The sequence below is a fragment of the Ranitomeya imitator genome, chromosome 2 (assembly GCF_032444005.1).
Source record: "Ranitomeya imitator isolate aRanImi1 chromosome 2, aRanImi1.pri, whole genome shotgun sequence".
In the NCBI taxonomy this organism is placed as follows: domain Eukaryota; kingdom Metazoa; phylum Chordata; class Amphibia; order Anura; family Dendrobatidae; genus Ranitomeya; species Ranitomeya imitator.
Window position 1 is genome coordinate 299,733,878 of NC_091283.1, and position 121,757 is coordinate 299,855,634.

Here is a 121,757-nt window from a genome sequence, read left to right on the forward strand (position 1 = left end):
TGAAAAATGAGAGCGTTTAGCGCATAAAAATGGCCAATTTTATGTGTACCTGGTAGCCACTTTACGGCATCTCTCTTATACCAGGTCCTACGCTTGCCTTACCTCGCTGAGAATAAACGTCTCCATCTGAATGGGTACATGTGAAACTTCTTCCTAGACTAAAATTCTCTCTCTCTATGGAGGGGTATTGGACCTGCTGTAATTAAAACACCTGTGGCTAGAAGGCGGAGTGCACGATCAGAAGGCTAGAGAATACATTTCAAAAACCTGACCTGCACATCCAAACATAGACTAAGTGTGAACAGGTGCTGAACCTAGAGTCGCCAACTCGTATATAGTTAAATAAATAAGGCAGCACACTGCAGCGCTAGAACATACAAACTTGAAATACGAAATTTGAACTGCATTACTGCACTAGAAATATGAAAAATGAGAGCGTTTAGCGCATAAAAATGGCCAATTTTATGTGTACCTGGTAGCCACTTTACGGCATCTCTCTTATACCAGGTCCTACGCTTGCCTTACCTCGCTGAGAATAAACGTCTCCATCTGAATGGGTACATGTGAAACCTCTTCCTAGACTAAAATTCTCTCTCTCTATGGAGGGGTATTGGACCTGCTGTAATTAAAACACCTGTGGCTAGAAGGCGGAGTGCACGATCAGAAGGCTAGAGAATACATTTCAAAAACCTGACCTGCACATCCAAACATAGACTAAGTGTGAACAGGTGCTGAACCTAGAGTCGCCAACTCGTATATAGTTAAATAAATAAGGCAGCACACTGCAGCGCTAGAACATACAAACTTGAAATACGAAATTTGAACTGCATTACTGCACTAGAAATATGAAAAATGAGAGCGTTTAGCGCATAAAAATGGCCAATTTTATGTGTACCTGGTAGCCACTTTACGGCATCTCTCTTATACCAGGTCCTACGCTTGCCTTACCTCGCTGAGAATAAACGTCTCCATCTGAATGGGTACGTGTGAAACCTCTTCCTAGACTAAAATTCTCTCTCTCTATGGAGGGGTATTGGACCTGCTGTAATTAAAACACCTGTGGCTAGAAGGCGGAGTGCACGATCAGAAGGCTAACATAGTAACATAGTAACATAGTTAGTAAGGCCGAAAAAAGACATTTGTCCATCCAGTTCAGCCTATATTCCATCATAATAAATACCCAGATCTACGTCCTTCTACAGAACCTAATAATTGTATGATACAATATTGTTCTGCTCCAGGAAGACATCCAGGCCTCTCTTGAACCCCTCGACTGAGTTCGCCATCACCACCTCCTCAGGCAAGCAATTCCAGATTCTCACTGCCCTAACAGTAAAGAATCCTCTTCTATGTTGGTGGAAAAAACTTCTCTCCTCCAGACGCAAAGAATGCCCCCTTGTGCCCGTCACCTTCCTTGGTATAAACAGATCCTCAGCGAGATATTTGTATTGTCCCCTTATATACTTATACATGGTTATTAGATCGCCCCTCAGTCGTCTTTTTTCTAGACTAAATAATCCTAATTTCGCTAATCTATCTGGGTATTGTAGTTCTCCCATCCCCTTTATTAATTTTGTTGCCCTCCTTTGTACTCTCTAGGCTAGAGAATACATTTCAAAAACCTGACCTGCACATCCAAACATAGACTAAGTGTGAACAGGTGCTGAACCTAGAGTCGCCAACTCGTATATAGTTAAATAAATAAGGCAGCACACTGCAGCGCTAGAACATACAAACTTGAAATACGAAATTTGAACTGCATTACTGCACTAGAAATATGAAAAATGAGAGCGTTTAGCGCATAAAAATGGCCAATTTTATGTGTACCTGGTAGCCACTTTACGGCATCTCTCTTATACCAGGTCCTACGCTGATCGTGCACTCCGCCTTCTAGCCACAGGTGTTTTAATTACAGCAGGTCCAATACCCCTCCATAGAGAGAGAGAATTTTAGTCTAGGAAGAGGTTTCACATGTACCCATTCAGATGGAGACGTTTATTCTCAGCGAGGTAAGGCAAGCGTAGGACCTGGTATAAGAGAGATGCCGTAAAGTGGCTACCAGGTACACATAAAATTGGCCATTTTTATGCGCTAAACGCTCTCATTTTTCATATTTCTAGTGCAGTAATGCAGTTCAAATTTCGTATTTCAAGTTTGTATGTTCTAGCGCTATTTAAATAAATAAATCCATAGCCCCCATGTGAGCGCTCTGAGACACAGCGCCATGTATCCTCACAAGATGCTTAGCTACAGCCCAACGCGGCGCATGCGCATTGCCGCGCTCTAGTGGAAGTGTATACGTCACACGCTAGAGCACAGGGGGAAGTCCTTGAAACAGGAAGTCCTGTGACGTCTATCCTGGCAGTACGGGAGATGGTTTGCGTTCCAGGCTGGAACGCTGTGCGTATTCTTAGGTATCCGTCCTTTGATTTATATATTGTTACGCTGTTCTCTGATCTTATAGCGGTGTCGGTCGGGGATGGGCTCCGGTTGATGGACTAGTACAGCGTATTGGATTATAAGAGATATCATTAAGAAAACACCCTGTGCACATTGGGAAAAAGGGGCGTGTTCTCAATAGTGGACGATGATTTGTCCTCTGACACCGGTTTGGGATATTTAAATCAGCCCTGCAGAGGTCTGGACAGGTCTGTCTCTTCATCTTGGCACCTCACATATATGGAGTAGCTGGTTCCATATTGCACCTCTTGATGAACCGCATGAACGGGGAAACGCGTCGAGCTGGAAGCTAAGGCTACTTTCACACTAGCGTCGTACTCGGCCTGTCGCAGTGCGTCGGGCCGACGTACCGACGCTAGCAGTGAATGCGCCGCACAATGGGGGCAGTGGATGCATTTTTCCAGCGCATCCGCTGCCCCATTGTGAGGTGCAAAGAGGTGGGGCGGAGTTCCGGCCGCGCATGCGCGGTCAGAAATGGCGGACCTTCGGCAGCAAAAAATGTTACATGTAACATTTTTTGCAGCCAACGGTCCACCGCAACACGACGCAACCGTCGCACGACGGTTGCGACGTGTGGCAAAGCGTCGCAATGCGTCGCTAATGTTAGTCAATGGAGAAAAAAACGCATCCTGCAAGCAATTTTGCAGGATGCGTTTTTTCACCTAAACGACGCATTGCGACGTATTGAAAACGACGCTAGAGTGAAAGTAGCCTAAGTTCTCTGGGCTAATTCCCAGCTAGGCTTTTTTTCAACTACTGACAATGACCAGTGATTATGTATCAATGTGTCTTTATGTGACCTATTGTGGTTAATTGTCCTCGCGTGAACCATGCTGTCTAAATCAGTTGTGTTGCCCCTCCGATGGTGTTTGCAAGTCCAGAGGGGGGGCTGTATGGGGCGCAGCTAAAAGGAGGCCCCCACATGACTGCGTTGCCATGGGAGCAGTGCAGTAGGTTTTCTTTTAAAAAATAAAGGTGTTATTGAGTAAAGGAGCCCGGGGATTGGAAGAGTAGGATTTGGGGTGGGGATTTATGCAAAAAGGGAGGTGGGGGCTTGGGAAAGTGCGGGAAAAGGGGAGATCAGTTACCTTAGACGGGCGAAGTGAGTGGACCTGCTGCCACATCCCTCTCACCATGTCTTCTGTGGACAGCCTGGTAGCTCAGCTTCGTCGGGAGGCCAGTTCCAGGAGGGCCGGATGGCTGGAGGAGCAGCTCACAGGGCTGCTCGGAGGCAGTGGGAGCCAGGACAGCGGGAGCCGGGGCAGCAGAACCAGGCGGTCTAGGCCGCCAGACAGGCTGTCCCCCGACACTACACCGCGCGGCAGGCGCAGGCCGCGGAGCCCCTCCAGGGACCCTGCGGGGGCTGGGGGACGCGGCCGATCCACCTTGCCCGCCCCCTCCCCCGGCAGGAATCCACCTGGCGGCCCTGCCGGCGCGAGGCGGCGCGGTGCTGGGCGAGCGGTGCAGACGCGGCAGGACGCCGGCGCTGCACAGGATGTCAGGGCCGCACTTCCGGTGCGGCCTAGCAGAGGGCGCGGCGGCGCCGCAGCACCGATAGCAGCAGCTTCTACCCGCCGGGGAGCACCTCCCGCGGTGGCGGCAACACGAGCAGGGGGACGGGGAAGGAGCCCAGCGGCGGTGGCAGCATCCACCAGGCAGGAGCCGGGGAGTATCGCGGCGGGCGCAATTGCGGCGGGGGCACCCGGATCCCATCCCCCCAGTGCACCTGGCTCTGCGACAGGACGGCAGAGCAGACTATCGGGCAGGACAGCGGCGGCATCACGGCAAGGAGCGGGTCGCGGTCGGGCCGCAGGAGCGGCGTCCAGAGGAGACAGTCCAGCGGCTGGAGGCAGAGGAATCACGGAGCCGGACAGATCCAGATCCAGCAGGAGGTCGAGGGACCGGTCGCCTTCGCCAGTCTCGGTCCCCCCTGGTGACGTGGAGGCCAGGGGCGCGGGCCTGGGGCAGATGAGCGGCAGCGATGATTCCGGGAACGAACATCGCGACGAAATGGACCAGCAGGATTCAGGAAGCACGGCTGGTGGGGACACAGCACCTGCGCAGCCACGTGAGTACATGTCCAGTCTTTCCCCAGTGCCGGGTGTTTCGGGTGTGGTGGAGCGGGGTGGGGGCTGTAATGAGGTCCCGGGGGTCAGAGAACTTCTAGCGGGTATGTCGCAGATTTTGCGTAGATTGGATGGGGGCGGGGGTAGCTCAGTTGCTAACAGTGTGGGATCGTCGCCCGCTGGTGCCTGGGTGTCAGTTGCCGGGGGCGTAGCAGGGGATTCGAACGAGATTGCGAGCTCGGGTAGCGGGACACCTGTTTCTGTGGCGGGGGTGTCGGTGTCGGTACAAACGGAAACGGGAAAAGGTGATACCGTTAAGTTAGACGACAGGGCAAAAGGCGAGGTATATGTGTGTTTTGAGGGTCCGCTGGGGGCCCATTTGAAGAAAGAAGTCAAGGAAAAGATTTGGAAAGATGAATACGTAGAGATTTTCTCTCTCCTTTCTTTAGAAAAATTTAACTTGGATAAAGGAAAGAAAGACGACAGCAAAAAGGAAGAGGAAGAAAAGAGGCGTTGGCGCCTTATTCCTCAGACGTTCGTTAACTGGCAGCAGGCCTTTGCCATTATAGCGAGTGTTATAGGGGAGAAATTCCCCGAGAATTGCTCGGGCCTGTTTTGTTATTTGGATGCTATTGGTGAAGCGCATCGTACCTACGGGGGCCAGGCTTGGCTGAGATACGATGAACAGTTCAGGCAGCGAAAAGCAGTGAGGCCGGAGATAAGGTGGGACCAAAAAGACATCGGGTTGTGGCTGAAGGTGATGGCTCCGGTGCGTTATGGGCAGTCCTTTCAGGGGGGAGGGGGGGGGTAGCAGTCAGCAGTCAGGACAAAGTGGAGGACACGGGTCTCAGGGTTCAAAGGAAAAATCTGGGACATGCTGGCAGTTTAATGAGGGCCAGTGCAAGTATGGCACCACTTGTAAATTTAAACACGTGTGCTCCCATTGCAACGGGGCCTCTCACGGAGCCGCTAAGTGTTTCAAGAAATCACGTGGTAAGCCATCAGTGGGTGGCGGTCAAGGGGGTGACTCCGGTGAGGGTTCAAAAGATGGCCCCCTATCTAAGTAGATACCCGGATGTTAAAAAGGCGGAGGTTATTAGGGACGGTTTTCTTGAGGGGTTTAAGATCCCTCACCCGATGCATGTTGTTCCTTTTTCTACAAAAAATTTGAGATCAGCTGGCTTGCATGCGGAGGTGGTTTCGGCTAAATTGGCAAAAGAGGTTGAGCTGGGAAGAATGGCGGGGTCTTTTAGTTCGTTGCCCATGGCGGGTGTAATTGTTTCCCCGCTTGGGGTGGTGCCCAAGAAGGAGCCGAACAAGTTCCGGCTAATTCAGCATCTTTCATATCCCAAAGGATCCTCGGTTAATGACGGGATTGCGGAGGAGTTGTGCTCCGTTGTTTACACATCGTTTGATGCGGCTGTTCGGTGGGTGCGAATGTACGGGCCTGGAGCATTGCTGGCAAAAACGGACATCGAGTCGGCATTTAGGCTCTTGCCGGTGCACCCGCAGAGCATTCCTTTGTTAGGTTGTTGGTGGGAGGGTGGTTTTTACTTGGATAGGTGTTTGCCTATGGGATGTTCTATTTCCTGTGCATTGTTTGAGACTTTCAGTACCTTTTTAGAGTGGGTAGTGAGAGATGTATCGGCCGTTCCTTCTGTCATTCACTATTTGGATGATTTTTTGTTTGTTGGTCCACCGGATTCAGCAGTGTGCTGTCATTTACTTGGGACCATGGAATGGGTGGCCGGACAGTTTGGTGTTCCTTTGGCACAGGGAAAAACGGAGGGCCCCTGCACGGTCTTGAGTTTCTTAGGGATTCTCATTGATTCTGAGAAAATGGAGTGTAGGTTGCCTGATGATAAGTTGGAGTTGCTTAAGCGAGAGGTGAGTCGGATTGGAAAATTGCGGAAGACTTCATTGAAGGAGTTGCAGTCGCTGCTGGGCCGCCTGAATTTTGCTTGTCGTATTATGCCAATGGGCAGGATATTTTGCCGCAGATTGTCCAGGGCGACGGCTGGAGTTCGGTCGGCTCATCATTTTATTCGTTTGGGTAGAGAGCATAAGGAGGACCTTCTTGTTTGGCAACGTTTTTTGGAAGGCTATAATGGCAGGTCGCTTATTCAGCAGGAGGATCTGAATGCTTTTGATTGCGAGATCTACACAGACGCAGCAGGTGGAGTTGGTTATGGGGCCTACTGTGGAGGAAAATGGAGCGTCTGGGTGTGGCCAGAGGATTGGCGAAAGAAGGGGCTCACCAAGAATTTGGCATTGTTGGAGTTGTTCCCGATTGTGGTGTCAGTGTTTGTTTGGGGTGACAGCTTTCGTGATCGGCGAGTACGTTTCCATTGCGATAACTCGAGCGTGGTGGCCGTGATTAACAGCTTATCTTCTTCTTCCCCTCCAGTAATTAGGTTGGTCAGGGAGTTGGTACTGAGATGCTTGGAGTTGAATGCATGGATTACGGCGGTGCACGTGCCAGGAGTTCAGAACAATATAGCTGATGCTTTGTCTCGTTTGCAGTGGGACCGATTCCGGGATTTGGCTCCAGACTCGGAGGCGGCAGTAGCAGCATGTCCTTTGCATCTGTGGCAGGTGGTTACGGAAGGGGAGGCCGATTGATCCAAGCCTCGGTGTCAAACAGGACATGGTCAGATTATGCGGCGTCATGGGCCATGTGGGAAAGTTGGTTGTTTCAATGCGGCTCGTCTGAGTCAGATAGCGACAGGGCAATGGCGTTATTGGCACTGGTAGGTAAGGTCGTGGAGTGGGGTTGGTCCGTGTCTAGGTTAAACAAGTTTATAGCAGGTTTGGCTTTTGGTTTTCAGTTGCAAGGATTGAGGGACGTCACAAAGGACTTTGTTATACGGCAGGCGTTGAAAGGTTTTCGTAAGGGTAATTCGACTTTTGATAAGCGCAGGCCCATTTCTTTTGGGTTGTTGCAGCGGTTAGGGGAGGCCTTGGGCGTAATTTGTTCATCTCAGTTTGAGGTGGTACTGTTTCAATTGGCCTTTTCTCTAGCGTTTTTTGGTGCTTTGCGTCTGGGTGAATTGGTTTCCCCGAGCAAGGACAGGTCAGGTGGTCTTTTGGCGGAAGATGTGGTTTTTTGGGAAGGGGGAGTTGCCTTTTGGATAAGGCGTTCAAAGACGGATCAGCTAGGTAGGGGAAAGAAAGTAGTGCTAGGAAGGGTGGCGGGTAGCGGGATGTGTCCGCAACGCTGCTTAGAGGCATATTGGAATTTGTCATCAGTCAGGTCAGGCCCTCTGTTGCAACACCAAGAGGGGGATTTCTTGTCACGTTTCCAGTTTGTAGCCATTTTGAAGAAGGGCTTGGGTTTGCTGGGTGTTAACCCGGAAAATTTCGGCTCGCATTCTTTTAGGATTGGGGCCGCATCTGAGGCCGATGGTTTGGGCCTTGGGCCGGAGGTGATCAAGAAAATAGGCAGATGGAGTTCTAATCGTTACCTGTCTTATGTGCGGCATTAAATCAACAATGCGGGGTGAAGAGGGACGTCTTTGCGGATTGTTAATTATGGTTGTGTTTTTCAGGTCGTACCCCTCTTTTGGCGTGGATTGTCGGACACTCTTTCGTTTATTGGGGCGCCCTCCGGGCCGATGCGCGCGCGAATGGTAGGCAACTGGGTTTCGGCCGAGAGGCAGTGATCATCCGTTGGATGGGGACTCGTGGTATGTCGTGGCGTAGTTTTTTGCCGGAATTCTCCCGCGCCGCCCGTCTGGATCGCCCTCCGGATATTTTAGTGGTTCACTTGGGGGGTAATGATTTGGGGGCAAAACCCATGAGGGAACTCATTCGGGATATCCGTTATGACTTGTTGAGGCTGTGGGTATCTTTTCCCGGTATGCTGACTGTGTGGTCAGACATTGTGCCGCGGAAGACGTGGCGGGAGGCCCGTTCCCATAAAGGGATTAACAGAGCCAGGGTAAAATTGAACAGGATGGTGGCGAGTTTTGTGTCCCGGAATGGGGGTATTGCCGTGAGGCATTTCGAGCTGGAGGCCGGGGTCGGTAATTTTTGGAGGGATGATGGAGTGCATCTTAACGAGATCGGGATGGATTTATGGGCGCTCGGTCTACAGGAAGGAGTTGAAAGAGCTTTGGCGGTGGTGGGGCACTCACGAGCCTGAGGTGGTCAGGGCTGTTCGTGTGTGGCGGGGGGTGGGGTTCTTGGAGTTGGTGATGATGCTGATAGGGTTGATCTGGCTTTTGGTACGGGCTCTGGACGGGGTGTTTACCTCGGGAGCTTTGTGGTTGGTTTGCCCGAAATGGGTTACATGGTGCCCTCGAGCTGGTGGTTACGGCTGAGGGTAAATACGTGTTTTTTGTAAAAATTTTGGGTAGGCTCTCTGCCTATTATGAGCCAGATTTTTTAGCTCCAAGAGCCCCCCCCTCGAGGTTTTATATATTTACTGTTTACATGTTGTTATTTATGTATTTGTTTGTTAATAAAATGGCCGCTGTGGCCAAATTATCCAAAAAGAAATTAACGTGGTGGTGTGTTTTCCTGGGTAATAGATGGAGGGGTTAAGAGGGGCAAGGTAGTTGGGGGTGGGGGATGCTTTACGGAAAGGATCCTTTATTGGCCATACGCGGTCAAGAGGGGGGGCTGTATGGGGCGCAGCTAAAAGGAGGCCCCCACATGACTGCGTTGCCATGGGAGCAGTGCAGTAGGTTTTCTTTTAAAAAATAAAGGTGTTATTGAGTAAAGGAGCCCGGGGATTGGAAGAGTAGGATTTGGGGTGGGGATTTATGCAAAAAGGGAGGTGGGGGCTTGGGAAAGTGCGGGAAAAGGGGAGATCAGTTACCTTAGACGGGCGAAGTGAGTCCCTCCCACCCTCCCTGTTTTAGCGGTTCTATGAGGCAACGTAGCTTTAGGCAAGATCGGCGAGTTCGTCATTTCTTAAGGTACAAAAAAAAAAAAAAAAAGGGGTCTTTTGAATTATATTTCTTTTCTGTTGATTTATTGAAGGCAAGCATTCTGTATTATTGTCACAGTGGCGTTGGCGGGGGGTGGGGTTCTTGGAGTTGGTGATGATGCTGATAGGGTTGATCTGGCTTTTGGTACGGGCTCTGGACGGGGTGTTTACCTCGGGAGCTTTGTGGTTGGTTTGCCCGAAATGGGTTACATGGTGCCCTCGAGCTGGTGGTTACGGCTGAGGGTAAATACGTGTTTTTTGTAAAAATTTTGGGTAGGCTCTCTGCCTATTATGAGCCAGATTTTTTAGCTCCAAGAGCCCCCCCTCCGAGGTTTTATATATTTACTGTTTACATGTTGTTATTTATGTATTTGTTTGTTAATAAAATGGCCGCTGTGGCCAAATTATCCAAAAAGAAATTAACGTGGTGGTGTGTTTTCCTGGGTAATAGATGGAGGGGTTAAGAGGGGCAAGGTAGTTGGGGGTGGGGGATGCTTTACGGAAAGGATCCTTTATTGGCCATACGCGGTCATGTTAAAAATTGTGAAGGGACGGTTATCTTTGTTCAATTGCTGAGTCCTCATTAGCTTTAGTCACTTATGTTGAATTTTTTCGATAATCTTATCTAAATGTAAAAATCATACCTCCATTGTATATGGTCTGAACAAGACATGTTTGTTAACCTAAACCTGACTATTGCAGGGTGACTATATGAGGGTGCACAACACTTTAAATAACTTGTTCTCTGCAAATTGATGAGCTCTATCCCTTCATTTCTTTTATTGCTCATTGTTTTCCAACCTTTAGCATAATAGTATGTACTAGGGCTAGTCATGGACAGCCGTCGTGGAGTGGGGGCGCCAAACAATCGTGCCTAATAGGGTGCCAACCCCCACTGCTAGAAAGGGATAGCAGGCAAGCGTAGGGAATTGAAAACACCTTATTTTTTTTTTGTACATCCATTAATATACTCTATTAGGGGCAAAAGAATATAAAAAAAATTGAAGTGACAACAAAAACTAAATGATCTTAAATACAAATTTTTATTAATTCATACAAAAACAATATTGTTAAAATTTAGAGGCAAGGTACTGGAAAAAAAAACAGAGGTCCCTATACTAACCATCCTTTTACATAAATAGCATCTACACGCACATATTAATGTATATAAAACAATCCATCTGGAATGCATATAATGATAAAGCAAAAAAGTGCCTAATACTGTGATTTATAGATGAAAGAATACTATAACTACAGATGAGCGCTATATGGCGCTGTTGTTATATTCTCCCAGACTACCAATATTGCTTATACTACCCTGGACCAACACCTGTACTGATTTCAGTGCTGGAAGCAATGGCCCGGCTCAGTCGCGCCTCCTGCTCTTTAACCCCTTACCGGCATCGGACGTACTATACCGTCCGATGCCGGCTCCCCTGCTTTAATGCAGGGCTCCGCGGTGAGCCCGCACCAAAGCCGGGACATGTCAGCTGTTTTGAACAGCTGACATGTGCCCGTAATAGGCGCGGGCAGAATCGCGATCTGCCCGCACCTATTAACTAGTTAAATGCCGCTGTCAAACGCAGACAGCGGCATTTAACTACCGCTTCCGGCCGGGCGGCCGGAAATGACGTCATCGCCGACCCCCGTCACATGATCGGGGGTCGGCGATGCTTGTGAATGGTAACCATAGAGGTCCTTGAGACCTCTATGGTTACTGATTGCCCGTCGCTGTGAGCGCCACCCTGTGGTTGGCGCTCACAGCACATGTGCAATTCTGCTACATAGCAGCGATCAGCAGATCGCTGCTATGTAGCAGAGCCGATCGTGCTATGCCTGCTTCTAGCCTCTTATGGAGGCTATTGAAGCATGGCAAAAGTTAAAAAAAAAAGTTTAAAAAAATGTGAAAAAAATAAAAAAAACATAAAAGTTTAAATCACCCCCCTTTCGCCCCAATCAAAATAAATCAATAAAAAAAATATCAAATCTACGCATATTTGGTATCGCCGCGCTCAGAATCGCCCGATCTATCAATTAAAAAAAAGTATTAACCTGATCGCTAAACAGCGTAGCGGGAAAAAAATTCGAAATGCCAGAATTACGTTTTTTTGGTCGCCGCGACATTGCATTAAAATGCAATAACGGGCGATCAAAAGAACGTATCTGCACCGAAATGCTATCATTAAAAACGTCATCTCGGCACGCAAAAAATAAGCCCTCAACCGACCCCAGATGATGAAAAATGGAGACGCTACGAGTATCGGAAAATGGCGCAATTTTTTATTTTTTTATTTTAGCAAAGTTTGGAATTTTTTTCACCAATTAGATAAAAAATAACCTAGTCATGTTTGGTGTCTATGAACTCGTAATGACCTGGAGAATCATAATGGCAGGTCAGTTTTAGCATTTAGTGAACCTAGCAAAAAAGCCAAACAAAAAAACAATGTGGGATTGCACTTTTTTTGCAATTTCACCGCACTTGGAATTTTTTTCCCGTTTTCTAGTACACGACATGCTAAAACCAATGATGTCGTTCAAAAGTACAACTCGTCCCGCAAAAAATAAGCCCTCACATGGCCAAATTGACAGAAAAATAAAAAAGTTATGGCTCTGGGAAGGAGGGGAGCGAAAAACGAACACGGAAAAACGAAAAATCCCCCGGTCATGAAGGGGTTAATGCAGGCGTATACTACTGAGCAGCCTCTCCTCACAGATCATTGGCACATCCGTCTCTTGTACCAGAAGTAACAAGAGCTGGGACCCTGCTCTTGCCTGGCGTAATCTGGACTCTGAATGGCTCTGCGTTATAAACTGTAGTGAAACACTTAAGTGTTCAAAGCTCTCACAACATCTCTAGATAAGTTCCTTGGGAGTCTACTTTCCAAAATTGTGTCACTTTTGGGGGGTTTCAATGTTTAGGCACATCAGTGGCTCTCCAAACGCAACATGGCGTCCCATCTCAATTCCTGTCAATTTTGCATTGAAAAGTCAAACGGCGCTCATTCCCTTCTGAGCTCTTAGATGGAATGGTCTGCAGGTGTCACATTGCGTTTGCAGAGCCCCTAATGTACCTAAACAGTAGAAACCCCCCACAAGTGACCCCATATTGGAAACTAGACCTCCCAAGGAACGTATCTAGATGTGTTGTGAGAACTTTGAACCCCCGAGTGTTTCACTACAGTTTATAACGCCATGAAAATAAAAAATCATTTCTTTCACACAAAAAATGCTTTTTTAGCCCCCCAAATTTTTATTTTCCCAAGGGTAACAAGAGAAATTGGACCCCAAAAGTTGTTGTCCCATTTGTCCTGAGTACGCTGATATCCCGTATGTTGGGGTAAACCCCTGTTTGGGCACACGGGAGAGCTCGGAAGGGAAGGAGCACTGTTTTACTTTTTCAACGCAGAATTTGCTGAAATTGAGATAGGACGCCATGTCGCATTTGGAGTGCCCCTAATGTGCTTAAACAGTGGAAACCCCCAATTCTAATGGAAACCCTAGCCCCAACCACAACCCTAGCCCTACCCCTAATCCTAGCCCTAACCCTAGCCTTAACCCTAACCCTAATGCTAACCCTAGCCCTAACCCTAATCCTAACCCTAGCCCCAATCCTAGCCCTAATCCTAGCCCTATCCCTAACTCTAGCCTTAACCCTTACCCTAATGCTAACCCTAGCCCTAACATTAGCCCTAATCCTAACCCTAGCCCCAACCTTAGCCCTAACCCTAGCCTTAACCCTAACCCTATCCCTAGCACTAATCCTAACCCTAACCATAGCCCTAATCCTAACCCTATCCCTAACCCTAATGTGAAAATGGAAATAAATACATTTTTTTAATTTTATTATTTTTCCCTAACTAAGGGGGTGATGAAGGGAGGTTTGATTTACTTTTATAGCGTTTTTTATCGAATATTTATGATTGACAGCATCACAGACTAAAAGACGCTTTTTATTGCAAAAAATAGTTTTTGCGTCTCCACATTTTGAGAGCTATAATTTTTCCATATTTTGGTCCACAGAGTCATGTGAGGTCTTGTTTTTTGTGGGACAAGTTGACGTGTTTAATGGTAATATTTTCGGGCACGTGACTTTTTTTATCGCTTTTTATTCCGATTTTTGTGAGGTAGAATGAATAAAAACCAGCTATTCATGAATTTCTTTTTTGGGGGAAGGGGGCGTTTATACCGTTCCACGTTTGGTAAAATTGATAAAGCAGTTTTATTGTTCGGGTCAGTATGATTACAGCGATACCTCATTTATATTTTTTTTATGTTTTGGCGCTTTTATACGATAAAAACTATTTTAGAGAAAAAATAATTATTTTTGCAACGCTTTATTCTGAGGACTATAACCTTTTTATTTCTTTGCTGATGATGCTGTATAGCAGCTCTTTTTTGCGGGACAAGATGATGTTTTCAGCGGTACCATGGATATTTATATCCGTCTTTTTAATCGCGGGTTATTCCACTTTTTGTTCGGCGGTATGATAATAAAGCATTGTTTTTTACCCCTTTTTTTTACCGCATTCACTGAAGGGGTTAACTAGCGGGACAGTGTAATATGTGTACTTTTATTTTTTTTTATTATTTAGATAAAGAAATGTATTTATGGGAAATATATATATATATTTTTTTCCTTATTTAGGTTTTTTTTTTTTTTTTTACACATGTGAATATTTTTTTTTTTTAACTTTACAACATTGCCCCGGGGGGCATCATGTTATAGGGTCAGATCGCTGATCTGACACTTTGCAGAGCACTGTGTCAGATCAGTGATCTGACATGCAGGGCTGCAGGCTTACCAGCATTTGCTCTGAGCAGGCGCTGGTAAGCCACCTCCCTGCAGGACCCGGATGCAGCCCCGTGGCCATTTTGGATCTGGGGCCTGCAGGGAGAAGAAGGTAGGAGACCCTCGGAGCAATGCGATCACATCGCATTGCTCCGAGGGTCTCAGGGAAGCACGCAGGGAGTCCCCTCCCTGCGTGATGCTTCTCTATGCCGCTGGAACACTGCGATCATATTTGATCGCTGTGTGCCGAGGGTTAATGTGCAAGGGGCGGTCCATGACCACTTCTGGCACATCGTGCCGGATGTCAGCTGCGATAGCTGACACCCGGCCGCGATCGGCCGCGCTCCCCCCGTGATCGCGGCCGATCGCATATGACATACTATCCCGTCACTGGGAATTAAGTACCAGGTCACCTCGACGGGATAGTACGTCATATGGGATTAAGGAGTTAATACTCAAGTCAATGAAAACTTAAGTACAGCAGCAACGATGCGAGGGAACCATCGTTAACCCACAACTTAGGCTTGGCCGGGCTACAAGGCGTGTATCCTGACCTGGAATCCTGCCACGCCAAACGGGTTTTTCTTCAGGTCTCTAGAAAACAAAACAACTTTCAAAGCAATATTAGACGCAGCCTCTTTAAAAGCGTCTTTGTAAAACCAGTAGGAAGCACCCTTAAGAAGGTGCAAACTATTTACAATGGAAAGATTTTGATCATGCAGTTCATGATTCACAGAACATAGGATTCCTTCAACGTGGGACCCCTTTAATTGTAAACCTGGTCAGGTTTAATACATTTCTGAACAGCAAAAGAGTTAACATAAATATTTACAGTCATTTTCAAATTTGTCGTATTTTACTTTGGCTATGGTAATTTCCATGGCAACACCTGTGGATTTGTGGATTCCACATAGTACATACAGTGCGTCTATGCTCTGAATAGGCGTCTGGGTGCCCACTGAGGGTTGTCCAATTGTTGTGTGTGGCCTTTATGCACATGGTGACCGGAGCAGGGGTCACCTGGCCAGGTGGGGGCGATGATGAGTAGTATGGAGCCGCTGGTGGCGATGGCTCCAGGCCTCGAGATGGTGGTTTTATAACCCTAGGTTCACATTTATGGACATGGAGAGCGTACCACCCTTTGTCTCCCCAATGTCGAGTGTAGGTAACACGGTCTCCAGGATAAAGGTCCCTGTCCAGGTGTCCCTCCATTAAGGGTGCCTCGACATCACGCCTGGTCACAAAGACTTCTGGGTACAAGTCTGGTTCCTTTATGAAGCCCCATCCAGATTTTATGCGGAATGTTACCACTGTGCCTTGTCTCCGCGGACCTATGTTCTCATAGGTCTACTTCCTGACCCGGGCATTGGCTCATTGGTCCTTCTCTCTGGCAGCCTGGCATTGGAGATACCGCTTCCTTTCCTCCTGTTTCTGCTGGAGTGCCTGCTGCCGCTGATATTCCTCCCGACTTATGATCTCAACCTGCTCCCCTTCTGCTTGGGCCTCTCCGGGGAACTCGATCAGGACAGTGGTAGTATGCTTCCACCGGAAGGTGACCCATTACCCCTCGATGTCAACAGTCTTTTTGGTAGGCTGCAACAGGACGTCAGATGTTATGAACTGGTGGTTTAGGAGCAACATGGGACGAGCTCTGAAGGAGGTGGTACCTGTACTGACCGTAGTCCCTAAGCTCAACACAACACTAGAAGTAGCCGTGGGATGCTCCTGTCACTCCCTAGGCACCTCGTCACAGCCTGAGAACTAACTGCCCCTAAAGATAGAAACAGGAAAACCATCTTGCCTCAGAGAAAATCCCCAAAGGATAGATAGCCCCCCACAAGTAATGACTGTGAGTGGAGAGGGAAAAGACACACACAGAATGAAACCAGGATGTAGCACAGGAGGCCAGTCTAGCTAGATAGATAGGACAGGATAGAATACTGTGCGGTCAGTATTAAAAACTACAAAAATCCACACAGAGTTTACAAAAATCTCCACACCTGACTAAAGGTGTGGAGGGTAAATCTGCTTCCCAGAGCTTCCAGCTTAACAGAATTAATCCATACTGACAAGCTGGACAAAACATAGAAAGCACAGAACGAATAAGTCCACAACCTGTGGACAGAAAAGAGCAAGCAAGGACTTAACTTTGCTGAACTGGTCAGGATAACAGGGAAATCCAAGAGAGATGTGAATCCAACTAGGAACCATTGACAAGTGGCACTGGCTGAAGGGAAGAGCCAGGCATAAATAGCCGAGCAGAAAGACAATCAGTGGAAGCAGCTGCAGACTGCTAAATCCAAGGAGCAGCCATACCACTTAAAACCACCGGAGGGAGCCCAAGAGCAGAACTCCCAAAAGTGCCACTTACAACCACCGGAGGGAGCCCAAGAGCGGAATTCACAACAGTCAGAGGTGTTTAAGGTCTCCCAGGGCTGTTCTCACTCTAAGCGGCTACACACCCGGCCGGGTGATTGTGGCGGGGGAGAGTCTATGGCCACTAACAGGGTGGTGTCCTCAGCGACCCGGGGCAGGGTTGGTGGTCTTACCTGCCACCGCAGTGTCACCGGTGTTGGTCCCCTCCTCTGCAGGCTTGGACTTTGGGGGCTGGCAACGCTGCTGTTCTTGTACACTAGTGGCTGCACGATACCACGAGCTTGATATAGAAGGGTTAATAGTTTGCCTTTAGCTACCTTGCCTTTAAGTGCCTTTTGCCTTTAAGTGTTAGAATTACTAGAATCTGTTGACTCAGTAGTGTGACGGTCTCCTCTTCAAGGAGACTGTACTTCTTATCATGTATGTTCTCAAGAGTCAGTACAACATATTCTGGGTTATGGTAAATAAAGTATGACCCTGGGTGATGGTGGGGGCTACATGAGTTACATTGAAATGCATTATGTGTAAATGGTATAAAATATTGCTTCTTGCTCTATTACTTCAGATAAAAGTGACTTGCTCACAGGATATGTGTGAGGTGTCTTTTTGTCTCCAAGCGCGCTTGTAAAATGACGGGCGTAATTCTACAATTTGGCCCTCACTGGTGATCTGTCAGCTGACATTTGGGTCAGAACGAAAAACAGCTACGACAGTTTTGGCGCCCGACCGGGGCCGTGTATCCAGCCTGTTCGGAATCCGTATGGGGGAGCTTCTGGGAGATTGGACATGCAAAACACCAGCTGCAGCAAAGTGAGAAATGTTATTCTTACAAACCTGTTTTGCACCAGCAATCTCTCATCTGGATCTCTCCATACCTCTGGGTAAAAGGCTGCGAACATGGTTCAAAGAATCCACATCACCAGTGAGTTTTGTGTTTTGTCTATGTCCGTATGAGAGTTGAATAATAGAGTTATAAGATGATAATTGTTATCTGTATCATTTGTCAGTATCCTAATTGGTTGTGTATTTGTGTAGTGAGTAATACAGAGCTGGGATAGACTCTGTGCAGTGTTCTTATTTTGGTCATTTTTGGATTGGCAGTACATTATATGAAGCTGTATTTTGTATTAAGGCCGTGGTTTTTGTTGTTTGGCCTTAAAGTGCTTTCAGAGTGTCAGTGGACACTGCTGCAGTTTTTGTTATATACAGTTATAGAGTTATATAGAGTTGTGTTAATTCCAAAGTGCAAAATAGGCAGGCTGTGTGAGCCTTGTATGTATATATGTCTATGAGAACCTCTGAATTAGATGAGAGGTGAGTAAATGAGTATAAGGAATAAACATAAATCCCTGATTGATTAGGGGTTCCGTTAGGTGTGGTCCTCTGTATGTGACAGAAGACATTATTCAGCGCAGTTTGAGCTGAATTAGGTGGAGTGATTGAGATAAGGGATTTTTTTCTTGTAAAAATCAACTGAAAGTGAAAGGAAAAGAAACAACAATCCCTGAATGAGCATGTATGTATGAGTGATCACATAAGTATCATTACTTATCTAACTGTTGTTAATTGTCCAGGATGAATGAGTTGTGGATATTTTTAATGTACATTTAATTTGCATCTGAGATTCAGTGAAACCAGTGTTATGTGTGGTTTGACATTGGATAGGTTTCTATATGTGTTTGGGCTGGACGCGGTCAGAATCAGCTTATTCAAGTTGTGCAGTGATCTGCCTGTATAGAGAAACTGTTTTTAATTCCGAGAGAATGAATGTTTTGTAGAGATTAAGTCTGAAAACTGCTGCATTCTGTTTGTGTGTGTGTAAGACAACAAGCTTATCAGCGCTGATGGGAGGGGTAAGCTGAGCCCCTGCGCGACTTGCTTGACATTTCTCCCTTTTGTGCTGTGGGCCAGAGGAAGGGGGGCCACATAGCTGCATTCTAAAGTTTCTCTGTCTTTGGTTTAGTACACGCTGAGAGATTTGTGTTTAAAGCAACAGTACTGTATGTATTGAAGTAGAAAGAAATATCGTAAGTTCAAGTTGGAATTTGAAAGTGGAAGAATTGTGCCTATTTTAGGGGACACTTGTAAGTGATTGAAAAGATTGGTAAAAGATTCACCTGCTTCAAGTTGAGTGATTGATATATAGCGAATTGAGGATCAACAGAGGAGGTAGCCAACTGCACGGCTGATGTAGTGTACGGAGTAACCTGCTACAGTCAGTCTACGGCATTAGGTGGTGTGACCTTGCCGTCCATGGAGCTGTGCTAGCCAGCTGATTTACCGAGTGGTAGGTAGTGAACCTGCTTGGTAAAATCCTTTAAGTCCACCGAGTGGTAGGTAGTGCACCTGCTCGGTGCCACCGAGTGGTAGGTAGGGAACCTGCTCGGTGTTGTTGAGCGGATAAGTTGAAGCCATGGGCAACTTATTCTGTGTGCAGTCAGGGCCCCCAATGGGATCCAAAAACCGCTGTACAGATTGGAAAAAGGAAGCAGTGAAAGATGTGAGACCAATATTGAAACAGGCAAAAATGCCAGTGAGTGGATGGATGTTTGGATGTTCAAAAAGGCACAGACAAATGAGGAAAATAGCATGTGAATAAATGGCATCTGAGAGAGTGCAGCAGGACGGAAGCAAGGTGTATTATGAATGTTTTGATGCTTAAAAGTCCGACTATGACCGACACATTACTGCTACGGTCATACCTTTGTATAACCAGAGACCAAGACAAGACAGATGGACTTGTAAACATTGCGGTCAGACAAACCCAGACTGGAGAAATACTTGTATGATCTGTGATGTAATCAGGTAGTGTAAGACATATACAGGAGTATTATCCCTGGAAGCCCTCTGACTAGCTAGCTATGCTAAAATAATTGGCTGACCCTGAGAACAAACCTTTCCCATTTTACAGACAAAGACAATATGCTGGACGTATAAGTGCACCTGAGCAGACCTAGAGAGTTGGTGAGCACCAAAGCAGGTGACGTACTAGGATGCAAATTAAGACTTTTACAGATGTGACTAAAGGAGAGAGAGTAGAGATGTACTCTGGACGGTTACAGCTGAAATGGGCAGACATGGGGTACAGTCCAGTAAACCCACTCGATGTTAAAATATTGGTAAATACATTCATTGACGGTATGACAAAAGGCTTATGAGACGCAGTACAGACAGCCAGATCTAAATGGAGAAATGTAGATCCAAAGACCTCCTAAAGGTTGCTAAAGGAGTTGAAGAAACTAGGACAATAAGACGACGTGGCATGTATGCTGGAAAACGAGGAAAACAGTAGAGACGTAGTAAGGGACCTAAGGACTTAGAAACAGTGAAGTGCTGGAATTGTGGAGAAAATGGACACTCAGACCAATCTTCCAACTCCTTCACCTTCAGACTAGGAAACTGACAACCCAGTGACAAATGTGTGCCCTGTTCTTGTCCCCTCCGGACCTGGTCCTGCCTTGATGACCACCATACCAATGCTGGGAGGGAAATAGACAGAATTTTTGACCGACACTGTGGCAGCTGGGACTAGTACACAAAGACTTGATACTGCCAGACATGATTACTGACGAGACTGTGGAATACGTGAGGGTAGGGGGACAAGCGACTGAAGCCCCTATGACTAAACAAGAAAAGACTAGAGTCACGAGACAGCCAAGAGGTGCTTACAAACTTATTGTTAGTGACAATACTCCTATGAATTTGCTGGGAGCAGAGTTGAGTGCTGTCTAGGCCACTATATAGTGCTCTCCTGAGGGTATTACAGTTACAAGTCCCCTTTTCATATAAACACTTGGGGCAGAGGGACACCAGGGTCTTCCACGTGCACATTATACCACAGGTAAATCATGCCCTATTGTAGTTACACTTAAATCCATTCATTTGCCAGTTTTAGTAGTTTCCTTACACTAGATGGTATAGTTACTGTGTATTTCTAGGTTGTCTTCATATGATATATAGTTTTTTAGCCATTCATTATATTGCCTCAAACCATAGTCACTGTTTATTTGTCTTTTCCAGTTCTTATACCTTATCGCAAGCAACTGGCATTGATATTTGGCATTTTTCAAATCCCTTCTTTTTGTATTTGGAACTGTTAGTTATGGATTTATATAGGGCTGCTACTTTCTTAGAATAAGCTTGTGCTTTGCTGTGGCCTATGGCATTGTGCTCCCCCGTTTTATGACTCAGTATCTTTCGTAATTATATATATACTAGATGGCAGCCCGATTCTAAAGAATCGGGAGTCTAGAATCCATATATACTTTATTTATTCAAATGTAAGAATAATACAATTAATAAATAATAGTAAGAAAGAACAAAAAATGGCTGCACTCACCAGCTCTTGACAATTCTTGTTATTTAAGGTACAGTTACACAGGATCCATGAACATGCTTATGAGGGGAGGGATGAAAGACATCAGACGACAACTTTGCGTGTTGTGGCAAATGCCACAACAACGGTTCTTTGCTTAAGAACAATAATGTAAATAATAAATAATATGTATCAATAACTATGTATATTGGTATGTTCTATGACATTTTAAAATATTTCATTATTATGTGGGAAGGCTCTTAGTACCCATACTGGCGCATACTTGTGTGCCCATCAGGTATTTTCACAGTAATTTTACATCTGATGGGTTGGTATGAAACGTTTTTAATCATCTCTTGGGCTTAGCTAAGCCTTCATTTTAAATAATTCTAATAGGTACAACAGAAATAAAAGCCTTTTTGTGTACCCAAATTTTTTGTGTTTATTTTTACAGAAGTGTAAAATTTAAGAAATCAACGTTCATAGTACACCGATGGGCTAATATAAGCATGCCCATCAACCACATCACGGTAGCCTTTGAACTGATGGGTCCTAACTAACTGATTCCTATTTCTTAATACTCAGACCTCTTTCACATCTGCATGTTTCTGATATTTGCAGAAGTAATGTTAAAAACAATACAACTTCCACACTTGGCACCAAAGAACTGACCTACAACACACTTTCAGCAAGTGCCATGCAATGTAGATGAAGCTTGGAGTTAACTTGCAGTAAATGCAGCAAACGCGGCTTCGGCAATTGCATTAAATGCAGCCACAACAAAAACACTGGTAAGTGGAGATTTTGTGGCGAAAACAGCAGAAACCACATGTGCCGCACCTGCCGCAAGTGAAGTACAAATTCCGTATACATTGCATGCAACTTACAGCAAGAGTGGCGTGGGTCAGCCCTTAGGCAGGAAGTGCAGAAATAGCCTTTTTTCCACCATAAATTCTCCAAATAGCAGAAAAATGTTGATGTGAAAGCAAAATCTCTATTCTTTCCCTATCTATCTAAAAATGTACCTATCTATATATCTATTTCTATGTACAGAACACACCTGAAGATAGAGATGTGTGTGAACAGCCATCCCACCCGTCTCTTACCTGTTCACAAAAACCTCACCCTTTTTAAAAACAAAATGAAATCTCTCAGCAGCTATACTGCTGGAGCTTCAAATACAGGTTCCTATCACCAAATACAGGCATTTGAATGATACACATCTTACATCTTCTACTTAATGTGTGTTCTACTTACCTATAAAAATATGTATTGATATATCATATTTCTAAATTTATGTAGATATGATATAGAGTTATTAACCCTATATGCTAATGAGTACGTATGTTATATACGTATTTCCTACATAAGTACTTAAAATCTATATGTCTATGGCTACACTAATTTTTTTTTATTTTATTTTTTTTCCTTATCTCTACACATAGAATTTGCCTATTGCTGTCTATGTTATTAGAAAAACTGAATAATGAAAAAAAAGAAAATTAAGTTTAAACTAAAATATTTTTGTACACAATATTACGTGTGAAGACTTTAGTACTATCAGCCAATAATTGTCCTTGAAGTGGTGTATTAACCACTTTAACCCTCACATTGCAACATTGCTTCACCCTGGAAAAAGCAACATACAATTGACCATGGGCAAAAGCAGGTTCTGATAGATGAATGCCAACTCGATGGAGGGTCTGGCCTTGAGATTTATTTATGGTCATTGCAAATGCGGGCTTGATGGGAAATTGTCTCCGTCTTAATTTAACAGGTAATCCAGTCTCTGATGGACACAAATCAATTCGTGGAATGAATACCACATTTCCTGCTGCTGACCCACTAATTACTTTAGCCAGTATGATATTGGCATGTAAGGCAGTGACAATGAGCCGCATACCATTGCAGAGACCTTTGTTCGTGTTCACATTACGTAATAACATGACAATGGTGCCAATTTTAAGTTTCAGCCGATGTGAAGGCATACCAGTTGGTGTTAGTGAATTCAAAAACTCAAGTGGGTATTGATCGAGGTCATCAGCTTCATCAGGATCGATGGAATCATCACTGATATATTCAGTATAGTCACCTATCAATAAATCCATGACTTGGGAATTGACTTTCTCAACGTCCTCATTTTTTGGACATAAAATTGCATGAGATGCAGCTGTATTTATACTTTCGGTGTCATTCACATCAATACAAAGATTATCTCCAAAAATTTCAATTATTAAAGAGCCAGTACATACCATGTCTGGAGGAATTTCAATTACATCATCTCCAAGGTTATGTTCATTAGATAGTTCACCATTTCCCAGTTGAAGCAACCAACTGCTGTAGTGAGGATCAATGGAGCGCATGTTGTTAATAAGTGGCATTCGAGTAAAATGTTGCCAGTGTTGTGAATATTTTATACAGCTCTCTACAACATCAGTTCTTGTCACATGAGGGATGACAGGAAGACATTGTCTAAAGTCGCCTCCAAAAACAATCACTTTACCTCCAAACGGTGTTTTTTCTTTGTGAGCTACATTTGTTGTCATGACATCACGTAAAACTCTATCAATGACATGCAATGCATATTTGGATAGCATTGTGCACTCATCAATAATAAAAAGTTTAGTGCTGTGCAAATCTTTTGCTGCATCGGTATCATTCTTAATCCTGGAAACAGATGTTTCATTCACAGGAATTGGAATCCCATAAAGAGAATGAATGGTTCGTCCACCTTGTAGCAAGTTGGCGGCAATTCCAGTAGTGGCAGCAGGTGACACAATGTCTCCTTGTCCTCTTAGCTGATGTAGGAGTAGATGATATAGGTACGTTTTTCCGCTGCCACCAGGACCATCAAGGAAAAAACACTTTGCTGTAGAATTAGTGTCTTCTAAAGCTTGAGTGATAGCATCAAAAGCAAAAAGTTGGTCCTCATTTAGAGTAGCTTTCATTTCAGCAGCTGCTGATAACTCATAATCTTTATCATACTGTGGGAGGAGGTGTTGTTTCTTGACTGGACGTGGCAAATTAAAATCAATATAAGTTTTGCCATGAGCTTTAAGAACATGTTGGACATCTGTCATAGCATAGCCTTCACAATTGACACACTCCAGAGTGTCGGAGTGGTATGCATGGCAGTAGTCTTCTACAAAGTGTTCCTTAAATTCATCCCATAAGTCCCGAGGTTTAGCTGGAGGACCAAAAATACAAATGTAGGCAAACATGTCACGTAGCTCTGCTGGCATGTTGAGAATACTGGCATCAAGTAATGTATTTCTCCACAGACTATCATCAAATAGTAAGCCAAGAGCTAATGCCGCATCTTTGAAGGTTTCATGTGTGACTCCGTGTAGTTTTTATGCTGTCAAAACTGGTTGCACCTTTGACATGTAACAATAAAAATCTTAAATAGTAGCGTTCTTGGTCTTTCACACTGACAGTATACATTCGTCCAATCACAGAACCACCTGCTCGCTTTCTAACTTCCCAAGAACCTTCTTTCCAAACATAGTTTTCGGGAATTTCACGGTATAAATAAATACGAGCATGATGGTCGTTCTGATTAAGCTTGAAGTAGGCCATAAGTGTAGAATTTTGATGGAGCTTTTGTTTGATGTTTCCAATAGAGTCATCCTCATGAAAATAGAGTGGCTGAGAATGCGGTAGATGTACAGCAAGGCGAATGATGCTATGAGATTGTTTATGCATTGGATATGAGAATATTCGCCAAGCTGCCTCTGGTGCACTGACATATCTTGAATCCATGAATTGGTGTGTTTCATCATGTTGGATGTTAGTCTGGCAGATTTCAAGATTGGCTTTATCATGTCCTTTGTAGACGTATTTAAATAAATATTTCACAGCCTGAATGGAACCACAAACTTCGACATTTATATGGCACTTGTATTTTAATAGCAGGAACGGATTATATGGAACCACCCACGAATTATCAATCATGTTAGAATGGTGTTGAAAAGATGGGCCAAAGTGTCTGCGGTAAGTAGGATAGGCGTCCTTAGCTATGATGGTTCTTGGTTGCAAATCTTTAGGGAAACCTTTTGTACACTTCCCCAGATCCATACAGGGAGAATTTGGGTTGTGTTCTCCACACGGACCATGAATCATATGTTGGAGAACAATTTTATGGAGCTGAGGGTAGTGGGTAGGATTGGGAATTTCAGCCCACACTGTATTGTCTATGTCCTCCTCAGTCCTTAATTTGGAGTTGCTGTCCAGAATAATCAAAATGTGAGCGTGTGGAAGGCCACGTTTTTGAAATTCAATTACATGAACCATAGCGCAAACTTTCCCAAATAATCCATTGTTAATGTCTTTTAAGAGTGCTTCCAGTTTTATTTTGAAAACACGTGCCACCAAATCAGGTCTATATTCCACACGCTGCCAAGGTTCCAAATTCTCAGTAATCTCATTCCATTTCGGATTACAGGTCATGGTGATGAATAGATCAGGACGACCATATTTAGTCACAATAGCCATGGCATCCTGGTACCGCTGCTGCATATTCCTGGGACTGCCTTCAAACGAAGATGGTAAAATGACCGTTTTTCCAATGGGGATGCCCTTCTCAATGGATTTTTTCTGGAGATGTTCCTGGAGTACACAATAATCCTCTACTTTCAAATCCTTTTGGTGTTGACGGATATAATTTAGGCGATTTGCCTCGATTTTCACATAAGCATCCACTAAGTACTGCTGAGTGAGTTTGCCACCATTCAGGAGTGGATTAAACTGATTACGGACAGACAGCACATAGCAGTAATATTGCAGTTGTGTAACTCTGCGTGGACTTTGCCCTTGTTGCTTGAGGCCATCATGCCAGCCCTGGTCTCCGTAAGGGAAAAATAAAGGATAGAGTAAAGCATCTAAATTACTGTGTAGAATGCTGACCTGTTGTGTTCTTGGCGCCAAAGGATTTTTGGGGTCCGGTTGTAAATGTATTAAAATATCACGATTAAATGGTGGCTCTCCATTGTCATTTTCAAATACGACAGCAACTTCATTGACAGTTGGATTATTATATCGGCGAGGGTCTTGATTCCGATCTTGTTTAAGGGCCATGATGATATTTGGCATGAGAGTGCCATTAGCTTCAGCTTTAAGATGTTCTTCACGTTCCACATCTCGTAACATTTTGTAGGCAGCAACAAAGGGATTCACATTGTCTAACTGAAGAGCAATTATACTCATCAAAGTGGGATGACATTTTTGATTTTGTTCACAGTTTAAACGTTGTTCATTCGTGGTAGCGGTATCCAAAATATACAGTTGGGCATAAGCTGGAACTTGATCATCACTGGGATGTAGAGTTCCAGTACGATGATATATTTGTCCATGTATACGGAAACAGTAAGGGCCATGTCCAGGTGGAGGGGATATGTTGGCACCCATGGAGGCGAAAGCAAATGAGCTGTTAATACTACGAATATTTTCCATGAGATTCTTACTGAACTCACTCTCCCCTGTCAGCAATCGTTTAAAGACCTCGGGATATTGGGGTATAGGTATATGCACTTTACTCTTGTGACAACACAGAGTAAAATTTTTATCTGCTGGTATCTCAGCATTAAAATGTAATGCTTGACAATGTTTACATAAATAGTTCATAGGACCACAGGAGTGTTCTACTATGGTACTGTCATCATTAGTAAAACCTGTAGGATGTTGAGGTACAGGTTGTGATAACGGAGCATTGGAATGTTTCTGTAAGCCAACATATATAAAGCGTGGACCTGGTAGAGGATCTTCACTGTCCACAGATTCAATCACTGAGGAGTTGGAAGGTGTATCGTGGTCAGAGTTTATTAATATGGAGGTGCAAGCGGTTTTTTTGCGCCATTCACGGCGTGCACCAGCTGCATTTGGTAATGGTTTGTTTGTTGCCTTAGAAGAGTCAGGTGTGAAGCATGTCTTATAAGCAGACTTAACAGTGTGCAGGCGACGGCGTTTATCATTTGGAGTGTAAGTAGGACAGTGTTTGCGCTTACGTGCAGATTTACCAACGGTTAAAGGAGCTTCAAGCTGCACACATTCTATGAATGGAGACAAACAAGCTGTATTGTGGGCAGAATCTATGACTGAGGACGTGGAAATATTATGTTTGCAACGTTGAGAGCGTGCAGCAGCAGCTTTATTACTTAATCGATTAGTTTTGTCCTCAAAAGACTCATTAGTAATGCGTTTATTGCAAGCAGCATTAACAGTGTCCAGGCACTTATGTCTGTCCTCTGTAGTCTCGTTAGCACGCTGTTTGTGCTTACGTGCGGCATCGGCGGCTTTTCGCTCAGCGTCATTGGTATACTTATTATCAGACCTGATGTTACGTGCGCCATCAGCAGCTTTGGGCTCTGTGTCATTAGTATACTTAACAGTGTCCAGGCGCTTGCATCTCTCCTCTGTACTCTTGTTAGCACGCTGTTTGCACTTACGTGCGGCATCGGCGGCTTTTCGCTCTGCATCATTACCATACTTTATATCAGACCTGATCTTATGTGCGCCATCAGCAGCTTTGGACTCTGTGTCATTAGTATACTTAACAGTATCCAGGCGCTTGCATCTATCCTCTGTACTCTTGTTAACACGCTGTTTGCGCTTACGTGCGGCATCGACGGCTTTTCGCTCTGCATCATTACCATACTTTATATCAGACCTAATCTTACGTGCGCCATCAGCAGCTTTGGGCTCTGTGTCATTAGTATACTTAACAGTATCCAGGCACTTGCATCTATCCTCTGTACTCTTGTTAACACGCTGTTTGCGCTTACGTCTGGCATCGGCGGCTTTTCGCTCTGCATCATTACCATACTTTATATCAGACCTGATCTTACGTGCGCCATCATAAGCTTTGGACTCTGTGTCATTAGTATACTTAACAGTGTCCATGCGCTTGCATCTATCCTCTGTACTCTTGTTAGCACGCTGTTTGCGCTTACGTGCGGCATCGGCGTCTTTTTGCTCTGCATTATTAGTATACTTTCTATCAGACCTAATCTTACGTGCGCCATCAGCAGCTTTGGGCTCTGTGTCATTAGTATCCTTACTATTAGAGCTCATGTTGGCTAAGCTAAACAGCTTTAAGCGTGGTGGTGGCAAACAACAGGTTAATAAGAGGCAGTGTCAGGTAGTAGGAAAATAGCCAGTTAATAATAGGCAATAGTTCTTTGCAGGAATGCAGATATTAATAAATAGGCAGTTTATATTGCAGAGAAATTGCTGGGCAATAATGGACAATGTCCTTATGTGGCAAATAATAGAGCAATATACCCAATGTGGCAAAGAAGAGGTTAATAAATGGCAGTCTCTCAGTATAACAGTCAGTGAATAATAGGCAGTATATGGAGAAAACACCAAACAAAAGTTCAAAATTGGTGTGAAAATGTCACTGAACCACTTCACAACTAAATATATATAGTTTTGGTAAATGGTATTATCATTTTTTTGACGAAATTCGGCAGGAGCTTGAAGAGCAACGTCACTGGGCCCGCCTCCACGCAGTAGAAACTTGCTGTGAGGTAAAAATTCAAAAATCACACCAAAATGGCGGGCGGAGTGTGTCACAGTACGGCACGTTTCTGATTGGTCGCTCGCAGCAGGCGGCAACCAATCAGACACTGGACACTGTTGACGTCACTTATCTCCGGACATTAGCTCCGGACATTAGCTCCGGACATTAGCTCCGGACATTATCTCCACACATTAGCTCCGGACATTAGCTCCGGACATTAGCTCCGGACAAAGCCACGGAAGTTGGCACAAATTGCAGGAAGTAGTATTCTAGGCAATTAATCTCCGGACATTAGCTCCGGACATTAGCTCCGGACAAAGCCACGGAAGTTGGCACAAATTGCAGGAAGTAGTATTCTAGGCAATTATATATTAGATACTGTATAATTTTCCTTTGGTAACATTTTGTGAATCAAATTTAGTTTTTTTAAGGGGTACTCTACCCAATCAAATACGGGTATAAATATTCGGACATTAATGTGTGACTTATATAAACACTTGTGTAATATTGCAGAAATGGTGTATATGGCAAGAGTAGTGAAAGTAACACCTGACACCAGAATGTCTGAGGACAGGGAAAAGAGTCAGGTACCAGACACCGTTTGGGCAAGGGGAAAATCTGATATGGGTCGGCTGCCCATTCCCCCTGTCATGATAAATCAAGAGAAGTAATCACTCCTCTTTGGTTAAGGCAATACCCCTTAAGTCTAGTCAAATCAATGGCCCTGAGCAGGAATATTAAAGAGTATGTTAAGGCAGGGGTTCTAGTGCAGAGATATTCCCCCTGCAACACCCCTTTGTATCCCATTAAGAAAAAAAAAAGGACCCAAGGGTTCCCCTGACACTTACAGAATGGTTCATGACTAACGAGCTATTAATGATGTTACAGTGAGTGTGACCTCAACTGTCCCTAATACACACACCGTACGGTCACAAATCCCAGCGACATCAAAATGTTTCACAGTTATTGATTTGGCAAATGCATTCTTCTCTGTACCACTGCACTTTGACTGTCAGTATCTTTTGTCTTTCACTCACGAAGGTAAACAATACTGTTGGACGGTCCTCCCACAAAGGGGAAAAGAACTCCCCAACCATCTATTCAACAGCGATGGCAGGGATTCTTGAGCAGTGGCAACCACCTCATCCACAGATTGTACTATTACAGTACGTGGATGACCTCTTGCTCTGCTGCCCGGACCAGATGTCTACAGTTTCCTTGCTGTGCTTTTTTTTTGGCAAAAAAGGGTTGCAGAGTCTCACGTGATTGCAAACAAAAGGTGACATTTTTAGGATATTGTATTGCTGAAGGTACAAGACACCTGACTGAAGACAGAAAACAGGCAATACAAATCTCCCTTTACCCAGGTCACACCAGCATCTACGCACTTTTCTAGGTTTGGTGACCTACTGTAGGCCTTGGATAAGGTCTGCTTCACAAATGATGCACCCACTCTATGACTGTTTGCCATCAGAACCCTACAATCTCACTCAAGAAGCAATTGATTCCTTCCACTCTCTCAAGCTGCTCATTGTGTCAGACATTCCAAACTATGATCAGCCATTTTTCTTATTTTGCACAGAGCAGGGTGGACATGCTACCGCAGTACTAACACTACAACATGGAAAGAAACAGAGACTGATAGCTTACTACTTAGCACAATTAGACCCTGTGATTAGAGGGTCTTCTACATGTGTACGTGCTGTAAGAGCTGCTGTATTACTGAAAGGCATGTGAGATCACACTGACTTTTTCTTTTTGACAATTTGTTCCCCACGTGACATTAATGCCATACTCGTACAAGTTCAACCAAAACACCTGTCTATGGATAGACAGATCAGACTTGAATGTGCTCTAATACTAATTCCTGAATATGTCACCCTCAAAAGACATAATGTTCTGAATCCAGCCACTCATCTGCCTGTGGATTCAGAAAAGGGGGAATTGGTGACAGCATTGGCAGGTGGGAAAGAGAACATGACATGACGTTGACATAACATTGACATGACGCACGAACATGACTGCATAGGAACTGATGAGTCAGGAGACAGTGGGTTTTACATATGTTCGTGGGAAGGAAAAAAAACCTGTTCCTAATGCATATTTTGAGGTTTTTTATTTTTGTAGATGGCTTCAGATACCACCAGAATGAGCGACTCTACATTGGATATGCAGTAGTATCCTCACATGAGGTAATCCGAGCTGAACCACTCGCTCCTCACATGTCAGTGCAGGAGGCAGAGTTGAAGGCACTCACTGAGGCGTGTAGAGCTGCTGCAGGTAAAGTCGCTAACAGTTACGTAGTTTCAAATTGTGCATGGGGAATATCCCATGATTATTGCCCTATCTGAAGAAGCAGAACGTTTCTTACATCAGCCAGTAAGCCCATTAAAAACGTAGAGCTGGTGAAACAATTAGTGGAGGCATTGACGTTATCAGTCCAGGTTGGCATCGTCAAGGTAAAAGCACACACGGACGGTGACTCTGTGGAGGAAAAGGGCAACAGAAGGACAGACGAGGCTGCTAAAGTAGCAGCAAGGCGGCCTAGGGAGCAGTGGACGGTGGCGGGGAGTCAGCGTATTCCAGCCACACTGAGCCTAGATGTCCTGAAATCCCTCCAGCTGCCCAAACAGAGAAGGGACACTGGGAGAATGGGAGCTGAGCTGAACTCAGAAAGAGTATGGGAGAATCAGGATAAATCGCATATACCAAGATCCCTGCTCCCAATCATGGCGCAAACAACACAAGATGCCCTCTGGATCGCTCCTGGTTTCAGTTACGCAGCCGCAAAGCTCGTACGGTCATGCCTTATCTGTGCACAGCACAACCCAGGTAAAACAGTAAAAATCCCTAAGAAAGCGACACCCAGGCCTCTCTACCCGCTTCAGAGACTGCAGACTGGCTACATACAGCTACCCAAGGTAGGAGTGTGTGAAAAATATCCTAGCATATATCTCTTCTCTGGTTGGCTGGAAGCCTATCTGGTAAAATGTGCAAATACTAAAGCGACTGCAGACAAACTGATAAAAACTGATCTGCAGGTATGGTGTCCTAGAAACCATAGACAGCGATAGGGACACACACTTCACGGGAAAAATAATGAGGGAAGTCATGCACGTCCTGGGAGTACAGCAAGCATATCATGCACCATATAGACCACAAAGTAGTGGGAAAGTGATGAGACTAAATGGGACACTTAAACTGGAAAATCAAAGGCCATGGCAGACAAAGGAAAGAGCGGGGTAGAGTGCTTGTCTCTTGCACTCTTTTCAGTCACACACACTCCAAATAGAAAGACAGGCTTGTGTCCTATTGAAATCCTGTTTAGTAGTTTGCCAGAGGCTGGTCTGTACTTCCCACAGGTGCTACAAAAGCAGCACGGTGCTATGACAGCCCATGTCTAGGCCTTACAGAAAAGACTTAATGTGGTGCATAAACATGTGTTTTCATCCATTCCAGATCCTAATGCCAGTGCAGACGTATATCAGCTGAATCCAGGTGATTGGTGGTCATACACAGACACGTGAGAAGGAGCCTAGATCCACGGTTTGACAGCCCGTTTTAAAGTCCAGCTGACCACATTCACCTCAGGGAAACTTGAGGGAAAGCCCACCTGGATCCATGCCAGTCACTGCAAAAAGATCTTTTCACCAGCAGAATGACTGTTGTCCTAATCACCTTGCTGGCAGTGGTAGGATGTTTGCACCTTACAGAGACACTGGATAAACAAACTTATTCAACATCTTGCTTTTCTTATAAAAGACGCGGAAGGACAAAAACTGCTGGACTGTTGGATCTGTGCACACAGCCCAGTATCTGCAAGGACTATGCTGTAATTAGCCTTACCCCAGGACCCAAGGAAGGTATTAACACCACACTGTATGCACAAGTGAGTCTTGGACTCAGATTTTCGTGGTTCCTTAAGGCTCTTAATGAGACTAATACAATATAGAGACTCCTTTTTAAATCCAGCCAATTGGCTTAGCGGCCTAGCGGGATGGATTATTTTTGGTATTTTACAGACTTGTATGCAAATTTTGTTGCTTTGCTTATTATTTTATGTCGCCGTAAAAGCGCTAATATATGTATTACCTAAGCTATGGAATAATGTATGTGTAGAAAAAAACCCTAAGGCTGAACCTTCTGTAGTATATCATAGGCCCCGTATGGCCACTGTTGACTGGGGAGGTGAGTGTCCACACTGAGGGTGGATGGGTGAAGCAGGTAGGAAGTCCCCTTGTGGGTACTAGACCCATGAGACAGTAGCTCCTTTGTGGACATCAGCTGACCCCGTAGCAGAGGTTATACCATTTACAAAAGGGGGAAATTGATATAGAAGGGTTAATAGTTTGCCTTTAGCTACCTTGCCTTTAAGTGCCTTTTGCCTTTAAGTGTTAGAATTACTAGAATCTGTTGACTCAGTAGTCTGACGGTCTCCTCTTCAAGGAGACTGTACTTCTTATCATGTATGTTCTCAAGAGTCAGTACAACATATTCTGGGTTATGGTAAATAAAGTATGACCCTGGGTGATGGTGGGGGCTACATGAGTTACATTGAAATGCATTATGTGTAAATGGTATAAAATATTGCTTCTTGCTCTATTACTTCAGATAAAAGTGACTTGCTCACAGGATATGTGTGAGGTGTCTTTTTGTCTCCAAGCGCGCTTGTAAAATGACGGGCGTAATTCTACAATTTGGCCCTCACTGGTGATCTGTCAGCTGACATTTGGGTCAGAACGAAAAACAGCTACGACAAGCTCCAGAGCTGATGACACAATTCTTCGACCTCGGCGCCGAGAACCTCCGGGTTCATGAATGACGGCGTGCCTTCCTCCTCATCCGATTGGTTAGAGATGCTGCGGGTTTTCTCCCCCTTCTCCGGGTGACCTCCGCTCGCCATCTTGCTAACCAGGTCTGTCTCGGCATCTTCCTGTTCTGGGTGGTCACTGCTCCTTCCGCCTCCATCCCAGACTAGGAGGCGGATCTCTTTTTTTGATGGGCATATCTTGCGAACATAATAGTATCTGTGAGGGGCGTCTTTTACTTTTGCGCTGTTTTTCCATGCTACGCCCATGACAAGACGCCCCACTCCTCCTGCACATCATGTAATGGCGGCAATTTTGGCAGCAAATCACAGTAAACAGTCTCTTAGCACAAAACAGTTAGGCAGTCTTTTAGGCGCACATGACCCGATTTTCAGGGTCGGTCCATCCTGTTTGTGATGCCAAGAGGAGTCACCCGCCTGGGCCGTGGGGTACTCGGTACCGGGTCTGGTGTCCACAGGGGAATGTCACGGTGGCTGCGACCCGGTCTGTGGCCCTGGGCGCCCATGTAAAAGGGAAAGGTCTTTAAAGGGAATAAAGTTTATGTTCATGACGCCACCTGTGGTATTCGGTCAGGGTGACCGACGCTGCTTTAAGGGGGTTCCCTGGGGTGATGTTATGGCAGCTAGATGGTACACCTTCCCACAGGTGAAGTAGATCCCCAAGGCTTCCCAGTGTGAAGATAGTAGAATGGTGAGGGGTGCAGAAAGGAACGAGGACACAGGTTTGCAGTCTCTTTACCTCATTTACTGAAGACTTCAGCAGCCACAGCCCAGGGCACTGGATTACAGGGCAGGTAGGGTCCTGCCGGTTTGGAGGCAAGTCCAGAGTCCCCTTATCCTGGTGGAACATAGAAGACTTCCTTTGCGCCGTAGTGGTGTAGTCCCTTACTGCTAGAAACTTCACATAAGGTCCTCACAGATGTTATCTCTTTCTCTCTGTCCCCCGGGTAGGATAGGACATAACCCGTATGACTGGTGACTTGAGCCTGTTTATAGGATCTCTGAGATGACCCGGCTCTGAAGGATGTCACCGTGCCTCCTTGGTGTTGGGTCGGACAAGGGAACTTGAAGTTCAGCTGTTCTGCTGGTCTCTGATGTAAGGCGTGGAGGTCCTTACAACCTTCGTATTCCGGCTACCGGATTCCTGCGCCACAGGAGGCGGCAGCCTGCTCGGGGCTGGTCTCCCTCTGGTGTCCTCTCCTGCATGCTCACTGCAATCAATTCGGCTTTCTAAATGTCTCTTTCCAGGAGCTGTAGCATTGTGGCATACACAGCTCCGTAAACCCTCTGCCCTCCTCAGACTGCTGCCTGGAAATCACTAACTTTCCCTACAGACTACCAGTTATACATATATATGGGGAGTCACCTAGTAAATAGGATCAAAAGCTCCCCCTGGTGGTCTGGAGTGTGAATGTGTTGCATGTTTGTGGTACCTGGTTAGTTATCCTTTCTTGCCTCCAAACGTAGCATCACTCTCCCCATGGGGAAAGCGACATTACTGTGATGATCAGGACCCTGGGGCTCCACACTTGCATATTTTCTCTGGAGATACCCTCCTGTGAGGAAGGCGAGGCTGTGCGAGAGGGACCATCAGACGCCATTTTAGAACCTTGAACTGGGGCAGAGCCTGGCTTGTCTGTTAAATATCTTTTGACGCTTCCTGATCTGGAAGAAGCTGGTGTTAATGATGTGGAAGGCTTCCTGCATTTCCTGCGCCCATATCCCGCACACACTGGTCTTTCAGACTGAGAAGCCTAAAGGCCCCGTCACACATAGCGACGCTTGAGCGATTCCGACAACGATACGACCTGTCAGGGATCGCTCAAGCGTCGCTATGTGGTCGCTGGTGAGATGTCACACAGTGCGATCTCCCCAACGACGCAGCAGCGATGCGGCGAACTGTAGCGACCTGTAGAACGATGCTATTTCATGATGATTCAATGGGACGTCCTGTCAGCGAGGTCGTTGGTAAGGTGTCAAACACAGCGATGTGTGCTACCCAGCGGGACCTCAACGATCAAAAAATGGCCCAGGCCATTCCGACACGACCAGCGATCTCACAGCAGGGGCCTGATCGCTGCTACGTGTCACACACAGCGAGATCGCTACTGAGATCGCTGTTGCGTCACAAAACTTGTGACTCAGCAGCGATCTCGCTAGCGATCTCGCTATGTGTGACGGGGGCTTTACAGTGTCTTTAGGGCACAATGTTTAGTTTCACTTCTTAACCCCTCAGTGATACAGGATCCAGTTAACTCTTAGCTATAGAGATCCCAGTGGATTTTACATATACACTTCCCTCAGTTCATACAGAGGGGGCTCTGCCAGAGTTCAGCGGGGAGGATTTGTTGCCTCCAGTGCAGAAACAATCAGCTCTCTTTTGCCACCTGGTCTTCCTGCCTGCCATGCATTTTTTCTCAGAGTCCCAGAATCTATGTGGCCGCTAGAGAGCTTCTGATAAGCACTGACAGGAAGGAGAGAAGAGGGCCGCTGTCCAACACTATTCACAGTGTCCAAAGACTCCATGTGGCCAGCCAGAGAGCAGAGCCTCCTGTTAAATGCTGACAGGAGGAGGGTAAACTTTCTCAGATTATGTGTGTCCATCCAAGGACAGCCCTGGAAAATATAGCCAGGGGAGAGCACACCGGGGCCTGAAGCATAGAAACGCAGCTCCCCACCTGCTTTTCCCCACACAGTAGGCAACAGTATATCCGTCCCAAGGGGACCAAGACCGTTTCAACAGGAGGGATCTTGCTCTGTTGCAAGCTTGAAGACACACGTCCCTCTTCTCTCTCGTCTCAACGGCTTCCCCTCCACAGCAAATACACAGCTGCTCATCCTCCTCACCTCTCCTTCTACTACTCGATGCCTGATGTCCTAGAGCTCTTTTTACAGCCTTTAGCCTTGTCCATGGCCCTTGAATCCCCAGGAGTAGCAGGAGCCTTAGTGAACATGTCCACTTGGTGCCACTGCCAGGCCACGCCTCCTCTGTGTGGGATTGATATTTAAAGGGGTTGTCCACAACTTGCTCAAACCTTTCTTATTTCTCATGTTTGGTTGAATTAAAATAAAAACATTTATATTCACCTCCCATGCATGTGCCATCCCAGCGGTGTCAGCACTTGCGCTCCCGGGACTCGTGAGGTTGTAAAATCACGCGAGCCCTGTGGTGGCATTACTGTCCCTTCCTTTGTCCAAATCGAACAATAAGAAGAAGTCTGGAGCAGCCACAGTAGCTCTGGCTTCCTGTTGATGTTCAATACATGAGAAGGTGGGGACATTGAAGCGGCAGTGACTGAGTCCAGGGCTCGTTTGATGCAAGAACCTCACGTGAGCCCATGGATCGTGAGTCCTTACACTGCTGAAGGGGCATCGGCATGGGAGCTAAGTATGAGTGTTTTTATTTTAATGAGAGCCAACAAGAGGAATGACAAGAGGTTGTCCAAGTAGTGGACAACCCCTTTAAGACAATCCAATTTTCGGTTAAAATATTTCCAACATTCTTAACAAGAAAAAGGTTTTTACCCTGTGTGACTTCTCTCATGTTTATTCAGAGTTTGATTTCCATGTAAAACATTTCCCACATTATGAACATGAAAAAGGCTTCTCCCCTGTGTGACTGCTCTGTTGACTAAGAAGAGATAATTTCTTAGCAAAACATTTTTCACATTCTGAACAGGAAAAAGGCATCTATACAGTGTGTATTCTCTGGTGGCTTTTAAGATGCGATTTCTGGTGAAAACATTTCCCACATTCTAAACATGAAAAAGGCTTCTCCCCTGTGTGGATTCTCTGGTGCTTACCCAAACATGATTTATGGTTGAAACATTTCCCACATTCTGAACATGAAAAAGGCTTCTCCCCTGTGTGGGTTCTAAGGTGTCTATCAAGATACGTCTTACGGTTAAAACATTTCCCACATTCTGAACATGAAAAAGGCTTCTCCCCTGTGTGGATTCTCTGGTGACTATGAAGATATGATTTATTAAAAAAACATTTTCCACATTCTGAACATAAAAAAGGCTTTTCCCCTGTGTGGGTTCTCTGGTGAATAAGAAGATATGATTTATTCAAAAAACATTTTCCACATTCTGAACAGGAAAAAGGCTTCTCTCCTGTGTGGGTTCTTTGGTGCCTACCCAAATCTGATTTCAGGTTAAAACATTTCCCACATTCTGAACAGGAAAATGGCTTCTCCCCTGTGTGAGTTCTCTGGTGTGTAACCAAATTTGATTTCTGGTTATAACATTTCCCACATTCTGAACAAGAAAAAGGCTTATCCCCTGTGTGGGTTCTTTGGTGTTTACCCAAATCTGATTTCCGGCTAAAACGTTTCCCACATTTTGAACAGGAAAAAGGCTTGTTCCCTGTGTGAATTATCTGGTGTTTAACAAGATTAAATTTCTGGTTAAAATATTTCCCACATTCTGAACAGAAATAAGGCTTCTCCCCTGTGTGGGTTCTCTGGTGCCTAACAACATCTGATTTATGTTTAAAATATTTCCCACATTCTGAACAAGCAACTGACTTCTTCCCTGTGTGACTTTTCTGGTGCCTAGCAAAATCTGATTTCTGGTTAAAACATTTCCCACACTTGGAGCAAGAAAATATATTCTCCACTGTGTGAATTTTTTGATGTTTAACAAAATACTTTTTAAGGGGAAAACTATTTCCATGTTCTGAACGTAAAAATGGCTTCCTTTTTTTAGGAGCATTTTGTTTTTTAATGCTCATTTTATGACTTTGATTTTCCTTAGTAGTTGGTAATGAATCAGAAGTTGGGAACTGTTTCAAAGGATTAGATGACAGATCTTTGCCCTGAAGGGATGATGATAAATCTGGAGTAATGGAATTCACTTTAGTTGTATCCTGTGGGATTTCCAAATCATCCAATTTAAAAATTGAGGATGTAAGTTGTCGCTTTGATCTCCCGGTACAGTCATCTGCAAAGAATAAAATTAAATTATGATTTTTGAATAAAAATGGCAGGTTATGTAAAAATATTGAATTATTCCCATAGACCATGACAGTTCACAGTGTAATAGAAACTTAAAGGGAACCTGTCACCCCGAAAATCGGGGGTGAGGTAATCCCACCGGCATCAGGGGCTTATCTGCAGCATTCTATAATGCTGTAGATAAGCCCCCGATGTTACCTGAAAAAGGAGAAAAAGACGTTAGATTATACTCACCCAGGGGCGGTCCCGCTGCTGGTCTGGTCAGATGGGCGTCTCCGGTCCGCTGCGTCGCCTCCCATCTTCTTTCCATGACGTCCTCTTCTGATCTTCAGCCACGGCTCCGGCGCAGGCGTACTTTGCTCTGCCCTGTTGAGGGCAGAGGATAGTACAGCAGTGCGCAGGCGCCGGAAAGGTCAGAGGCTCGGCGCCTGCGCACTGCAGTACTTTGTCTGCCCTCAACAGGGCAGAGCAAAGTACGCCTGCGCCGGAGCCGTGGCCGAAGATCAGAAGAGGACGTCATGGAAAGAAGATAGGAGGCGCCGCAGCGGACCGGAGACGCCCATCTGACCAGACCAGCAGCGGGACCGCCCCTGGGTGAGTATAATATAACGTCTTTTTCTCCTTTTTCAGGTAACATCGGGGGCTTATCTACAGCATTATAGAATGCTGCAGATAAGCCCCTGATGCCGGTGGGATTACCTCACCCGCGATTTTCGGGGTGACAGGTTCCCTTTAAACATGAAATTAAAAGCCATATATTGTTATGTGTTGGGCAATAAATTGGCAAATGTGCAATTTTCACTCTTCAATATCCACTGTGAGTTAATTTCCAGAAAATGGTCTTTGGAGTTAAAATAGTCACTACTCCTATCGATTAATTCAATGAAAGCTATAATTTCCAAAATGGAGTCACTTTATGGTGATATCTACTGCTTTGGTTTTCTGCCATTTACTTGTGTTAGGGCTTCTGTAAATGCTGCATCCGATCTAGTCAGGGATCTGCTCCCGTCATGTCTGCTTCTGTCACCAAATGCAGCCTTATTTATTCTATAGGCAGCGCTTGTGATGAAGGAGACGTTGGAACCAGAAGGTCTGGGCGGCGCAGGCTCTGTCCAGCCACTGAGATTGGGGTCTCTGGGATACCATCTAGTCTGGCAGTATGAGTTTGTGTGCTGTCCAGCTGAAATAATCTGCTCCCTACTTCAGCCAATTGGATAGCACCACACCATACTAAAGCTCAAAGCATATTGATGGAAGCTGACACAATCTTGTTCTCCTGTAGTTCAGTCCTCTATGCTCAGCTCCAGACTTGTTTATTTTTTTCCTGTTGTGATCCCAAACTGTTAATCTTGCATCTTCTGATTTTGTATTTTCTTTGCCCTCCTGGTTCTAACCCATCTACTTTCTTGCCATCTTACCCAGCTAATCTTCTTGCCATCTCATACCACAAAACAGAAGGTAACACCATGGCCCAAGCCTAGGGGGTCTCTGTGTAAGTCCAGATCCATGTAAAGGGTTTAAAAGGTAATGAACAAGACAATCTCTGGGATCTGGAAAACGGGGTACATAGTGCCATGGTGGCCATCTTTTGAGCTGCCCGGTGACCAAGAACAGTGTCCCCCTAAGGTCCATTTGTTTCCTTTTTATCCTTTGTGAACTATTCCAAACCTATCACCACATAAAGTGACAAGTCAGATTTGAAAAAAATGGGATCTGAGGAAAGTCATTAAATCAGAGTATTTTGGGAACTAACTATTATAATTAAGTATAAACAATAAAACATCTACTGAAATTATCAAACTCAACAGTCTTCATCACTAAAAAATTAGTAACTAGCGGTGAAACCTCTCTAGGGTAATTAGAGTATGTGGCTCTGTGGCTCTTGGCAATCTAAACTCATAAGGGCCAATATTTTAATATTTTCTGTCAATAGAGTTTCAAGAAGAAATATTAGACATTTTGAAAAAACTTTTTATAATATTGCAGAGCTGAGATGTCTTCAATTTAGATCTTGGGCATTTGGAAGAGGTAATGGAGACCTTTTTTTTTTCTTTTAAAAGACTACCAAGGAGTTCCAGACTCAAAAAAGCAAGGCATGCCAATTCCATCAAACTATCACACTGTATTAGCTCGCAAATAAAGACATTGAGTAAAAAAAAAACAACATGTTACATCCCCAACAACCTCGTATGTATGAAGAGAAAACGCCAACACTAAATCAGAGTTGCACTCATTTATAGTGGACCATTGGAGCTACTATGATTCTAACCAGAAATGTAGAGAAAGTATTAGTGCTCCCTGTTTCAGGAGAGATTGTGCAGTAATCGTAATTCCTTAGGATTGAAAACATAATGGAATTTATGATGTGCAGTGATGCCATGGAAGCAATGCTTGAGCCATGCCAACACATCTCGTGCAGGTGTGATTAAGTTAATATTACAGCCATCAGCCAATCACAGCTTAGAAATATATCATGGCTGAGGTGTAATTTTTTATGTAGTTTATCATGATCCTCTGTGAACTTAGTTTGCTTTAAAAGAAATGGAAAAGTCAGGATAAAAGAAAATTCTTTTATTATACAGAAATTCACACTTGGCCCTCACTGCCCATTTAATGCTTTTAAGTTTGGCCAGAAAGACTGGACCTGGTCTTTTAGGGACCATATGAGCACATTGAGCAGCCAAAAAAAAGAGAGAAGGTAAATTCATTCAGTTAGATATCAGAGCTCTAGGAAAACTGTCACACACCTGGATCGTGGACGCACTGTGCCAAGAGCCTGGTTTACATAGGAGGGATGTCGCGTAAAAGCTACCTGGTTTTCACTAGAGATCATGATGGAGGAGCTAGGCTTGCATTGCAGATACCCGCCAGGTACCATTCCTGGGCAGTCCCAGGTACTGCAGCAGCTGACCCCAAGGGTAAGGATCGCAGTTACGAACTCTGAGTCAGTGGCAGGACAGGACTCAGATACTGGTAGATGGTATGGATTCTAGATCAGGAAGGACACTGATCCTTGTTAAGATAGTGCAGATTCTGGAACACTATCCAGGATAGATGATCATGCTTGTTCAGGCAACACTGCTTTCAGGAACATGTTCAGATTCAGACAACATGGGTTTCAGCAACAGTTTCTGGTTCGGACAACACGGGTTGCAAGAACAGGTTCAGGATCAGACAATATGGGACTCAAGGACATGGACCTGGCAACATACTACTTACACACACTAAGTAGCGAAAATACAGGCGTTGCTTAGACACCTCCTTACTGGGGAGGGAGCTTTACATACCTGATGCCTCCCAGCTATCGGCTGGGGACATTTCCAAAGTGCGAGCACTGCCCCTTTAAGAATTTTACAGTGAATGAGTCGTCGGCCCTACCGGGAGGAGGGAGAGAGACCACGCAGTGACACTGGCATTGGCATTACATTACACCCTCTTCTCTGCAGAAGTGGGGCACGAATATTCTCCTTGAACTTCCATGAACTCTCTTTGGGACCACTTGTTCTTCAGTCCACAAGGAAAAAGGTTTCACCTTCTTCAAGGCCAGGATGCTTCTCAGCACCAAGACATCATCAGAGGAGACTGAAGCAGGCATAGTACCAGTGTCCTTGAATTGCTAAGTCTCAACCTGCCTGGCATCTCCAGTCACCATCTTGGAAGAATCAGACAGGTGAACGTTCTTACCCCTGGTCACTGGATAGGAAAGACCTGACAAGCGCATCAGCCTTAATGTTCTTGTCAGACGGCCAAATGGGAATCGAAGATACCCTCTCTGAGTCCATCTTCAAACCGGTGTCCACGAAGATAAGTACTTGAGGCAGTGAGGATCCCGGGAGGTCTATGGAACAATCGAACGGTGTGTGCTGAGGTAACGTCTCTGTTTCCTTCCTATCGGAGACGTCAGCGCACAACCTGGCGGAGAACATGGCTTCATTGGCAGCCGAATAGAACCACAGGGACCAGACACTTCTCCTCAACTAAGCACATCAGAGATCCAGTATAGAATGGGTTCATGAGTGTTTGTAGCCACGGAAGACCCAAGAGAAGTGGATGAAATAGACCAAACAGCAGAGAGAAGGTGATCTCCTCTATATGCAACATTCCTATCCGGAGTTCTTTAAACAAGAAAAAAGACACGGCACTGCTCCCACTTGTAACCACTTAAAACCATGAAGGGCCACTGCTATGTGCCGCTGCTGAGTATGCAGATGCCGAGAGGACAACCGGGTGCATTCAGAATCAGTGAAATATATAAATCCAACGGAAAAAATAAATGACATTGGACATTTCTCATACTGTGCGGCATTTCATCTCATGTAGATCCACACACATAGTTTATGCCATCTTTTGTCCGTGCGGTTTCTTCTATGTCGGGAAAACCATCCGTCCGCTGTTCAATAGAGTAAGGGAGCATTTTAACTCCATCCGGACAGGAAAGGGAGCCCCCAGGTTAATTAGTCATGTCCGACAGGCCCATGCAGGAGACACGAATGTATTACGCTTTGCTGGGTTGGAACAAGTGTTTTTACTGCACGTGGGGGGGGGGGGGATCTCAACAGGCTACTTTTAAGAGCAGAAGGTAGATGGATTTTACGTTCAAAGGCAATGGGCCCGTTAGGCCTAAATGATAAAGTGGACATGGCAGTATTTTTATAACTAATATGTTTTTATAACCAATATGCTTTTTGAGTTCTGTATGTGCTATGTGTTCTTTACCTTTTTATGTTATGTTTTTTTGTTTCATTCACGTCACACATTGTGGTGGGTGGGTTTTCACGCTCATTGGTTTGCTATAGGATAGAGGGAGTTCCCTGTCGCTTGTTTCGGCTTAAGGGTGCCTCCCTAGTTCCTGTTAGCATTCGGACCCGTAGAAGTGCAGTCGCACGAAACGGCCGTCGTCCGTTTTTCCACGTTCTCCCGTAAGTTACCTGTATATATTCTGAATAAAGGATGATAATTCAGAAGGACCGGTGAGTGCATTTTCATTTATTTTTTCCGTTGGATCTATCCGGAGTTCTACTTGCTCAGTAACTACTTGAACGGCTTTGGATAGGGCCTGTCGCACGACTGATGAAACCAAAGAACTCTGGAGGCGACGGACGGGAATCTGATACTGATCTATCATGGCTTGCTGCAAGTAATTTCATGATGAACCAGTCACAATAGGCTGTCTCCACAAACTGGGAGCCTCCACATGATGCAGATACAATCAGGGTCAATGGTGAGGAAGTATTACTCTCGCCTAGGGTAGCCTCTCTTACAGATCCTAGGCTTTGGAGTTTTTCAGACTTCTCAGTACTAAAATGAATGAAATGTTCAGTGTTACCACAGCAGTAGCATAATCCCTTGACAAGGCTGTGTTCCAGCTGCTGCTAAGACAGCCTAACATGATTGACCTACATATGTTCAGAGAAGATAAATGTTTCAGAAGGCTGGGGAAAGAGCGGTCTCTGAAAGGAAAGAGCCAGATGTAACAGTTTCCTCTCATGCGTCACCTCTCTGATCCATTCCTGGAACCTGAGGTCGATCCTTATTACCAGGGAAATAACGTTGTCTAGAGTAGCACGGATATCTTGACCCACCAGTTTGTCCTTATTCCTTCTGGACATACCCTCCCAGAATGCAGCTACCAAAGCTTTGCCATTCCAACTAAGTTCGGAAGACAGTGTGAAGTACCAGACGGCATAGTGGCTTATAGACAGAATGTCACGGGTGTGTCAGGTGTGACAGTCAGTCACTGTGGATTTGGCTGTAAAAGGTCATTGCACTTAGCTCTGCAGGCACCTTCTGGAAATTTCATCTCTGCTGTGGAGTGATATCCTTCTCCCTCTAGGACCTAGCAGTGATCTTCACCGTCTACCGCTCATTAACACACCCTTGCTGGATGTTTAAATACCTTAGTCGCTTCAGCAAATGATAGTTACATTTCACTCTGTCTGGTTGAAAGTACTAGTAGTCGACTAGTTTCTTCTTGGCGTGGTCTTGGAGTGAAAGCTGGCGTGATCGCTTTGATGTCTTCTCTAACTAAGTGTATTTCCTTGCTTTTTACCTTATTTGTCTTTAGCTTTGGTGGGGGAGGACTAGTGCACACCCCATCCAATCCCTATCCAGGGCCTATCGCTAGGGGCAGTCAGGGATTAGGCTGCTGCTCAGCAAAAGGTACGGAACTTTTTAGGGACGTTAGGGGAGACAGGGTGTAGTCAGATTTGCCTGGCGGTTAGCGGTCTCCACTTCCCCCTTTCCTAGTGTTTGGGCCTCCCCACTCCCTTCCCGTTTTTGTGCACCTAGGTTCCCAGTCACCCAGTGTGACTCAGAACTCCCTGATGCAGTCTGAGAAGGGAAGTTGCAGAGGATGATACACGACCCGGCTCATCGAAGACTTTATGGAAGGCTACCAGGAAGATCTGCAGGTCCAAGATCATAGGGTTCCCTCTCTCCTACAAGGAGTTGATCCACGCTAGGGCCTCTCCTACTAGGTGAGACATTAGGAAATCTAATTTTAACCAGATCAGGGGGAAACTAATAGGCCAATAGTTCATAGTGCATCATGCACTGGTTTAGGAACCTGCAGCACTGCTTACGATTCCCTTTGTAATGTGACGGAGCAGAGCAGACAGATGAGGATTAGTTCCAGAAGCTTAAGTTCCAGACGGAGTAGTTAAGGTACCAGTTGCTGCAATTTGGACTGGAGTGGATGAAGCGGCCAACTTCAGGGCTTCCAAATGGGTATTCACTGTATGCAGATAGGACAGAATATTTTCCTGCTGATCTCTCTGGCAAGACATGTCTTGGTATAACGCTGAATGCCAAGGGACACTGGGATTAGCAGGATTCAGGGCCTGAGCAAACTTTTACACACGTGGATCATGGACCCACTGTGCAACGAGCCAGGCTTACCCAAGAGTGGTTACTTAGTTTTAGCTGGATCTCCTCATAATAGAGATAAACTTGTGCTGCAGGTAGGCTCCTGGGCAGTCCCTGGTACTGCAGCAGCAGCCCCTAAGCGCGAGGATGGCAGTCAAGGACATGGATTCGGAGTCAATGGCAGCACAGGATTCGGAGGCTAGTGGACCATATATAGGAGCCAGAATAGATGGTAAAGATTCTGGATCACCCAGATGACGGACACTGATCCTTGTTCAAACAACACAGGTTTCAGGAACATATTTAGACAGCACGGGTTTCAGGAACAGGTTACGGACCAAGGACCTGGCAACATACTACTTGCATACACACATACTAAGTATAGTTGCTCAGGCACCTCCCTACTGAGGAGGGTGCTTTACATACAGGTGCTATTCACAAAATTAGAATATCATCAAAAAGTTAATATACTTCTGTTCTTCAATACAAAAAGTGAAACTCATATTATATAGTCATTACAAACAGAGTGATTATTTTTAAGTGTTTATTTCTGTTAATGTTGAGGACTATGGCTTACAGCCAATGAAAACCCAAAAACTTCATTATATCAGTAAATTAGAATACTTTATAACACCAGCTTGAAAAATGATTTTAAAATCTGAAATGTTTAGTAAATGCACTCAATACTTGGTCAGGGCTCATTATCATCAATTAGGCTGGTTTCACATTTGCCGCTGCGTTTGTACCGCATATAAACGCATGCGTCGTGTTTTCCTATATTTAACATTAAAAACGCATGCGTTTTTTTTGTTCGCGTTTTGCCGCGTTTGACGACGCATGCCGCGTTTGAAGTCGCATGCGTCGTTTCGTCGCTTGCGGCTTGGCGCGGAAATGCAACATGTAGTAATTTCTAGAGGCGTCTATTTGCCGCCAGGAAACACATGCGTTCGATTGCGCAAGGTTTGCGTAAAAAAACGCATTGCTGTCTATGTAAACGCATGCGTTTTTAAGCACATGTGTTTGGTTGCATTTTTGAACGCATGCGTTTCAATTGAGAAAACCATGTCTAGACACTGATAAGCCACCCCCCACCATCAATGTGATAAAAGGGAGGGTGTGGACAGTTGCAGGTCACTTCTCACCAGACTCTGAAGCAGACGAGACACAGACAGGCTACATCTTGGAGGATAACAAGACCCTGAACAATGTGAGTATATCCTAGCCAATGCCTTTATTTTCTATTTTCTGTCTCTACATGTCCTAATTTCTGCCATTTCTTTCTTTCTACATGCATCAGAATGTCTTCTTCGGATTCTTCATCTGGTGAGGAGTTTCGGCCACGACAGTCGGAAGTGGAGCATGCCAGTGATGTGAGTATTTGCCTTATCAGATTGGTAAGTATTCACTGTCAACTCATCGACTCATGTGACAATTTGATTTTTCCTTTTTTTTTCAGAGCTCTTCTACTGAGGCACAGACAGGGCAGGAGCAGCGGAGTCAAGGTCCGGTGGAAAGACGGCAGCGGGTACGTATACAAGGCTGACTGTCGTCAGTGTAATATTCTTGAATCTTCCTTTCTTTCCACTCGTATTTCTTAACTTTTTTCTTCTGGAATCCTTTTGTATGTTGACTTTCCTATTCATGCCATTTCTCAGCATCTTTTTTCTTTCCTTTCCTTATGTAAATGAGCAAACTTTAATGACTTTCTTTAATTTTTAAGTTTCACAACGGGACGATGACCTGATAGAAAATGACCTCCTTATCACCCTGGTCCAGGAGCCAGTCCCGTTGTGGGACAGCCGGGATCCACTGCACTCGAACACCACCACGCTCTGGTGGTTATGGAATGAGGTGACCCAAGCGATGTGGGATGGTTGGGACAATGCCCCGACACGGGTCCAAATTGCATATGCTAAGTATTGCACTGCAGTGTGAAGCAGCAGAGACCTTGGCCGTGCTCACCCGACTGTGTGTGATGAAAGAAACTCTCCGGAGTTTCTCTCATCACACACAGTTGTCTGAGCATGGCAAAAAGTCCATTTTCTGACCATAATGGGGTTTTTTAACAGTGGACAAAGTCAAAACACGTTGGCGTTCTATGAAGGACCGCTTCAACAAGGACCTGCGTCAAGAGAGCCGTGTTCCCAGTGGTTCAGGAGCAAGGATCCGAAAGTACAAATACCATCGTGTTCTGGCATTTTTAAGACCGGTCCTTGCCCACAGAACGTAAGTATTTATCACAAGCTTTAGGATGTATTGTATTGCCATAATCTGTATTTTTAAATTCCACAGGATTTTGCGTCTGGTAAATTTTAGATAATAATTTTATTTTTCCTTTTTTCACAGCACATACAGCACGACTGTCGGCCCAGGTTCTGGAGCGGTCCTTAATCTGACAGCCACGGACCCGTCCTAGCCATCCAGCAGCGCAGCAGCAAGTGGGCCTTCCACACTAACTGGAGACCAGGGAGCTGGTCCATCAGGCCTTCCCCTTTCGCAGTCCTCTTCCACTGCCCCCCTTTTTTTGGGCTCATCCCGGCAGCGGCAGAGGGCTTTGGACAGGTCACTCATGCCCGAGTTTTTGCACTTGAGCTCGGTTTTACACGAAGCAATCAAGGCTTTAGGTGACCGAATGGATGTTTCTCATAACCTCTTGAATGCACATATCCAGGAGGTCACCAAAAGCCTTGATCAAGTGAAAGCCGACCTCCAGAGGCCAGCTCATCATTTTTTTAACCAAATTGAGCAGGGCATGTTGGAACACCTTACTCCTGATCTCCAGCTGAGTGTCATGCAGGCCTGCAATGCTGCTTACGTGCAGGCTATGCAGCAGAGTCGGTATTTCCAGCAGACAGTGGGGGCATATCCACCTGTGCCTTCACTGTCACGATTGTCCTCAATGCCGACCTCTGCTGCATCCCACTGCACGGCCACCTCAATTCCTTCCACATCCGGACACCACTACAGCACCACCATGCCGAGTGCAGTAGGACATCCCACCGCCACCACCATGACATCCGCTGCTCCTGCTTGGACCTCCTCCACTGACAGGACCCTGGCATGGCCTTCCATACCGCCACTTCCACGATGCAGCAGGACCCTGGCATGGCCTTCCGTACTGCCACCACCATGATGCAGCAGGACCCTGGCATGGCCTTCCGTACTGCCACCACCATGATGCAGCAGGACCCTGGCATGGCCTTCCGTACCGCCACCTCCACGATGCAGCAGGACCCTGGCATGGCCTTCCGTACCGCCACCACCACGATGCAGCAGAACCCTGGCATGGCCTTCCATACCGCCACCTCCACGATGCAGCAGGACCCTGGCACGGCCTTCCGCTCTACAAGCGCTATGGACTCTGGCTTGGCTGCACGCTCTACGAGCACTATGGACTCTGGCATGGCTGCACGCTCTACGAGCACTATGGACTCTGACACAATGCAGCCAGACCCTGACAGGTCACCCGCCACCACATATGAGCCCACCAAGACCTCCCCCAACCGGGCAAACAAAAAAAAAACCCAGAAAAATAAAAAAGAGGACCCTTAGCATTCCTCCCCCTTCACCTACCAATGTGTCTAATGTCAGGTTTGTCTCACCCTTCAAGTGCGTCTCAAGCCTCTCATGTGTCAAGCCCCATCCCCGAACTTCCAGACCCTTCTAGTTTCATTGCCCCTTCTCCTGCCATCTCTGCGTCGTCCATGGTTAGCCAGGCCTCAGTTCTTCACACCCCCCGTTTACATCACTCTACCCCAAGCCGGCGCAGTAAGAAATAATTTTTCAGTTGTTAACAAAATAAAAAAAGTTTGATTTGCCACAATTATGTTTGGTTTATTGTGTCTATCGCCGCCGCCAACAAACGTCGCCACACACTTACTTTTTGGGCCACATCATATCTCCAGTAGTTAAAAATAAAAAGACTGCAGCTTTGTGTATCTTTAGTATACAGATATGAGGTGGGCCAAAAAATATTACATGTATCTCCATAATCTTTTTTTGTATATGCCTAGTGTGGCAGTATGAAGAGAAAATGGTGGAAATACAGTGCAGTCCTCTACTGAACAGGTCAGGTGTCAAAAAACTCATTAGTTATGACACCTGACCTGTTGAGTAGAGAACTGCCTTGTATAACCACCATTTTCTCTTCATACATAATCTATTACACACAAATTGAGGGGACAATGGTGGTCACACGCTACATATCTATGCTCACCTGCACAGGTGTCGAAATAGTGAATTCATGAGCCTGTATATGTTTATCATGAATTCATTATTTCTGACACCTGACTTGATGAGTATAGATAGTGTGACAGTGATTGTCTCTTCAGTTTGTGTCCAATGAATACAGGAGAAGACAATCATGAAACAATGACGTCAACAAGCTTACCAATAAAGCAACATGGCTGTCATTACTAGCAGTATGTGGCCAGTGTTTTATATCAGTATTCGTAAACCAAAACAAGGAGTGGAACAATTAGAGGTAAATTATGATATTAACATAATAACTAGCACCTCTGCCTTTATCACCCACTACTGGTTTTGGATTACAAAAACTGATATTAAATAAAGATCAAATACTGCCAGTTTTAGGACAACCTTGGTTTGGAGAGGAAAAAGATAGGAGAGACGGTCAACACAACCAAAACTAAAGTTTATTAATGAGAAATATTATTATCATTGTAGAAAATTACTGGCACAGATGTAATTACAATAGGACATTTACACAACATTGTCCTGCCATGACACACGGCCAATATCTGAATCAAAAAAGGCAGCAAATTGGTCCCGCATGTGACCAACGGCTGCAGTTGACCGCAGCGGGTGATGCTGGAAATCGGGCAGTGGGTGTGCAACTGGTTCATCCAGTTCAATGTTGGGTTGCTCCTTAACCATTATATAATTGTGCAGAACCACACAGGCTTTGACCACCTCGTCGACTGTTTCCACTTTTAGATTTATGGCTGATGCAAGAACGCGCCATTTAGCGACCAGAATGCCAAAGGTACACTCTACTGTTCGGGCCCTGGTCAGTCTGTAGTTAAAGATCCTTCTATTGTGGTTCAAGTCCCGACTGGAATATGGCTTCAGTAGGTTTTCACACATCTGGAAGGCCTCATCCCCAACCATAACAAATGACAATCGGTGGACCTTGAGTGTTGAGGAGAGGTTGTGGAGGGAGAAAATTAAAATTGTTGCCATACACACGGCGGCCCATATCCGAGTTCTTGAAAGTCTGGGAATCGTTGCCACGGCCAAAAGCTCCAATGTCCACGGCGATGAAGCGACAGTTCGCATCGGCTATTGCCGCGAGCACCACAGAAAAATATTTTTTGTAATTGAAGTACTCCGATCCTGTCCTGGCTGGTTTGATAATGCGAATGTGCTTTCTGTTGTGAATTCTGTGGCAGAGCTCCCTCCTGTGGTCACAAGTGGTACTTCGGCTGATTCTCTCTGTGAGCTTCCGTTGGTGGAGGAAAGTGGTACTGCGGCTTCTGAATTTCCTTCCTCAGGTGATGTGGTGAAGTCGTTAGGTGCTGCTCTATTTAACTCCACCTGGTGCTTTGATCCTGGCCTCCAGTCAATGTTCTAGTATTGGACCTGTTTCCTCCTGGATCGTTCCTGTGGCCTGCTGCTCTGCATAGCTAAGTTCCGCTTTGCTATTTTGTTTGCTGTTTTTTTCTGTCCAGCTTGTCTATTTGTTTTTTCCTGCTTGCTGGAAGCTCTGGGACGCAGAGGGTGTACCTCCGTGCCGTTAGTTCGGTACGGAGGGTCTTTTTGCCCCCTTTGCGAGGTTTTTGTAGGGTTTTGTGTTGACCGCAAAGTTACCTTTCCTATCCTCGCTCTGTTCAGAAAGTCGGGCCTCACTTTGCTAAATCTATTTCATCTCTACGTTTGTCTTTTCATCTTAACTCACAGTCATTATATGTGGGGGCTGCCTTTTCCTTTGGGGTATTTCTCTGAGGCAAGGTAGGCTTATTTTCTATCTTCAGGCTAGCTAGTTTCTCAGGCTGTGCCGAGTTGCATAGGGAGCGTTAGGTGCAATCCACGGCTGCCTCTAGTGTGGTTGGAGAGGATTAGGGATTGCGGTCAGCAGAGTTCCCACGTCTCAGAGCTCGTTCAATGTTTTTGGGTTATTGTCAGGTCACTGTATGTGCTCTGACCTCTATGTCCATTGTGGTACTGAATTACCTTATCATAACAGCTTTCCATCCACCGCTCCTAAACAGTTGGGGAAATCACACACATTCCAGAATTTTTCCGCAATTTCAAGCCACATGTCCAAGGTGGGTAGGGGTATAAACTCATCCAGGAGTACATTCCACAAAGCCCGGCAGGGTGGATATTCCAAGTCGGTATTGGAAGTGGAGGGATGATAAACTCTCTCCGGTGGCCAGAAATGGAAGAAAAAGAACACAAAAAAAAAATTACAATCTATCTTTTTATGGTGTGGTTATGATAAAAAAAAGAAAGGAAAATACACAAAAAATACATGTCAGAAAACACTAAATTTGTACTGTCATTGGTTTAGATTTTGAACGTACCTTAATGTAACCAGCAGACGTTCCTCGGGTGGAATCGCTATACGGTGCTGGGTGTCCTGTCGCCGTATGGCTCCTTGGACACGAGAAAGCAAATCCCGGAACGAGTCTTGCGACATTCGTGTGTATTCCTGGAATTTCTCCGGGTTGGCATTAAGCTCGGCATAGAGCGTGTGATAGGCTCCACGGCTCTCACGTACTTCGATAATGGGGTGCCTCCAAAAACGCCTACGTTGTTTTCTTCTCCATCTTTCGCGATTTCTGTCTTGCTCCCAAGCAAAAGCACAGGCAAGAAACAGCTTGAAGCTGAAATCCAGGTTGAAATAAAAGCTTACATGCGAAGATCCATCATGACACAGGATACAGTAGCAAACCGTTAAAATTTCAGTAGCCCTAGGGTCTATATATATAGAGATCCCATCATACACGCCCTCTGTAGTCCCATTGGCGGTGTCTGGTTATCTTGATTTTTCTCTTGTGAAATTTCTCATCATGCGCATTGTCACGATTCACACCGTGACTGTCACCCCTACGTCACGGGTCGGGGTGACTTTAGGCCAACAGACGGCTATCACATGTGCAGGGGGGCTTATCTTAGTTATCCCTCCACTCCACACTGTGATGAAAAACACACACAAGGCTATTGACCTCTTAGTTTACAGCAGGGGCTTATTCTAGGTATCCCACTGCTCTTCAATATACCACGAACTGCAGGGATTTATGTATATCCCGCTTACAGTTCCACTTAACACTTGCAGCTCTCTGGCGCCCCCCTTACTCAGGTCAGATGAGGTACTGCACCTGGAGTAATTAGTCGCCAGAAAGGCTGCCTGCTATGTACTGGCTATTGGGCACGGTGCAGCGATGCGATAAACTACTCCCGCTCAGGCAGGAACAATAATTATCAACGCCGCAGTCGCTACAACAACACCCAAAAGCCTGCACACAGTAAGCTGCCACCAGCTTCGATTAAACGGGTCCGAAGCTAACCCAAAAACAGTAGCGTAATTCCCTTCAGGAGACAGGGTACGTTTTAGAACAGGAGAACGACTCTAGTATTAAATATTATACTCCGTCAAACGTTTCAGGCAGTGTTTATAAAACGATGTTACAATATGAGACAATTGAAATATATACAGGATAATTATAAAATAAACAGGGATTAAATAAGAAAAAGGTACAACTCACATGTTCTCAGTTCATATCAGTTCAGGCAAAAACCATGCTGGTGGGCGGAGCTCCCAAAAGTCCCAATGCATGTGGTACAGCTCTTCAGATCAGACTCGCATGTTCTTCCAACAGCAGACTGACTGCTGGGATCTGGCCAGACAGTTATAGCTGCAGCCTGTGACATCCCAGAAATGGGTTGGATCACCTCGTCCCTCCTACCTCTTCAGTTAACTAATTTTACCCTAACTTTTATCTAATGTCCGTAACTCCGCTACAGAACATGTCAGACATAACAAACCCAGCATTCATCTCGTCTTAACATTGGCATTCAAATGAGATCAAATATGTCATATGTGTGATGCGTCATTACAGAGAAATCCCTATTTTTTACCTGATGGTGTTAGAAGCTCATGTTTAGAGTGATGGATAGATCCACCGAGGGAGATTAAGAATATGCATTTTCCTGTTCCTATCTTAATTGGTTTGCCTAATATCTTACAAAAACAGAACAAAAGACTTTCATGGATTCCTGGAAACTTCTCTACCAGTTTAAGCTGGTACAACTGTTTATGCAGCTATGCCGGTCGTAAATTCCTTTGCTCTCAGAGCTAGAGGCAATAAAATCCTCTTCCCCCATACCTTGGAAAGGAAAGCTCTTGGCTGAGTGAAAGGGAAGGGGGGCTTTTTAGCCCGCAGCCTGGCTAACAAGAGAAACTAAACTTATATGATATTTCATACAACATCGTGACACGCATCAAAAACGCAAACGCAGGAAAAAACGCATGTAAACGCGTACAAACGCAGCGTTTTAACTGCATGCGACAACGCATACGTCTAAAAAACGCTGTGTTTGGATGCGTTTATATGCGTTTTTTACACCACTTGCGGATGCGTTTTAAACGCTGCGGATTTAAATGCAAATGTGAAACTAGCCTTACTGCATCCATGCTGCGTGGCATGGAGGCGATCAGCCTGTGGCACTGCCGAGGTGTTATGGAAGCCCAGGTTGTTTTGATAGCAGCCTTCAGCTCATCTGCATTGTTGGGTCTGGTGTCTCATCTTCCTCTTGACAATACCCCATGGATTCTCTATGGGGTTAAGGTCAGGCAACTTTGCTGGCCAATCAAGCACAGTAATACTGTTCTTTTTAAACCAGATATTGGTACTTTTGGCAGTGTGGATAGGTGCCAAGTGCAGCTTGAAAATGAAATTTCCATCGCCAAAAGGCTTGTCAGCACAAATAAGCATGAAGTGCTCCAAAATTTCCTGGTAGACTGCTGCGCTGACTTTGGTCTTGATAAAAACACAGTGGACCTAAACCAGCAGCTGACATGGCTCCCCAAACGATCACTGATTGTGGAAACTTCACACTAGACCTAAAGCAGCTTGGATAGAGGCATCTCCACTCTTCCTCCAGACTCTGGGACCTTCATTTCCAAATGAAATGCAAAATTTTAATTCATCTGAAAACAACACCTTGGACCACTGAGCAACAGTCCAGTTCATTTTCTCCTTGGCCCAGGTAAGACGCTTCTGGCGTTGTCTATTGGCCATGAGTGGCTTCACATAAGCAATGCAACACTTGCAGCCCATATCCTGAATATGACTGTGTGGTGGCTCTTGAAGCAATGACTCCAGAAGCAGTCCACTCCTGGGGAATCTTAGCCAAATTTTTGAATGGCCTTTTCTTAACAATCCTTTCAAAGCTGCAGTTATCCTGGTTGCTTGTGCACCTTTTTCTACCACTACTTTTCCTTCCTCTCAACTTTTCACTAATATGCTTGGATACAGCTCTCTATGAAAAGCCAGCTTCTTTAGCAATGACCTTTTGTGACTTACTCTCCTTGTGCAGTGTGTCAATGACTGCTTTCTGGGCATCTGTCAATCAGCAGCCTTCCTCATGATTGTGGAGCCTATTGAAACAGACTAAGGGACTTTCTTAACCAATTAGGAAGCCTTTTAAAGGTGTTTTTTGTTAATTATTCTAATTTACTGAGATAATGACTTTTGGGTTTTCATTGGCTGAAAGCCATAATTATCAACATAAACAGAAATAAACACTTGAAATAGATCACTGTTTGTAATGACTATATAATATACAAGAATTTGCAAAAATTTCTACATTTCTGTTTTTTTTCAGTCAAAATGGGGTGCAGCGTGCACAATAATGAGAAAAAAATGAACTTTTATGAATTTACCAAATGGCTGCAATGAATCAAAGAGTGAATAATTTAAAGGGGTCTGAATACTTTCCGTACCCACTGTATTAGTTTCACTTTTTGTATTGAACTGAAATAAATTACATTTTTGATAATATTCTAATTTTATGAGAAGCACCTGTACCTGATGCCTACCAGCTTTTGGCCGGAGGAATTCCCAAAGTGTGAGCGCTGCCCCTTTAAGAATCGAAGTGTGTGTACGCAGACTTAGAGAAGCAGGAAGGCACACCAGGGAACAGGTACACCGCCGATTGGCCGGGACGTTGAACATGTTGGCATCCATGCCCGCAGGAGGGAGAAGGACCACACTTGGACGTCAGAATTACCATTACAAAGGTAACAGCATCATTATCCTCCGCTTTCTCTTAGAGCAGTGTTTCTCAACTCCAGTCCTCAAGACCCACCAATAGGTCAAGTTTTCAGGATTTCCTTAGTATTGCACAGGTGATAATTTCATCACCTGCTAAAGCATTAATTCCATCACCTATGCAGTACTAAGGAAATCCTGAAAACATGACCTGTTGGTGGGTCTTGAGGACTGGAGTTGAGAAACAATGTCTTAGAGGCTCAGAATATTTTTCTTCAAGTAATTTTCTAACTTGTCAGCACATTTTACATACGCTGTCATTTGCTTTGTAGTTTACAGACCTGGACAGGAAAAGGTCTTTGTCTACTAATTTACATTGGTAGGTGTCAGGTAAATATTAATTATTTTCCATTGTTCGGGGTACACAGCCAGGGCTGCCTGCTACTCCTCCTACAAAAGGTTTCTGTAAAGACAAAATACTTCTTGCAACCACTTCCCCGCTCTGTGAATTTCCTCTCTTCCCACCTCCCTTCCACCAAATGGCCATACTGGAATGTGAGTTTATGGCTCTGCCAGCTAGCAGAGAGCAGAATGTGTTTGTCTGCCAAAATCCCTTTGTCTGGTAGGAATAACACAAAGTCAAAGTTCAATAACACACATTAATCCTTAAAACATGAAAATTAGATATCCAGGATCTGGGCAATTAGGGCTACACATGGCAGCATTTTGCGGCATTTAGGGCCATCGGAAACCTGGGAAATGAATTTCTGCCCACCAGTAAATCACAGACATACCGTGTTTGGACTAAAAAGAATGGTAAAATCACAGTGGTAAAAAGAATGCCAATATCGTTGGCTTGTGAGCTTCCGGGCCCAAGATATGGAAATGGAGTTTTTGATAACTTTCCAAAATATAAGCATCTCCCAGGAAACAGCCCATATGTGAGGTCAGCCAAAGTGGAAGTCCCTAAGTTTATGGCCAACCATAAAACTGGAATGACATTTTTGAGAGGCAATCAGAGCCGGAGAGACAGTTAGACACCGTGCTGGGGTGCTGAATCACTCCCTTAGGAACTCTCCGCCACCTTAATCGACACGTCATACCTGTGACTGAGATTTAGTAAGTTTCATACCTTTATCCATTTTATTTTATAACGGTGTGTACATATTTGTATTTGGCTCTTTTGTAATTTTTGTAAACAATGCTGATTTTTTCTGGAGTAAACTTATAAATTTGCCAAGTTTGTTCTTTTGGCTCTATGATAGAACCGACATGTGCAAATTCACGCTACCTGGGGTTGGTTTCTGACCCGATATAGGCTTGGTAATGGACTGGCTTATATCTAAAAGAGGAACTGGTGGCAGTATAGCATTCTGGTATTATTGGGGGATCCTGGCAGTGACGGACCGTAGGTTCTTATATGTACTCCCGGCCTGGGGATGGATATAGATACGCCCCTCTGTATCAGTCTGTAATTGTTAGTTTGCTTACTGTAAGTGATATCTGTAATTTTTATGCAACCCCCTTCTCATGTACAGCACCATGGAATCAATTGTGCTATATAAATAAATGATAATTTATATATAGCGCTGGGGCTCAGTGGAAGGCACTGCAGCCTTGCAGCGTTGGGGTCCTGGGTTCTAATCTCACCTTGGAAAACATCTGCAAGGAGTTTGTATGTTCTCCCTGTCTTTGCGTGGATTTCCTCCAGGTACTCCGGTTTCCTCCCACGCTACAAAGACATACTGATAAGGAATTTAGATTGTGAGCCCCATTGGGGACAGGTATGATAATGTGTGCAAAAGGGTAAAGCGCTGTGGAATGTTAGTGCTATATAAAAATAAAGAATAATATATATAACCAGCACGTGATAGGGCGGCCTCTCTAGCGACTACTTATCCTAGGTGCGGCACCCTGACTGACCTGAGGGTAAGGGGGTGCCAGAGAGCTGCAAGTGCAAGTTCTTGACTAAGGCCAGGGTCACACTTGTGAATTCAATGCGAGAAACTCACGCGAGTCTCTTGCATCAATACCTGGCACTGCCGCTCAGGACCGAAGCGTGCGGCTACATAGAAATACATGCAGCCACACACTCCGGTCCCGAGTGCCTGTGGCAGTGCCAGGTATTGATGCGCGAGTTTCTCGCATTTAACTCGCAAGTGTGACCCCGGCCTAAAAGTAAAAGAGGTTTTCCTGACAGTAGGTGGATTTCCCAAATTGTAAGATCTATAGAAAAGAGCTTTTATTACCCAAAGACATTTGAACAGTTTTGGGTGGGAGAGAATATTGTGGTCTAGAGGCAAAACTGTGATGACACGATTGTGATATGGCTGAACTACTTCTTTACTTGACTGCATTTAGTGGTTACTACTCACCTGGGTAGTCATATGTAGGAGTCACCTTTTTACACCGCTTATCACCCCTCACATATGTCTCTGTAGTATTAATATGGGTCAGATCTTCACCCTGCAACAAATATTGTAAAAGTCACAGACAGATGGAGAAGTCCCATCTATGATCAGCTCTAATCCTGCCATCTCCACCATTCTCATTACAAGTATAAAACATAGAAATCAGAGCTGTGGAGTCGGACTCAGCATAAAATGGACCGACTCAGACTCCTAAAATATATTATAAATTGGGTACAGTAGTTCAATGCAGTTTGTGGGGAATATTTTTCATAAGAATTTGGTAAAGTTATGAAATGTCCTATAAATGTATATCCTATTCCTGATCTAAGGTGTATACTTTTAGCTGAGATGTTTCTGTGCTGCAGTTTATGTTCATGATAAGTAGTGAAACTCCTTCTCTACAGATAAAGGGAAAAAAATAACAAACACATAGGGAAGGAAAGCCTACATTCATCTCTGAACTTCTGGAGTGAACAGGAAAGCAGGATTAAGGAAGGTAAGTACTTCTTAAAGTATATCAAAACTTTCAAGAAACTGTGAATAAATCAATAGTCCAGAATATGTTGTCTCTGTATGCTTGATGTTTTAGTTCATTTTTCCTCTTAGCTCATGTTTTGAGAAATTAGCAGCTCTGAAGACATATACACTATATATAGAATATAAGGGGAAAAACTGTTTTCTTGTGGGTGTGTTCTGGAATATGATTCAGCACAAAACATGCTCCATCCCTCCTCCTCCCCTCTTCATAGACTATGAAGAAATACTGTATGATGTGAAGCATTTAGTGAGCTTTACCCTGAGACAAGCCTGATACTTAAAGTTCAGCATAAAGCTATCTAACAACATATTTTACAAACTTTATACTTGTTATCTGTTCTATTGATTTATGCAAAGATTGTTTTACTTCTATCCCAAATTATATAGTGCATGAGTCCCTATTCTTGCAAGAATTACAATATATCTTATTTTTTATAGGACAAAACTATTTTGAGAGCGAATTTACATAATTACAAAATGTCTAATAAGCAGCTTATGAAGTCAGCTGTATTTGAAGCATTTCACAGTGACTCAAGATAAAAAAAAACATTTTGTGTGTCAGTGTACAGGTGATCCAGATGAAAACAAATGCTGAGATGTCAAAATCAATGCATACTCAGGCAGTGTGAAAAATGTTCCTTCAAGAGCTTCCAATCTAAATAGACATTTACAACGCTGCCACCCAGTTTATAAAGCTCTGATTGAAAAAGATCACAGCAGCACCAAGAAACCAGAGACCAGCACTTCCTGCCATGCAAGGGAGGAGGAAAGAGCATCTTAAACATCAGTTACAAGATATTTTTTAAATGGCAAAGTTACTGTAACAATGACAGCAGATGTGTTTAAAAGACAGCTCATCGAGCTTGTTGTGAAGGACAGTGTATCATTATTTGCACGACCAGCTTTTACAGCTCCTAATGAAAAAATGGCCAGCAAACTTGGTGTTTCTCTGGAAAGAGAAAGTATTAGAAAATTAGTGATTGAAGAAGCCCTTAACCGAAAGGAAGATCTTAAAAAGAATCAAGAGACGCTTTGTGTTTCTTAAAATGGATGCCTGCACATGTCATAGAGTGAACTATTTTGCTATCAACGTTCGATATGTTTGTGACAACAACAAAAAATTGTTACTAAGACGCTGGCAGTAAAAGATACTATAGCTCATCACAGCAGCCAGTTTCTCCAGGCCTTAGTGGAAAAAGTTCTGCAAGATTATGAACTAAAAAAATAACAGGTTCTTGCTATTGTAACTGACAATGCTTCAAACATGATAAGTACAATTAAACTGATGAATGAGAATAATGAAGGTGAACAGCAGCTAGAAGAACATTTCACATTCAATATGTTGGAGATGGAAGGCCACAGTCCTGTTCCAATAACTGAGGAACAAACAGATATTACTACTGAAGAACAGCAAAATGATTTATTACAATTAGATGATCTTGTTGAAGCTGCTTCAGACCTCATTCCTTTTCATCACATGCGCTGTGTTGTGCACACGCTGCAGCTGGCAATAAGAGATGGTCTGCAAGAGGGACATGACTCCATCTTGAAGAGACGTGCTGGAAAAGGGGCAATTATGGATCAAGCCACTCGGTGGGGTAGCACCTACTTAATGATTGAGTGATTGCTTGAGCTGAAACTCTTCCTTGTAGATATGATCAACCCTCAGATAACACTACATGAAGGTCAATGGACACGGGTGGGTGGATGAATTGAAGGAATTGCTTCATCACCCATATACAGTGACTAAAAAGTTACAAGCTGAGGATTTAACTCCTGGTATTTTTATAAAGGGTGGAAGACCTTGTTGTTTTGCCTGTCCCAAAGGAGGTTTAACTGCAGATGGCATTGCTGCTTCAATGAAACAGAGAGATACTGCTATTAGAAAACAAAATTAATCTGGCAGCTGTTTATGTGGACCCGAGTGATCATATATTGCTGGATGATCAACAGCTTACTAAAGGAAAAGAAGCTCTGATTGAGGTAGCAGTTAGGATGAGTGGGCAACTGGGCAGCCAAGAGCAAGAGGACTCGGGTCCTGCCAGTGCTACTACTGCCGTTACTTCATCCTCATCAGATAAGAAGTTTGATTTAGAAAAGTATTTGGACGAGGTAGAGCAGGCAAAATGTTACCGCAAAGAAAAAGATTCCACTCCCATAGAAAACAGATTGACCATATTTCAGCAACATTTTTCACTTGCTCTCAAAGTAGAAGAGTTCAATCGTTCATCAAAACTGACTTTGCACGAGGAAATTCCTTTACACCCTGAAATTCTTAGAGATGTTGCCCATGTGGTTACTGTTTTGCCACCAACCCAAGTTAGTGTAGAGAGTTTACTCTCGATCCTTAAAATAATTAGGTCAGATTTGAGGTCATCTACGAAGGAGGATCTGATGGAGGCGTTACTATTTCTCAGAACAAATTCATAGACTGCACAAATGTTATTCAGTACATTCTTGTTGAAAACTGTTTTTATCCTACTTACTGCATAGTGTATAAATAATAATAATTGTAAATATGCAAAAAAAAATTTGTTCTAAAGTTGTATTCCAATAAATATATTTTATGTTCTATCTAAATGGCTTGATTATTGTATCATAATAATTATTAAAAGCCTGATGTTACCATTTTACTACAGTAAATTTATCACTTAAACATGAGACATGTTTGAGGGAGTCAGAGTAGTGGAGTCGGAGTTGGTGTCATGGAAATTGAGGAGTCGGAGGTTTGGTTTACCGACTCCATAGCCCTGCATATAATACTGGTGGATAAAACAAGAGTGAGCACAAGACCTTCATAGCTGTCTACACATCATAGGGGAGATCTTATGTCACCTTCTCTCCATCTACCTGATGATCCTGAGGAACATTGGGATCTTCTTGTTTACAGTCCTGTGGAAGAAGAGGACGGGGACATCTCTCTGGTGTTGTCATCTTACTGGATAGATCTGGGGGAAACGCATACAGGCACTGAATTCATTCTTTACATACAGATAATTATAGGCCGTGTGTATTTAGTCCAGTCTCTTACCTGGTGATGAGAGGGGCTGGGGAACCTCCACCACGACGTCCTTGTACAGATCTTTGTGTCCTTCTAAATACTCCCACTCCTCCATGGAGAAATAGACAGCGACATCCTGACACCTTATAGGAATCTGACACATACAATGATACCGTCATCCCCCGATCCCTTCGTAGTTTTACTGTATAATGTCCCAGCATTCCCAGCAGTGTCACCTCTCCAGTCAGCAGCTCAATCATCTTGTAGGTGAGTTCTAGGATCTTCAGGTCATTAATGTCCTCATGTATCAGGGGGTGAGGTGGAGGCACCATGATAGAACTCAGGGGTCTTCCCCATCCCTCAAACACAGTGTCCTGATGGCGTCCACTAGAGGTCTTCTTCACTACTGTGTAATCCTGGTTATGGAGAGACACATTAATAAATCTCACTACAGACATTTCCAGAGTCCTCACCTCTGCAGTTCTGTCCATCTGTTATTCCCATAGATGAGAATGATGTAATGTGACGTCATCGGAATCTCTCACCTCTCCAGTAAGCCGGAAGAGAATCTCTAGGGTGAGGTGTAATATCCTCTCCGCCATCTTGTCTCTGTCCATATCCATCCTTGATGGGTAAATTAGGAAAATTCTCTTATATAGAAGATCTTCACTGAGAGGATCCAATATTGTAGAGACCTGAATGAGAAGAAGATGAGCCGATGTAACATCATAACAATCCTGTGTAATAATACAATTACTGGAGATAATAAGGGAAACATATGAGGAGATTTATTATTTTACAGTATTTAGTTTCCTTCTTTACATCTACTAATAAAACCTATATATTTAGGCCACAGACAACAAGCAGTTTCTTCCTGGGAGTCGGCAGCTAAATACGTTCCTCATAGACTCATCTTCCATAACGCTAATTCTCGTCTCATTTACCGACACTGGAATCGACATTAGCAATACTGCAGGAGATATTCATTACACGGGACAGGAGAAATAACTACTTCATGATGAGGACGACATCTTCATCTTCTACTGCGGCTCTAGAAACAGATTTGTCCAGAGTCCGTCACTGACTCCATCACCACCGGCCGTCTATATGAAGGTTTCCAGTCTTCCCGCACTGTAATCTTCTATCACGTTAGATCTCAGGTCTGATTCACACACAGAAGTTTGAGGCTTTTAGAAAAGTTTGTTTGTAAGAACCAAGAAAGGAGATATTTGATGATAATATCTATGTACAGTGTTTTATTAGCATTTTCCTGTAGGCTTCCGTATATTATATAAAAAACACCAAAAAAAAAAAAATGAAAACAGTACTGGGGGAACATTATACTGTGTGGGACCCCATACTATGAGAGTAATACAGGTTTCCTTGGTTCCCGTCTTTCATAGTTGGGTCGTTTGTATCTATCAGCGGAAAAGGAATAAAAGCATTGTGATTCTTATAAGGAGACAACACAAAACCCCCTAAATATAACATTTTATAACAACCCCACAATCTGTGACTCTTCAGGGTAAATCGCTCTCTCCCCATTGGATTAGAGCTGATACTATGAAGCTAAAGGGACTAAACAGACTTTCTGTCACCTCCATAAAGGGGCACTTTACTGTGTTTGTCAGAACTGTCCGAGGATTATTAGAGGTGATAGTTTCCCCCAATTAGAAGGGACACCTGTGGATATTGGGGTCTTTACCTGCCTCAGTTCTGGGGGGATTTACTCGGTAAAGTGCTGGAATCACTTTCTTCCAAAGAGTTAAATGGCGTCTGTAACTTCAATGTCTTTCTATGAAGCTTCTTCTCGGAACTTTCTTGCGCTGTTTTCTGCCGTATTTCTATTACTCTCCGGAATCAGGAAAGTATTAAGTCCAATAGAAACTGCGGAGAAAGAATAAATTCTAATTCTGTGTTTCCAGGGAACTGGCTGCGATATCCCCTGTGCAATATATTTCTAGTATTAATGCGCCAGTAATGGGGAATCTCCACATCCCTCCACCAGCAGAGCCGCACCCCACATAGAGAATAATGGGGCCTCCAGCACCGACCTCCACCCGCAGAGCCGCACTCCACATAGAGAATAATGGAGCCTCCAGCACCGACCTCCACCCGCAGAGCCGCACTCCACATAGAGAATAATGGAGCCTCCAGCACCGACCTCCACCCGCAGAGCCGCACTCCACATAGAGAATAATGGGGCCTCCATCACAGACCTCCACCGCAGAGCCGCACTCCACATAGAGAATAATGGGCCTCCAGCACCGACCTCCACCCGCAGAGCCGCACTCCACATAGAGAATAATGGAGCCTCCAGCACCGACCTCCACCCGCAGAGCCACACTCCACATAGAGAATAATGGGGCCTCCATCACAGACCTCCACCGCAGAGCCGCACTTCACATAGAGAATAATGGAGCCTCCAGCACCGACCTCCACATAGAGAATAATGGAGCCTCCAGCACCGACCTCCACCCGCAGAGCCGCACTCCACATAGAGAATAATGGAGCCTCCAGCACCGACCTCCACCCGCAGAGCCACACTCCACATAGAGAATAATGGAGCCTCCAGCACCGACCTCCACCCGCAGAGCCGCACCCCACATAGAGAATAATGGGGCCTCCAGCACCGACCTCCACCCGCAGAGCCGCACTCCACATAGAGAATAATGGAGCCTCCAGCACCGACCTCCACCCGCAGAGCCACACTCCACATAGAGAATAATGGAGCCTCCAGCACCGACCTCCACCCGCAGAGCCACACTCCACATAGAGAATAATGGGGCCTCCATCACAGACCTCCACCGCAGAGCCGCACTTCACATAGAGAATAATGGAGCCTCCAGCACCGACCTCCACATAGAGAATAATGGAGCCTCCAGCACCGACCTCCACCCGCAGAGCCACACTCCACATAGAGAATAATGGAGCCTCCAGCACCGACCTCCACCCCCAGAGCCGCACTTCACATAGAAAATAATGGAGCCTCCAGCACCGACCTCCACCCGCAGAGCCGCACTCCACATAGAGAATAATGGAGCCTCCAGCACCGACCTCCACATAGAGAATAATGGAGCCTCCAGCACCGACCTCCACCCGCAGAGCCGCACTCCACATAGAGAATAATGGAGCCTCCAGCACCGACCTCCACCCGCAGAGCCGCACTCCACATAGAGAATAATGTAGCCTCCAGCACCGACCTCCACCCGCAGAGCCACACTCCACATAGAGAATAATGGGGCCTCCATCACAGACCTCCACCGCAGAGCCGCACTTCACATAGAGAATAATGGAGCCTCCAGCACCGACCTCCACATAGAGAATAATGGAGCCTCCAGCACCGACCTCCACCCGCAGAGCCGCACTCCACATAGAGAATAATGGAGCCTCCAGCACCAACCTCCACCCGCAGAGCCACACTCCACATAGAGAATAATGGAGCCTCCAGCACCGACCTCCACCCGCAGAGCCGCACCCCACATAGAGAATAATGGGGCCTCCAGCACCGACCTCCACCCGCAGAGCCGCACTCCACATAGAGAATAATGGAGCCTCCAGCACCGACCTCCACCCGCAGAGCCACACTCCACATAGAGAATAATGGAGCCTCCAGCACCGACCTCCACATAGAGAATAATGGAGCCTCCAGCACCGACCTCCACCCGCAGAGCCACACTCCACATAGAGAATAATGGAGCCTCCAGCACCGACCTCCACCCCCAGAGCCGCACTTCACATAGAAAATAATGGAGCCTCCAGCACCGACCTCCACCCGCAGAGCCATACTCCACATAGAGAATAATGGAGCCTCCAGCACCGACCTCCACATAGAGAATAATGGAGCCTCCAGCACCGACCTCCACCCGCAGAGCCGCACTCCACATAGAGAATAATGGAGCCTCCAGCACCGACCTCCACCCGCAGAGCCGCACTCCACATAGAGAATAATGGAGCCTCCAGCACCGACCTCCACCCGCAGAGCCGCACTCCACATAGAGAATAATGGAGCCTCCAGCACTGACCTCCACCCGCAGAGCCGCACTCCACATAGAGAATAATGGAGCCTCCAGCACCGACCTCCACCCGCAGAGCCGCACTCCACATAGAGAATAATGGAGCCTCCAGCACCGACCTCCACCCGCAGAGCCGCACTCCACATAGAGAATAATGGAGCCTCCAGCACCGACCTCCACCCGCAGAGCCGCACTCCACATAGAGAATAATGGAGCCTCCAGCACTGACCTCCACCCGCAGAGCCGCACTCCACATAGAGAATAATGGAGCCTCCAGCACCGACCTCCACCCACAGAGCCACACTCCACATAGAGAATAATGGAGCCTCCAGCACCGACCTCCACCCACACTCCACATAGAGAATAATGGAGCCTCCAGCACCGACCTCCACCCGCAGAGCCGCACTCCACATAGAGAATAATGGGGCCTCCAGCACCAACCTCCACCCGCAGAGCCGCTGCCGCACTCCACATATATGGCAGCTCTGTGTGTACAGGACCTGTGAACAGGTCACAGGAGGGGAGGAGTCAGGGGTCACATGATCAGGGGCCTCAGTGTATGTGCACCAGGGGGGACTCATTAGGGAGATTTACACTCCCATGTGGGCAGTAGTGTGGTGGATTATGCCATAACAGACATGGACCCAGCAAGCATAAATGCCTTCATAGTCACCACCGAAACCCACTTTCAGGTCCTGAATGGAAAAGCGTGCAGAACCTTCTATGCCATCAGAAGACAACTGTACCACCTCAAACCTCCAGGGAGAGTTTGGCTTTAGATATTCGATAGCGTCATCACTCCTATACTGCTGCATGGTGGCGAGGTTTGGGACCCAGCGACTTACCCAGACCACACAAAGTAGGATTCCAGCCCAACCAAAGTCTTCCACCTGGAGTTCTGCAAATATCTCCTCCAAGTACATCTCAGCACCTCAAACAGAGCCTATCAGGCAGAGTTCCTTTTGTGGCTAACTATAAACTAGAGGCCGCTATCACATCAGCTGCACATACAGAGCAGTAACCCCAGCTCCTACCATCATAAAGCCCTACTGAGCCAAAGCCCAGAGCATGTTATGAACCCCAGCAGCTAGTCCCGCCAAAGTCAGCAACACAACCTGACCAAAGCCGAAATAAGGAAGATCTCAGAGAGCTGCAAGATGCAATATATAGAGGGTTGGCAGAGTGAACTCCCAGAGACTCACTATCTACCGGTCACTGCGGAGGGACTATACTCTGGCCCCACATCTGGAGAGGTTACACCACCCCAAAGACAGGCAGAACCTGAGCCTATACAGACTGAGTGCCCACAGTCTAGAGGTGGAAACGTTGTCACCGACAGACATATAAGCCACGGGAGAACAGACTGTGCCAGCAGGGGGCACTGGGGACGAGGCGAACTTCCTGCTTTACTGCAACAAGTTCTCAACAGTGAGGGCCTCCCACTTCCAGAGACTTTCCATTCACAATCTGGACTTCCCATCCATGGACGAGGAGAGGAAACTGTGCATCCTACTGGGGGAAGAGGAATCAACAGTGGAGATCGCCGCTCGATACCTCACCATTAGTGATGAGCAAACGTGCTCGCCATTACTCGCCCGAGTATCACTATGCTCGGTGTACTCGGCGAGCACCGAGTATTTCCGGGATTCGGCGGGAGCTCGGGTCTCCGCCCTGCAATTCTGGCGCTCTTTAGAGCACCAATGACAGTGCAGGGATTGTCAGCCATGCACTGTAATGCCGCAGCCATCTTTGTTGTGGTATTACAGTGATTGGCTGGCCGCACAGCGTCATCAGGTCTATAAGAGGCCCGACGCCGCCCTGCTCGCCGCATCCTGCTCCAGACTTAGTGAGTGTAGGGAGAGCTGCTGCTGAGAATCGTGCTTTTAAGAGTTAGTGTAGGTCTGCAACTGTTCAGTCCACAACTGCTGAGAAACCAACAGTCCTTTTTTGGGCTAATTCGTGGGTCCCGAGATTGCAGCGCTAGGTAGGCAGGTGAGTCTATGTGCACATATCCACATCAGTGCAAGGCCTGCAGGTACTGTATGTGAGTACATAGCTCTCACTGCATACCTCCAGAAGCTCCATTACTGTCTGCTGCTGCTTATTTAATATACAATATATCTAGCTGCAGTTTTCTGTGCCTTTTATTTTTTCACCTGATACCTGCTCCTTTAATTCTAAAGCAATCCATTGCCTCCTTATTTTAACATTTATTTGCTTTTTCAACCTGCCTACTACAGGCAGGTTATTGAAATCTAAGAACGTGCAAATCCACTTTTTTTTTGTGACAGACACTAGATGTGAGTGCGCCCAAAAATCTTTTTTTTGTGTGTGTTATAGCCAACTTGTTGACACAATTTAGTTGTGCCCAAAAAATCAAGGTCACATTTAGATCAGTCTGTTATCTGAGGCTGACGGCTGGTGTACCGGTGGTGGAAAAATCATAGCTTCACAGGCATATGTTTCATAGTTCTGTCTGCTAGCCTAGGTCCACTCTTTTTTTGTTATTTTAAATATTCTCCAAACCCCCCCAAAAAATTATAGTCTGTTAGGCTAGGTTCACATTGCGTTAATGGGTTAACGCTAACGGACTGCGTTGCACGGCGAAAATGATGCAATTAACGCCGTGCAACGGGTCCATTAGCGCACCCATTGACAGCAATGTGATTTGTGCCTGTAGCGCATCGCTAGCGTATGCCATTTTCGGCACGCGCTAGCGATGTGCCGTTCTTTTGTGATGGACCTCGGGGATCTGCGCTAGCGGGGACGGCGAACGCGGACCCAAAATAAACATTGCGTTAGCGCTATGCGCTTAACGGATTGCCCTAACGCAATGTGAACCTAGCCTTATGTCAGGCTGAGGCCTGTTGTATCTGTGGTGGAAAAAGATACTAGAGCGAAAGAGACAAGGTTGGTCTCATATAAGGGGATCACCACAAATAAAGATAACGTACTGGAAAAAACACAACTTTATTAGGACAACATGTATAAGTAGCAAAGCACAAAAAAATATTAAAAACATTTAAAAACATACTGGTACAAACAACCCATAATAGGGCTACAACCCACACTGGACGAAATCACATAAGCCGAATGTAGTACTGGAAAGAGGTGGCTAATACCACCATGCCTACATAGACAGCTCTGCTGCACCCCCAAAAAATATCAAGATAATGACAAAAAGTACTATAATAAGCTAAAAGGGGTCAGAGCACAATTAGTACTCAGAACATCCATATGTACACATCCTAATAAATGTATAACAAGAATGCTCCTAGTATTATAAAGGAGTTTACACACACAACAGTGAGTCAGACCTGGACTGCATGGCCTAAAAGGCTGTATGAGGTGTAAAATAGGCACAAACCCACAGCCATGCCAGAGATAAACACAGGTAACAAATGCAAAAAACCTCACAATATGAGCGTACCACAAGGCACAATAACCAGAGGAGTCCCAGAAATAATGTGCAAACCGGGTGTAATACAAAGTCCAAATGTGGGCAGCAAAAAGACCCAACGCGTGTCGCCACCTACAAGAGGCTTCGTCAGGGGTGATATCCGGAGGCAGAGCCTGCTACTTAAATAGGGATAACATTTACCTAAATCAGCTGTATTCCTGTTAATCCACCGCATGGAGTAGAGCAAAGCAGTATGAGTCACCCACCTCTCTGCTGAGAGCGCATGCTCCGGCGTCCATGGAGTGGGAGTGCCCATGACCAGAGTTGCCAGGGTAACGGAGACGCTCCAAAGGCAGCGCCTGCTCTTTCCAGCATACAGTGTTATGAAAGGCAATTCAGTACTACAATGGACATAGCGGTCAGAGCACATACAGTGATCTGACAATAACCCAAAATCATAGAACGAGCTCTGAGACGTGGGAACTCTGCAGACCGCAATCCCTAATCCTCTCCAAACAACACTAGAGGCAGCCGTGGATTGCGCCTAACTCTGCCTATGCAACTCGGCACAGCCTGAGAAACTAACTAGCCTGAAGATAGAAAATAAGCCTACCTTGCCTCAGAGAAAGACCCCAAAGGAAAAGGCAGCCCCCCACATATAATGACTGTGAGTTAAGATGAAAAGACAAACGTAGAGATGAAATAGATTCAGCAAAGTGAGGCCCGACTTTCTTAACAGATCGAGGATAGAAAAGGTAACTTTGCGGTCTACACAAAACCCTAAAGAAAACCACGCAAAGGGGGCAAAAAGACCCTCCGTACCGAACTAACAGCACGGAGGTACACCCTTTGCGTCCCAGAGCTTCCAGCAACAAATTAGACAAGCTGGACAGAAAAAATAGCAAACAAATAGCAAAGAAGAACTTAGTATGCAGAGCAGCAGGCCACAGGAATGATCCAGGGAAAAGAAAGTCCAACACTGGAACATTGACAGGAAGCCAGGATCAAAGCATTAGGTGGAGTTAAGTAGAGAAGCACCTAACGACCTCACCAGATCACCTGAGGGAGGAAACTCAGAAGCCGCAGTACCACTTCCCTCCACCAACAGAAGCTCACAGAGAGAATCAGCCGAAGTACCACTTGTGACCACAGGAGGGAGCTCTGCCACAGAATTCACAACAATACAGACAACCAAATACTGACAGCCCAGGCCGATTTGCCAGAGCTGCAATGACGCTACACATCCTGCGTCTACGTACCTGTCAGTGTGTCATGCATGGTACAGTGACCTACAGACGTACAAAATACAACTCCGGCGCACAAAAGTTGAATGATAGTGAGGCTGTGGCTAATCCAAACAGGGTTGCCAAGGCTGCTAAGCCCACACAAAGCCACTTAATAATGGAGCATATACATGGAGCGCCCAGCGTAATACCCTGCAGATCGCAAGGACGCAATACATATAGCGCCCGCCCATCGTAACCCGACAGTGAACTTAGAGTAGCTCACCCAAGCATGGTTGCCAAGGCTGCACAAGCAGCACACGTTCAGAGCCTGCCTATCTAAGCTGCCAGCACGGGACGCACTAAAAAGGCGCCTGCAAACCAAAGCACTGCAACAATAAGGGTATGACTCACCCAGGCAGGGTTGCCACGGCTGCAGGGATGCCACCTATCCAGCGCCTGCGCACCAGAGTGTGTGGCCAGAGTGCAAAATACCTTCCATGCTCACGCACAAATATACTGGACAGGACATAAGTGCGCACCATTTACTAACACTTATGTGTCCACATGTATGAACTGTCAGCACCGTACGCACTGAATATAGCGCCCACACACCAAAGCACAGCAGCAATCGTGGTGTGACCCCCCCAGGTAGGGTTGCCACGGCTGCAGGAACGCCACTTGAACGGCGCATACGCACCAGAATATGTGGCCGAAGTACACAACACAATACCCGCCGCACGGATGGTGGGCCATATGAAGGTGCACAACCTTTAGTTCCATTTGAGCGCCTACACATCTGCAGCTGGCAGCACGGAACGCACAACATATAACGCCCGCACACCATAGTGCAGCAGTAATCAAGGCCTGACTAACCCGGACAGGGTTCTGTGGTGGAAAAAGTCGTAGCTTCGTTGGCTTAAGTTTCATAGTTCTGTCTGCGAGCGTTGTTGTACTAATTTTTAATTTTCTGCCAAATTTCACATACAAGAGAAAAAAAATTAGATAGTCTGTTATCTGTGACTGCGGCCTGGTGTATCGGTGGTGGAAAAATCGTAGCTTCGCAGGCATAAGTTTCATAGTTCTGTCTACTAGCCTTGTTCCACTTTTTTTTGTTATTTTAAAAATTCTCCAACCCCCCCCCCAAAAAAAATTATACAATCTGTTATGTCAGGCTGAGGCCTGTTGTATCTGTGGTGGAAAAATCGTAGCTTCGCAGGCATAACTTTCAGAGTTCTGTCTGCTGGCATCGTTGTACTCATTTTTAATTTTTTGCCAAATTTCACATACAAGAGAAAAAAAAAATTAGACAGTCTGCTATCTGTGGCTGCGGCCTGGTGCATCGGTGGTGGAAAAATCATAGCTTCGCAGGCATAAGTTTCATAGTTCTGTCTGCCTGCCTTGTTCCACTCTTTTTTTGTTATTTTAAAAATTCTCCAACCCCCCCAAAAAAAATTATACAATCTGTTATGTCAGGCTGAGGCCTGTTGTATCTGTGGTGGAAAAATCATAGCTTCGCAGGCATAACTTTCATAGTTCTGTCTGATAGCATCGTTGTACTCATTTTTAATTTTTTGCCAAATTTCACATACAAGAGAAAAAAAAATTAGACAGTCTGCTATCTGTGGCTGCGGCGTGGTGTATCGGTGGTGGAAAAATCGTAGCTTCGCAAGCATAAGTTTCATAGTTCTGTCTGCTAACCTTCCACTTTTTTTGTTTTTAAAAAAAATTTAAATTTTCAAAAAAAAATTATCCAAAAAACAATTTTATACAGTCTGTTATGTCAGGCAGAGGCCTGGTGTATCGGTGGTGGAAAAATCATAGCTTCGCAGGCATAAGTTTCATAGTTCTGTCTGCTAGCCTTGTTCCACTCTTTTTTTGTTATTTTAAAAATTCTCAGTCAGTTATGTCATGCTGAGGCCTGTTGTATCTGTGGTGGAAAAATCGTAGCTTTGAAGGCATACTGATCAGATATCATTTTGCTCCAAATAAAGATTTGTGTTCAGCTTTTGAAATAGTTCAGTAGTCCATTTAAAATGGGCAAGGCAAGGGACGGGGAAGTAGACGTGATGCTGATGGTGCATGCAGAGGACGAGGCCTTGGCTAAGCCGAAAGTGGACCACAGCAAAGACCCACATCTTCTCGCTCGACCTTCCTGTCCCAGTTTCTAGGGGATCACAGCACACCACTATTGAAGCCAGAGCAGTTGGTTGGATAGCGGATAATACTTCCTGCCACTTAGCCACCACCACCATGTCTTCCACACGGTCAAGTCTGAGCAGTCGTGAGTATGGACTGGATATTCCTCACCCTGATACTCCTTCCTCCCACCATGCCGAATGCCCTGAAACAACTGATCCCACACTTGGACACTCCAAAGAGCTGTTCAGTTTTCCCTTTCAAGATTCCAGACTCTCGGTCGGTCAACTTGAAGTGGGGCCAGATGAGTTTGCATGTAGCGATGCCCAAAGCTTTAACCAGCTATGGTCACACGAAGGCGATGGTGGGAAAGTGTCACAAAAAGTGGACGATGATGAGACACAGTTGCCAGGAAGTCAGGAGGAGGAGGAGGTTGCAGATGTGGAAGACTAGGTGGTGGATGACATATTGACTGACCCAACCTGGCAGGAGAACATGCAGAGCGAGGACAGCAGCACACATGAGGAAGGAGGCATATCACCCCAACAGGCAGGAAGAAGCAGTCTGATTGCCACAGAAAGAAGGCGTGCATCCGTTCCCCGTAACACCAACATTGGGGAAGTTGCCATTCCAACTGTTAGATCTTCCCGAGTCTGGTAATTTTTTAAAGACTCTGCCGCTAGCCCCAAACAGGCCATTTGCAGCACCTGCCATACCCGCATCAGCAGGGATAGCAAAAGTACCAGCCTGACCACCACCAGCATGATCAGGCACATGGCAGCAAAGCACCAGACTTTGTGGGTCGAACCCCAGGCTCCAGGAACACTGCAGGTGACATAACTGCTTCTTCCACTGTTTTGCATAGAAGCCAGTCCCCAGTCCACCGTGCATATGAAGATACCTCTAGCCCTGCACCTGTTGTTGCCCACAGTCAAGCAGCACCATCATCCAGCCCGTCCACGTCCTTGTCCCAACACAGCCTTCAGCTGTCTATACCCCAGTCATTGGAACGCAAGCGGAAATACCCAGTCAACGCCCCACAGGCCACAGTCCTAAATTCTAACATTTCTCTTCTGCTTGCGCTTGAAATGTAGCCCTTTAGGCTCATTGAGATGGAAGCTTTCCGCCATCTGATGGCAGCGGCCATCCCAAGGTACTCGGTTCCCAGTTGCCACTATTTCTCCCGGTGTGCCGTACCGGCATTACAACAGCATGTATCCCACAACATTACCCGTGCCCTCAACAATGCTTTAATGGGAAAGTCCACCCAACCACGGACACGTGGACAAGTACTTGTGGCAAAGGACGGTACATCTCACTGACGGCACACTGGGTTAACATAGTGGAAGCCGGGACCCAGTTGGACCTTGGGATGGAACACATCCTCCCCATGCCAAGGATTGTGGGCCCTATGTCACTCAGGGTTGCCCCCACAGTCTTCAGCTCCTGCACCTCCTCCTCCGCCTCTTCAGCCTCCATCTCTGAAATCAACACATCAGTCAGAAGCTGGAAGCACTGCAGCACTGCCTCAGCCAAGCGGCAACAGGCTGTGCTGAAGCTAATCTGCATAGGTGACAAACCGCACAATGCATAAGAGTTGTGGACAGCGCTGAAAGAACAGTCAGATATTTGAATGACACTGCTGAACCTACAGCCAGGCATATTCATTTGTAACAATGGCCGGAACCTGGTGGCGGCTCTGAGGCAAGGTGAGCTCACACACGTACCTTGCTTGGTCCATATGCTTAACCTCGTGGTTTAACGTTTTCTGAAAAGCTACCTGGAGCTGCCTGATCTGCTAGTGAAAGTACGCCGTCTGTCTGCCCATTTTAGAAAGTCAGCTACATCTTCAGCCGCCCTTGCAGTGCCTCAGCAGTATTTGCAGCTTCCGGCTCACCGACTGGTGTGTGATGTCCCCACGTGCTGGAACACTAAGCTGCATATGTTGGAAAGGATTTGTGAGAGGAAGAGAGCAGTTGTTGACTACCAACATCAACAAGGCAATTGATATTCAGTTCAGACTCCGCACATAAGACCTCAGGAGTGGACATGGATGTCAGACATATGTACCATCCTACAAAACTTTGAGGACTGCACCAAGATGGTGAGCGGCGATGACGCCATAATTAGCGTCAGCATCCCGCTTCTCAGCATTCTGAAAACCTCTCTGCTCACAATTAAAGAGGATGCATTGCAAGCAGAGCACGAGGACATGGATCAGGGAACCATACAGGGGGATTACACTCAGCCCAGCCTCATGTCTTCCCAACGTGGATTGGTAGGCAATGAGGAGGAGGAGGAAGAACAGGAGCTACTTTCATGCGCTATAGATAGTACTACAAGCACAGCTATCATACGTCTGTTCGGCGGGATGGTCTGAGGACCAGGAGGAGGATGAGGAGGACAGCATGGTCATTCGTCCTGTTGGTGAGGACACGGAAGTCTTGCCTTTTAGCAGTCTGGCACACATGCCTGACTTTATATTGTGCTGCGTTTCACGTGACCCTCGCATTATAACATTTTTGGGTGACACTCATTACTGGTTGGTGACACTTCTAGACCCACGCTACAAGGAGAACTTTCAATCTCTTCTGCCAGAGGCAGAGAGGTGTACTAAAATGTTGCAGTACCAGAGGGCCCTTGTAGCAGAATTACTTAGAAAATTCCCATGTGAAAACGCTGGCAATAGACGTCAGAGTTTGTTGTACAATCAAGGAGTCCGAGCGAGAGACAGAAGTACAATCCAGCTCTGGCAGGGGAACAATGGCAAAGTTCTGGGACAGTTTTCTCAGACCCTCCCATCGTGCCGGCACAGAGGCAAGGGGTGCTGTCACAAGAAATGAAATGTTTGGGAAGATGCTGAGGGAGTACCTTGCAGATCGTACAAACGTCCTCCGGGATTCCTCTGTGCCTTTTAATTATTGGATATCCAAGCTGGACACATGGCATGAACGGGCTCTCTACGTCTTGGAGGTCCTGGCCTGCCCTTCGGCTAGCATTCTTTCAGAGCGGGTTTTTAGTGCCGCTGGTGAAATTATAACAGATAAGCGCATCCACCTGACAACTGAAAATGCTGACAGACTAACTCTTATAAAAATGAACAAGGGCTGGATTGGGAAAGACATCTGTACATCACCAAGTGAAAACAGCGAAACATAACCTCTAATACATTCTCTTTTTTGGGGAGGTGTATTCTCATGCACCTCTTCACAACCACACATGGGTATACGCTTCCAGATTTGGTCTGTTTGTTGTTATCCTACTCCTTATCCTCATCCTCATCATCCACAACCAGTAGAAAACCATGGTGAACGGATTCCGTGATGCCAAAGTCACAATTTTTTTGGTGCAAGGGTGTTTTTATGATGCCCGTTACTAATTGGAAACCAAAACAAATGTTACTCCCACAGGGGGAAATGTCATAAAAAAGAGATGTACGTCTATTATTCCCATTTATTCTTATATTTTCTATTTTCTCTATCTCTGGACAGTCCTCTAATGAGGTAGTGTATACCACTACAATAGAAAATTATTCAAAGACTTTTATATTATATTTTTATTTATAGCCCTCTCTCTGAGCTGTTGCTAGGGACAAACATATCTCGTTGGACACATTCTGCCTTCAAATCTATGAACCTGTGTTCGCCCCTCCCTTTTGTTATTTACTTTCATCGGTGGATTCACATTTTTTATTTATTCAATTGATTTCATTATGATTTATCTTTATGTCTCTTCATTCTCCACCACTAGATCTCAAGGCTTAATGTCTTCTGTGCCGCTACAGGCAGTTCAATTTTTGGCAAGGGTGTCTATGATGCTCATAGTATATTTTTTAAAAATGTATCCCCCTTGGGGAAATGTTTGTCAGCCCATGCAGTGAGTGTATGGGCATTACAAGTCTAGGAGACATGCTCCTTTAAATTGGGCTATTTTTAATGAGGCATTCTTCCACCTCTCATCATTTCCCACCACTAGATCACCAGGGTTCATGTGTTCCGTGCTGCTACAGACAGTCAATTTTTTGACAAGGGTGTCTATGATGCCCATTGTATTTTTTTTTTTAAATTTACCCCCCATGGGGAAATGTTTGTCAACCCATACACTTAGTGTATGGGCATTACAAGTATAGGAGACCCAATCCTTTACATTGGGCCTATTTTATCATGAAGCCTTCAGCAATGTCTCCTCATTCTCCACCACTATATCACCAGGTTTAATGTCTTCTGTGCTGCTACAAGGGTGTCTATGATGCACATAGTATATTTTAAAAAAAATGTATGCCCCTTGGGGAAATGTTTGTCAGCCAATACACTGCGTGTATGGGCATTACAAGTCTAGCAGACACACTCCTTTACATTGGGCCTATTTTTTCATGAGGCCTTCAGCAATGTCTCCTCATTCTCTGCCACTAGATCACCACGATTAGGTGTACTGTTGTGAAAGGTAATTCAGTACCACAATGGACATAGAGGTCAGCGCACATACAGTGACCTGGCAATAACCCAAAAAACAAGAACGAGCTCTGAGACGTGGAAACTCTGTTGACCGCAATCCCTAATCCTCTCAAACCACACTAAAGGCAGCCGTGGATTGCGCCTAACGCTCCCTATGCAACTCGGCACGGCCTGAGAAACTAGCTAGCCTGAAGATAGAAAATAAGCCTACCTTGCCTCAGAGAAATACCCCAAAGGAAAAGGCAGCCCCCACATATAATGCCTGTGAGTTAAGATGAAAAGACAAACGTAGAGATGAAATAGATTTAGCAAAGTGAGGCCCAACTTTCTGAACAGAGCGAGGATAGGAAAGGTAACTTTGCGGTCAACACAAAACCCTACAAACACCACGCAAAGGGGGCAAAAAGACCCTCCGTACCGAACTAACGGCACGGAGCTACACCCTCTGCGTCCCAGAGCTTCCAGCAAGCAGTAAAAAACAAATTGACAAGCTGGACAGAAAAAAACAGCAAACAAAAAGCAAAGAGGAACTTAGCTATGCAGAGCAGCAGGCCACAGGAACGATCCAGGAGGAAACAGGTCCAATACTAGAACATTGACTGGAGGCCAGGATCAAAGCACTAGGTGGAGTTAAATAGAGCAGCACCCAACGACTTCACCACATCACCTGAGGAAGGAAACTCAGAAGCCGCAGTACCACTTTCCTCCACCAACGGAAGCTCAGAGAGAGAACCAGCCGAAGTACCACTTGTGACCACAGGAGGGAGCTCTGCCACAGAATTCACAACAGTACCCCCCCTTGAGGAGGGGTCACCGAACCCTCACCAGAGCTCCCAGGACGACCAGGATGAGCCATATGAAAGGCACGAACAAGATCGGGAGCATGGACATCAGAGGCAAAGACCCAGGAATTATCTTCCTGAGCATAACCCTTCCACTTAACCAGATACTGGAGTTTCCGCCTTGAAACACGAGAATCCAAAATCTTCTCCACAATATACTCCAACTCCCCCTCCACCAAAACCGGGGCAGGAGGATCAACAGATGGAACCATAGGTGCCACGTATCTCCGCAACAATGACCTATGGAATACGTTATGTATGGAAAAAGAATCTGGAAGGGTCAGACGAAAAGACACAGGATTAAGAACCTCAGAAATCCTATACGGACCAATAAAACGAGGTTTAAACTTAGGAGAGGAAACCTTCATAGGAATATGACGAGAAGATAACCAAACCAAGTCCCCAACCCGAAGTCGAGGACCCACACAGTGTCTGCGATTAGCGAAACGTTGAGCCTTCTCCTGGGACAAAGTCAAATTGTCCACTACATGAGTCCAAATCTGCTGCAACCTGTCCACCACAGTATCCACACCAGGACAGTCCGAAGACTCAACCTGCCCTGAAGAGAAACGAGGATGGAACCCAGAGTTGCAGAAAAACGGTGAAACCAAGGTAGCCGAGCTGGCCCGATTATTAAGGGCGAACTCAGCCAAAGGCAAAAAGGACACCCAGTCATCCTGATCAGCAGAAACAAAGCATCTCAGATATGTTTCCAAGGTCTGATTGGTTCGTTCGGTCTGGCCATTAGTCTGAGGATGGAAAGCCGAGGAAAAAGACAAGTCAATGCCCATCCTACCACAAAAGGCTCGCCAAAACCTCGAAACAAACTGGGAACCTCTGTCAGAAACGATATTCTCTGGAATGCCATGTAAACGAACCACATGCTGGAAAAACAATGGCACCAAATCAGAGGAGGAAGGCAATTTAGACAAGGGTACCAAATGGACCATCTTAGAGAAGCGATCACAGACCACCCAAATGACTGACATCTTTTGAGAGACGGGAAGATCTGAAATAAAATCCATAGAGATATGTGTCCAAGGCCTCTTCGGGACCGGCAAGGGCAAAAGCAACCCACTGGCACGAGAACAGCAGGGCTTAGCCCGAGCACAAATCCCACAGGACTGCACAAAAGTACGCACATCCCGCGACAGAGATGGCCACCAAAAGGATCTAGCCACTAACTCTCTGGTACCAAAGATTCCAGGATGACCAGCCAACACCGAACAATGAACCTCAGAGATAACTTTATTCGTCCACCTATCAGGGACAAACAGTTTCTCCGCTGGGCAACAATCAGGTTTATTAGCCTGAAATTTTTGCAGCACCCGCCGCAAATCAGGGGAGATGGCAGACACAATTACTCCCTCTTTGAGGATACCCGCCGGCTCAGATACACCCGGAGAGTCGGGCACAAAACTCCTAGACAGAGCATCCGCCTTCACATTTTTAGAGCCCGGAAGGTATGAAATCACAAAGTCAAAACGGGCAAAAAACAACGACCAACGAGCTTGTCTAGGATTTAACCGCTTGGCGGACTCGAGATAAGTCAAGTTCTTATGATCAGTCAAGACCACCACGCGATGCTTAGCTCCTTCAAGCCAATGACGCCACTCCTCGAATGCCCACTTCATGGCCAGCAACTCTCGATTGCCCACATCATAATTTCGCTCAGCAGGCGAAAACTTCCTGGAAAAGAAGGCGCATGGTTTCATCACCGAGCAACCAAAACTTCTCTGCGACAAAACAGCCCCTGCTCCAATCTCAGAAGCATCAACCTCGACCTGGAACGGAAGCGAAACATCTGGTTGACACAACACAGGGGCAGAAGAAAAACGACGCTTCAACTCTTGAAAAGCTTCCACCGCAGCAGAAGACCAATTGACCAAATCAGCACCTTTCTTGGTCAAATCGGTCAATGGTTTAGCAATACTAGAAAAATTGCAGATGAAGCGACGATAAAAATTAGCAAAGCCCAGGAACTTTTGCAGACTTTTCAGAGATGTCGGCTGAGTCCAATTATAGATGGCTTGGACCTTAACAGGGTCCATCTCGATAGTAGAAGGGGAAAAGATGAACCCCAAAAATAAAACCTTCTGAACACCAAAGAGACACTTTGATCCCTTCACAAACAAAGAATTAGCACGCAGGACCTGAAACACCGTTCTGACCTGCTTCACATGAGACTCCCAATCATCCGAGAAGATCAAAATGTCATCTAAGTACACAATCAGGAATTTATCCAGGTACTCTCGGAAGATGTCATGCATAAAGGACTGAAACACTGATGGAGCATTGGCAAGTCCGAATGGCATTACTAGATACTCAAAATGGCCCTCGGGCGTATTAAATGCAGTTTTCCACTCATCGCCTCGCTTAATACGCACAAGATTATACGCACCACGAAGATCTATCTTGGTGAACCAACTAGCCCCCATAATCCGAGCAAACAAATCAGATAACAATGGCAAGGGGTACTGAAATTTAACCGTGATCTTATTTAGAAGGCGGTAATCTATACAAGGTCTCAGTGAACCATCCTTCTTGGCTACAAAAAAGAACCCTGCTCCTAATGGCGACGATGACGGGCGAATATGCCCCTTCTCCAAAGACTCCTTCACATAACTCCGCATAGCGGCGTGCTCAGGCACAGATAAATTAAACAGTCGACCTTTTGGGAATTTACTACCAGGAATCAAATCGATAGCACAATCACAATCCCTATGCGGAGGTAGGGTATCGGACTTGGGCTCATCAAATAAATCCCGGTAATCAGACAAGAACTCAGGAACCTCAGAAGGGGTGGATGACGAAATAGTCAGAAATGGGACATCACCATGTACCCCCTGACAACCCCAGCTGGACACAGACATGGATTTCCAATCTAATACTGAATTATGGACTTGTAGCCATGGCAACCCCAACACGACCACATCATGCAGATTATGCAACACCAGAAAGCGAATAACCTCCTGATGTGCAGGAGCCATGCACATGGTCAGCTGGGTCCAGTACTGAGGCTTATTCTTGGCCAAAGGCGTAGCATCAATTCCTCTCAATGGAATAGGACACTGCAAGGGCTCCAAGAAAAACCCACAACGCCTAGCATACTCCAAGTCCATCAAATTCAGAGCAGCGCCTGAGTCCACAAATGCCATGACAGAATACGATGACAAAGAGCAGATCAAGGTAACCGACAAAAGAAATTTTGACTGTACCGTACCAATGGTGGCAGACCTAGCGAACCGCTTAGTGCGCTTAGGACAATCAGAGATAGCATGAGTGGAATCACCACAGTAGAAACACAGCCCATTGAGACGTCTGTGCTCTTGCCGTTCAACTCTGGTCAAAGTCCTATCGCACTGCATAGGCTCAGGTTTAAGCTCAGGTAATACCGCCAAATGGTGCACAGCTTTACGCTCGCGCAAGCATCGACCGATCTGAATGGCCAAAGACATAGACTCATTCAGACCAGCAGGCATAGGAAATCCCACCATGACATCCTTAAGGGCTTCAGAGAGACCTTTTCTGAAAATAGCTGCGAGCGCACCTTCATTCCACTGAGTGAGTACGGACCACTTTCTAAATTTCTGACAATATACCTCTATTTCATCCTGACCCTGACACAGAGCCAGCAAATTCTTCTCTGCCTGATCCACAGAATTAGGCTCATCGTACAGCAATCCAAGCGCCAGGAAAAATGCATCGATATTACTTAATGCAGGATCTCCTGACGCAAGAGAAAATGCCCAGTCCTGAGGGTCGCCACGCAAAAAAGAAATAACGATCCTAACTTGTTGAACTGGGTCACCAGAGGAGCGAGGTTTCAAAGCCAGAAATAGTTTACAATTATTTTTGAAACTCAGAAATTTAGTTCTATCTCCAAAAAACAAATCAGGAATAGGAATTCTCGGTTCTAACATAGAATTCTGAACCACAAAGTCTTGAATACTTTGTACTCTTGCCGTGAGCTGATCCACACATGAAGACAGACCTTTAATGTCCATTGCTACACCTGTGTCCTGAACCACCCAAATGTCTAGGGGAAAAAAAAGGCAAAACACAGTGCAAAGAAAAAAAATGGTCTCAGAACTTCTTTTTTCCCTCTATTGGGAATCATTAGTACTTTAGGCCTCCAGTACTGTTGTGAAAGGTAATTCAGTACCACAATGGACATAGAGGTCAGCGCACATACAGTGACCTGGCAATAACCCAAAAAACAAGAACGAGCTCTGAGACGTGGAAACTCTGTTGACTGCAATCCCTAATCCTCTCAAACCACACTAAAGGCAGACGTGGATTGCGCCTAACGCTCCCTATGCAACTCGGCATGGCCTGAGAAACTAGCTAGCCTGAAGATAGAAAATAAGCCTACCTTGCCTCAGAGAAATACCCCAAAGGAAAAGGCAGCCCCCACATATAATGGCTGTGAGTTAAGATGAAAAGACAAACGTAGAGATGAAATAGATTTAGCAAAGTGAGGCCCAACTTTCTGAACAGAGCGAGGATAGGAAAGGTAACTTTGCGGTCAACACAAAACCCTACAAACACCACGCAAAGGGGGCAAAAAGACCCTCCGTACCGAACTAACGGCACGGAGGTACACCCTCTGCGTCCCAGAGCTTCCAGCAAGCAGTAAAAAACAAATTGACAAGCTGGACAGAAAAAAACAGCAAACAAAAAGCAAAGAGGAACTTAGCTATGCAGAGCAGCAGGCCACAGGAACGATCCAGGAGGAAACAGGTCCAATACTAGAACATTGACTGGAGGCCAGGATCAAAGCACTAGGTGGAGTTAAATAGAGCAGCACCCAACGACTTCACCACATCACCTGAGGAAGGAAACTCAGAAGCCGCAGTACCACTTTCCTCCACCAACGGAAGCTCACAGAGAGAACCAGCCGAAGTACCACTTGTGACCACAGGAGGGAGCTCTGCCACAGAATTCACAACAGTGTACGCAGCAGAGCCACGTGTGCACGAGGTGTACGGAGCCGAGCCGCGTGTGTACGAGGTGTACGGAGTGGAGCCGCGCGTGTATGAGGTGTACAGAATGGAGCCGCACGTGTACAAGATGTAAAAAATGCTCTAAATACAAAAGCTGAACCAATGAGAAAGTGATAGGGAATAATTGTAATATAAAAGTCAATTTTTATTAGGTAGCAGTAGTGACAACAATTAAAATATATTAAAAATAGATAAATATAATCCAAAAGTATATATGTGCACAATTCAAGCTGCAAATGACAAGGCAAGCCAAATCTTAATAATATATCACAGAATAAAATGGCAATCTATGACATATGCACATTAAGGGTGAAAAACTAGTGTGTGCTAAATGACATATACCTATGCAATAGTAGCACAGAAAAACTCTCCAAAAATCTCAGAAAAATCACAAAAAATATAAATCATGGTGAGAATATATCGGAATAAAGTGCTAAGTGCAATAACCTAATTGCCACCAGAAAAACATATCGTGCAATATGCAATTGAGGGAAACGATTGAATAAAAAGTGCTATATGCAAATGCAATAGGGATGCCAATTACTTACAATAAATGAAGGGAATGTTCCCAGGCTGCCAGCAGCAAGATGATGTGCACCCCAACGCGCGTTTCAGACACGCAGTCCTTCGTCAGGGGGTGTCCTTAGGTTATTGCACTTAGCACTTTATTCCGATATATTCTCACCATGATTTATATTTTTTGTGATTTTTCTGAGATTTTTGGACAGTTTTTCTGTGCTACTATTGCATAGGTATATGTCATTTAGCACACACTAGTTTTTCACCCTTAACCCCTTCATGACCCAGCCTATTTTGACCTTAAAGACCTTGCCGTTTTTTGCAATTCTGACCAGTGTCCCTTCATGAGGTAATAACTCAGGAACGCTTCAATGGATCCTAGCGGTTCTGAGATTGTTTTTTCGTGACATATTGGGCTTCATGTTAGTGGTAAATTTAGGTCAATAAATTCTGTGTTTATTTGTGATAAAAACGGAAATTTGGCGAAAATTTTGAAAATTTCGCAATTTTCACATTTTGAATTTTTATTCTGTTAAACCAGAGAGTTATGTGACACAAAATAGTTAATAAATAACATTTCCCACACGTCTACTTTACATCAGCACAATTTTGGAAACAAAATTTTTTTTTGCTAGGAAGTTATAAGGGTTAAAATTTGACCAGCGATTTCTCATTTTTACAACGAAATTTACAAAACCATTTTTTTTAGGGACCACCTCACATTTGAAGTCAGTTTGAGGGGTCTATATGGCTGAAAATACCCAAAAGTGACACCATTCTAAAAACTTCACCCCTCAAGGTGCACAAAACCACATTCAAGAAGTTTATTAACCCTTCAGGTGCTTCACAGCAGCAGAAGCAACATGGAAGGAAAAAATGAACATTTAACTTTTTAGTCACAAAAATGATTTTTCAGCAACAATTTTTTTATTTTCCCAATGGTAAAAGGAGAAACTGAACCACGTAAGTTGTTGTCCAATTTGTCCTGAGTACGCTGATACCTCATATGTGGGGGTAAACCACTGTTTGGGCGCAAGGCAGGGCTTGGAAGGTAAGGAGCGCCATTTGACTTTTTGAATGAAAAATTGGCTGCACTCTTTAGCGGACACCATGTCACATTTGGAGAGCCCCCGTGTGCCTAAAAATTGGAGCTCCCCCACAAGTGACCCCATTTTGGAAACTAGACGCCCCAAGGAACTTATCTAGATGCATAGTGAGCCCTTTAAACCCCCAGGTGCTTCACAAATTGATCCGTAAAAATGAAAAAGTACTTTTTTTTCACAAAAAAATTCTTTTAGCCTCAATTTTTTCATTTTCACATGGACAACAGGATAAAATAGATCCTAAAATTTGTTTGGCAATTTCTCCTGAGTACACCGATACTTCACATGTGGGGGTAAACCACTGTTTGGGCACATGGTAAGGCTCGGAAGGGAAGGAGCGCCATTTGACTTTTTGAATGAAAAATTATCTCCATCGTTAGCGGACACCATGTCGCGTTTGGAGAGACCCTGTGTGCTTAAACATTGGAGCTCCCCCACAAGTGACCCCATTTTGGAAACTGGATCCCCCAAGGAACTTATCTAGATGCCTAGTGAGCACTTTAAACCCTCAGGTGCTTCACAAATTGATCCGTAAATATGAAAAAGTACTTTTTTTTCACAAAAAATTTATTTTCGCCTCAATTTTTTCATTTTCACATGGGCAATAGGATAAAATGGATCCTAAAATTTGTTGAGCAATTTCTCCCGAGTACGCCGATACCTCATATGTGGGGGTAAACCACTGTTTGGGCACACGGCAGGGCTCGGAAGGGAAGGCGCGCCTTTTAACTTTTTGAATGGAAAATTAGCTCCAATTGTTAGCGGACACCATGTCGCATTTGGAGAGCCCCTGTGTGCCTATGCAATGGAGCTCCCCCACAAGTGACCCCATTTTGGAAACTAGACCCCCCAAGGAACTTATCTAGATGCATACTGAGCACTTTAAACCCCCAGGTGCTTCACAGAAGTTTATAATGCAGAGCCATGAAAATATAAAATAATTTTTCTTTTCTCAAAAATGATTTTTTAGCCTGGAATTTCCTATTTTGCCAATGGTAATAGGAGAAATTGGACCACAAATGTTGTTGTCCAGTTTGTCCTGAGTATGCAGATACCCCAAATGTGGGGGTAAACCACTGTTTGGGCGCACGGCAGGGCTCAGAAGGGAAGGCACGCCATTTGGCTTTTTAAATGGAAAATTATCTCCAATCATTAGCGGACACCATGTCGCTTTTGGAGAGCCCCTGTGTGCCTAAACATTGGATATCCCCCACAAATTACCCCATTTTGGAAACTAGACCCCCAAAGGAACTAATCTAGATGTGTAGTGAGCACTTTGAACCCTCAAGTGCTTCACAGAAGTTTATAACGCAGAGCCATGAAAATAAAAAAAAAAAAATTATTTTCTCAAAAATGAATTTTAGCCCGCAATTTTTTATTTTCCCAAGGGTAACAGGAGAAATTTGACCCCAAAAGTTGTTGTCCAGTTTCTCCTGAGTACGCTGATACCCCATATGTGGGGGTAAACCACTGTTTAGGCACATGCTGGGGCTCGGAAGTGAAGTAGTGACGTTTTGAAATGCAGACTTTGATGGAATGCTCTGTGGGCGTCACGTTGCGTTTGCAGAGCCCCTGATGTGGCTAAACAGTAGAAACCCCCCACAAGTGTCCCCATTTTGGAAACTAGACCCCGAAAGGAACTTATCTAGATGTGAGGTGAGCACTTTGAACCCCCAAGTGCTTCACAGAAGTTTATAACGCAGAGCCGTGAAAATAATAAATACGTTTTCTTTCCTCAAAAATAATTTTTTAGCCCAGAATTTTTTATTTTCCCAAGGGTTACAGGAGAAATTGGACCACAAAAGTTGTTGTCCAGTTTCTCCTGAGTACGCTGATGCCCCATGTGTGGGGGTAAACCACTGTTTGGGCACACGTGGGGGCTCAGAAGGGAAGTAGTGACTTTTGAAATGCAGACTTTGATGGAATGGTCTGCGGGCGTCACGTTGCGTTTGCAGAGCCCCTGGTGTGCCTAAACAGTAGAAACCCCCCACAAGTGACCCCATTTTGGAAACTAGACCCCCCAAGGAACTTATCTAGATATGTGGTGAGCACTTTGAACCCCCAAGTGCTTCACAGACGTTTACAACGCAGAGCCGTGAAAATAAAAAATCATTTTTCTTTCCTCAAAAATGATGTTTTAGCAAGCAATTTTTTATTTTCTCAAGGGTAACAGGAGAAATTGGACCCCAGTAATTGTTGCGCAGTTTGTCCTGAGTATGCTGGTACCCCATATGTGGGGGTAAACCACTGTTTGGGCACACGTCGGGGTTCGGAAGTGAGGGAGCACCATTTGAATTTTTGAATACAAGATTGGCTGGAATCAATGGTGGCGCCATGTTGCGTTTGGAGACCCCCTGAAGTGCCTAAACAGTGGAAACCCCTCAATTCTACCTCCAACACACCCCTAACCCTTATCCCAACTGTAGCCGTAACCCTAATCACAACCCTAACCCCAACACACCCCTAACCACAACCCTAACCCCAACACACCCCTAACCCTAACCACAACCCTAATTCCAACCCAACCCTAAGGCTATGTGCCAACGTTGCGGATTCGTATGAGATTTTTCAGCACCATTTTTGAAAAATCCGCGGGTAAAAGGCACTGCGTTTTACCTGTGGATTTACCGTGGATTTCCAGTGTTTTTTGTGCGGATTTCACCTGTGGATTCCTATTGAGGAACAGGTGTAAAACGCTGCGGAATCCGCACAAAGAATTGGCATGCTGCGGAAAATACAACGCAGCGTTCCTGCGCGGTATTTTCTGCACCATGGGCACAGCGGATTTGGTTTTCCATATGTTTACATGGTACTGTAAACCTGATGGAACACTGCTGCGGATCCTCAGCCAAATCCGCACCGTGTGCACATAGCCTAATTCTAAAGGTATGTGCACACGCTGCAGAAAATGCTGCGGATCCGCAGCAGTTTCCCATGAGTTTACAGTTCAATGTGAACCTATGGGAACCAAAAATCGCTGTACACATGCTGCGGAAAAACTGCACGGAAACGCAGCGGTTTACATTCCGCAGCATGTCACTTCCTTCTGCGGATTCCGCAGCGGTTTTACAACTGCTCCAATAGAAAATCGCAGTTGTAAAACCGCAGTGAAATGCGCAGAAAAACCGCGGTAAATCCACGATAAATCGGCAGCGGTTTAGCACTGTGGATTTTTCAAATCCGCTGCGGAAAAATCCGCATAGGACCAGAATACGTGTGCACATACCGAAACCCTAACCCTAGCCCTAACCCTACCCCTAACCCTACCCCTAACCCTACCCCTAACCCTACCCCTACCCCTAGCCCTAACCCTAGCCCTAACCCTACCCCTAACCCTACCCCTAACCCTACCCCTAACCCTAACCCTACCCCTAACCCTACCCCTAACCCTAACCCTAGTTCTTACCCCAACCTTAGTGAAAAAAAAAAATTCTTTATTTTTTTTATTGTCCCTATCTATGGGGGTGACAAAGGGGGGGGTCATTTACTATTTTTTTTATTTTGATCACTGAGATATAACCTGTGATCAAAATTCACTCTGGAACGAATCTGCCGGGCGGCAGATTCGGCGGGCGCACTGCACATGCGCCCGCCATTTTGGAAGATGGCGGCGCCCAGGAAAGAAGACGGACGGACCTCGGGCGGCTAGGTAAGTATAAGGGGGGGGAGATCAGGGCACGGGGGGGGGGCGTCGGAGCACGGGGGGGTGGATCGGAGCATGGGGGGGTGGATCGGAACACGGGAGGGAGGATTGGAGCACGGGGGAGGATTGGAGCACGGGGTGAGGGATCGCTGTGCGGGGGGGTGGATCGGAGCACGGGGGGGTCGCTGTGTGCGGGGGGGATCGGAGTGCGGGGGGGTTTGATTGGAGCGCGGGGGGTGTGATTGGTGCACGGGGGAAGCGGACAGGAGGACGGGGGAGCGGAGCACAGGACGGAGGGGAGCGGACCACAGATCGGGGGGCTGGGGGGGCGATCGGAGGGGTGGGGTGGGTGCACATAAGTGTTTCCAGCCATGGCCGATGATATTGCAGCATCGGCCATGGCTGGATTGTAATATTTCACCAGTTTTTTAGGTGAAATATTACAAATCGCTCTGATTGGCAGTTTCACTTTCAACAGCCAATCAGAGCGATCGTAGCCACGAGGGGGTGAAGCCACCCCCCCTGGGCTAAACTACCACTCCCCCTGTCTCTGCAGATCGGGTGAAATGGGAGTTAACCCTTTCACCTGGCCTGCAGGGACGCGATCTTTCCATGACGCATATGCTGCGTCATGGGTCGGAATGGCACCGACTTTCATGACGCAGCGTATGCGTCAAAGGTCGGGAAGGGGTTAATGTGCATATGTCATAGATTGCCATTTTATTCCGTGATATATTATTAAGATTTGGCTTGCCTTGTCATTTGCAGCTTGAATTGTGCACATATATACTTTTTGGATTATATTTATCTATTTGTAATATATTTTAATTGTTGTCACTACTGCTACCTAATAAAAGTTGACTTTTATATTACAATTATTCCCTGTCACTTTCTCATTGGTTCAACTTTTGTGTTTAGAGCTTTTTTTCTTCTCTTTAGTGGGTTTCCACTATAATTGTGACACATGTGGTGACCCATTGTTTATATTGAAAACATTTTTTTATGACTTTTAAATTTGTCACATATACTATTTAGGTGTCACTACTGTGTCTTTTACTAGTGTACAAGATGTGCGGAGCTGCACACATACGAGGTGTACGGAGCGGAGCCACACGTGTACAGAGCTGAGCTGTGCATGTACATGGTGTGTGATGTGTGGGATGATGGCGGTACTGTGGAAACATTATACAGTATGTAGGAATATGGTGGTTTTATGAGGTGATCAGTTTAGTTACCATGTATGTTATGGGGGGTATACACTGTGTGGGGGATGGGGGATTTTACACTGCACTGTACTGTCAATAGATGATTGGTCCTCACCAAATAGGGAGCACAAAACTAATATGTAAATCTAAAGTGCATCATCTGGAAGGGTCTTATCCCACATAGACCGGTGACCACAGTGACAACATGAAGAGAATATCTGCACATAATGAACATAACAGACACTGATCTAATACAGTGGGGCAAAAAAGTATTTAGTCAGTCAGCAATAGTGCAAGTTCCACCACTTAAAAAGATGAGAGGCGTCTGTAATTTACATCATAGGTAGACCTCAACTATGGGAGACAAACTGAGAAAAAAAAATCCAGAAAATCACATTGTCTGTTTTTTTATCATTTTTTTTGCATATTATGGTGGAAAATAAGTATTTGGTCAGAAACAAACAATCAAGATTTCTGGCTCTCACAGACCTGTAACTTCTTCTTTAAGAGTCTCCTCTTTCCTCCACTCATTACCTGTAGTAATGGCACCTGTTTAAACTTGTTATCAGTATAAAAAGACACCTGTGCACACCCTCAAACAGTCTGACTCCAAACTCCACTATGGTGAAGACCAAAGAGCTGTCAAAGGACACCAGAAACAAAATTGTAGCCCTGCACCAAGCTGGGAAGACTGAATCTGCAATAGCCAACCAGCTTGGAGTGAAGAAATCAACAGTGGGAGCAATAATTAGAAAATGGAAGACATACAAGACCACTGATAATCTCCCTCGATCTGGGGCTCCACGCAAAATCCCACCCCATGGGGTCAGAATGATCACAAGAACGGTGAGCAAAAATCCCAGAACCACGCGGGGGGACCTAGTGAATGAACTGCAGAGAGCTGGGACCAATGTAACAAGGCCTACCATAAGTAACACACTACGCCACCATGGACTCAGATCCTGCAGTGCCAGACGTGTCCCACTGCTTAAGCCAGTACATGTCCGGGCCCGTCTGAAGTTTGCTAGAGAGCATTTGGATGATCCAGAGGAGTTTTGGGAGAATGTCCTATGGTCTGATGAAACCAAACTGGAACTGTTTGGTAGAAACACAACTTGTCGTGTTTGGAGGAAAAAGAATACTGAGTTGCATCCATCAAACACCATACCTACTGTAAAGCATGGTGGTGGAAACATCATGCTTTGGGGCTGTTTCTCTGCAAAGGGGCCAGGACGACTGATCCGGGTACATGAAAGAATGAATGGGGCCATGTATCATGAGATTTTGAGTGCAAACCTCCTTCCATCAGCAAGGGCATTGAAGATGAAACGTGGCTGGGTCTTTCAACATGACAATGATCCAAAGCACACCGCCAGGGCAACGAAGGAGTGGCTTCGTAAGAAGCATTTCAAGGTCCTGGAGTGGCCTAGCCAGTCTCCAGATCTCAACCCTATAGAAAACCTTTGGAGGGAGTTGAAAGTCCGTGTTGCCAAGCGAAAAGCCAAAAACATCACAATGTGATTTTCTGGATTTTTTTTTCTCAGTTTGTCTCCCATAGTTGAGGTCTACCTGTGATGTAAATTACAGACGCCTCTCATCTTTTTAAGTGGTGGAACTTGCACTATTGCTGACTGACTAAATACTTTTTTGCCCCACTGTATATAAAGCTGAATGTGTGTGTGTGTGTGTGTGTGTGTGTGTGTGTGTGTGTGTGTGTGTGTGTGTGTATGTGTGTATGTCCGGGATTGGCATCTGCACCGTCGCAGCTACAGCCACAAAATTTTGCACAGTCACACGTCTGTACCCCGAGAGCGTCATAGGCTATGTTGTGAGGCGAAATTTTAACCCCGCGCGTTCCAATTCACCAAACAATTTTGCCCCTATCTACATAATGGGGAAAAAAGTGAAAGGAAAAGTGTTGGAGGCATCGCAGCTACAGACACAAAATTTTGCACAGTCACACGTCTGGACCCTGAGAGCATCATAGGCTATGTTGTGAGGTGAAATTTTAACCCCGCACTTTGCAATTCACCAAACAATTTTGCCCCTATCTACATAATGGGGAAAAAGTGAAAGGAAAAGTGTTGGAGGCGTCGCAGCTACAGCCACAAAATTTTGCACAGTCACACGTCTGGACCCCGAGAGCGTCATAGTCTATGTTGTGAGGTGAAATTTTAACCCCGCGCTTACCAATTCACCAAACAATTTTGGCCCTATCTACATAATGGGGAAAAGTGAAAGGAAAAGTGTTGGAGGCAAATTGACAGCTGCCAGATGTGAACAAGGGGGACTTAAAGAGTGAGAGCGATGGCGCCAAAGAGTATATACCGTACAGTTGCTAAGGTGGGGCCCCGACATGGGATACTCACCACACACGGGGATATGAACGCACACAAAATGCGCCACACACTACCACATGCATGAACACATATAATAATTTTTTTATTTATATAGCGCCAACATATTCCGCAGCGCTTTACAAATTATAGAGGGGACTTGTACAGACAATAGACATTACAGCATAACAGAAATCACAGTTCAAAATAGATACCAAGAGGAGTGAGGGCCCTGCTCGCAAGCTTACAAACTATGGGGAAAAGGGGAGACACGAGAGGTGGATGGTAACAATTGCTTTAGTTATTCGGACCAGCTATAGTGTAAGGCTCAGGTGTTCATGTAAAGCTGCATGAACCAGTTACCTGCCTAAGTATGTAGCAGTACAGACACAGAGGGCTAATACTGCATAAAGTGTATGAGAACATGATGCGAGGGCACATATTGCCCTCAGCACACATTTCACCACACATACACCAACCTCGCCACATAAAAGTCGAAACACAAAAGTCGCCACTCAAAACTCGCCACGCGCAGAACTCGCCACATGCAAAAACTAGGCTCACGCAAAACTCGCCAGAAGTGCAAAACTCATCTCATGGAAAACTCACCACACGCAAAACTTGCACACGCGGAAAAATTGCCACATGCACAAAAGTTGCAACACATGCAAAAGTTGCCTCACACAAAACTTGCACATACTCAAAAGGCACCACAGATAAAACTCGCCACACGCAAAACTCGCCATGCGCAAAACTTGCTGCACACAACTTGCTACACGAACATGTCACATGCAACTCGACACACAAAAAGTTGCTACACGCATGTTGCCACATGCAACTCAACACACACAACTTGACAAACGAAACTCACCCTAAAACACACACAAGTCTGGTATCCTTCAAAAATAAAAATCTGATTAATAAGCAGACAAACTATAAGTGCAACAAATGTACTATATAGGAAATACGGCAGCTGTCAGTCATATGACCTGTCTATTATGTGTATGTGTGAGCTAATAAATACTTCCAGGAGGAGGGCTTCCTGTTGGCTGGGGATTTATCAGGCTGCCAATTTAGCTTACAAATACTGAGGTAAAAATACTGAGCAAATAACGTGTGAACGAGGTCTAATATAGGAGGAGATGACACACAGGTATATACTTTATACTATATACAGGGGAGATGACATACAGATATATACTATATACAGGAGAGATGACACACAGGTATATACTATATAGAGGAGGAGATGACATACAGGTACATATATATACAGGAGGAGATGACATACAGGTATATACTATATACAAGAGGAGATGACACACAGGTATATACTATATACAGGAGCAGATGACCTACAGGTATATACTATATACAGGAGGAGATGACATACAGGTATATGCTATATATAGAAGATGACATACAGGTATATACTATATACAGGAGGAGATGACACACAGATATATACTATATACAGGGGAGATGACACACAGGTATATACTATATACAGGAGGAGATGACATACAGGTATATACTATATATAGAAGGAGATGACATACAGGTATATACTATATATAAGAGGAGATGACATACAGGTATATACTATATACAGGGGAGATGACACACAGCAGGTATATACTATATACAGGGGAGATGACATACAGGTATATACTATATACAGGAGATGACATACAGGTGTATAATATATATAAGGCAGATGACAAACATGTATATACTGAGGTGAAAATGAGAGGTGCGAGGTGAAAATGAAAAGGTGTGAGTACAAAATGAGAGGAGTGAGGGAAAATAGTGGAGTGATTAGAAAATGACAGATGTGAGGTCGAAATGACAAGTGTTAGGGGGGAATGAGAGGAGTGAGGGAGAAAATGAGAGGTGTGAGGGAGAAAATGAGAGATGTGAGGGGGAAAATGAAAGATGCGATTGGGAAAATGAGAGGCGTGATGGGAAAATAAGAGACGTGAGGTGCTATAACTAACCACAGATATTTACTATGCCCAGGCAACGCCGGGCTCTTCAGCTAGTGGATGATAAAATCAGGAGCCTCTAGTGTGAGAGACACAAGGACATTGTACCCAGCGCATGTGAGTAACGACATCCTGCACCACAATAGAGTCTCCCTACTTACAGAATACAGTGCTAGAAATGGAGACAGTAAGACTAGATGCAAATATAGATGACAGGGAAGGGCCCAAACATGGTGTCTAATCCAGCAATAAGAAAACTACAGTGCATAGTGCGTATGTATACAAGTCTCTATTAAAGGGAACCTGTCAGCTGTTATGGCCGATATAAGATGCGGCCACTGCCTTTCAAGGCTTAGCTACAACATTCTATAATGCTGAAGATAAGACCCCGATCCGACCTGAAAGAGACGAAAAATAACTGTATTATACTCACCTGGGGGGCGGTCCGGTCCGATGGGTGTCGCAGGTCCATGTCCAGCGTCTCCCATCTTGTGATGCCACCCTCCTGTTGCTTCATGGCTCCCCGGCATCGCGCTCCTGCGCAGGTGTACTGATCTGCCTATTGAGGGCAGAGCAAAGTACTGCAGTGTGCAAGCGCTGGGAAAGGCCAGAGAGGCCCAGCGCCCATGCACTGCAGTACTTTACCCTGCCCTCAACAGGGCAGATAAGTATGCCTGCGCAGGAGCACGATGCCAAAAAGCGATGAAGAAGCAGGAGGGCGGCATCGCACAAAGATGGGAGACACCAGACCTGGACCTGCGACACCAATCAGATCAGACTGCACCAGCCCTCCCCCCCCATGTTTGAGTATAATAAAATGTATTTTTCTTATATTGCAGGTTGGATCCAGGACTTATTATAGAATGCTGTAGATAAGCCCTGAAAGGTGGTGGCCATATCTTATATCGGCCAAATCTGGTGACAGGTTCCCTTTAACTCCAGTGAGATCATGTAATCGTGTGGTAAGGAGAACAGAAGAGCTGATTAACTTGCATAAAAAGTGTAACACAACACGCTGCCAACGACATGTAGCATAGGATGGAGAACAAGAAATTGTATTCGCCATGAATGGATGAATCATTCCAAGTGGCAGCCAACTTGGGAACCGCTACGTATACTGAAAAGATAGAACAACTATGTCAGCTGTGAAGGTAGATAGATATAAGTGGTGAAAGTACCCAGTATCAAGGTCATGTAACGACCACACTGCGTGCCAGCGGGGTCCGATGGCCAAAGACAAGCAGGTCAAGAGGCGTGGTTAAAAGAAGGGTGCGCTCCGGTATCCCAAGCCTGGATATATAATGTGCCATCAGTAAATAGAATGGCAAGGGAATGTATAATGGGTACTGGGCCTAATATGTATGGAGATAAACATGAAAAAGGACACATTATACATGTAGAGGGGGAGTGGTGAAGAAAGTGTTTCCTCTATGAGCAACCTATTAATGTGTCTGAATATTAGCGGTGAGCTGTAAAGTGTTAAAGTGTGGATAAACACTTAATACAAATGAAAATATGATGGGGAGTGGCAGGGAAGGTCTCAGCTCCCTCCCTGACATCTTAAAAGGGACTCACAAAGCCTACAAAAAAATTATCTAACTGGCCCTTCCTGATCCAGAACCATTTCTCATTGTGCCTGGACTATTTTGATACCAAAATTGGGGTTTTTGGACAATGAAATCAGAAGACACAGCGTTTTAAAAGCTGAGGACAACAGCGGTGCAGGAGAGGCGGAGGGGTCCTCTCTCTCATTATTTAATCTTTGTGGAGCACTTCTGCACCATAGTGCCAGTGTTACCCACCCAGAGGATACACAAGACGGACTTCCCCAGCATCAAGGGACCCACAGCAACCTCTTATTGTGAGGCACAACGGGGATCTCACTCGATAACAGCGGAGGGCCTGCAACGCCCCAGGCTGTGCTTACCGCGCGGTGAAGAAAGTAGTTCCAGCTGCGTCCCAGTGCCATCTTGCATCTTACTGTATTTAGCACCAAGGTTAAAGACCCGAAATAAAACTAACGGTACCGTCACACATAACGATATCGTTAACGATATCGTTGCTTTTTGTGACGTAGCAACGATATCGTTAACTAAATCGTTATGTGTGACAGCGACCAACGATCAGGCCCCTGCTGGGAGATCGTTGGTCGCTGGGGAAAGTCCAGCACTTTATTTTGTCGCTGGATCTCCCGCTGACATCGCTGAATCGGCGTGTGGGACGCCAATTCAGCGATGTCGTCACTGGTAACCAGGGTAAACATCGGGTTACTATGCGCAGGGCCGCGCTTAGTAACCCGATGTTTACCCTGGTTACCGTTGTAAATGTAAAAAAACAAACACTACATACTTACATTCCGGTGTCTGGTCAGGTCCCTCGCCGTCAGCTTCCCGCACTGACTGGTGAGCGCCGGCCAGCCGTAAAGCAGAGCACAGCGGTGACGTCACCGCTGTACTTTATGGCCGGCGCTCAGTCAGTGCTGGAAGCTGAAGGTGAGGGACCTGACCAGACACCGGGAATGTAAGTATGTAGTGTTTGTTTTTTTACATTTACAACGGTAACCAGGGTAAACATCGGGTTACTAAGCGCGGCCCTGCGCTTAGTAACCCGATGTTTACCCTGGTTACCCGGGGACTTTGGGATCGTTGGTTGCTGGAGAGCTGTCTGTGTGACAGCTCTCCAGCGACGCTGCAGCGATCGACATCGTTGTCGGTATCGCTGCAGCGTCGCTTAGTGTGACGGTACCTTTACTCTGCGAGTCCTAATATATATTATAAATAAACCAGAGCAGACACTCTACTTTGTCTATATTGCCTTAACCTTGCAGTCTACTTAAAGGCATATTCATTATAAATCTTATCCTGTGGCACCACATGGCTTAACGAGTAAAGTCTACCTGGCATTGTACTGCACCAGAGTTCGACCCTCGTACACCTGAGACCCTTATAAATAAGATATATAAGCCTGTATCAATGAGAAGATTGGTTATCTACCTTCACACAACATATCTCCTTACTGGGAAACAGCCATCTACATCGTCACAACCTCTCTATCTACTTATTGGTATCACTCACCTGACCTACTTGCCTACCCACCATCTTTGCAAATACTGTATGGTCATAGTGTACTCACTTGTCTATTTGTCAACTTTAACTCTATTGTAAGTATATTGAAATTTCGTTTGTATTATTCTATATTGCAGGTTAAAAATTCTACATATATACTCTGAACTGTGCTATCATATACAGCTCTCGTGAAAATTACTGGTTGACGGCTTGTTGGGGACAATGGACTTAAAATGGAGCCAGCTGGAGGGAAGTTCAAAAACAAATCTCAAAAAAACAGTCAGACCTCCCTGGGAGCTCTCTCAAAATCATATGAGGACTTCCCAAACCTATTAAGTCCTATTAAATCTAGGTCTCCACTAAAAGGAGATGAATCAAAACCTTCATATCCAAAACAATCATATATCCTGACATATAATAAGACAATAAAAGGAGGGGTTGGCCCAAAAAACCCAACAACTAAAACAAATCCCAGCACACTTTCTTTCAAAAGTGACACTAAAGGAGACACCAAACCACTGACGCCATCTGTGATACCTACAGAGGAAATGGACACTTCTAAATCGTATAAAAGAAAGGGTCTTAGGCCTCTTTCACACTTCCGTCATTTGGCATCCATCACAATCCGTCGTTTTGGGCAAAAAAAGGATCCAGCAAATGTGCTCGTAGGATGCGTTTTTTTGCCCATAGACTTGTATTAGTGACGGATCGCGACGGATGGCCACACGTCGCATCCGTCATGCGACGGATCCATCGTGTTTTGGCGGACCATCATCACAAAAAAAGTTCAAGTGAAGGTTTTTTTGTCCGTCGCGTCCATTTTCTACCATGCATGCACGGCAGAAACTCCGTCCCCTCCTGCCCGGACTTCAGAATGGGCAGAGGATGCGTCGAAAAACTGCATCCGCTGCCCACGTCGTACACAAATTTCACGTGCGTCGGTACGTCGACCCCACACATAGCGACGGACCCGTACCGATGCAAGTGTGAAAGAGGCCTTAATGACCAAGAGAATAAAGCTAACCCATCTACAGATGAGTCAGATAGCCTTTCAGACGATTACTCGCCTAACAAAAACTTTAATAAACAAGTTATGAAATTTCCTCTACACTTATTAGCTTTAATATTTAACCTCCATCTGACCGAATCATGGAACAAATCTGGCATTAGGAGAATTGGGAATATTCACAATGGGATTAAATTCCTTACATTCAGCGAGATAAAATCTAAATACAACTTACTCTCTTCTGAACTGGTCCTTTTTATTATGCTAAAGGACAGTATACAAAAACTCCTGACGGTAAAGCCTTGAATCTTGAAATCCATTCTTCACTGCTGTGCAACCTAAACAATAAAATTATTTGGAGCCTAAGTCACCTATAGAGTTACTTCATCAAGGACAATGTTAGCTCTAAAAACGTATATGTGAAGAGGTGGGAGTCCGACCTTGGTACAGACTTGAGAACTGAACAATGGGACAGCGCTATAAAAAACATATACCAGTCAAACATATCAATGGTGTTCCACGAGACCTATTTTAAAATAATGACAAGATGGTATCTGACTCCCATCAGATTGCCACATATAAACCAGGAACACTCTTCCTTATGTTGGAGAGACTGTGGACAATGGGGTAATCTCTTTCACTTATATTGGGGTCGTCCGAAAATAAAAAATTTCTGATTCCAGGTATCGCACCATAATAACTCCTTTTCTGAAAACTTTGTGATCACCCCTCAAAGGGCGCTTCTTTCCCTTAACATGGAGCAATTTGACCCCTTGGTTAGAAATGTCATCATACAGATCCTCCTAGTTGTCAAAAATGCATTGGCACTCTGGTGGAAAAAAACTGAAACACCCAAATTCTCAGATAATTTGGACAAAATTCACCAACATAGCGCTCTGGAATGGAGATTTGCGGCTAACAATAGCAGTGTTTACAAATATCCTAAGAAATGGAAGATCTGGAACAGCAAATTCAAGGTTTAAAATTGCCATTTTGTGCCTCTTTCCTCGGAATTGTATACATTTAAGTATGACATCTACATACAACATTCTTCACATTGCAAATCAGTATTTGTTTGTTAGAGACTGTTATTAGGGTTCTCTAATTTTATTGATCCCTTCCTCTGTCCATTATTAACCCTTCCCTTCCCTCATTTCCCTAATCCTGGTTTTTAATACAAAACCTAATAAAAATATTTTAAAAAGGAAAATGAAAATATGGGACTAGTTTATGCAATGTTACTGTGCAAAAAAGGGAAATAATAAAAGTGCAGATGTGCTGCTAAGTGCTAAACTGAAAATTATCCCAATTGTAGAAGATATTTTTGCTGTTATTGTGAACAGGTAAGCAACTTAAAGATTAAATGATGTCTAAAAGGCCTAAAGTTAAACATGACACATTTCCTTTGTATTTTAGGCAAATATATATATATTGGCATTTTTTACATTTTAAAAAGTACAAAAAGGAAAACAGCGGTGATGAAAAAGTTTGGGCACGCTTGGAGATGTGTGTGCTCAGATAACTTTGACCCAGGTTTCACACCTTAATGAGGCCGGCATCACACTACCGTGTTTTACGGACGTAAGAGAGGTGCTGAAAATACGGATTGCATACGGTACAATGCTTTTCTATGCCCCTGCTCCTATCATGCTGCGTTTGTCACCGTATTGCGCAAAAAATCCGCCAATGAAAGTCTATGGGGGCGAGAAAAATACGGATTACACACGGACCAGCAGTGTGACTTGCGAGAAATACGCAGCGGTGTTAGAGAGAAAAGCCGGCAATTTAGTGCAGTGTTGTTGTGAATTCCGCTCTTGGGCTCCCTCCGGTGGTTGTAAGTGGCACTTTTGTGAGTTCTGCTCTTGGGCTCCCTCCGGTGGTTTTAGGTGGAATGGCTGCTCCTTGGATTTAACAGTCTGCAGCTGCTTCCACTGATTGTTTTTCTGCTCGGCTATTTTTGCCTGGCTCTTCCCTTCAGCCAGTGCCACTTGTCAATGGTTACTGGTTGGATTCACATCTTTGCTTGGATTTCCCTGATATCCTGACCAGTTCAGCAAAGATAAGTCCTTGCTTTGCTCTTTTCTGTCCACATGTTGTCCAGCTTGTCAGTATGGATTAATTCAGTTAAGCTGGAAGCTCTGGGAAGCAGATTTACCCTCCACACCTTTAGTCAGGTGTGGAGATTTTTTGTAAACTCTGTGTGGATTTTTGTAGTTTTTAATACTGACCGCACAGTATTCTCTCCTGTCCTATCTATCTAGCTAGACTGGCCTCCTGTGCTACATCCTGGTTTCATTCTGTGTATGTCTTTTCCCTCTCCACTCACAGTCATTAGTTGTGGGGGGCTATCTATCCTTTGGGGATTTTCTCTGAGGCAAGATAGTTTTCCTGTTTCTATCTTTAGGGGTAGTTAATTCTCAGGCTGTGACGAGGTGCCTAGGGAGTGTCAGGAGCATCCCACGGCTACTTCTAGTGTTGTGTTGAGCTTAGGGACTACGGTCAGTACAGGTACCACCTCCTTCAGAGCTCGTCCCATGTTGCTCCTAAACCACCAGTTCATAACAGGTGTACAGTAAAATCACACTGACAGCTTACAATAGAATATGTAGAATAAATGTTTACACATAGAATAGATATATATATATATATATATATGTCAGTGAGACACATATATGTATATATATTAATATTTCATTCAGCGCTAGATAGCTTAAAAGCCGGTAATTCAATTGCCGGCTTTTGCTATCTCCTTCCTAAACCTGACATGATATGAGACATGGTTTACACACAGTAAACCATCTCATATCCCTTTTTTTTTTGCATATTCCACACTACTAATGTTAGTAGTGTGTATGTATGTGCAAAATGTGGGCGCTCTAGCTATTAAATTAAAGGGTTAAATGGCAGAAAAAATTGGCGTGGGCTCCCGTGCAATTTTCTCTGCCAGAGTAGTAAAGCCAGTGACTGAGGGCAGATATTAATAGCCTGGAGAGGGTCCATGGTTATTGGCCCCCCCTGGCTAAAAACATCTGCCTCCAGCCACCCCAGAAAAGGCACATCTGTAAGATGCGCCTATTCTGGCACTTGGCCACTCTCTTCCCATTCCCGTGTAGCGGTGGGATATGGGGTAATGCAGGGTTAATGTCACCTTGCTATTGTAAGGTGACATTAAGCCAGATTAAATAATGGAGAGGCGTCAATTATGACACCTATCCATTATTAATCCAATTGAATGAAACGGTTAAAAGTTACCTTCATTCGCGGTGAGGTGTGTTATGACCTGGTGGTTAGGAGCACCCGACCTGATAGTTAAACTCATACAGGACGAGCTCTGGGATGTTGGAGCTCTGCTGACCGCAAGCCCTAATCCTATCGCACACACTAGAAATAGCCGTGGAGCACTCCTGACGCTCCCTAGGCGCCTCGTCACAGCCTAAGAGCTAGCTAGCCCTAGAGAAGAAAATAAAGCCTACCTTGCCTCAGAGAAATTCCCCAAAGGAATAGGCAGCCCCCCACATGTAATGACTGTGAGTAAAGATGAAAGTAACAAACGCAGAAATGAGATAGGTTTTAGCAAAGGGAGGCACGACTTACTAAATAGACAGAGGATAGGAAAGGAATCTTTGCGGTCAGCACAAAAACCTACAAAAGACCACGCAGAGTGTGCAAAAGGGTCCTCCGCACCGACTCACGGTGCGGGGGTGCCACCCTGCATCCCAGAGCTTCCAGTTAGCAAGACAAAATCAAGATAACCAGCTAGACAAAGAAACAAGAACAATAATAACAATCAGGAACTTAGCTTCTGCAGGAGAAGACAGGACACCAGACAGATCCAGGAGCGAACTGAACCAATGCTAAAACATTGACAGCTGGCATGGAGAAACGATCTGAGTGGAGTTAAATAGAGAAGCCAACCAAAGGATAAACCACGTCACCTGTGTAAGGAACCTCAGAAGCAGCAGCTCCACTCACAGCCACCAGAGGGAGCCCACGGACCGAACTCACCGAAGTACCATTCATGACCACAGGAGGGAGCTCGACAACAGAATTCACAACAGTACCCCCCCTTGAGGAGGGGTCACCGAACCCTCACCAGAGCCCCCAGGCCGATCAGGATGAGCCAAATGAAAGGCACGAACTAGATCAGCAGCATGAACATCAGAGGCAAAAACCCAGGAATTATCCTCCTGACCATAACCCTTCCACTTGACCAGGTACTGGAGTTTCCGTCTCGAAACACGAGAATCCAAGATCTTTTCCACCACATACTCCAACTCCCCCTCGACCAACACCGGGGCAGGAGGATCAACGGAGGGAACCATAGGCGCCACGTATCTCCGCAACAACGACCTATGGAACACATTATGGATGGCAAAAGAAGCTGGAAGGTCCAAACGAAATGACACAGGATTAAGAATTTCAGAGCTGTAAAGTGTTAAAGTGTGGATAAACACTTAATACAAATGAAAATATGATGGGGAGTGGCTGGAGCTTTGGCAATGTAGGAGGCAGAAGGTCTCAGCTCCCTCCCTGACATCTTAAAAGGGACTCACAAAGCCTACAAAAAAATTATCTAACTGGCCCTTCCTGATCCAGAACCATTTCTCATTGTGCCTGGACTATTTTGATACCAAAATTGGGGTTTTTGGACAATGAAATCAGAAGACACAGCGTTTTAAAAGCTGAGGACAACAGCGGTGCAGGAGAGGCGGAGGGGTCCTCTCTCTCATTATTTAATCTTTGTGGAGCACTTCTGCACCATAGTGCCAGTGTTACCCACCCAGAGGATACACAAGACGGACTTCCCCAGCATCAAGGGACCCACAGCAACCTCTTATTGTGAGGCACAACGGGGATCTCACTCGATAACAGCGGAGGGCCTGCAACGCCCCAGGCTGTGCTTACCGCACGGTGAAGAAAGTAGTTCCAGCTGCGTCCCAGTGCCATCTTGCATCTTACTGTATTTAGCACCAAGGTTAAAGACCCGAAATAAAACTAACGGTACCGTCACACATAACGATATCGTTAACGATATCGTTGCTTTTTGTGACGTAGCAACGATATCGTTAACTAAATCGTTATGTGTGACAGCGACCAACGATCAGGCCCCTGCTGGGAGATCGTTGGTCGCTGGGGAAAGTCCAGCACTTTATTTTGTCGCTGGATCTCCCGCTGACATCGCTGAATCGGCGTGTGGGACGCCAATTCAGCGATGTCGTCACTGGTAACCAGGGTAAACATCGGGTTACTATGCGCAGGGCCGCGCTTAGTAACCCGATGTTTACCCTGGTTACCGTTGTAAATGTAAAAAAACAAACACTACATACTTACATTCCGGTGTCTGGTCAGGTCCCTCGCCGTCAGCTTCCCGCACTGACTGGTGAGCGCCGGCCAGCCGTAAAGCAGAGCACAGCGGTGACGTCACCGCTGTACTTTATGGCCGGCGCTCAGTCAGTGCTGGAAGCTGAAGGTGAGGGACCTGACCAGACACCGGGAATGTAAGTATGTAGTGTTTGTTTTTTTACATTTACAACGGTAACCAGGGTAAACATCGGGTTACTAAGCGCGGCCCTGCGCTTAGTAACCCGATGTTTACCCTGGTTACCCGGGGACTTTGGGATCATTGGTTGCTGGAGAGCTGTCTGTGTGACAGCTCTCCAGCGACGCTGCAGCGATCGACATCGTTGTCGGTATCGCTGCAGCGTCGCTTAGTGTGACGGTACCTTTACTCTGCGAGTCCTAATATATATTATAAATAAACCAGAGCAGACACTCTACTTTGTCTATATTGCCTTAACCTTGCAGTCTACTTAAAGGCATATTCATTATAAATCTTATCCTGTGGCACCACATGGCTTAACGAGTAAAGTCTACCTGGCATTGTACTGCACCAGAGTTCGACCCTCGTACACCTGAGACCCTTATAAATAAGATATATAAGCCTGTATCAATGAGAAGATTGGTTATCTACCTTCACACAACATATCTCCTTACTGGGAAACAGCCATCTACATCGTCACAACCTCTCTATCTACTTATTGGTATCACTCACCTGACCTACTTGCCTACCCACCATCTTTGCAAATACTGTATGGTCATAGTGTACTCACTTGTCTATTTGTCAACTTTAACTCTATTGTAAGTATATTGAAATTTCGTTTGTATTATTCTATATTGCAGGTTAAAAATTCTACATATATACTCTGAACTGTGCTATCATATACAGCTCTCGTGAAAATTACTGGTTGACGGCTTGTTGGGGACAATGGACTTAAAATGGAGCCAGCTGGAGGGAAGTTCAAAAACAAATCTCAAAAAAACAGTCAGACCTCCCTGGGAGCTCTCTCAAAATCATATGAGGACTTCCCAAACCTATTAAGTCCTATTAAATCTAGGTCTCCACTAAAAGGAGATGAATCAAAACCTTCATATCCAAAACAATCATATATCCTGACATATAATAAGACAATAAAAGGAGGGGTTGGCCCAAAAAACCCAACAACTAAAACAAATCCCAGCACACTTTCTTTCAAAAGTGACACTAAAGGAGACACCAAACCACTGACGCCATCTGTGATACCTACAGAGGAAATGGACACTTCTAAATCGTATAAAAGAAAGGGTCTTAGGCCTCTTTCACACTTCCGTCATTTGGCATCCATCACAATCCGTCGTTTTGGGCAAAAAAAGGATCCAGCAAATGTGCTCGTAGGATGCGTTTTTTTGCCCATAGACTTGTATTAGTGACGGATCGCGACGGATGGCCACACGTCGCATCCGTCATGCGACGGATCCATCGTGTTTTGGCGGACCATCATCACAAAAAAAGTTCAAGTGAAGGTTTTTTTGTCCGTCGCGTCCATTTTCTACCATGCATGCACGGCAGAAACTCCGTCCCCTCCTGCCCGGACTTCAGAATGGGCAGAGGATGCGTCGAAAAACTGCATCCGCTGCCCACGTCGTACACAAATTTCACGTGCGTCGGTACGTCGACCCCACACATAGCGACGGACCCGTACCGATGCAAGTGTGAAAGAGGCCTTAATGACCAAGAGAATAAAGCTAACCCATCTACAGATGAGTCAGATAGCCTTTCAGACGATTACTCGCCTAACAAAAACTTTAATAAACAAGTTATGAAATTTCCTCTACACTTATTAGCTTTAATATTTAACCTCCATCTGACCGAATCATGGAACAAATCTGGCATTAGGAGAATTGGGAATATTCACAATGGGATTAAATTCCTTACATTCAGCGAGATAAAATCTAAATACAACTTACTCTCTTCTGAACTGGTCCTTTTTATTATGCTAAAGGACAGTATACAAAAACTCCTGACGGTAAAGCCTTGAATCTTGAAATCCATTCTTCACTGCTGTGCAACCTAAACAATAAAATTATTTGGAGCCTAAGTCACCTATAGAGTTACTTCATCAAGGACAATGTTAGCTCTAAAAACGTATATGTGAAGAGGTGGGAGTCCGACCTTGGTACAGACTTGAGAACTGAACAATGGGACAGCGCTATAAAAAACATATACCAGTCAAACATATCAATGGTGTTCCACGAGACCTATTTTAAAATAATGACAAGATGGTATCTGACTCCCATCAGATTGCCACATATAAACCAGGAACACTCTTCCTTATGTTGGAGAGACTGTGGACAACGGGGTAATCTCTTTCACTTATATTGGGGTCGTCCGAAAATAAAAAATTTCTGATTCCAGGTATCGCACCATAATAACTCCTTTTCTGAAAACTTTGTGATCACCCCTCAAAGGGCGCTTCTTTCCCTTAACATGGAGCAATTTGACCCCTTGGTTAGAAATGTCATCATACAGATCCTCCTAGTTGTCAAAAATGCATTGGCACTCTGGTGGAAAAAAACTGAAACACCCAAATTCTCAGATAATTTGGACAAAATTCACCAACATAGCGCTCTGGAATGGAGATTTGCGGCTAACAATAGCAGTGTTTACAAATATCCTAAGAAATGGAAGATCTGGAACAGCAAATTCAAGGTTTAAAATTGCCATTTTGTGCCTCTTTCCTCGGAATTGTATACATTTAAGTATGACATCTACATACAACATTCTTCACATTGCAAATCAGTATTTGTTTGTTAGAGACTGTTATTAGGGTTCTCTAATTTTATTGATCCCTTCCTCTGTCCATTATTAACCCTTCCCTTCCCTCATTTCCCTAATCCTGGTTTTTAATACAAAACCTAATAAAAATATTTTAAAAAGGAAAATGAAAATATGGGACTAGTGTATGCAATGTTACTGTGCAAAAAAGGGAAATAATAAAAGTGCAGATGTGCTGCTAAGTGCTAAACTGAAAATTATCCCAATTGTAGAAGATATTTTTGCTGTTATTGTGAACAGGTAAGCAACTTAAAGATTAAATGATGTCTAAAAGGCCTAAAGTTAAACATGACACATTTCCTTTGTATTTTAGGCAAATATATATATATTGGCATTTTTTACATTTTAAAAAGTACAAAAAGGAAAACAGCGGTGATGAAAAAGTTTGGGCACGCTTGGAGATGTGTGTGCTCAGATAACTTTGACCCAGGTTTCACACCTTAATGAGGCCGGCGTCACACTACCGTGTTTTACGGACGTAAGAGAGGTGCTGAAAATACGGATTGCATACGGTACAATGCTTTTCTATGCCCCTGCTCCTATCATGCTGCGTTTGTCACCGTATTGCGCAAAAAATCCGCCAATGAAAGTCTATGGGGGCGAGAAAAATACGGATTACACACGGACCAGCAGTGTGACTTGCGAGAAATACGCAGCGGTGTTAGAGAGAAAAGCCGGCAATTTAGTGCAGTGTTGTTGTGAATTCCGCTCTTGGGCTCCCTCCGGTGGTTGTAAGTGGCACTTTTGTGAGTTCTGCTCTTGGGCTCCCTCCGGTGGTTTTAGGTGGAATGGCTGCTCCTTGGATTTAACAGTCTGCAGCTGCTTCCACTGATTGTTTTTCTGCTCGGCTATTTTTGCCTGGCTCTTCCCTTCAGCCAGTGCCACTTGTCAATGGTTACTGGTTGGATTCACATCTTTGCTTGGATTTCCCTGATATCCTGACCAGATCAGCAAAGATAAGTCCTTGCTTTGCTCTTTTCTGTCCACATGTTGTGGACTTATTCGTTCTGTGCATTCTATGTTTCGTCCAGCTTGTCAGTATGGATTAATTCAGTTAAGCTGGAAGCTCTGGGAAGCAGATTTACCCTCCACACCTTTAGTCAGGTGTGGAGATTTTTTGTAAACTCTGTGTGGATTTTTGTAGTTTTTAATACTGACCGCACAGTATTCTCTCCTGTCCTATCTATCTAGCTAGACTGGCCTCCTGTGCTACATCCTGGTTTCATTCTGTGTATGTCTTTTCCCTCTCCACTCACAGTCATTAGTTGTGGGGGGCTATCTATCCTTTGGGGATTTTCTCTGAGGCAAGATAGTTTTCCTGTTTCTATCTTTAGGGGTAGTTAATTCTCAGGCTGTGACGAGGTGCCTAGGGAGTGTCAGGAGCATCCCACGGCTACTTCTAGTGTTGTGTTGAGCTTAGGGACTACGGTCAGTACAGGTACCACCTCCTTCAGAGCTCGTCCCATGTTGCTCCTAAACCACCAGTTCATAACAGGTGTACAGTAAAATCACACTGACAGCTTACAATAGAATATGTAGAATAAATGTTTACACATAGAATAGATATATATATATATATATATGTCAGTGAGACACATATATGTATATATATTAATATTTCATTCAGCGCTAGATAGCTTAAAAGCCGGTAATTCAATTGCCGGCTTTTGCTATCTCCTTCCTAAACCTGACATGATATGAGACATGGTTTACACACAGTAAACCATCTCATATCCCTTTTTTTTTTGCATATTCCACACTACTAATGTTAGTAGTGTGTATGTATGTGCAAAATGTGGGCGCTCTAGCTATTAAATTAAAGGGTTAAATGGCAGAAAAAATTGGCGTGGGCTCCCGTGCAATTTTCTCTGCCAGAGTAGTAAAGCCAGTGACTGAGGGCAGATATTAATAGCCTGGAGAGGGTCCATGGTTATTGGCCCCCCCCTGGCTAAAAACATCTGCCTCCAGCCACCCCAGAAAAGGCACATCTGTAAGATGCGCCTATTCTGGCACTTGGCCACTCTCTTCCCATTCCCGTGTAGCGGTGGGATATGGGGTAATGCAGGGTTAATGTCACCTTGCTATTGTAAGGTGACATTAAGCCAGATTAAATAATGGAGAGGCGTCAATTATGACACCTATCCATTATTAATCCAATTGAATGAAACGGTTAAAAGTTACCTTCATTCGCGGTGAGGTGTGTTATGAGCTGGTGGTTAGGAGCACCCGACCTGATAGTTAAACTCATACAGGACGAGCTCTGGGATGTTGGAGCTCTGCTGACCGCAAGCCCTAATCCTATCGCACACACTAGAAATAGCCGTGGAGCGCTCCTGACGCTCCCTAGGCGCCTCGTCACAGCCTAAGAGCTAGCTAGCCCTAGAGAAGAAAATAAAGCCTACCTTGCCTCAGAGAAATTCCCCAAAGGAATAGGCAGCCCCCCACATGTAATGACTGTGAGTAAAGATGAAAGTAACAAACGCAGAAATGAGATAGGTTTTAGCAAAGGGAGGCACGACTTACTAAATAGACAGAGGATAGGAAAGGAATCTTTGCGGTCAGCACAAAAACCTACAAAAGACCACGCAGAGTGTGTAAAAGGGTCCTCCGCACCGACTCACGGTGCGGGGGTGCCACCCTGCATCCCAGAGCTTCCAGTTAGCAAGACAAAATCAAGATAACCAGCTAGACAAAGAAACAAGAACAATAATAACAATCAGGAACTTAGCTTCTGCAGGAGAAGACAGGACACCAGACAGATCCAGGAGCGAACTGAACCAATGCTAAAACATTGACAGCTGGCATGGAGAAACGATCTGAGTGGAGTTAAATAGAGAAGCCAACCAAAGGATAAACCACGTCACCTGTGTAAGGAACCTCAGAAGCAGCAGCTCCACTCACAGCCACCAGAGGGAGCCCACGGACCGAACTCACCGAAGTACCATTCATGACCACAGGAGGGAGCTCGACAACAGAATTCACAACAGTACCCCCCCCTTGAGGAGGGGTCACCGAACCCTCACCAGAGCCCCCAGGCCGATCAGGATGAGCCAAATGAAAGGCACAAACTAGATCAGCAGCATGAACATCAGAGGCAAAAACCCAGGAATTATCCTCCTGACCATAACCCTTCCACTTGACCAGGTACTGGAGTTTCCGTCTCGAAACACGAGAATCCAAGATCTTTTCCACCACATACTCCAACTCCCCCTCGACCAACACCGGGGCAGGAGGATCAACGGAGGGAACCATAGGCGCCACGTATCTCCGCAACAACGACCTATGGAACACATTATGGATGGCAAAAGAAGCTGGAAGGTCCAAACGAAATGACACAGGATTAAGAATTTCAGAAATCTTATATGGCCCAATGAAACGAGGCTTAAACTTAGGAGAGGAAACCTTCATAGGAACATGACGAGATGACAACCAAACCAAATCCCCAACCCGGAGTCGGGGACCAACACAGCGCCGGCGGTTAGCGAAACGTTGAGCCTTCTCCTGGGACAATGTCAAATTGTCCACCACATGAGTCCAAATCTGCTGCAACCTGTCCACCACAGTATCCACACCAGGACAGTCCGAAGGCTCAACCTGCCCTGAAGAGAAACGAGGATGGAAACCAGAATTGCAGAAAAAAGGAGAAACCAAAGTAGCCGAGCTGGCCCGATTATTAAGGGCGAATTCAGCCAAAGGCAAAAAGGACACCCAATCATCCTGATCAGCAGAAACAAAGCATCTCAGATACAGTTAGGTCCATATATATTTGGACAGAGACAACATTTTTCTAATTTTGGTTATAGACATCACCACAATGAATTTTAAACAAAACAATTCAGATGCAGTTGAAGTTCAGACTTTCAGCTTTCATTTGAGGGTATCCACATTAAAATTGAATGAAGGGTTTAGGAGTTTCAGCTCCTTAACATGTGCCACCCTGTTTTTAAAGGGACCAAAAGTAATTGGACAGATTCAATAATTTTAAATAAAATGTTCATTTCTAGTACTTGGTTGAAAACCCTTTGTTGGCAATGACTGCCTGAAATCTTGAACACAAGGACATCACCAGACGCTGTGTTTCCTCATTTTTGACGCTCTGCCAGGCCTTCTCTGCGGTGGTTTTCAGTTGCTGTTTGTTTGTGGGCCTTTCTGTCTGAAGTTTAGTCTTTAATAAGTGAAATGCATGCTCAATTGGGTGGAGATCAGGTGACTGACTTGGCCAATCAAGAATATTGCACTTCTTTGCTTTAATAAACTCCTGGGTTGCTTTGGCTTTATGTTTTGGGTCATTGTCCATCTGTAGTATGAAACGACGACCAATCAGTTTGGCTGCATTTGGCTGGATCTGAGCACACAGTATGTCTCTGAATACCTCAGAATTCATTCGGCTGCTTCTGTCCTGTGTCACGCCATCAATAAACACTAGTGACCCAGTGCCACCGGCAGCCATGCATGCCCAAGCCATCACACTGCCTCCACCGTGTTTTACAGATGATGTGGTATGCTTTGGATCATGAGCTGTACCACGCCTTCACCATACTTTTCTCTTTCCATCATTCTGGTAGAGGTTGATCTTGGTTTCATCTGTCCAAAGAATGTTCTTCCAGAACTGTGCTGGCTTTTTTAGATGTTTTTTAGCAAAGTCCAGTCTAGCCTTTTTATTCTTGATGCTTATGAGTGGCTTGCACCGTTCAGTGAACCCTCTGTATTTACTTTCATGCAGTCTTCTCTTTATGGTAGATTTGGATATTGATACGCCGACCCCCTGGAGAGTGTTGTTCACTTGGTTGGCTGTTGTGAAGGGGTTTCTCTTCACCATGGAGATTATTCTGCGATCATCCACCACTGTTGCCTTCCGTGGGCGCCCAGGTCATTTTGCATTGATGAGTTCCCCAGTGCTTTCTTTCTTTCTCAGTATGTATCAAACTGTAGATTTTGCCATTCCTAATATTGTAGCAAATTCTCGGATGGGTTTTTTCTGTTTTCGCAGCTTAAGGATGGCTTGTTTCACCTGCATGGAGAGCTCCTTTGACCTCATGTTTACTTCACAGCAAAACCTTCCAAATGCAAGCACCACACCTCAAATCAACTCCAAACCTTTTATCTGCTTAATTGAGAATGAAATAACGAAGGGATTGCCCACACGTGTCCATGAAATAGCCTTGGAGTCAATTGTCCAATTACTTTTGGTCCCTTTAAAAACAGGATGGCACGTGTTAAGGAGCTGATACTCCTAAACCCTTCATCCAATTTTAATGTGGATACCCTCAAATGAAAGCTGAACGTCTGAACTTCAACTGCATCTGAATTGTTTTGTTTAAAATTCATTGTGGTAATGTCTATAACCAAAATTAGAAAAATGTTGTCTCTGTCCAAATATATATGGACCTAACTGTATGTCTCCAAAGTCTGATTAGTTAGTTCGGTTTGGCCATTTGTCTGAGGATGGAAAGCCGAAGAAAAAGACAAATCAATGTCCATCGTAGCACAAAAGGACCGCCAAAACCTTGAAACAAACTGGGAACCCCTGTCCGAGACGATGTTCTCCGGAATGCCATGCAAACGAACCACATGCTGGAAAAACAATGGCACCAAATCAGAGGAGGAAGGCAATTTAGACAAGGGTACCAAATGGACCATCTTAGAGAAGCGATCACAAACCACCCAAATGACCGACATCCTTTGAGAAACAGGGAGATCAGAAATAAAATCCATGGAAATATGCGTCCAGGGCCTCTTCGGGACCGGCAAGGGCAAAAGCAACCCACTGGCACGAGAACAGCAGGGCTTAGCCCGAGCACAAGTCCCACAGGACTGCACAAAAGAACGCACATCCCGTGACAAAGAAGGCCACCAAAAGGATCTAGCCACCAAATCTCTGGTACCAAAGATTCCAGGATGACCAGCCAACACCGAACAATGAACCTCAGAGATAACTCTACTAGTCCATCTATCAGGGACAAACAGTTTCTCCGAAGGACAACGGTCAGGTCTATCAGCCTGATACTTCTGTAGCACGCGCCGCAAATCAGGGGAGATGGCAGACAAAATTACCCCCTCTTTAAGAATACCCGCTGGCTCCGGAACACCCGGAGAGTCAGGCACAAAACTCCTTGACAGGGCATCAGCCTTCACATTCTTAGATCCCGGAAGGTATGAAACCACAAAATCAAAACGGGAGAAAAAGAGCGACCATCGAGCCTGTCTAGGATTCAACCGTTTGGCAGACTCGAGATAAGTCAAATTCTTGTGATCCGTCAAGACCACCACGCGATGTTTAGCTCCTTCAATCCAATGTCGCCACTCCTCGAATGCCCATTTCATGGCCAACAACTCTCGATTGCCAACATCATAATTGCGCTCAGCAGGCGAGAATTTTCTAGAAAAGAAGGCACATGGTTTCATCACCGAGCCATCAGAACTTCTTTGCGACAAAACAGCCCCTGCTCCAATCTCAGAAGCATCAACCTCGACCTGAAACGGAAGCGAAACATCTGGCTGGCACAGCACAGGGGCAGAAGAAAAACGACGCTTCAACTCCTGAAAAGCCTCTACAGCCGCAGAGGACCAATTGACCACATCAGCACCTTCCTTGGTCAAATCAGTCAACGGTTTAGCAACACTAGAAAAATTAGCGATGAAGCGACGGTAAAAATTAGCAAAGCCCAGGAACTTCTGTAGGCTCTTCACAGATGTCGGCTGAGTCCAATCATAAATGGCCTGGACCTTAACAAGGTCCATCTCGATAGTAGAAGGGGAAAAAATGAAACCCAAAAATGAAACCTTCTGAACTCCAAAGAGACACTTAGACCCCTTCACAAACAAGGAATTAGCACGAAGAACCTGGAACACCATTTTGACCTGTTTCACATGAGACTCCCAATCATCCGAAAAGACCAAAATGTCATCCAAAAATACAATCATGAATCTATCCAGGTACTCTCGGAAGATGTCATGCACAAAGGACTGAAACACAGATGGAGCATTAGAAAGCCCGAATGGCATAACCAGGTACTCAAAATGGCCCTCGGGCGTATTAAATGCTGCTTTCCATTCATCGCCCTGTTTAATTCGCACCAGATTATACGCCCCTCGAAGATCTATCTTGGTGAACCAACTAGCCCCCTTAATTCGAGCAAACAGATCAGACATCAGCGGCAAAGGATACTGAAATTTGACTGTGATCTTATTAAGAAGGCGGTAATCAATACAAGGTCTTAAAGAGCCATCCTTCTTGGCCACAAAAAAGAACCCTGCTCCCAATGGTGACGACGACGGGCGAATATGACCCTTCTCCAAGGATTCCTTTATATAACTCCGCATAGCAGCGTGCTCTGGCACAGATAGATTAAACAGTCGGCCCTTAGGAAACTTACTACCGGGAATCAAATTAATAGCACAATCGCAGTCCCTATGAGGAGGTAGGGCATCGGATTTGGGCTCCTCAAATACATCCCGGTAATCTGATAAAAACTCAGGGACTTCAGAAGGGGTGGAAGGCGAAATTGACAACAATGGAACATCACCATGTACCCCTTGACAACCCCAGCTGGACACAGACATTGATTTCCAATCCAACACTGGATTATGGACCTGTAGCCATGGCAACCCTAAAACGACCACATCATGCAGATTATGCAACACCAAAAATCGAATATCCTCCTGATGTGCAGGAGCCATGCACATGGTCAATTGCGTCCAGTATTGAGGTTTATTCTTGGCCAAAGGCGTAGCATCAATTCCTCTCAATGGAATAGGATGCTGCAAGGGCTCCAAGGAAAAACCACAGCGCCTGGCAAACTCCAAGTCCATCAAATTCAGGGCAGCGCCTGAATCCACAAATGCCATAACAGAATATGACGACAGAGAGCAAATCAGAGTAACGGACAAAAGAAATTTTGACAGTATCGTACCAATGGTGGCAGACCTAGCGAACCGCTTAGTGCGCTTAGGACAATCGGAGATAGCATGAGTGGAGTCACCACAGTAAAAACACAGTCCATTCCGACGTCTGTGTTCTTGCCGTTCAGCTCTGGTCAAAGTTCTATCACACTGCATAGGCTCAGGCCTATTCTCAGAGAACACCGCCAAATGGTGCACAGCTTTGCGCTCACGCAAGCGCCGATCGATCTGAATGGCCAATGACATAGACTCATTCAGACCAGCAGGCGTGGGAAATCCCACCATGACATCCTTAAGGGCTTCAGAAAGACCCTTTCTGAAAATTGCCGTCAGGGCACATTCATTCCACTGAGTAAGCACAGACCACTTTCTAAACTTCTGACAGTACACCTCCGCCTCATCCTGACCCTGACACAAAGCCAGCAAGATTTTCTCTGCCTGATCCACGGAATTTGGTTCATCATAAAGCAATCCTAGCACCAGAAAAAACGCATCAACATCACGCAATGCAGGATCTCCTGGCGCAAGGGAAAATGCCCAGTCTTGAGGGTCACCACGTAATAAAGAAATAATGATTTTTACTTGTTGAGCGGGGTCACCAGAGGAGCATGGTTTCAAAGCTAGAAACAGTTTACAATTATTTTTGAAATTCAGAAACTTAGATCTATTTCCAGAAAATAAATCAGGAGTAGGAATTCTAGGCTCTAACATCGGATTCTGAACCACAAAATCTTGAATGTTTTGTACCCTTGCAGTGAGATGATCCACACAAGAGGACAGACCTTGAATGTCCATCTCTACACCTGTGTCCTGAACCACCCAAAGGTCTAGGGGAAAAGAAAGACAAAACACAGTGGTCTCAGAACTTCTCTTATCCCTCTATTGAGATGCATTAATACTTTGGGCCAGCTGTACTGTTATGACCTGGTGGTTAGGAGCACCCGGAATGACCTGATAGTTAAACCTCATACAGGACGAGCTCTGGGATGTGGGAGCTCTGCTGACCGCAAGCCCTACTCCTATCACACACACTAGAAATAGCCGTGGAGCGCTCCTGACGCTCCCTCGGCGCCTCGTCACAGCCTAAGAGCTAGCTAGCCCTAGAGAAGAAAATAAAGCCTACCTTGCCTCAGAGAAATTCCCCAAAGGAATAGGCAGCCCCCCACATGTAATGACTGTGAGTAAAGATGAAAGTCACAAACGCAGAAATGAGATAGGTTTCAGCAAAGGGAGGCACGACTTACTAAATAGACAGAGGATAGGAAAGGAATCTTTGCGGTCAGCACAAAAACCTACAAAAGACCACGCAGAGTGTGCAAAAGGGTCCTCCGCACCGACTCACGGTGCGGGGGTGCCACCCTGCATCCCAGAGCTTCCAGCTAGCAAGACAAAATCAAGATAACCAGCTGGACAAAGAAATAATAACAATCAGGAACTTAGCTTCTGCAGAAGACAGGACACCAGACAGATCCAGGAGCGAACTGAACCAATGCTAAAACATTGACAGTTGGCATGGAGAAACGATCTGAGTGGAGTTAAATAGAGAAGCCAAGCAAAGGATAAACCACGTCACCTGTGTAAGGAACCTCAGAAGCAGCAGCTCCACTCACAGCCACCAGAGGGAGCCCACGGACCGAACTCACCGAAGTACCATTCATGACCACAGGAGGGAGCTCGACAACAGAATTCACAACAGAGGTGCCCTCTGCTGGATGTCCCTCAAGCGTGAGAACTTTCCTGGAAAGCTCCCAGGCTCGAGTTCATATGAGGACAACCAGCAGAGGGCGCATCACTGCGAATGAAGGTAACTACAGGTCATTGACCTACATTACCTTCATTCCCCGGGGTTTTACAGGCAAGAGCACAGCTGCATTGTAGCAGAGCTCCTGCCTGTAAAATATTTTAACCCCTTCAGATAGATTTACATCGTGGGACGTTACAGATCAACGGAAGGTATGTATATTGTTGGTTTATTATTTTTTCTTTGTTACAGAGCGAGGGTCTTCAGGTGGATTGAGAGAACAATAAAATATTAAAACAACCTTTGTGTTTATTTCATTAAAATACTTTTTAATAATGTGTGTGTGTGATTTTTAACCCTTTATACTTTTTAATGTGTGTGTGTGATTTTTAACCCTTTCATTCAATTGGATTAATAATGGATAGGTGTCATAATTGACGCCTCCCCATTATTAATCTGGCTTAATGTCACCTTAGAATAGCAAGGTGACATTAACCCTTCATTACCCCATATCCCACTGCTACATGGGAAGAGAGTGGCCAAGTGCCAGAAAAGGTGCATCTTCCAGATGTGCTTTTTCTGGGGTGGCTGGGGGCAGATGTTTTTAGTCAAGGGGGGGGCCAATAACCATGGACCCTCTCCAGGCTATTAATATCTGCCCTCAGTCACTGGCTTTACTACTCTGGTGGAGAAAATTGCGCGGGAGCCCACGCCAATTTTTTCCGCCATTTAACCCTTTAATTTAATAGCTAGATCGCCCAAATTTTGCACATACATACTACTAACATTAGTAGTGTGGAATATGCAAAAAAATGGGGATATGAGATGGTTTACTGTATGTAAACCATGTCTCATATCATGACGGCTTTAGGAAGGAGATAGCAAAAGCCGGCAATTGAATTACCGGCTTTAAAGCTATCTCGCGCTGGATGAAATATTAATATATATACATATATGTGTCTACTGACATATATATATATATATATATATATATATATATATAGAAAGTATATATGTCTTTATGATTTTTTGAGCACATGGATCCATTGTATGTCCGTATGTCGGTTTTGCAAGCCTGCGAGAAAAACACGCAGTACGGATGCCATACGGATTACATACGGAGGATGCCATGCGCAAAATACGATGACACACCCTGCCTACGGAGGAGATACGGACCACTATTTTGGGGACTTTTCTGTGTATTACGGCCGTAATTTACGGACCGTATTTTTATACGCTGAGTGTGACGCCGGCCTTAACCTGTTAGGGTTATGGCTTGTTCACTATCATTGTTAGGAAAGGTCAGGTGATGCAAGTTTCCCAACTTTGTAAAAACCCAGCCTCCTCTAACCTTGTGCCAAAAAATAGCAGCCATGGGCTCTAAGCAGCTGCCGAGCTCTGACAATGGTGGAGGCCACAAAGCAGGAGGAGGATAGAAGAAGATAACAAAGTGTTTTCAAGTTGCCCTTTCCTCAGGTTGGAATGTAATTAAGAAATAGCAGTTACCAGGAACAGTGGAGGTCAAGATAAGGTCGGGAAGACCAAGCAATATATTTCTAATATTAATGCGCCAGTAATAGGGGATCTCCACATACCTTCACCTGCAGAGCCGCACACCACATATATGGCAGCTCTGTGCGCACAGGACCTGTGATGAGGTCACAGGAGGGGAGGAGTCAGGGGTCACATGATCAGGGTCTCACTGTATGCAGGACTCTGCTGTGCTGGTTGTCATGGTGCTGGATGAGGGGAAGTTTCTGTGTGGGGTCAGGAGGGGATTACAGTGTGGATGTAGCAGGGCCGTGTGTGTACGAGATATATGGAGTGAAGCCGCCTGTGTACAGGGTGTGTTGAGTGGAGCTGTGTGTGTACAGGGTGTACGGTGCTGAGCCGTGCATGTACAGAGCAGAGTTGTTTGCGTATGGACAGGAGCCATGATTGTACGGAGCGGAGCCGTGTGTCTATGACATGTACTGAGCAGAGCCCTGTGTGTACAATGTGTATGTAGCGGAGCCATGTGTGTATGGTGCAGAGCTTTGTTCGTTTAATAAGTAGATTTTTTTTTATAAAACAATGATTGGATCGATCTCAATATTACATGTATTGTTCTCCAATATTTCCTCTCTGTTATTCCTATCTGTGTATTATCGTCTTGCGTCTTTTTCCTTCTTCCTAATATTCTGTGTTCCGCAGCTGCAGGAGAAAATGGCGAAAGTAATGACTATCATGAAGTAGGATCTTCTCCAGGCACAGGCAAGGGTCTATGACCAAACAGCGAGACTGAAGCAGTTCCAGCCCGGGAACCCCATGCTAGTGCTTTCACATGTAAAGCGCCATGGAATAAATGGAGCTATGAAATGAATAATAATAATAAAACAATAATAGTGCTTATCTGTATGGCGGAGAGCAAGTTCCTAGCTAAGTGGCAAGGCCCATATGAGGTGGTGGAAAAACTGGGTGAAGTTAATTACAAGGTACACAGCAGGGTCAAAGGAAGCCGCACCAAATCATATCATGTGAATTTGCTAAAACCTTGGCGAGACCGAAAATCGCTGGACGCCCCTTGCCTGGGAGCCAGTCCCAAAGCCACAGTGGATGATGTCACTGTTGCAGAGACTCTTACGCCTACCCAGAGGCAACGGTGTCGGGAGCTGTTGCAGCAGAACCATGACCTGTTCTTGGAGCTATCGGCATACACAGGTGGTAGAACATGACATGTATGTCAGGGTGAACCTCAAGCCCTATAGAATTGCGGAAGCATGTCAGGAGGTGCTTTCAAATGAGGTGAAGAGGATGTTAGATCTTGGGGAGATAAGGGAGGCGAAAAGTGATTGATCGAGTCCAAGGGTGGATTAAGGGTAGCCAGGGCCCCGGGCTGTTCAGACACTCTGGGCCCCCGGTCATGTTACGGGGTCATGCGACGGGGGTCATCATATACCTGAACCAGATTATTCGAGAAAAAAGTTGCTATGTGAAACTATAACCTGTCAAACATCCATTGATCTAGTCAATTTACCCTTCAGTTAGGAAGAAAAAAAAACCCACAATACTATCACCATAAGTGCCAGTATTCACAGGAGATCTGTTCTTAGTATGCAGTGTCTGTGTAGAGGTAATACAGTGATCACCGGCGACATTATACACAGGACCTCTCTATATAGTATACAGTGTATAGTGTCAGTGTATAGGTATCACTGACTCACCAGTGACGTCTCTAGGTGAAGTCCTTCATCTTTCATCCAGCACAGACCGCCATCACTTCATCCAGCCAGGACTTGTCTCTGCAGGAAATAACACAGTTATCTCGAGCTCCGCTTGCAGAACACATTACTTAATTTTTCCCAACTTCTACATTACACCACATGAAGAAAAAGAGGTGACAAAATGTCACTCTACACAGTAACAGGACCGCCCCCCCCCCCCCCCATTTAAAACAGTGTCCTCAAAAAATAAAATAAATACATTACTGCAGTAATAATATCCCTTAATTAGTCCCTATGGTAATAATAATATCCCCCATCCTGGCCCCGTGTATCTCATTCCTGGCTCCAGCCATATATTCTCCCATCCTGCCCTCATGAGTATCCATTCTGCCCCATATGATCTCCCTATCCTGCCCCATCAGTCTCCATCGTATCCATCCTGCCCCATGATCCTGCATGATCTGTCTCCAATCCTGCCCCATTTCTTTCATTCTGCCCCATGTCTCCAGTCATGCCCCGTATCTACATTCTGCCCATGTCTCCAATCCTGCCCCGTCTCCAGTCCTGCCCCCAGTGTGTCCAGCATCTCTGCCCCAGTGTCCAGCATCTCTGCCCCTAGTGTCCAGCATCTCTGCCCCCAGTGTGTCCAGCATCCTGCCCCCAGTGTGTCCAGCATCTCTGCCCCCAGTGTGTCTAGCATCGCTGCCCCCAGTGTGTCCAGCATCTCTGCCCCCAGAGTGTCCAGCATCTCTGCCCCCAGTGTCCAGCATCTCTGCCTCCAGTGTGTCCAGCATCCAGCCCCCAGTGTGTCCAGCATTCAGCCCCGTGTCTCCAGCATTCAGCCCCCAGTGTCTCCAGCATTCAGCCCCCAGTGTGTCCAGCATTCAGCCCCCAGTGTGTCCAGCATTCAGCCCCATGTCTCCAGCATTCAGCCCCCAGTGTCTCCAGCATTCAGCCCCCAGTGTGTCCAGCATTCAGCCCCCAGTGTGGCCAGCATTCAGCCCCCAGTGTGTCCAGCATTCAGCCCCCAGTGTCTCCAGCATTCAGCCCCCAATGTGTCCAGCTTTCTGCCCCCCAGTGTGTCCAGCATATTGCCCCCAGTGTGTCCAGCATTCAGACCCCAATGTCTCCAGCATTCAGCCCCCAGTATGTCCAGCATTCTGCCCCCAGTGTGTCCAGCATCCTGCTCCCAGTGTGTCCAGCATATTGCCCCGTGTGTCCAGCATCCTGCCCCCGTGTCTCCAGCATATTGCCCCCAGTGTGTCCAGCATATTGCCCCCAGTGTGTCCAGCATCCTTCCCCAGTGTGTCCAGCATACTGCCCCCAGTTTGTCCAGCATATTGCCCCCAGTGTCTCCAGCATACTGCCCCCAGTGTGTCCAGCATTCAGCCCCGTGTTTTCAGCATTCAGCCCCCAGTGTCTCCAGCATTCAGCCCCCAGTGTCTACAGCTTTCTGCCCCCAGTGTGTCCAGCTATCTGCCCCTAGTGTGTCCAGCATATTGCCCCCAGTGTGTCCAGCATTCAGCCCCCAGTGTGTCCAGCATTCAGCCCCCAGTATGTCCAGCATTCTGCCCCTAGTGTGTCCAGCATCCTGCCCCCAGTGTGTCCAGCATATTGCCCCCAGTGTGTCCAGCACATTACCCCCAGTGTGTCCAGCATCCTGCCCCAGTGTCTCCGGCATATTGCCCCCAGTGTGTCCAGCATTCTGCCCCAGTATCTCCAGCTTATTGCCTCCAGTGTGTCCAGCATATTGCCCCCAGTTTGTCCAGCATCCTTCCCCCAGTGTGTCCAGCATACTGCCCCCAGTTTGTCCAGCATATTGCCCCCAGTGTCTCCAACATATTGCCCCTAGTGTGTCCAGCAATCTTCCCCAGTGTGTCCAACATATTGCCCCCAGTATGGCATATTGCCCTCAGTGTCCAGCATATTGCCCCCAGTTTGTTCGGCATTCTGCCCCAGTGTCTCCAGCATATTGCCCCAGTGTGTCCAGCAATCTGCCCCAGTGTCTCCAGCATATTGCCCCCCAGTGTGTCCAGCATATTGCCCCCAGTGTGTCCAGCATATTGCCCCCAGTGTGTCCAGCATATTGCCCCCAGTTTGTTTGGCATTCTGCCCCAGTGTCTCCAGCATATTACCCCAGTGTGTCCAGCAATCTGCCCCAGTGTCTCCAGCATATTGCCCCCCAGTGTGTCCAGCATATTGCCCCCCAGTGTGTCCAGCATATTGCCCCCAGTGTGTCCAGCATCCTGCCCCCAGTATGTCCAGCATCTCTGCCCCCAATTTGTCCAGCATATTGCCCCCAGTGTGTCCAGCATCCTGCCCCCAGTGTCCAGCATCCTGCTCAGAGTGTGTCCAGCATCCTGCCCCCAGTGTCCAGCATCCTGCCCCCAGTGTCTCCAGCATATTGCCCCCAGTGTCTCCAGCATATTGCTCCCCGTGTGTCCAGCATTCTGCCCCCAGTGTCTCCAGCATATTTCCCCCAGTGTCTTCAGCATACTGGCCCGGGCCCCCCGGATTGCAGTTCGCAATAAAAAAAAAGTTCTCACCTGTCCGTGCTCCAGCGGCGAAGTTCCCTCCAGCAGCGCGCACTCACTGGCGACTGACAATGACATCAGACACGTGCGTGCTACGGCTGATATCAGCTGCCAGCCTCTGATTTGCTGGCGGCTGTTGACTATTGACGTGCAGGCATGTGCCCGCACATCAATAGCGTTTAACTGCCGCAGCGCCGGTAGGGGCCCAATGAGCAGATGAGACGGGGCCCGATGCAGGCCCCCTCTGCCCACCGGGCCCATATGCCAGTCAGGGCAGTAATGCCCTGATGGCGGCGGGCAATCTGAGCGGTAGCCCAGGGCCCCCCCACACCACTGGGCCCTGGGCTGCCGCCCAGATTGACCCTATTATAATCCACCCCTGATCGAGTCCAGTCGTACTCGTGCCAAAGCCTGATGGTGAGTGGTTCTTCTGCAACGACTACCGCAAGCTGAATGAAGTCTAAAGATTTGATGCATACCCGATGTCTTATGTGGACGAGCTCATTGAGAGACTTGGTCCCACAAGGTACATTACAACCCTAGACCTGACGAAGGGCTATTGGTAAATCCCCATGTCCCATAGTGTCAAGGAGAAGATGGCCTTCTCGATGCCTAATGGGTGTTTTCAATACACCAGAATGTCCTTCGGTCTCCAGTGGGCTCCGGTAACCTTCCAGAGGGGGATGGATCGGATCCTGACTCCGCATAAGAAGTATGCCGCAGCGTACCTCGATGACATTGTGGTCTTTAGCCCTGACTGGGCTAGTCATCTGCCAAAAGTACAGACGGTTCTGCATGCTTTAAGAAATGCGGGGTTCACCATAATTCTGAAAAAATATGCCACGTACCTAGGCTATGTCGTGAGGAGGGGTGAAATTAAGCTACAAATAAACAAGATTGAGGCGATTCAAGAGTGGCTGCAACCACGTTCCAAGAAGCAAGTGAGGGCATTTCTTGGAATTGTGGGGTACTATCTGCTATTCATTCCG

The 121,757-nt window shown here is 45.4% G+C and overlaps 1 protein-coding gene across 1 annotated transcript; it reads right to left on the reverse strand.

The window, feature by feature from the left end:
• Positions 1 to 36,818: 36,818 nt before the first annotated feature.
• LOC138663342 (oocyte zinc finger protein XlCOF22-like) lies at positions 36,819 to 116,670 on the reverse strand. The gene is made up of 7 exons (XM_069749519.1): positions 116,627 to 116,670; positions 61,840 to 61,989; positions 61,531 to 61,710; positions 61,325 to 61,448; positions 61,144 to 61,241; positions 57,721 to 57,811; positions 36,819 to 38,229 (listed from the first exon to the last, which is right to left on the reverse strand). The coding sequence occupies exons 1-7, from the start codon at positions 116,651 to 116,653 to the stop codon at positions 36,977 to 36,979; spliced, it is 1,923 nt and encodes a 640-aa protein (XP_069605620.1). The 5' UTR covers positions 116,654 to 116,670; the 3' UTR covers positions 36,819 to 36,976.
• Between the last annotated feature and the right edge of the window lie 5,087 nt (positions 116,671 to 121,757).

What these genes read in the sequence shown, in the direction of transcription:
- LOC138663342 (XM_069749519.1), bottom strand. Translation starts at nt 116,653, where the DNA reads ATGTGGTGTGCGGCTCTGCAGGTGAAG. An exon ending in TCTTCCGGCTTACTGGAGAG is followed by an intron (nt 61,711 to 61,839) that starts GTGAGAGATTCC and finishes CTCCATAACCAG; the next exon opens with GATTACACAGTAGTGAAGAA. An exon ending in ATGTTCCTCAGGATCATCAG is followed by an intron (nt 57,812 to 61,143) that starts GTAGATGGAGAG and finishes TATTTGTTGCAG; the next exon opens with GGTGAAGATCTGACCCATAT.